Source organism: Plectropomus leopardus, chromosome 15 (genome assembly GCF_008729295.1).
Source record: "Plectropomus leopardus isolate mb chromosome 15, YSFRI_Pleo_2.0, whole genome shotgun sequence".
NCBI classification, from domain to species: domain Eukaryota; kingdom Metazoa; phylum Chordata; class Actinopteri; order Perciformes; family Serranidae; genus Plectropomus; species Plectropomus leopardus.
Genome location: NC_056477.1, coordinates 19,536,714 through 19,680,892, shown reverse-complemented (window position 1 = coordinate 19,680,892; position 144,179 = coordinate 19,536,714). Strand labels below are relative to the sequence as shown.

The following is a 144,179-nucleotide window of genomic DNA, read 5'->3' as shown; positions in this document are numbered from 1 at the left end:
AAAACAACTTTAAAACCAAATAAAATACCCCTCGGAAACATGCCATGGCATAGAAAGTTGTAAAAATAGTCAAAAACACCAAAATTTAGGATGATGAAAAAATGACAAAAGAAGCAAGGCTATAGTATGGCAAAAATGTCAAAATATGACATGTCCCAAAAACAGCTAAAAACAACTTTAAACCAAATAAAATACCCCTCGAAACACGCCATGGCATAGAATAGTTGTAAAAATAGTCAAAAACACCAAAATTCGGTATGTCGAAAAAATGACAAAAAAAAGCAAGGCTATAGTATGGCAAAAATGTCAAAATATGACATGTCCCAAAAACAGCTAAAAACAACTTTAAACCAAATAAAATACCCCTCCGAAAATACGCCATATCATAGAAAGTTGCAAAAAAAAGGCTAAAAAAACACCATAATTTAGGATGATCGAAAAAAATGACAAAAAAAGCAAGGCTATAGTATGGCAAAAATGTCAAAATATGACATGTCCCAAAAACAGCTAAAAACAACTTTAAACCACATAAAATACCCCTCGGAAACATGCCATGGCATAGAAAGTTGTAAAAATAGTCAAAAACACCAAAATTCGGTATGTCGAAAAAATGACAAAAGAAGCAAGGCTATAGTATGGCAAAAATGTCAAAATATGACATGTCCCAAAAACAGCTAAAAACAACTTTAAACCAAAAAAAAATACCCCTCGGAAACATGCCATGGCATAGAAAGTTGTAAAAATAGTCAAAAACACCAAAATTCGGAATGTCGAAAAAATGACAAAAGAAGCAAGGCTATAGTATGGCAAAAATGTCAAAATATGACATGTCCCAAAAACAGCTAAAAACAACTTTAAACCACATAAAATACCCCTCGGAAACATGCCATGGCATAGAAAGTTGTAAAAATAGTCAAAAACACCAAAATTTAGGATGATGAAAAAATGACAAAAGAAGCAAGGCTATAGTATGGCAAAAATGTCAAAATATGACATGTCCCAAAAACAGCTAAAAACAACTTTAAACCACATAAAATACCCCTCGGAAACATGCCATGGCATAGAAAGTTGCAAAAAATAGTCAAAAACACCAAAATTAGAATGTCGAAAAAATGACAAAAAAGCAAGGCTATAGTATGGCAAAAATGTCAAAATATGACATGTCCCAAAAACAGCTAAAAACAACTTTAAACCAAATAAAATACCCCTCGGAAACATGCCATGGCATAGAAAGTTGTGTAAAAATAGTCAAAAACACCAAAATTTAGGATGATGAAAAAATGACAAAAGAAGCAAGGCTATAGTATGGCAAAAATGTCAAAATATGACATGTCCCAAAAACAGCTAAAAACAACTTTAAACCAAATAAAATACCCTCGGAAACATGCCATGGCATAGAAAGTTGTAAAAAATAGTCAAAAACACCAAAATTCGGTATGTCGAAAAAATGACAAAAAAGCAAGGCTATAGTATGGCAAAAATGTCAAAATATGACATGTCCCAAAAACAGCTAAAAACAACTTTAAACCAAATAAAATACCCCTCGAAACATGCCATGGCATAGAAAGTTGCAAAAAATAGTCAAAAACACCAAAATTCGGTATGTCGAAAAAATGACAAAAGAAGCAAGGCTATAGTATGGCAAAAATGTCAAAATATGACATGTCCCAAAAACAGCTAAAAACAACTTTAAACCACATAAAATATCCCTCCGAAATACGCCATGGCATAGAAAGTTGCAAAAATAGTCAAAAAACAACCAAATTCGGTATGTCGAAAAAATGACAAAAGAAGCAAGGCTATAGTATGGCAAAAATGTCAAAATATGACATGTCCCAAAAACAGCTAAAAACAACTTTAAACCACATAAAATACCCCCTCGGAAACATGCCATGGCATAGAAAGTTGTAAAATAGTCAAAAACACCATAATTTAGGATGTCGAAAAAATGACAAAAGAAGCAAGGCTATAGTATGGCAAAAATGTCAAAATATGACATGTCCCAAAAACAGCTAAAAACAACTTTAAACCAAATAAAATACCCTCGGAAACACGCCATGGCATAGAAAAGTTGCAAAAAAATAGTCAAAAACACCAAAATTCGGTATGTCGAAAAAATGACAAAAAAAGCAAGGCTATAGTATGGCAAAAATGTCAAAATATGACATGTCCCAAAAAACAGCTAAAAACAACTTTAAACCAAATAAAATACCCCTCGGAAACATGCCATGGCATAGAAAGTTGTAAAAATAGTCAAAAAAACACCAAAATTCGGTATGTCGAAAAAATGACAAAAAAAGAAGCAAGGCTATAGTATGGCAAAAATGTCAAAATATGACATGTCCCAAAAACAGCTAAAAACAACTTAAACCACATAAAATATCCCTCCGAAATACGCCATATCATAAAAGTTGCAAAAAAAGGCTAAAAACACCAAAATTCGGAATGTCGAAAAAATGACAAAAAAAGCAAGGCTATAGTATGGCAAAAATGTCAAAATATGACATGTCCAAAAACAGCTAAAAACAACTTTAAACCACACATAAAATACCCCTCGAAACATGCCATGGCATAGAAAGTTGTTGCAAAAAAAGGCAAAAAAACACCATAATTTAGGATGATGAAAAAAAAAATGACAAAAGAAGCAAGGCTATAGTATGGCAAAAATGTCAAAATATGACATGTCCCAAAAACAGCTAAAAACAACTTTAAACCACATAAAATACCCCTCGGAAACATGCCATGGCATAGAAAGCTGTAAAAATAGTCAAAAACACCAAAATTCGGTATGTCGAAAAAATGACAAAAGAAGCAAGGCTATAGTATGGCAAAAAAATGTCAAAATATGACATGTCCCAAAAACAGCTAAAAACAACTTTAAACCAAATAAAATACCCCTCGAAACATGCCATGGCATAGAAAGTTGTAAAAATAGTCAAAAACACCAAAATTCGGAATGTCGAAAAAATGACAAAAGAAGCAAGGCTATAGTATGGCAAAAATGTCAAAATATGACATGTCCCCAAAAACAGCTAAAAACAACTTTAAACCAAATAAAATACCCCTCGGAAACATGCCATGGCATAGAAAGTTGTAAAAATAGTCAAAAACACCAAAATTCGGAATGTCGAAAAAATGACAAAAGAAGCAAGGCTATAGTATGGCAAAAATGTCAAAATATGACATGTCCCAAAAACAGCTAAAAACAACTTTAAACCACATAAAATACCCCTCGAAATACGCCATATCATAGAAAGTTGCAAAAAAAGGCTAAAAACACCAAAATTTAGGATGTGAAAAAATGACAAAAGAAGCAAGGCTATAGTATGGCAAAAATGTCAAAATATGACATGTCCCAAAAACAGCTAAAAACAACTTTAAACCAAATAAAATACCCCTCGGAAACATGCCATGGCATAGAAAGTTTGAAAAAATAGTCAAAAACACCAAAATTTGGTATGTCAAAAAAATGACAAAAGAAGCAAGGCTATAGTATGGCAAAAATGTCAAAATATGACATGTCCCAAAAACAGCTAAAAACAACTTTAAAACCAAATAAAATACCCCTCGGAAACATGCCATGGCATAGAAAGTTGTAAAAATAGTCAAAAACACCAAATTTCGGAATGTCGAAAAAATGACAAAAGAAGCAAGGCTATAGTATGGCAAAAATGTCAAAATATGACATGTCCCAAAAACAGCTAAAAACAACTTTAAACCAAATAAAATACCCCTCGGAAACATGCCATGGCATAGAAAGTTGTAAAAATAGTCAAAAACACCAAAATTCGGTATGTCGAAAAAATGACAAAAAAGCAAGGCTATAGTATGGCAAAAATGTCAAAATATGACATGTCCCAAAAACAGCTAAAAACAACTTTAAACCACATAAAATACCCTCCGAAATACGCCATATCATAGAAAGTTGCAAAAAAAGGCTAAAAAACACCATAATTTAGGATGATGAAAAAAATGACACAAAAGCAAGGCTATAGTATGGCAAAAATGTCAAAATATGACATGTCCCAAAAACAGCTAAAAAAACAACTTTAAACCAAATAAAATACCCCTCGAAACATGCCATGGCATAGAAAGTTACAAAAAATAGTCCAAAAAACACCAAAATTCGGTATGTCGAAAAAATGACAAAAGAAGCAAGGCTATAGTATGGCAAAAATGTCAAAATATGACATGTCCCAAAAACAGCTAAAAACAACTTTAAACCACATAAAATACCCCTCCGAAACACGCCATGGCATAGAAAGTTTGCAAAAAATAGTCAAAAACACCAAAATTCGGTATGTCGAAAAAATGACAAAAAAAGCAAGGCTATAGTATGGCAAAAATGTCAAAATATGACATGTCCCAAAAACAGCTAAAAAACAACTTTAAACCAAATAAAATACCCCTCGGAAACATGCCATGGCATAGAAAGTTGTAAAAATAGTCAAAAACACCAAAATTCGGTATGTCGAAAAAATGACAAAAGAAGCAAGGCTATAGTATGGCAAAAATGTCAAAATATGACATGTCCCAAAAACAGCTAAAAACAACTTTAAACCACATAAAATATCCCTCCGAAAATACGCCATAGCATAGAAAGTTTGCAAAAAAAAGGCAAAAACACCATAATTTAGGATGTGAAAAAATGACAAAAGAAGCAAGGCTATAGTATGGCAAAAATGTCAAAATATGACATGTCCCAAAAACAGCTAAAAACAACTTTAAACCAAATAAAATACCCCTCGGAAACATGCCATGGCATAGAAAGTTGTAAAAATAGTCAAAAACACCAAAATTCGGAATGTCGAAAAAAATGACAAAAAAAGCAAGGCTATAGTATGGCAAAAATGTCAAAATATGACATGTCCCAAAAACAGCTAAAAACAACTTTAAACCAAATAAAATACCCCTCGGAAACATGCCATGGCATAGAAAGTTGTAAAAATAGTCAAAAACACCAAAATAGGTATGTGAAAAAAATGACAAAAAAAGCAAGGCTATAGTATGGCAAAAATGTCAAAATATGACATGTCCCAAAAACAGCTAAAAAACAACTTTAAAAACCAAATAAAATACCCCTCGGAAACATGCCATGGCATAGAAAGTTGTAAAAATAGTCAAAAACACCAAAATTCGGTATGTCGAAAAAATGACAAAAAAGCAAGGCTATAGTATGGCAAAAATGTCAAAATATGACATGTCCCAAAAACAGCTAAAAACAACTTTAAACCACATAAAATATCCCTCCGAAATACGCCATATCATAGAAAGTTGCAAAAAAAAGGCTAAAAACACCATAATTTAGGATGATGAAAAAATGACAAAAGAAGCAAGGCTATAGTATGGCAAAAATGTCAAAATGTGACATGTCCCAAAAACAGCTAAAAACAACTTTAAACCACATAAAAATACCCCTCCGAAACATGCCATAGCATAGAAAGTTGCTGTAAAAATAGTCAAAAACACCAAATTCGGTATGTCGAAAAAATGACAAAAGAAGCAAGGCTATAGTATGGCAAAAATGTCAAAATATGACATGTCCCAAAAACAGCTAAAAACAACTTTAAACCAAATAAATACCCCTCGAAACATGCCATGGCATAGAAAGTTGCAAAAAAATAGTCAAAAACACCAAAATTCGGAATGTCGAAAAAATGACAAAAGAAGCAAGGCTATAGTATGGCAAAAATGTCAAAATATGACATGTCCCAAAAACAGCTAAAAACAACTTTAAACCACATAAAATACCCCTCGGAAACATGCCATGGCATAGAAAGTTGTAAAAATAGTCAAAAACACCAAAATTTAGTATGATGAAAAAAATGACAAAAGAAGCAAGGCTATAGTATGGCAAAAATGTCAAAATATGACATGTCCCAAAAACAGCTAAAAACAACTTTAAACCAAATAAAATACCCCTCGGAAACATGCCATGGCATAGAAAGTTGCAAAAATAGTCAAAAACACCAAAATTCGGAATGTCGAAAAAATGACAAAAGAAGCAAGGCTATAGTATGGCAAAAATGTCAAAATATGACATGTCCCCAAAAACAGCTAAAAACAACTTTAAACCACATAAAATACCCCTCGGAAACATGCCATGGCATAGAAAGTTGCAAAAAATAGTCAAAAACACCATAATTTAGGATGATGAAAAAATGACAAAAGAAGCAAGGCTATAGTATGGCAAAAATGTCAAAATATGACATGTCCCAAAAACAGCTAAAAACAACTTTAAACCAAATAAAATACCCCTCGGAAACACGCCATGGCATAGAAAGTTGTAAAAATAGTCAAAAACACCAAAATTCGGTATGTCGAAAAAAAATGACAAAAAAAGCAAGGCTATAGTATGGCAAAAATGTCAAAATATGACATGTCCCAAAAACAGCTAAAAACAACTTTAAACCAAATAAAATACCCTCGGAAACATGCCATGGCATAGAAAGTTGCAAAAATAGTCAAAAACACCAAAATTCGGTATGTCGAAAAAAAATGACAAAAGAAGCAAGGCTATAGTATGGCAAAAATGTCAAAAATATGACATGTCCCAAAAACAGCTGAAAAACAACTTTAAACCACATAAAATATCCCTCCGAAATACGCCATATCATAGAAAGTTGCAAAAAAAGGCTAAAAACACAAAATTCGGAATGTCGAAAAAATGACAAAAGAAGCAAGGCTATAGTATGGCAAAAATGTCAAAATATGACATGTCCCAAAAATAGCTAAAAACAACTTTAAACCACATAAAATACCCCTCGGAAACATGCCATGGCATAGAAAGTTGCAAAAAATAGTCAAAAAAAACACCATAATTTAGGATGATGAAAAAATGACAAAAGAAGCAAGGCTATAGTATGGCAAAAATGTCAAAATATGACATGTCCCAAAAACAGCTAAAAACAACTTTAAACCAAATAAAATACCCCTCGGAAACATGCCATGGCATAGAAAGTTGTAAAAATAGTCAAAAAAACACCATAATTTAGGATGATGAAAAAATGACAAAAGAAGCAAGGCTATAGTATGGCAAAAATGTCAAAATATGACATGTCCCAAAAATAGCTAAAAACAACTTTAAACCAAATAAAATACCCCTCGGAAAACATGCCATGGCATAGAAGTTGTAAAAATAGTCAAAAACACCAAAATTCGGTATGTCGAAAAAATGACAAAAAAAGCAAGGCTATAGTATGGCAAAAATGTCAAAATATGACATGTCCCAAAAACAGCTGAAAACAACTTTAAACCACATAAAATATCCCTCCGAAATACGCCATAGCATAGAAAGTTGCAAAAAAAAAGGCTAAAAACACCATAAATTAGGATGATGTCGAAAAAATGACAAAAGAAGCAAGGCTATAGTATGGCAAAAATGTCAAAATATGACATGTCCCAAAAACAGCTAAAAACAACTTTAAACCAAATAAAATACCCCTCGGAAACATGCCATGGCATAGAAAGTTGTAAAAATAGTCAAAAACACCAAAATTTGGAATGTCGAAAAAATGACAAAAGAAGCAAGGCTATAGTATGGCAAAAATGTCAAAATATGACATGTCCCAAAAACAGCTAAAAACAACTTTAAACCACATAAAATATCCCTCCGAAATACGCCATATCATAGAAAGTTGCAAAAAAAGGCTAAAAACACCATAATTTATGGATGAAAAAAATGACAAAAGAAGCAAGGCTATAGTATGGCAAAAATGTCAAAATATGACATGTCCCAAAAACAGCTAAAAACAACTTTAAACCAAATAAAAATACCCCTCGGAAACATGCCATGGCATAGAAAGTTGAAAAAAAATAGTCAAAACACCAAATTCGGAATGTCGAAAAAATGACAAAAGAAGCAAGGCTATAGTATGGCAAAAATGTCAAAATATGACATGTCCCAAAAATAGCTAAAAACAACTTTAAAACCAAATAAAATACCCCTCGGAAACATGCCATGGCATAGAAAGTTGTAAAAATAGTCAAAAACACCAAAATTCGAATGTCGAAAAAATGACAAAAGAAGCAAGGCTATAGTATGGCAAAAATGTCAAAATATGACATGTCCCAAAAATAGCTAAAAACAACTTTAAAACCACATAAAATACCCCTCGGAAACATGCCATGGCATAGAAAGTTGTAAAAATAGTCAAAAACACCATAAATTTAGGATGATGAAAAAATGACAAAAGAAGCAAGGCTATAGTATGGCAAAAATGTCAAAATATGACATGTCCCAAAAACAGCTAAAAACAACTTTAAACCAAATAAAATACCCCTCGGAAACACGCCATGGCATAGAAAGTTGTAAAAATAGTCAAAAACACCAAAATTCGGTATGTCGAAAAAAATGACAAAAAAGCAAGGCTATAGTATGGCAAAAATGTCAAAATATGACATGTCCCAAAAAACAGCTAAAAACAACTTTAAACCAAATAAAATACCCCTCGGAACATGCCATGCATGGCATAGAAAGTTGTAAAAATAGTCAAAAACACACAAAATTCGGTATGTCGAAAAAATGACAAAAGAAGCAAGGCTATAGTATGGCAAAAATGTCAAAATATGACATGTCCCAAAAACAGCTAAAAACAACTTTAAACCACATAAAATATCCCTCCGAAATACGCCATATCATAGAAAGTTGCAAAAAAGGCTAAAAACACCAAAATTCGGAATGTCGAAAAAATGACAAAAGAAGCAAGGCTATAGTATGGCAAAAATGTCAAAATATGACATGTCCCAAAAAAGCTAAAAAAAAACAACTTTAAACCACATAAAATACCCCTCGGAAACATGCCATGGCATAGAAAGTTGTAAAAAATAGTCAAAAACACCAAATTTAGGATGTCGAAAAAAAATGACAAAAGAAGCAAGGCTATAGTATGGCAAAAATGTCAAAATGTGACATGTCCCAAAAACAGCTAAAAACAACTTTAAACCAAATAAAATACCCCTCGGAAATACGCCATATCATAGAAAGTTGCAAAAAAAGGCTAAAAACACCATAATTTAGGATGATGAAAAAATGACAAAAGAAGCAAGGCTATAGTATGGCAAAAATGTCAAAATGACATGTCCCAAAAACAGCTAAAAACAACTTTAAACCAAATAAAATACCCCTCGGAAACATGCCATGGCATAGAAAGTTGTAAAAAATAGTCAAAAACACCAAAATTCGGTATGTCGAAAAAATGACAAAAGAAGCAAGGCTATAGTATGGCAAAAATGTCAAAATATGACATGTCCCAAAAACAGCTTTAAAAAAACAACTTTAAACCACATAAAATACCCCCTCCGAAATACGCCATGGCATAGAAAGTTGTAAAAATAGTCAAAAACACCAAAATTTCGGTATGTCGAAAAAATGACAAAAAAAGCAAGGCTATAGTATGGCAAAAATGTCAAAATATGACATGTCCCAAAAACAGCTAAAAACAACTTTAAACCAAATAAAATACCCCTCGGAAATACGCCATATCATAGAAAGTTGCAAAAAAAGGCTAAAAACACCAAAATTCGGAATGTCGAAAAAATGACAAAAGAAGCAAGGCTATAGTATGGCAAAAATGTCAAAATATGACATGTCCCAAAAACAGCTGAAAACAACTTTAAACCACATAAAATATCCCTCCGAAATACGCCATGGCATAGAAAGTTGCAAAAAAAAAAGGCTAAAAAACACCAAATTTAGGATGATGAAAAAATGACAAAAGAAGCAAGGCTATAGTATGGCAAAAATGTCAAAATATGACATGTCCCAAAAACAGCTAAAAACAACTTTAAACCACATAAAATACCCCTCGGAAACATGCCATGGCATAGAAAGTTGTAAAAATAGTCAAAAACACCAAAATTCGGAATGTCGAAAAAATGACAAAAAGAAGCAAGGCTATAGTATGGCAAAAATGTCAAAATATGACATGTCCCAAAAACAGCTGAAAACAACTTTAAACCACAAAAAAATATCCCTCCGAAATACGCCATATCATAGAAAGTTGCAAAAAAAAAGGCTAAAAACACCATAATTTAGGATGATGAAAAAATGACAAAAGAAGCAAGGCTATAGTATGGCAAAAATGTCAAAATATGACCTGTCCCAAAAACAGCTAAAAACAACTTTAAACCAAATAAAATATCCCTCGGAAACATGCCATGGCATAGAAAGCTGTAAAAATGGTCAAAAACACCAAAATTCGGTATGTTGAAAAAATGACAAAAGAAGCAAGGCTATAGTATGGCAAAAATGTCAAAAATATGACATGTAAAAAACAGCTAAAAACAACTTAAACCACTTTAAAATACCCCTCCGAAATACACCATATCAAAAGTTGCAAAAAAAGGCTAAAAACACCATAATTTAGGATGATGAAAAAAATGACAAAAGAAGCAAGGCTATAGTATGGCAAAAATGTCAAAATATGACATGTCCCAAAAACAGCTAAAAACAACTTTAAACCAAAAAATACCCCTCGGAAACATGCCATGGCATAGAAAGCTGTAAAAATAGTCAAAAACACCAAAATTCGGTATGTCGAAAAAATGACAAAAGAAGCAAGGCTATAGTATGGCAAAAAATGTCAAAATATGACATGTCCCAAAAACAGCTAAAAACAACTTTAAACCAAATAAAATACCCCTCGGAAACATGCCATGGCATAGAAAGTTGTAAAAATAGTCAAAAAACACCAAAATTCGGTATGTCGAAAAAATGACAAAAAGCAAGGCTATAGTATGGCAAAAATGTCAAAATATGACATGTCCCAAAAACAGCTAAAAACAACTTCAACCCAAATAAAATACCTTTTGGAAACATGCCTTGGCATAGAAAGTTGTAAAAATAGTCAAAAACACCAAAATTCGGTATGTCAAAAAAAATGAAAAAAAAAAAAAAGCAAGGCTATAGTATGGCAAAAATGTCAAAATGTTACATGTCCCAAAAAACAGCTAAAAACAACTTTAAACCCCATAAAATCCCTCGGAAACATGCCATGGCATAGAAAGTTAAAAAAAATAGTCAAAAACACCAAAATTCGGTATGTCGAAAAAATGACAAAAGAAGCAAGGCTATAGTATGGCAAAAATGTCAAAATATGACATGTCCCAAAAACAGCTAAAAACAACTTTAAACCACATAAAAAACCCCTCCAAATATGCCATGGCATAGAAAGCTGCAAATAAAATAGTCAAAAACACCAAAATTCGGTATGTCGAAAAAATGAAAAAAAAGCAAGGCTATAGTATGGCAAAAATGTCAAAATATGACATGTCCCCAAAAACAGCTAAAAACAACTGTAAACCAAATAAAAATCCCTCCGAAATATACCATGGCATAGAAAGCTGAAAAAATAGTCAAAAACACCAAAATTCAGTATGTCGAAAAAAATGACAAAAAAAGCAAGGCTATAGTATGGCAAAAAATGTCAAAATATGACATGTCCCAAAAACAGCTAAAAACAACTTAAACCCAAATAAAATACCTTTTGGAAACATGCCTTGGCATGGAAAGCTGTAAAAAAGTCAAAAAAACAAAAACACCAAAATTCGGTATGTCGAAAAAATGACAAAAGAAGCAAGGCTATAGTATGGCAAAAATGTCAAAATATGACATGTCCCAAAAACAGCTAAAAACAACTTTAAACCAAATAAAATACCCCTCGGAAACATGCCATGGCATAGAAAGTTGAAAAAAAAAATAGTCAAAAACACCAAAATTCGGAATGTCGAAAAAATGACAAAAGAAGCAAGGCTATAGTATGGCAAAAAAGTCAAAATATGACATGTCCCAAAAACAGCTAAAAACAACTTTAAACCACATAAAATATCCCTCCGAAATACGCCATATCATAGAAAGTTGCAAAAAAAGGCTAAAAAACACCATAAATTTAGGATGATGAAAAAATGACAAAAGAAGCAAGGCTATAGTATGGCAAAAATGTCAAAATATGACATGTCCCAAAAAAAACAGCTAAAAACAACTTTAAACCACATAAAATACCCCTCGGAAACATGCCATGGCATAGAAAGCTGTAAAAATAGTCAAAAACACCAAAATTCGGAATGTCGAAAAAATGACAAAAGAAGCAAGGCTATAGTATGGCAAAAATGTCAAAATATGACATGTCCCAAAAACAGCTAAAAACAACTTTAAACCAAATAAAATACCCCTCGGAAACATGCCATGGCATAGAAAGTTGTAAAAATAGTCAAAAACACCAAAATTCGGAATGTCGAAAAAATGACAAAAAAAGCAAGGCTATAGTATGGCAAAAATGTCAAAATATGACATGTCCCAAAAACAGCTAAAAACAACTTTAAAAACCACATAAAATATCCCTCCGAAATACGCCATATCATAGAAAGTTGCAAAAAAAGGCTAAAAACACCATAATTTAGGATGATGAAAAAATGACAAAAGAAGCAAGGCTATAGTATGGCAAAAATGTCAAAATATGACCTGTCCCAAAAACAGCTAAAAACAACTTTAAACCAAATAAAATATCCCTCGGAAACATGCCATGGCATAGAAAGCTGTAAAAATGGTCAAAAACACCAAAATTCGGTATGTTGCAAAAAAAAATGACAAAAGAAGCAAGGCTATAGTATGGCAAAAATGTCAAAATATAACATGTCCAAAAAAACAAAAACAGCAAAAAACAACTGTAAACCACATGTCCCAAAAATAGCTAAAACACAACTTTAAAAATACCCCTCCGAAATACAGCCATATCATGTCAAAAAGTTGCAAAAAAAAAAAGGCTAAAAAACACCATAATTTAGGATTTATGAAAAAATGACAAAAGAAGCAAGGCTATAGTATGGCAAAAATGTCAAAATATGACATGTCCCAAAAACAGCTAAAAACAACTTCAAAACCAAAAAATACCTTTTGGAAACATGCCTTGGCATAGAAAGCTGTGAAAAAAAATAGTCAAAAACACCAAAATTCGGTATGTCAAAAAAAAGCTAAAAAAAACTTTAAAAAAAAAAAAAAAGCAAGGCTATAGTATGGCAAAAATGTCAAAATGTTACATGTCCCAAAAAAAACAGCTGAAAACAACTTTAACCCCATAAAAATCCCTCGGAAACATGCCATGGCATAGAAAGCTAAAAAAAATAGTCAAAAACACCAAAATTCGGTATGTCGAAAAAATGACAAAAGAAGCAAGGCTATAGTATGGCAAAAATGTCAAAATATGACATGTCCCAAAAACAGCTAAAAACAACTTTAAACCACATAAAAAACCCCTCCACAATATGCCATGGCATAGAAAGCTGATAAAAATAGTCAAAAACACCAAAATTCGGTATGTCGAAAAAAATGAAAAAAAAAGCAAGGCTATAGTATGGCAAAAATGTCAAAATATGACATGTCCCCAAAAACAGCTAAAAACAACTGTAAACCAAATAAAAACCCCTCCGCAAACATACCATGGCATAGAAAGCTGAAAAAATAGTCAAAAACACCAAAATTCATTATGTCGAAAAAATGACAAAAAAAAAGCAAGGCTATAGTATGGCAAAAAATGTCAAAATATGACATGTCCCAAAAACAGCTAAAAACAACTTCAACCCAAATAAAATACCTTTTGGAAACATGCCTTGGCATAGAAAGCTGTAAAAATAGTCAAAAACACCAAAATTCGGTATGTCGAAAAAATGACAAAAGAAGCAAGGCTATAGTATGGCAAAAATGTCAAAATATGACATGTCCCAAAAACAGCTAAAAACAACTTTAAACCAAATAAAATACCCCTCGGAAACATGCCATGGCATAGAAAGTTGTAAAAATAGTCAAAAACACCAAAATTCGGAATGTCGAAAAAATGACAAAAGAAGCAAGGCTATAGTATGGCAAAAATGTCAAAATATGACATGTCCCAAAAATAGCTAAAAACAACTTTAAACCAAATAAAATACCCCTCGAAAACATGCCATGGCATAGAAAGTTGTAAAAATAGTCAAAAACACCAAAAATTCGGTATGTCGAAAAAATGACAAAAGAAGCAAGGCTATAGTATGGCAAAAATGTCAAAATATGACATGTCCCAAAAACAGCTGAAAACAACTTTAAACCACATAAAATATCCCTCCGAAATACGCCATATCATAGAAAGTTGCAAAAAAAGGCTAAAAACACCAAATTTAGGATGTGAAAAAATGACAAAAGAAGCAAGGCTATAGTATGGCAAAAATGTCAAAATATGACATGTCCCAAAAACAGCTAAAAACAACTTTAAACCAAATAAAATACCCCTCGGAAACATGCCATGGCATAGAAAGTTGTAAAAATAGTCAAAAACACCAAAATTCGGTATGTCGAAAAAACGACAAAAGAAGCAAGGCTATAGTATGGCAAAAATGTCAAAATATGACATGTCCCAAAAACAGCTAAAAACAACTTTAAACCACATAAAATATCCCTCCGAAATACGCCATATCATAGGAAGGTTGCAAAAAAAGGCTAAAAACACCAAAATTCGGAATGTCGAAAAAATGACAAAAGAAGCAAGGCTATAGTATGGCAAAAATGTCAAAATATGACATGTCCCAAAAATAGCTAAAAACAACTTTAAACCAAATAAAATACCCCTCGGAAACATGCCATGGCATAGAAAGTTGTAAAAATAGTCAAAAACACCAAAATTCGGTATGTCGAAAAAATGACAAAAAGAAGCAAGGCTATAGTATGGCAAAAATGTCAAAATATGACATGTCCCAAAAACAGCTGAAAACAACTTTAAACCACATAAAATATCCCTCCGAAATACGCCATATCATAGAAAGTTGCAAAAAAAGGCAAAAACACCATAATTTAGGATGATGAAAAAATGACAAAAGAAGCAAGGCTATATAGTATGGCAAAAATGTCAAAATATGACATGTCCCAAAAACAGCTAAAACAACTTTAAACCACATAAAATACCCCTCGGAAACATGCCATGGCATAGAAAGCTGTAAAATAGTCAAAAACACCAAAATTCGGAATGTCGAAAAAATGACAAAAGAAGCAAGGCTATAGTATGGCAAAAATGTCAAAATATGACATGTCCCAAAAACAGCTAAAAACAACTTTAAACCAAATAAAATACCCCTCGGAAACATGCCATGGCATAGAAAGTTGTAAAAATAGTCAAAAACACCAAAATTCGGAATGTGTCGAAAAAATGACAAAAGAAGCAAGGCTATAGTATGGCAAAAATGTCAAAATATGACATGTCCCAAAAACAGCTAAAAACAACTTTAAACCACATAAAATATCCCTCCGAAATACGCCATATCATAGAAGGTTGCAAAAAAAAAGGCTAAAAACACCAAAATTCGGAATGTCGAAAAAATGACAAAAGAAGCAAGGCTATAGTATGGCAAAAATGTCAAAATATGACATGTCCCAAAAATAGCTAAAAACAACTTTAAACCAAATAAAATACCCCTCGGAAACATGCCATGGCATAGAAAGTTGTAAAAATAGTCAAAAACACCAAAATTCGGTATGTCGAAAAAATGACAAAAGAAGCAAGGCTATAGTATGGCAAAAATGTCAAAATATGACATGTCCCAAAAACAGCTGAAAACAACTTTAAACCACATAAAATATCCCTCCGAAATACGCCATATCATAGAAAGTTGCAAAAAAAAGGCTAAAAACACACCAAATTTAGGATGATGAAAAAATGACAAAAGAAGCAAGGCTATAGTATGGCAAAAATGTCAAAATATGACATGTCCCAAAAACAGCTAAAACAACTTTAAACCACATAAAATACCCCTCGGAAACATGCCATGGCATAGAAAGCTGTAAAAATAGTCAAAAAAACACCAAATTCGGAATGTCGAAAAAATGACAAAAGAAGCAAGGCTATAGTATGGCAAAAATGTCAAAATATGACATGTCCCAAAAACAGCTAAAAACAACTTTAAACCAAATAAAATACCCCTCGGAAACATGCCATGGCATAGAAAGTTTAAAAAAATAGTCAAAAACACCAAAATTCGGAATGTCGAAAAAATGACAAAAGAAGCAAGGCTATAGTATGGCAAAAATGTCAAAATATGACATGTCCCAAAAACAGCTAAAAACAACTTTAAACCACATAAAATATCCCTCCGAAATACGCCATATCATAGAAGGTTGCAAAAAAAGGCTAAAAAAACCAAAATTCGGAATGTCGAAAAAATGACAAAAGAAGCAAGGCTATAGTATGGCAAAAATGTCAAAATATGACATGTCCCAAAAACAGCTAAAAACAACTTTAAAACAAATACAATACCCCTCGGAAATACGCCATATCATAGAAAGTTGCAAAAAAAGGCTAAAAACACCATAATTTAGGATGATGAAAAAATGACAAAAGAAGCAAGGCTATAGTATGGCAAAAATGTCAAAATATGACCTGTCCCCAAAAACAGCTAAAAACAACTTTAAACCAAATAAAATATCCCTCGGAAACATGCCATGGCATAGAAAGCTGTGTAAAAATGGTCAAAAACACCAAAATTCGGTATGTTGAAAAAATGACAAAAGAAGCAAGGCTATAGTATGGCAAAAATGTCAAAATATAACATGTCTAAAAAACAGCTAAAAACAACTGTAAACCACTTTAAATACCCCTCCGAAATACACCATATCATAGAAAGTTGCAAAAAAAGGCTAAAAACACCATAATTTAGGATGATGAAAAAATGACAAAAGAAGCAAGGCTATAGTATGGCAAAAATGTCAAAATATGACATGTCCCAAAAACAGCTAAAAACAACTTTAAACCACATATAAATATCCCTCCGAAATACGCCATATCATAGAAGGTTGCAAAAAAAGGCTAAAAACACCAAAATTCGGAATGTCGAAAAAATGACAAAAGAAGCAAGGCTATAGTATGGCAAAAATGTCAAAATATGACATGTCCCAAAAATAGCTAAAAACAACTTTAAACCAAATAAAATACCCCTCGGAAACATGCCATGGCATAGAAAGTTGTAAAAATAGTCAAAAACACCAAAATTCGGTATGTCGAAAAAATGACAAAAGAAGCAAGGCTATAGTATGGCAAAAATGTCAAAATATGACATGTCCCAAAAACAGCTGAAAACAACTTTAAACCACATAAAATATCCCTCCGAAATACGCCATATCATAGAAAGTTGCAAAAAAAGGCTAAAAACACCATAATTTAGGATGATGAAAAAATGACAAAAGAAGCAAGGCTATAGTATGGCAAAAATGTCAAAAAATATGACATGTCCCAAAAACAATGAAAAACAACTTTAAACCAAATAAAATACCCCTCAGAAACATGCCATGGCATAGAAAGTTGTAAAAATAGTCAAAAAAAACACAAAATTCGGTATGTCGAAAAAATGACAAAAGAAGCAAGGCTATAGTATGGCAAAAATGTCAAAATATGACATGTCAAGTCAATTTCAAGTCAGTTTTATTCATAGAGCCCATTATCACAAAACATGGTTTGCCTCAGAGGGCTTTACAGTGTACGACATTCCTCTGCCCTTAGACCCTCATATCACCCAAGGAAAAAGTCCACAGCATATTATAAAATGACCAAAAAAGCAATATTATTGTATGGCAGTTTTAGCCATATTTTCAATATTCTATTTTACTGTGTTTTTGGCAGTTTTTGCAAGATTCTTTGCTCCGCACGCTATCTTATGTGGTTTTCAGCTGTTTTTGTGACATATATTTTGACATTTTTCCATACTAAAGTATGGCTTTTTCGGTCCTTTTTTCGTCATGTTACATGAAAGTCTTTTTGGACATTTTTGCAACATTCTATGCTATGGTGTCACAACCACATAGTGTGGCGTATCGAGACGTCATAGTATAAAATGGCGAAAATAAGGACGAAAACGTCATAATATAGCATGTCAAGAAATGACTGAAAACGTCACAGTATAGTATATCAAAAAAAAGTCAAATTATAACATGGCCAAAAAAAATAGCTGAAAAGTACATATAATAGCCTGTTGAGACACATCATAGCATAAAATGTCAAAAAAACATCTGAAAGCATTATTAATACAGCATGTCGAAAAAATGACCAAAAACGTCATAGTATTGGTGGTCGCGCATAGAAATAGAATTTAGTCCAAATAATCGAACACCACCTCAGACCTGTGAGAGAGTGGCTTATTAGATAGGTGTAAGGTGTCTGTTTTTTTTCTGAGTGATGGATACCCAACAGCGTTTACTTTCATGGTTGAACAGACCAGGAGATAAACCCTCTAACACTCAGGCCGAGGGAGTGTCTCTGGTTCATCCCCTCTTAGGGGGATCCTGGGCAGCTCTGGGAGTACCTCTGGTAAATTTTTCTGGTGAATTTTTATTCACCCATGGTCAGTCAAAGCCAAGCAGCAAACTGAAAGTTCGCTTTTGTCCAACAACCTGTTTCTTTTTTGTCTTTTAGCCACTCACCAGATTCTCAGAAGGATGGATTGCAAACACCCAAGGATGGTTGAAAATGGTTAAAACTGCTCATGGCAGGCTTTATTCAAAGATAAAAATGTCACAAGCGTAAATCAAAAGCAACAGTTACCTCACTCCCGTTTACAGGAGCTACATGTACAGTCTAACACAAGGTCTAGGCAGGATAAAGCAGAAGCACAAAAAGCCCCCCCCCCCAAAAAAAAACCACACAGTGATCTGCTGTTTCCTCTTCTTGTCAAGGTCCGTCCTGTCATCACTCTCTCCACCCGCCACTCTCCTCATTGGCTGGCCTTGGAGTGGCATGTCCAAATAAAAGCTTCCTCCTGCTGCTTGGGGTGTCATGTTTGGGTACAAGCTTCTTTCTCCCGATGCAGGGGAGTTTCCACCCCTCCGCATGTGGTTTCCTTTCACTGATTGCTCAGACGGCTGCTGCTGCTGGTTCATGAACATGTTAAACGTGCTCATTAGCCAGGGTGCAGCTGTTTGCATCTTCATGAAGGGGGTCATTTCCCTCGGGGGGGATGGACAGCTTGGGTTAGGATGTGGGTACAAGTTTTCTTTCTTGTCTGGTCTCCCAACAGTCATACTAAAGTATGTCATCCAAAATATGATAAAAATGTCATACTATAGTATGTCGTTCAAAAAATAACAAAAATGTCAAGCTATAGTATGTCTTTGAAAGGATGTCAAAAATGTTATACTATAGTATGTTGTTTGAAATTTCACAAAAAAGTCATACTATAGTATGTCGTTGAAAATGTGATTAAAAAGTCATACTATAGAGTGGTGAAGTAATGAGTCCTAAAACGCGGAAGTCCATTTGCCTTTTTGCACTTCCGGTTCCCTCATCTCAAAGTCTATGGGTTTTTTGAATGGGTTTACAGTAAAATGCCTTAAATAAAGTCTGTGGTTTACATAAGCTAAAGATATTTAGATGTTTTGTTCTGCAACATAAAGTACGTTCGTACAAACCCAATTCTTTAACTTTGGAGGTTTTACGCATCTTAAAAAAGGCGGTTGCTACCAAGTGGCTAAATCGGACAGTCACGCTCGAACTTGTAGATTTATCTGTTTCTTATATTTTCCAATTGTGTTTTCATGTGAAGTTGAACCATTTGGGGTGGTGACGTTTAAGACGTGCGACCACGATGTAGTTTGTTTATGGCCTCACAATAGCTTTTTGCTTCTGGTGATTTCATTTACACTTCAAAACACACAAAAGTAGTGTTCATCTGTGAAGATTATCATGCTGAACAAGACGTGTAAGTATCATAAACTCATGTTAGTCACAGAGCTTTTTTTTGGCGATAATCAAAAATCCGATTCAAAAATCCCATGCAACCAGTGCGATGCTAGCTTCCTGGATGGCCTACAGAAATACATCATCCCTTCACCACTCTATAGTATGTCGTTCAAAATATGACAAAACAGTCATACTATAGCATGGCACTTCATTGCTCATACCCATGCATTGACTTTTTCCTCACCAGTAGTTCAATTATATCAAATATTTCAGAGAAAAAGATCCACCCAATCATCATCAGTGATCATACTCCAGTATCTTTAAAATGGAATTTACCCAGGCTACATAAACCTACCACCAGATGGCGCTTTAATACATCCTATTAAAAGATCCAGAATTTGACAGTCTAATAAAAAAAACAGTGGGCATCCTTCCTAGAAATAAATGATTCCCCAAAGTCATCACCAGTCCTCCTATGGTAAACAGGAAAAGCTGTTTTAAGACGAATTATCATCTCACACACACACAAAAAGAAAACCAACAAGAATCTGAACTAGGCCAAAAAAATAAGAATTAATAGTAACCCAACAGAGGACACCCAGAACAAATTGAGAGAAAATGAACTCTGAATATGAATTTTTGATCAATAGACTCAATTAATCAATTTCAACAACAACTCCAGTAAGCACCTGGCAAATCAAACGAGACAAGGAAAAATCAGCCATCTCCTCCATCAAAGACTCAGCAGGGAAAATAACGAACTTGCTATGAGAAATAAATACAATTTTCAGAGTCTTTTATGCCAACCTATACTCCTCAGAAAATAACCCAAAAGAAGAAAAAATCAAATCATTTCTCAAAGGCACAGATTTACCACAGCTCACAACTGATCAAAAAACACTCTTTAACTCCGGAGGAAGTCCATACTGCTCTAACAGAATGCCAAATAGCAAAGCTCCAGGACCCGATGGCTTCCCTGCTGAGTTCTCCAACCATCCATCCTCGCCCCACTTTTTCAAAAAATTATGACAGAAGTAAAGTAGAAAATACCAACATGAACAACGCATCAATCTCACTCTTCTTTATCCCGCAAAGAACTATATTAGTTCAGAGAACCACATTTGTTCCATAAAACAGGTTCAAAATAAATGAAGAATAAAGTTCATATGTGTTTTATATTTTTTATATATACACCTTTCAGAAAATGTTTTATCCTAGACAGGCGAGGAACCATATATGGTCACTTCATCAATATTGATTTTCAACATAAAAATTGAATATTTTTAAAAATGTCACAAAAATAAGAAATTCTTGTAGTGTCCTGCAATGACACTCTAGGGCTGAAATTTTTAATTTCCAAATATTTCAATGAATGCCTGATAAAGGGTTAAATCAAATAAAGACACGACCCCACCATCAAGCTACGGCCCAATATCATTCCTTAACGTAGACATAAAAATCATCAACAAAGCACTCTCCCACATAATCGAAAAGATCATTCCATCAATAATCCACCCAGACCAAACAGGATTTATTAAAGGCAGGAACTCATCCAACAACACACACAGACTATTCAATTACTGCACTACTCAGCCTCACAACACCAAAAATCCATCACAGCCACCTCAGATGCAGAAAAGGCCTCCGATAGAGTCAACTGGTCATTCCTCATGAACACACTATACAGATTTGGCTTTGGAGAATCATTTATTAACTGCAGCCCCAGTTATCACCAACGGACTAACCTCACAACCTTTCACACTGCACAGGAGGACGATGCACACTGTCTGTTCACCATTTTCACTGAATTCCTCGCTAAAGTCATCCATCAGAACCCCCACATAATAGGAATTCAAACCCCAAACATGCACCATGCAATAAGTCTATGTGGATGATATATCACTCTTTATACAAAACTAGGGCTAGGGCGACGCGTCAACGTAATCAATTATGTGAATACGTCGACTCGTGCGTCGGCACGTCGCACCGTTTCACACAGCGCGGGTCATGAGAGCGTGAGCAATGCCAAGCGTGTTTTTTTTTTTGTTTCTGCTCTCGTGTATGAAGTTAGAGCGTGCACACTGCCCGCCTGATCAGCGTTTGTCAGATCATCGGAGCTGCGTGTCAGCTGCAGCACGTCTAGAGAAACAGTGGCTTGCCGTTTTTTAAGCGTAATGCTCGCGTTTTTTGACTCTATTACACTTTATACTGCAGTTTAAAGTCTCTCTCTGTCACAGAGATGAGGGAATACAAAGATGTTTTACCTCAATTTCCTTGCTTTCCTTTCAAAATAAAAGCTATCTGACCGTGTCTCTGAACAGAATGCCATCAGCTGCTAATACAATGCATTTTATTTTTAAATATTTACAGGATGGGGTTGTCAGCTGTGCAGGAGCTTGCACAACTTCATAAATGAGTGGAATATGTGCTTAGAAATATGAAAATACAGCACTGATATCAGCAGGCAGCGTTATGCCTTAAGGCACAGTTAAGGCTGGTCTATTTTGATGCAGAAGAATGTAACAGTTATAATTATTTCTGTTAGACAAAAGTTATAGTGTTATTCAAATTGCACTAATTTTACTGCAAGATGTTTTATTGGACTGCTAAATTTGAGGTTTGTTACTGTGTAAAAGAGAAACTGTTTTGTTCCTCCTCCTGAAAGTGACTTGTATTTTACATTGTTTTATTAATTTTGCTATGGATTGCTACTTGAGTGGAACAAACTCTTGCATTAATTATATTTTGGAGAGACTTTATATGAGACTGTAAAACACAGATAACCAGTTAAGACTGGCTATGTTTTGTTGGTGAATAATGCCCTGCAGTGTAAAGAGCTTAAAGCAGAGCAAGTCTTGACAAATACGTTCAGTTTTTAAGTAAGAAAACGTAACAGTATGTTGTAAAAGCTGTCAACATTCAGTTTCTGAATTGTTTCATATTTGATTTTGTAGTTATGTATTATTTATAATGTATTATTATTTTGACAGCTCAGAGATGTTCAAGCAACCACCTGTTTATGCACTGCACTTTTTGCACTGTTGTCAATGATAATCTGTTTTTGAACAAAGTGATGGGAGAAAAAAATGCTTATTTTATCATTATTTTTCACTTTCTCATCACTATTTTTATTTTTTTAAATCCGATTCATCGATTTATCAAAAAAAATAATCGAGCGATTAATTGATTATCAAAGTAATTGTTAGTTGCGGCCCTACTGACAACACTGCAAAAACCCAAAACACTAGGTGGACTTGATGCTCCAAATTTCTACCACTACTCACTTGATCAGCTACAGTACATTTACAAATGGATACACCCTATTCAGTCAGATAATACATGGATAGATATAGAAGAAGCAGTTAGTAAAGACATCCACATCTCAGACTTACCATTTCTTAGTCAGATAATAAAACACCACTCCTGTTTCCAAAACTTAACAATATCAGCAACTCTGACAGCCTGGTGGAAATTCCACAAAATCACGAACTCCACTCCCCAATGTGGTAAAACCTGGACTTTCTTAGCAATAGAAAAACACTTATTTACACACATGGAGCAAAAAAGGCATCTCAGACACATCTTCCACAACAATAAGCTGCTATCATTCCCCATCCTGGTCCAGAGGTTTGGCATTGGGAGCAAAATATTCCTACAATACCTCTAAGTTAAATCACCTGTTCAAAGCTTAAAACTTAACCTATGAATTAAGACCCCCCTCCATCAACCTCAGCATCTATAAACATTTCCCCCTCCAAAAAGGTCTTATCCAGAATATACAAAATATTATCCCACACTGACAAAACTCTGTCCATTCCTTCAGATAAATTGGAAACAGATCTCTCCACTGCTCCCAATTACTATACATACTATAGTATGTCATCCAAAATGTGATTAACAACATTCATACCATAGTGTCTTGTTCAAAATAATAACAATAAATTTCATTTATAATACACTTTACATTTGAAACAAATATCTAAGCTACAAGATAAAAGAATTAGCATAAAAAACATTTTTTAAAATATTTAAAAGTCATAAATATGATTAAAAAAGTCATACTATAGCATGACATCTAAACTATGATGAAAAATTCATACTGTCATCCAACATATGATCAAAAAGTCATGCTATTATATGTCATGCCACAGGTATAGTATGACTTTTTAATCATATGTTGACGACATACTGTAGTATGATTTTTCTTTCTTTCTTTTTTTTTTTTTTGCTATTTCTGAAGACATACTGTAGAGGGTTCTTAACACTAACAGTTTCAGGATGAGTAGAGTGGAGTAACTCAGGAGACTCTAGGGACTTAACAGGAGGAGCTTGTAGACTGATGGGCAGAATTAAATGACAACACAGTACACAGAAAGTGCGATGGAAAGATAACATGTATTACTGAGAACAACAGAAACCATAAAAACACAAAACAAAAGCAACTGAGCTCAAAATCTGTAAAATATGGCCATGTCTATAAACCGGTCTACAAGAACAGTTACTTTCACATCAGAGATAAAATTTGCTTATGCTCCCTCCACATACACCACGTTCAGTAGTTACATCACGAAAATCTACATCACATCCCTTCAGTCCAATTCCCTTCTAGCACCAGAAATGGGCCATCCATGTCCAAGGGTACAAAATGCAAAAATAAAGAAGTCAGTCAATCCAACAATGAAAAAAAGAGGGGCAAGAGGTTGGGCTGGGGGAATGTGTGTGTGTGTGTGTGTGTGTGGGGGGGGGGGGGGGGGTGGGCGGCAATTGCAAAGTGAGGGGCGCAAACCCTCAATTAGGGCACATCCTACCATGTAGGTGGAGGCATTTGAAATGCGTCTGGTTCAGTTCATTGATGGTTCTTCGTTGTCCTCTAGCTCGCCATCACAGTTCCTTTGTGCAAAAAACCGCGACCTGTTACAAAGAGATGAGGTCAGCTTCAACATACATGGCTGTTTTCATTAACAAAATACTTCCCAAAAACTCACATCTGTGCTACTTTCAATTACAACAATGATCAGCTACCAAAGCATCAATCTACTATCAAAATATCATACTGTTACAGAACAGTTATTTACACAATCAACATGATTGAAATATTTACTTATATAGCAATCAGCTGATCAGCATAATGTCACTTCTGGTTAGCAGCCACCAGCTAACTGAGCCAGCGTTAGCCGCTAGGCTAAAGGAGCTAGCGGTAGCCGCTAATACAGTTTTCAGCGACATATTACAGTCGCAGGGCACAGTATACACACAAAACACCCCATTTGCAATGTATGGCTCACAACAGCGATTACATAACAACATCTTTACACCTTTACTCAGAGCACAGCCGAGGCTAAATCAACAATAGCAGCGTGCTAACAACGATAGCACTAGCAACTCACCAATTCCAAGATCAAGTTTTCTCTCTCACTCTGTGCAATGGCTCCACGTCCCAAGAGACAACCTATGCACTGCATGTTTGAAAGCACTGAATGTGAATAACGTTGGTAAACGGTCTACTATTTACCGATAGCAGTAGCATTGTGCTCTGCTCTTGTTTCCACCCTCAGGACGCAAGCCCGTCATCAACCTACTACTGCCGGTCAAAGCCCTGCGGCTGCTCTGATTGGCTGTCCTAGTCTCGCGATATTTTTCGCACACAGGTAAAGGCCACTTTACTGTAACACATCCATGGTAAGGGCACATAGTGACACTTTGTTTATTTGACCTGGGTTACATCAGCGTACTATGGTATTTTTATGCTATTTTGGGCAATATATTAGACAATGAATTTTTGCAGGCTTTTGTTTGGATAACATATTATAATATGACTTCCCATGTCATTTTTGCATACCGGTATACCATGGTATTACTTTTTTTTATATTTGATGACATACTAGTCTTTTTCATTGTTTTGGATGACATACTACAGTATCTTTTTTTTTTTCCTTTTTTGATGACATATTGTACTCTTTTTTCTGTATTGTATTTTTTTTTATCACACATTATACTATAGCTTTTTTTGCATTTAATGATATAATATACTGTGCCTCTTTTGTCTTTACCATTTCTATGACATTATACAATATAATGTTTCCATGACATATTTTACGATGTCTTTTTATTAACATACTATACTTTGACCCTTTTTGCATTGTTTTACATACTATACTGTGAATTTTTTATGACAGACTGTTCTATGATTTTCAGTGACATACTACACTATCATGTTTTATTGCATGCTCATGACATACAACAGTTTGACTTTTTGTTGATATATTATCATGTTTTGTGGATTGTTATTATATAAAATACTATAAAACGTTTACATTTTATGACAGATTATACTATTATATTATTATGACAGTTAAACAAGCAAAATGAATTGATGACTTTTTTTTTGCATTTTCTATGGGCTAGAGTAACTGCATAACAAAGCTTTAGAATAGAGTTTGTTTATCATAAAAAAAGTACCAGTGGAGTATGTCCTGCACCCCCCAAAAGCCAAAATATTCATGTTTTAGATGCTGGAATAAGAGAACTATTAGCATTCTTGCTTGATAAATAATGATAAATGTCATTGATTGACATTGCGTTGATCAACACTATGATGTACATACTGTAAGCAATGAAAAGTTGCTGAAAATTAAAATGCTGTTTTTGTCCATACAAACTTAAGCAAATATAACTCCAGTATTCAAATAGCGCTGAGTATATGTTTTTTTCTTTGGCTTCTGTCTGTACATTTCGAGCAAAGCAGCCAGCAGAGAGCACCACACACCATCAAAAACAAACCAACCATCAGCCACACTGGACCCACATTGACAAAAACTACATACAGAGCCATGAAATTTCACTCTAAAATTTATCAACAGATAAATATACAGCTCCAACATGACTTTAAACATCAAACATACAGCACACTATAATGGAAATGATATTCAGTGACAGTAGTATACTCAGAACAAAAACCCCAAATAACGGTGTGATAAACGGTGACAACAAAACGTACAAACAAAATATAAACCATCACAGTTCAAATTTACCAAAAAAAAAAAAAAAGTCAAGTGTCGGTTTTTCTGCATTCAGGTATAGCATCGGTTTAACAGATGCAGAAGGAAGACGTGAATGTGTACAGTATATGCCGTCATGCCAGTGGAATTAAATGGTAAAATAAAGTGTATTGGATCAATAAAAGATTCATACAGCACAAAACATAGAGCCAAGCAATCATAGTGAGCCATAAAGTGTCTGAGCACTGAAATGTGGAACATATTCAAATATTGTTTTTGGCATTGCACATTTAAATCTGACTTCAGTCTTAAGCAGTATTATCTAAAATTCATGAGACTGCAGGTTTTCACCCTAAATTATCTGTTTTATTGAATTCTTTATCATCCAATGGTCATGCAATTTTGCAATAAAGCTTTTTAAATTTATATAAAAGTTGATATCTTACTTCTTTGGGGAAATTCAATATACAATTTAATTCACTGTGTTCTGCAAAATTCCATTCACAGTTAAAGCCAGCTTTTAAAATACTCTTAAGAACATGTGGGGTAAGAATGTGAGTACCGAGGAGCTGTGAACTTTAATAGTGGCAGATTTTCAGGGAGCTGACATTCCTCCATGCTGACTTAAAATGAGCTTTTCCCATGGGCCCCAAAGAGCTCATTTATGTGTAGTGATTGAGTGCAGCACATTCTCAACTATTTTTAGGGCATTACTCATACCATGGGCCCCTATAAATGACTGTAGGTGGACTCTCATCACTAACTTTCATCTGGCCGTGGAGAGAAATCTATCTCACATTTCACACTAAAACCCAATGCCTAATAACATAATAGTAAAATCAAATATGGTCCGCATAGGTGAAGTCCAGAGAGGGTTTGGAAATAAATCATGATCAGGTCTTGTGTCATGACGTATAGTGAACCGTATCTTACAGTATTTCAGTCTGCAATTGACCCTGGAAGCTTTTAGGGGTCCGTGTAAAAAGTCAGCTGCATACCTGAGCAATAGTTTCTTGCAAAAGCAGCTTTAGATAATTCACTCTACTACGCATTGCACTTTAAAAGCATAAACTTATTCCATAGACTGTATATAAGTATGGACAACAAGACAGCACCTCAAAAGTAAGCCAAAACATCTTGTTTGCCCCTTGGTGATTGGCTGCAGTATGGGTTATTAACCCCCGCCCCTCCATAATAGCAAATAGACCATGTGCCAAACAAAAAAAAATCAGCTGTGTGTACCAATCCATGTACAATGGCGCTGCTCACAATTGGTTGGATGGGTGTATGAGCGGGAACCAGGTCTCTAGGAAAGTTGCTCAGCCTTGCAGCCAATTTTTCCAATAGGCCACTTGTGGTACTGCAGCAAATAAATCTACTGCACCCCAAAAAGCATTTCCACTTTTTTCATCTTTGGCTTCATTTCTGAACAGTGGAAGGAAGTGGTGACAAATTCATATTTATATACAGTCTATGGTTATTTCAAAGCATCGCAGAGAGTAAAGATTCAAATTTAAATCCGACTAAATTGTATCAACCTTCTCACCTACAAACAAATGGTTAAAAGCAAGACCATAACAAATGGAATGCTTACGGAAAGTCACAAAGCTTAAAATGTGAATGCTATAATTCACAACCCATCCCCTTGCATGTTAACGCGTGGATAATGAAGGGACCGCGGCAAATAAAGTCTCAATAGAGAACTCTGTAGCGCGGTTGATTACCACATCCTGAACTAGCTCCTAATGACCTCAGAGAGCGCTTTCATGGGCGCTCAGCACCTCTGAGACCACGCTGACAACACTAACGGATTACATGAGGACACAGCATTTTAATCACTGTGTGTGAGAGTCTAAAACACAGAATTAGCTCAGGCTGATTATCTGTGGGAGGGAGGGGCAGTCATATGTATAAAACAGATATTCATAGGCCGGAAATGATACAGAAAAGATACAATCTTTCACTCCCGGGAAGAACTAAATATACAAACGACTCCAATCATAAACTATACATGACATATCTTTGGCATAAAAAGTAAAGCTATGGAGCCAAGGCATTCATTCTTATCAAACATCAGTGCTTTTAGGAAAACATACTGTAGATACAGCATGTTTATAATGGCCTTCAAAACCCCATCTCCTCACAAAGCCCAGTTTTATACAATATGGCTTAAAGTGTATGTATAAAAATAAATTTGCTATGTAACACAGCCCTGAGGGTTTTGTTGTCCACCAGTATTCATGCCGTCTCCACATCCCCGTACGGATGTGGGTCTCCATCAACAGCTCGGCTCTCGCTGGCTGGGAGTTACCTCCTTTGAGATTAGCTGAATTCCGCAGCAAGTGTCCTCTGGCAAGCCACACTGTCACCTCAGAAGCCTGTTTCCTGGACCCCCACCCACAAAAAAATATCGAGTCTCCAAAAAATATGGAGAATGTTCTTCTCTTCCACATATGGAAGACTGAAGGGCCTGGTGCCACTGGGGCGGCTGGGCTTCAAGACCACGTGCTATTGGATCTTTCCTGACCCAATCCCTAATCTCACTGGCTCCTGTGGGGCCCCCCCCCCCCCCCCCCCCCCACTGCAAGTCTCAGTGGTTCTTTTCCATCCAGTCCCAGCTTTCATCACTGTCCTTCCTGTTCTTCTCAGCCTCGATGATTTCTCTGTAGCGCCGACGGAAGAATCCCATCTGTCAAAGAACAACAGGAACAAAAATTGTCTTGTAAGTTAGTGAAGTGTATCTGTGGTCAGATCTGACTACAGGAGCAAAAGCATCAACATAATTTAGCTCAGTACACTTGTTTTAATAATCCAAACATATTTTGGTCCAATTTGAAGTCACATTTTAAAAACTCTAAACACAAAAAGCAAAACATCCCTCTGTTGTAGACCACGCCATTACGTAACACAACTCGTGTTGTTTTCACAGAATATGCAGCCAATTCACACTTCTAAAATACCTAAATTCTCTTTAAATACAAGCTTGCCCAATACCAAAATTATGAATCTCTCTTGCCTTATCAACAAATGCTTTTATATAGTAAGCTATTTATACAAGACACTTGATGTTAAAAACCTTAAATATGGTATAAATTTGTTCTTAAACAGCTTATGAGCACTTTTGAATTCTAAGATCATTTAATTGTTGAGAAATAACTGATTTACTGTTTCTGTGTTTTACTTGAGTAAGTGAAAAAAACAAAAAAAACAAAGCTACAAATCATATATACTTTCATATTGTACATTTTAAGGTAGATTTTTCTCTTGAGGTTTGCCATTTTTTTCAAACACACTAAATGTATAACTAAATGTAAAGGATTCTAGTCAAAGATGTCATGAAACTAGTATACAAGGTAACTGTCTGAGCTAATATATAAGGGATACTCAACGTGCTTTGCCTGAGACCACTCTTGCAAAATGACAGCAGGCCAAGATGCAAATCCAGTTACAGCAGCCCTGCATGGGTCAGATAAACAAAGGGGCCTTTCTAGGATTTGAGGACATTCTGGGCTTTGCCACATGTGTCGAGGTGCGAAGCATCCTTCCTTTTCTTTTTTTTTAGAAACAAGCTCTATTTTGAAGCTTTTGAAATGGCACCTTACATTGGTAAGATGCTCTCTTTAAAGACTGATTTGTTCATTTTCAATTCATTTTAAAAGGGAGCATTCCATCATGTCGCAATATCTGGCTTCAGTACAAAAAGAAACGTGCGTTTGTTTGTATTGCACATACTACTTGTTGGTGCACTCAGGGCTCTCCCACAGACCTATGAGATTCAGCTGCAGAACAGCAACATTTTTAATGCTTGTCCTCTGGATTTCATTTTAAAGCTTGTAAATTTTGTGTTACTCAGGAGCTGTCTGGAGGATTGTAACTCAAGGCACCACTGAATTAAAGACTTCATTAACAGTGTCTTGGTTCAGCTGCATTATTATAATAATAACAGAATTTAATCAAGTAATAAGTCAAATCCTGAATTCAGTGAGATGCATTAATCATCTTTAAAGTTACAAATGTGTGCAAGTTGAGATTTCTCCTGCAGCGAAACAAATGGGAAACAATGGATGTTTAGGAGGCAGGAAATCAATTTAAAACATCTCGGCACGGTATGCTTTGAAAAATGGCCGGCAGCACTGTAAGTATGTACAGATTAAAGTTAATAGGCTAGACCGCACAAAGGCACCGACATGGATGGATGCAAATCAAGCATTTCCCCTGTAGAAATCTGTTGTTTCTTTAGGAGAGCAATATTGTGCTCTAATTTAACTTTTAACCAAGTGTAATATGAAGGAGATATGAAAGGATGGAGAGAACAGTAGGTTCTCGGTGAGTGTCTAAACAAAACAGCAACACTGGGATGATGCCTCTCTCACTATGACTCCATTCATTTATCTGCGTTGACGACTAAAGTTTATTGATTCAGACCTGTACTCTCCTCAGGCATTTCCTGAAAAGAGCAATACAGGACATGTGCTGCTCTTGTAAGTGGGGTTTATTTTGGCAGGGTCCGAGGACCTGGGGATCGGGGGGGGGTTGTAACCCAGGACCAACATTCCAAGGCTTCGTTGTGGTATTCCCAGTGGAAAATGAGGCAGTGAAAAAGAAAAGGAGTTTTGTGCTAACGGGGCCTCTGGACATCAGTGTAATTGCCATTTCCCTTCTAGATTCTTCTTTCATGTGAGCGGTATGGTGTGAATTATTGTCCAGTCTGTGATTTGTCCTTTTCATGGTTGTTAAAGGCCCAACACGAGCTCTCACCCCCACCTCTTCCTCTACCTCCAGCTGTCTCTGTAAGACTGGATGCTGTGCTGAGGCTTGGACACAGCGTTTCTGGGAGTGACACGCAAGCTTGTGACAACTGCCTCTTATTTACTTGCCAAAAAAAAGCAGTTTTGTGAGTTTTATTGCTCCAAGATTTTAAAAAAATAAAATCGCAATCTGTGTTCGTGAGTTGGTTACCTTCCAGAGTAGCACAGCTAACAGCAAAAAGATGAGGATTCCCACCAGCAGACTGATGGCAATGATCCAGCCGACTACGTAACCCCTCGGCTCCTGACTGTGGAGAGCCTCGAACACCAGCTGAAACACAACAACACTTCAGTCAGTGAGTCACACTCAAATAAAACACAGAAACGGAGGGACACACAAGAGTAATCATTAGGTCATGTGCTGCTAATGATGCAATGCAGTGCAACATTAACAACTGAGACACGTCTTTAGCTGCTGCCAGAACTCTTGATTTGACTCAAGAGGAGCAACATGTAAACCTGAAACAGCATGAAAGTGGATACTAATGAAGTTTATTTTATAAAGAGCACATTTAATCAATCAGTCATACGAAAGAAAAACACAATAACAGTTAATTAATGTATATTTGGAATCAGTTTATGCTGTATGCTATAATTTTTTCAAGCAACATCTGTTGAAACACAACTTTATTTATTTACGGCCTAGTAGTGCATGCCCTCTAGGGTTGCAATGATACGAGTTTTTCACAGTACAATTACCAACTCTGAAAATATCACGTGAAAACATCATGGTTTCATGGTACACAGTACTGCATGATTATCATTATTATCAGTTACAATGCCCATTAAATTAATGAGACCTAAAGTTTGTTGGGGGGATAGAACAAAAGTTTTATTGTTAGTGAAACCTGCCGGCCTCTTCCAATACGCAATAAATGGAAGCCAATTTCCGGTCGTATACAATCAGGTTGCACCACTGCAGAGTTGCTACATGATCGTATCTGTGCTCCATGTCCTATGTTCCCAGCTCTGTCAAATGTTCAGTGTATGTTTATCTGGGTGAATATCTTGAATACACGAAAATGTATACCATATTGATGAAACCTTCGTCCTCACATTTTTCAGTCAAGACACTTTTCTTGACAATAGACATTAAAAGTCAGTTGGCATCAAACTGTATTTCAAACATCCATCTACCTACATTTTTCATTTTTTTTTGCAATTTGAATTAAAAAGACAGCCCTCACCAGATCCTTACAATGTTTGTTTATATCAAGAGACACATGCTAAAAATGCAACACAAGGTGAGACGAGGCCCTTGGAAACAGGGATGACCCCGCTTCTTGCATGGCTGTAGACTCTTAGTCTCAGTGTTCATTACTGCTTCAACAAGTTTGAATAACATCATAGAACTTGTTGCATGACCACCACTTTCGAAATGCACCGCTCTTTAATGCCAACAAGTATTTGTCTCATTAAGTCAGTGCAATTCAAAATAATATATCATCTACTCCCTTTTCAATTTTTAGCATCGTGCCTTTAAACTGATTCCTTGAAGCTCAGGATGAGTCTGACTGTGAGAGTTATATCGGGAGGCTTGGCAACTCTTAAAAAATAGCTTGGTTCCACAATAAATAAGATCTATTTAGGCTGTTTCCCATGACATGAGTGAACACTGACCTGCTTGATAATATGTCACTGATAGCAAACTCGGTTCCTTTAACCCAATACAAACTGTAACACTCAACTACAATGAGGGGGGAGGGAAATACTGCATGACTCTGCACCACAGCTGAGCCTGCTTTAATGTCAGCATTCTGGCCTTAAATGGGGAAAAAAAACGCATTTACTAGGATCATAAAATAGATGGATTTATTTACTAATGATCCTAAACAAAGGCAAATAATTTATGATCTCCCTAATGTCAGATACTCTTGCACAATTTGTTACTGCAAACATTGGTGGGACAATTTCAGAAATGACGGAGGAATTCACAGCTTCAGCGTGCAGTGCTGTACGGGCTTTGAACACAGATGTGGCATGAGACGCCAACTGTGAGCCAAGACAAAACCAAGCGGTCAAGTGAAGATTAATCTCTCTGTTGAATAGTTTCCCACATTAACACCTCCCCCTTCCTCTGAGCTATGGAATCTAACCGTTGTTTTGCATGCCGAGGCACTTGCGTGTACAGAAAAGATGAAAGCTCTGCTGGTCCTTGCTCTTTGACTCTGACTTTCCCAAATTTAACTTGTGCAATCAGTTAATTCTAGGAATGTGTAATTGAATTTAAAGTTCATTCAGCTCAATGCAATGCAAAGTCTGCGTACTTCCAACAGAATCCTATAGATTTATGTCAGTTTGTTTACATGTCAAGGGGGATTTAAAGTGAGCTTGTCGTTCTGCTGACAGTCAGTCAGCTTGCTGCGAGCGACACAACCAGGGACCACAAATCATACTTTGCAGTGTGTACTCTAGCCAGCAGGGATCCTGAGGGAAAAGGTAGCCGTGTTTACTAAAACCTAGGAGGGGGGTAGCGGTTGCTGGAATGAGCAGACTCACGATGTGTTGAAAGAGTGGCATGGTATGGACATATTCATAGCAGGTCTGAATTTTCCGAGCATGTCTGAAGCTCAGGGTCAGCAGGGCTGCGGCCCCGGTCAGCACCCTAATCACTTGAGGGATCTCCCTGTGAGCACGCTGGGTGCTCAGTTTAATCATCACATCCTATCTGGTGGGCCATTCAATCACTCAGCACACAACAGTGGGGGGAGGGTCTGTCCTTGAGCACAGCTGAGGACCCAGAGAAGACGCTGATAGCAGTGCCACCCCTCAGTATACCCACAATCCACAGCTGTTCACTGGACTCACATCAGCAGCTTAAGGAGTGTCTAACCACAGCATGAAGTGCTACCATCTAATGATAAAATTATATTTACTTATTGATATATTTTTGCCAGCAGAGACATGTAGTGAGTTGTCTGCCCTCCAACCAGAATGCCACAATTGCTCTGCCCTGCCACAGAGCCTTTGAGTAAGATCAGGGTCTCAGCTCCCTTGAAAAAGACTTGAACTCCCCAGAAAGCCTCATTTAAGAAATTTAAAAGGAGCTCTAAAATATCAGAGCTTTTGGTGCCATAGATTTTCCCTGTAATAATCTATATTTTTTCTGTATATTTAGGTTCCTGGAATAAAGAATGGCTAACAGAAAAGCACTTGTAAATGTGCGTGTTTATACATGCATAATAATTTCTGATCATTTGTGTCTAATAAACACAACGCTGTCTATTCATGCTTCTGAAAAAAAATATCTTATGCTTCCCATAAGACCAAAACTTGAGGCTGTGGGCATTTTCATAATGGTCATGGTATGCAGCCTAGTTTCTGGGCTTCAACAAAGTAATGCAAACCATTCCACTGTGTGTTGGCATTTGTATTGTTTCTCAGTGGAGAGCAATTAAGAAGTTAAAAATAAAAAAAAAAATAAACAAAAATATTTTTTTTTCTTTTTCTTTTTTGTACCTGGAAAAATATTCTCTATATCAGCTATAATTAATTGATATTATATATTTTTTCACCTCTGTATGCCTGTGTGCGGTATCCTCCAACCCCCCCAACCCCCAAAATAGGGAATCCCCAAAACCACTGTGTAATTTGAAAACTGAACAAGGGACAATAGCATTACCAACTGATGCATTTCTGTTTTGCAATTCAGCCACTGAATTGTGAGAATATGTCAGTGCTGTTTATCAAGACTGAGCAAAAGCGAACAACGTTTAAAGGTTCAGTCGTTAAAATGACCAAAAAACAATTTGTATATATGAGTCTAGTGATGAAATGCTACTATTTGGTGCTGGTCATGAACAGTAGTGTATATTGAGTTAAAAGCTCTGCTGTTGCTGAAAATGAGGTTGTGAAACCAAAACAATTAACTGAAAAATGCTACAATGCTAAAAACAGCTCAGGGGAACTGCAGAGTGTGGGGATAATTCTGTGGGTTTTGACATTATAAACAAATACTTTTACACCACACATAGTCATCTGACCAACTGTAAATAAAAAAACATTGATTGGGGTAGCTTTAAGTAGTTTTTGATTATGATGTTCAGTGTAGTTATTTTGTGTCCTATAATTTTATTTCATTTTGTAGACAATGTATTGCAGTTACTGTAAGTAGATGGTGGAATAAATGTTCATGATGTACTCACAGAAATGTCCTCTGGCAGGCCCTTTGGCACCTCCACTGCCCTGTCATTTACCTGCACACTGCCACGTGTTACAAACTGGATCACAGAGGAACTATCCTGTGAGTTGAGATGAGAGGGTGGATCACTGTTAATATTCGAATCACAACCTGCAAAAAAATTCATCAAACTTGTGAAATGTTTCTTACCCTCTTGAGAATTTCAGTGTTGAGGAGAAGTTTTATATCTATGCTCAAAGCTTCTTCTTTTAACTGCGGGCCCAGACTGCAGGAGATCGTCATACAAGCTCTACCAGGCCGGTCACAGTCCTTTAAAAAAAAGACAGAGAAGGAGAGTGGGAAAGAGCGGAAGAAAGTGAGTGTAAGAGGGAAGGATGTGTGATAAACAGATGTTCCACTGACCAAAAGAAAACAAAAACATGAACCCTCACAGGGGGTGACTGTCAGTGACCTCTGAAATGTCAAAGTGTAACGTGACGGCAGCATATTTACCAAGACTTTGCGTCCTGATTTGGTGAAGAAGGCAAATATGGAGTGGAAGATGCTTTCTCTGTCCTGTGGGATGGTGCAAGGTGTCGGGTTCTTGTGAGGGGTGCAGTTTCCTCGACCGTCGACCACCTGAAGCAGGACAGTGGTAGAGAAAAACTGAGTTGCTGTCTTGTTTGTGTGGCAGATATTGGTTTGAAATGTAGGCATAAGCACTTTTAACACCTAACCTGGCCTAATCCCACTATTGTTATAAATCTCCAGGGTCAACAGGAAGTTTTCCCCAACAAAAGGCTGTTACCCCTCCCAGACAGATTTCCCATATGGAGTGATTTAAAGGTGTCTGGTTAACTGCCCAGACCCCAGGGAACACTTCCCCTTTCCCCTCTCCTTCGTCCATCCTGAAGCTCTGGAGGTGGAAATCTCCTCAGGCCTTTCTCATTGTCCGCTCTGTTGCCACCCAGCATGTCTGCGCTTTTATTGCTGCACTTTCTCATGTCTTGTGTTTCTGCTGCTTTTGCTGATGTGAAGATTCATAGGCTGTACTGACTTTAACCCCTCACGAGAACACAAATTTCACATTAAATTATAAATTTGAGGGATTTTGCGCAGAAAAACTATAACATATGGAGCAGCAGTCAGGAGCTTGTATATCATGTCAGAACAAATGGAGGTCTATATAAAATGTAAGAATATCTGGCTATAAAATATATGTGTGCAACTGTCCAGTGTGCCACAGGCTAGACACAGTGTTAACAGCGTTAATGATGTGTGTTTCCAGGCTGGGGATGGTACTGGGCAGTAGCCAGCTCCGCAGGTGTCCCTTTCCCTTTTCGTGCAAGCTGTCTGATCCCCTGAAAGTGATTCCAGATGGGCTCAAGGAGGGTGGGATACAGTCAACCCCGTCCGCCCATTCACAGTAAATACAATTAACAGCTTGAGCTCCCCCATGATCTACCTATATGAAAGGAGCAATGCAAGGGTTAAGAAAACATTTAAACCCAGTGGGGGTATTGTGTTTCTTTATCTAAATGCAAAATGTTGTGAAACTAAATGGTTGGCTAGCTTCAGTAGTAGCGTCAACACTTTCGCTTCGATTTCACTGGCCCAGTGGTGCCTCACACTAAGCAAATTAGCCATGCCATGACAAAAAGCCCACCAGTTTAGCAGCTTTCTGTGCATAAAAGGGTCCTCTGAGGTGGATACACGGCAGCTGTACCATGAAGAGAAGCAAAGACCGGCAGGCACTGGTGGGATAAATTAGCTAAAAATATGTCTGCCTGCAGGTGAATAAACTAATAAATAAAGATTTGGGCTAGAAAAATAATATCAATAGACTGCTGTTGGCATCCACCTGTGTTTCAATGATGTGGAACATGTCGGCCCCGCTGCCAGCCAGCCGGTTGGGTATCCTGATGTCCACAGTGGAGCCAGGCAGCCTGCTGGGCCCCTTGTTTATAGCCTGGAACCACATCACACAGAGACAGAGAAAGATGGAGACAAAGGAAAAGAGGAGTGAATATATATAGAAAGACATTTAAAAAATACAGAAAATCCTATATGCTCTGTTGTAAGCAGTACCTGGAAAGTGAGATTGAGGGGCTGAAAGTTGCACTCCATGTCCTCCAACTGGACAAAGCGCGAGGCATCGATGGAGTTTCCGTATACAAAGGAGCTCGGCGTCACCACACTGCGAACAGCAATGTTCGGGAGAGAGACAGAAGACGATGCATTAACACTGAAGCAGCTCTATGCAGCATGCAGAGCATATTTTTAGTTTGGTTTCCAATCTAGTGTAGCACACATTTTAACTGAATTTTGGGGAAATTTGCAAAAGAAAATGCAAATGTATGCACTTTTTTATTCACTACTGGTATGCTTATATTGGGAATTGGTTCATTTAGATAAGCAGTAGGTGGTCCTACTTCTTCAGTCAGGTGCCATTGCAGAAGAGTAGTATATAGTGGGTTGCTGCTATATTCATTCTCTGAATATTGCATACAGCTCTTTTAAAAACAAACAATTTAAATGTCAACAGAAATTATCTTAAAGAGAGCCTCATAAAACCCTCTGGCTTCAGTCATGTTATTAGCTGGACAGAAGAGTTTTCTTTAGCTGTTGAGATATGAGTCAGATGTGTCCAGCTTTGCTCTGAAGCCTCCCTTCACATTAAAGGCAGCACACACAGCAGCTTTATCAGATGTCAGGGTTCTGGCGGATTTGGGCTGTTTTACATCTCCTTCCCTTCTCTGTGAGGCAGCACTGTGATAAAGCCTTCAGAGATAAGGCTTTTCAAGTTGACATGCTCCATACTGACAAAAGCACTCCCTCTCCTTCCAACAGATGGGAAACCAGTTCAAGCTGGTTCCAGTTAAGTATGTATTTTTGTCTTGTTCTTACCCGGTAATAGTCGTGTCGGTCTCATGAACCAGAGAGATGGAGAGATCCAAACTGTTGTCAGAGAGTTTGTGCTCAGGATTGGCGCTGCAACATACAAGGAACAATAAACGTATTCAGACATTTTGTAAATTAATTCAGGATTAACTGAACATTCACAAAAAAACGTATTTATTATTTTTTTTGGAAATACAATAAGAACAATAATAATAATAATAACACTTACCTTTTTGCTTGAACTAAGAACTGCAGCGTGTCATTTTCCCCTGAAAGCTGACTCGTGTCAAAAATCACTGCAAAATGATACTAGAAAGAAAAAGACCAATAAACCGGGGGTTGTGCACACCAATGCACCATGCTTTTCTGAAAGGTATGTTCACTGCATACAGGTTTTTGACATTGTGCAATTAGTTCTCTCTTAGTTTGAGCTACCTTAGTCTGAGCTCTCATGAAGGGAAATCCCACGCTGCATTTGAGGAAGTCCAAATCTACAAGTCCACAGGAAATGCCCTTCTCTTCCTGCAAAAAGACAGATAGAAAGAGAGTGAGAGGAAAGCAAAAGACAGACAGACTGGAGACAGAGTGGGTGACGCTCACAGACACACAAGTGACAAAGAGGGAGACGCACAGACACTGGTATGAACTGCCAGTTTTGATAAGTTACCAGGCAAAAAGCACCAGCACTTTGGGTGGTAAAATAAATGAAAATATCACAGATATTGTAATTGACTACATATGCATAGCAACAGTAGAACCTCAACTGCACCTTTAAAAACACACACGTAGACACACACACACACCTGCCAACATTTACAGTAAGGTCGAAGTTTACTTCTAGAAACAGACGTCTACATGTAAAAGAGTAGGTTCTCATATCTTTTGAAGTTCTAAATTAGGTTAAACGAAGAATGTACATAGCAGTGATGGCACACACACATCTTAGCGGGTGGGTAATTGGACAACCTCCAGACTGTGTGTTTGGAAGCTTGTCTAAACAATATGGAGCTTCACCGGCTGCGCTGTGTAAACACTCAGGCCTCGACCCTACGAGGAGTAAGAATTCTTTTAGAGAGAGTTCACTGGGAGGCTGTCTGCTGAGCTCGTGTGTTGGGAGCATGAAAGAGGGCAGAGACACTTCATGACTACAAGGTTAAAAAAAAGAGTGCGCTCCTGGAACATTCAAGCGGGGGCTTAAGGTAAGTCATACAAAATGTCTGCATGCATCGGTTCCTATCCAGTTTGGGCGTGTGTTTATAAGATGTTTCCAAAAGTGATAAAGAATAGAGGTGTGAAGGTCGTCTCTGCTGACATATTTAAAGGTAGACATCCATCCACAGAATCATCTGCGCTTCCATTCCCCTTATTCAGCAGATTCTCAGTGTAAGTCCAGGGTGTGGCTGTTCCCTCCATCTTCATTAAGTCAGCTTAAATAAGCAGCGCTGCCCCTTGCATGGACACTATGGCGAGCCCTGTAGGGAAGGAGGTGGAGGGGACCCCAGCACAAATGGCAATGATGGAATTTCCTCTATTTCCTGTATTCCTTCATGCCGCTGTGCAAACACCGCCTGTCCCATGGGGGTGGGCAGGATTGGGGAAGTCGGCCTGTTTACCCACCATCCACCTGGCGGCCTTTGACAGAGAACAGAGCAGACACATGGCGTGTTGTGCCTCCCTCCATGGAGAGAAGAGGGACATAGTCTGTTTGTTCAGCACTTCTTCACTTTCTCTCTCTTGTCTTTCTCAGTCAGGAACAAATACACACTGCAATTTTCACTAATAGCAGGCCCACCACATATCACCAGGATTGTTTACGCTGCTTTAGTGTCAGCTGAAGTCTGCACTGGAGTGGTACGTCCGTGTGGATGATAACACACAGGAGGCCCATTTTCTGCTTTATGTCTCCATCCACTTCAGTGTTTGTACATTTGGCTCAACTTCGGTCAACCTTTTCCAAGCCAGTGTCATTGCCTCCTTTACACTTTCACACAGGTATGAAGATTAAGATCTACCTTTGGCTTCATAGCATGTGCTGAGCTGCACTTCATGGCCAAGAAAATCAGTGACTCGTGTATTCTTTGGGTTTGAAGGTCCACTGAAATTCACAACTTCACACATTTCTCAGTTTCATTCCCAATTTCTGGGCTTTCCACCACCAAGTTCATCGGTTCCAACTGTTTTATCAACAGAAATCAGTGGTGGAAGAAGTATTCAGGTTCTTTATTTAAAGTTCCAGTGTGTAGGATTCAGAGGGGTTATATTGGCAGAAATGGAAATAATTTTCATAACTGTTTTCATTAGTTTACAATCACCTGAAACTAACAGCCAGTGTGTTTTTGTTACCTTAGAATAAGCTGTTTAAATCTATATAAGTGCAGGTCCTCTTCCGAGACATGTAGCGAGAACCCCAGTAATTAGTCCTAAAACCCAGACATGCATTAGCATTTTAGCACCTCAGGTTTCCTTATCTCAAAGTCAATGGCTTTTTTGAATGGGTTTTTGGTTAGAAGTCTTAAATAATGTCTGTAGTTAACACAAGCTAAAGAGACTTTCACATTTTGTTCTACGACATAAAATACATTAGTAAATAATCTGCTCACAAACTTTAAAGCTTGTATCTGTTTTAAAAAAGACAGTTGGTACCAACTGGCTAAATTAGACTACAGAACTTCATCACGCCGAACAGTGCTGAACACAGCAGAGACCTCGTTTTAGCCCATCAATAGCTTTTTACTTCTGGCCATTGCGTTGTGGCTTAAAAAATCCTTAAAGTGGTGTCGTTTTATGAAGATTATGTTGCTAAACAAAAAATGTGTGAGTATCATACACGTTTTCTCACCACAGAGCTTATTTTCTGCAATGGAAAAATCCCATAGGCTTTTTGACGAGGGAACCAGAGAGACATTAGCTTCCGGGTTGGCCTACAGAAAAATGTCATCCATCATAACCCCTACACAGCGGCCCATCTAGGTAGTGGCTCAGGGTGGCAGGAGGCAGTAATGTGCCACAGTAATGTCTAGCCTGCCAGAAAGCCACAAAAGAGGAAAAAGATCTATTTCGTTTTGGATTTGGAGCAGAGCCGCAGAGCTGAGCTTTATTTTACATCTATGCGGTGTCCGTCTCTTGTGTTGTGATTGGTAGGTCTATTAATCTTTTGAACTAAAACGTAAGAGACGGCAATGTTAGTAATACAGTAGGTATGGGTAGTGGAGACAAAAAATGGTCTAAAAGTCTAAACACACCACGCGACCACCACTAATACGAGATAAACCCACCAATGCAATGGTTATTTAAATGCTGCTACTACACAGCATTGTGGTGAATAAATGTACAATAATCCACTTTATATTTTATTATGCATGAAGATGTGATTCACCTTATAAGTAATCAGATGTCACACTAACTGTAATTGCCTTTAAAGCTAGTTAAATGCTTATTAAGCGTTTTATTTAGGTCTTCCGCTTCTACACCAAGAGACGGAGAGAACACACAAACCAAACACTGGTTCTAGATAGGGCCATTCATTCCATTAAAATGGTCCCCACTCCCATGTGCCAAGCATGTGATTATCCTACATGCTTGGCAAATGGGAGAAGTTTAGACGGTTGCAATTTGCGACTTCACCGCTATATGGCACTAAATCCTACACACTATATCTTTAAGTAAAAGTGGTAATAGCGCACCATAATAATACTCCATTACAATTAAAGTCCTGCATTCAAAATCGAACTTGAGTAAAAGTGAATAACTATTATGAGAAAAATGTACTTCAAATATGAAAAATAAAAGTACACATTACGCAGATTGACCCCTGTCAGAGTGGCCTATATTTAAATTGAATGTAAAGTATGTAATTTTTCATACTTTTGTACTGTACATCATTACGGGACAACACTCATAAATATTTGATTTTGATTTTGTCAGCCAGCCGAACTGCTGCATTAACATTGAAGCAGTATTTCAGTATTGCAAACTCTTTGTATGTTGCTGTGTGGCTTAATTCAACAAATTATCATTTAGAGGCAGGTATGTGTTTTCTGTGTAAATCTTAATGTGCAAAGTAGGCTAACTATTAACTTTGGCTTTCAATTAAATGTAGTGGAATAAACTATACAATATTTCTTACTTAAATGTAGTGGAGCAGAAGAGTAGACCACTGCCTGAAATACTATGACACAAAATATCTGTCACAAAAAAGAAGAAGCTAAAACTGACGTTTTAGGTGTAAAAGAAAAAAACAACAATAAAAAAAAAGAACGCACAGAAGCCAGTGCAGCAGTCTCTGAATCCCAGGGGAAAGAAAGCTGCACCACTGAAACCAATTCACCTCCACAGCTTTCTGACAGCTTGTATTGCAAGAATAACAGAGAGATAACACACTCTGCTGTTAAAAATGAGGGGGAAGGGCAAGTTCAAGCTTACTGGAGAAAAGCCTCAGGGGAGGATTGGGAGCTGACCGTATCTTTGCAAAAAGGGGTCACATCATCACCTCAGACTTCTCAGTAGTAATTAAAAATGTCTCAAAGAGCACACCGCAGTAAATCTGCCCGGTGGCCTCTTTGTCATCTCTTCATACTGTTCACTTCCTGTTCCCTTTGTGCAGCAGACATCCCTGACTTATCAGGTTCCTGAAAAAAAATTAGGCTCTGCTGCTGCTGGTAACCTGATACTTAATTAGTTTATTAGATTAGCCATGAAACTCAAACTGAAACACTGTTTTTCTAATATTTGCCTGCAGCATGTGTTCTATTTAAATTCAATTTCTGCTTTGTTGGGGGTTTCTCAACTCGTGTCACAGGTTGTGCGCTTTCCAGATGATCTTATCCATCACGGGGTGCAAACCCAGCTGGAGGATAAACATGAGGTCCATTATGAGGGGGGAAGCCTTCATGATGGATGTTGTCCCTTCTTGCATCTGAAAAGCTGCTGAACAGGCGCAGGCTCGTGTCTGACTGACGTGGCGTCTCTTTCAGCTGTGAGCGAACCGGCTGGCCTCTTTGCAACAAGTGAGCGAACAGACGTGAGCTGAGGTGGCTGATGTGAAATCCATCAACATCCAGGACAGCGTGGTCTCGAGGAAAATCACTCAGGTTTACCGTGGGATGGCAGTGGGTAGATATTTCTTTAACAGTGACAGAATGCTGAAATCTTTTTAGAGGTCAGGTGAGGAGGCATGGTCAGAATCTCCATGAAGGTCAGTTATAATCCTCTCTTTACATACCTGTATTAACCCCATTATATGTCTCCTTTTTGACATGAGTTATGTGATCTGAACCGCACATAAGTCAAGCTTGTGGGAATATGAAGCATGTGTTCCGATTTGTTCTCATGCACACAGCTCATATGTTGTTGACATGGTGTGTCTGCCTTGAATGAGTCAGAAAAGCGTATGACAGGTCAGCCAGAGGGGCTGTGAGATGAGACAGCTGTTGCTGCTGCTGGGGCTCTCCTGCTCTTCATTCTTTTATCTGCAGGGCTGCCTGCACAGTTTGGGCGAAGCTTTAAGTTCATCGCTCCTCTCGCAGGTCTGTCTTTTTGTATGCCTCGCTGTTTAGACTGTGCGCTTGACATTTAATCAGTCTTTTTAAATAAACTGTGTTTTAGAAAACGTACGTCTCTGTGGAAAAACAGATGATATTCAGCTGATACGTATGTGTAACATTTGGCTTTCAGCTCTCCACTTTATCCACATCCTTTCCACCAAGCAGCCAAATGCATTTCAGAAACAAACACGTGCACTCGAGTAAATAATCAGGAGATACTTCAACAAGTGTAACTGACCTTCTGCCAGAAGTTGATGTAGAAAACTTCTCTGGAGAAGTTAAAGTAGATGTTGGTGTCGTAGGCATCATCCCCAGTGTTCGAGATGGTCAGGTTCAAAGAGACATTCTTCACTCCTCCGAGGGCCAAATGGGGTTTGCTATGCAACCTGATGGAAACAGAACGTAAACAATTACAAATGTAGGATGTCACAGAGGGAGCAGTAAGCAAACATTCATGTTAACAACAAATCTACAATTGTTTTATTTTGAAATTTAATCTTTAAAATGTATGTTAACAAAGATGAGTGGCCTTGAAATGCTTGTTTTTGGAGTAAAACAAAGACTTCATGTAAAAGATGATGATTGCACACCATGACATGCTGTCACTAAGTGTACAAGAGAGCAAAAGACACAATAAAAAGAAAGGGAACTCCCTAAGTATGGAAAAACATATGGATATCCTCCAAGCATGCGTCATGGTTCCACTCGCCACACCCACATGGCCTATGATGTCTGCTTGCTTCCTCAGTGGTGAAGAAAGGGCCGAGACAGAGAATGAATCTAAACTGTGGAGGAAGTTGAAGGTTTTTACCCGGAGAGCAGCAGTTTCCCATGAAGCCTCAGGTCTGCAGCACAGTCTTCTGACAGGCAGTTCTTCTCGAACCAAGTCTGCAGAGGAAACAGTAAAGTACAAAGTTCATATGACCTCATGCTGTCCATGCACTGAACACACTGACTCCACATTCAGACTAGGGGGCAGTGTTGTGCTGTTATTGGAGCTATCCAGAAGATTTTTCTGCAGGGAAGCTAAAATCTTTACTCTATCTGATCTCTCTTTTAATCAGTCAAGAGGGTGGTCTTTGGTTTTAGGGCTAAATCATGAAAGGAAACTTAAGTCAAGCGGTAAAGTTCGACGTTATGTTGATGAGCTTCAGATAAATGGATTCTGTAGGTGCTGATAGATGTAAATCCCTACGTTTTTCAAGAAGTGCAGACAGTGGGGAAACATGTGGGGCAGGTTAGAGGTGGTTGCAAAGAAAATAAATGAATCAGTCTTTTTGGATTCCATTCAAGAAAAGCTAACACAGACAATAATAAGCTGGTAACCCACACCAAATCATTATAACCTCAATTTGAGCTATTTCCTTCATTCCTTTTGTGGTCCAAGGGAAGACCCGACTTTGTTCTTTATAATCAATTGAAAAGATCCAGAATAAGTTAAAAATAAATTTTTTTGTGAGAGCGATTATTTGTTGCAGGATGCAGTTACTAAAACATCTCTATATAAAAGTGCAGGATGTCTTGGCATCTGAATAATTTATAAGTATGAATTAATAACAACATTCATAGGGGTTTGAATGAAAAAAGCTACAAATTCTCTTTGATGCTCATTTTCTTGCTCTGAACCACAAATTTATATACTTAATTTTGTGGCTAGAATGTTTTTACTCTCAGTGATTGCAGCTTTTATCAACCACTTAATATCAAAGTCCAATTACAGGAAATAAAAAGGCCATTTTTTGTAATTATATTATAGGAATAATTCATCTTTTAAATGAACATCTGCATATCAACTACTTACCCCTTGTTACATTGAATTTGTGAGGAAACATTTCTTTTCCACTCATGCCTCCACAATGTACAAAGAATCCAAAATAGGAAATTCTTGATGAATTGGAGTAAAAGGGGTCCGCATTTAACAAAAGTAAAACTATATCAAAACATCCACTTAAAAACTCTCACACATCTTAAGCAGTATAATCCAAGTCTCATTTATCCAGTTGTTTGCTTCAGACAACCCTTTATGATGGGAAATGCACTGAAGCGAAACTTATCAAAGCTTTTCAAAGCCAGACTCTATTGATAAAAACAGTAATTTTACCTCTCTGAACACTGGAGCTGCTGCTTTACTGCTGCCTTGATCAGTAGTTTTTGTTATTGTGTGACCTTAAGAGCTGAGCTAACGTGGCATCCACAGCAGTACTTGGGTTTAAATGTAGCAACGTCATCATCCAGAAACCAATAGCAGATTATGTTAGAAGCCATTTTTAGAAGAGCATGGGAAAACAGAATTTTGACATTTGGCATACTTCAATCAAAATTTGAATTTTTGGATTTGAATACACAAGGCTCACTTTTAAAAAGTAGAGCCCCGCCAATATTGGATGTATGTGACTGTTGAATGAGAACTAACCGCTTAAAATACCAATTCACAAATTCATCGTAGCATGGTATGAGTCATTTATATATAAATGGCTATGTGGGGGGTGAAGTATTCCTTTAAGACCGTCTTTTTACTTTCATCACACTCAATCAGACACAGAGAAACCCTGAAACCTTTGACACCTTAACTTAAGAAAGTTTCTACCTACTCCATATCATTCATCACAATGTTTTACCTCATTCCTCACTGCGATCTTGTTTCCTTTCCTCCATCGTAGCACCGGAGAAAGTGCGGGCAGGTCTCGCTCCTGGTGTCCCATCAGCACATGCTTCCCCAGGCTGTACGCCACCTCGAACGTGATGGGCGTGAACACCTCCTTCACATCTTTCTGCAGAGAGCACAAAACAAAAAGGCTATTGCAAAGAATTTATCCCAACATAGAAACAAAACAAAATTTAAACATCAAAGAAACAGGCCTAAGTGTCATGTAACAGCCTGGGTCATTATGCTAATTTAACATCTTTCTCCAATTGACGCCTGGTGCAAAGACTGATTATACTGCAGATTACTGGAAGATCACACAGTCTGGATATGAGGTTATCAGTGAGCCAAAGATCCACAGGGTTCAATGCAGATGTGAGTTTACTGATAAACCTCAAACTAATGTGAATTGGTCTAAATGGACAGGTGACACACTTTTACTGAACCTCATAAAAGCAGGGCCATCACTAAGTTTTCAGCAAAGGAAACACATGGATGATTTTTTGGAACCTGCTGGCACTGCCTCTGAGAGATATCTTTGCGTTTCTGGCGGCTCCATCTAAGACCACAAAAGAAGTGTTTGATTTGGCAGCAGCTTTGGAAACAATACAGACAGAATGAAAACAGAGGGCTAAATGTGATCAAATCCCAAATCTTCATTAGATGACAGCGCTGAAAGAGGTACATGGGAAAAGCATATACTGATGTTGCTTTTAAATCTCTTCTGTCCATTTCAGTTACACTCAGCTCTTTGAATGCAGCTTGGTGGATCTGGCTTTGGTCCTAGTGTCTCAAAGCCACGGCAAAAACACTCACAAGCTCCAGGCAGCCTGTGTCCCTTTACCCAACTGATGTCTACCAACATGGAGCCAAACCCACAGTGTAAACACAAAAGGTTTCCGGTGGTCACTTAGGCCACTCGTTCTTTTGCACTTTCTCCCTTTTGTCCATTATCACAGCATTTTCCAGTGCTCACCCACCCACCCATCCTCTGCTCTTTTCTCAGGCAGGCATAAAGCCAGTCTGGACTTTGAACACATCACCGGTGGAGAACCCACCCAGCTCATCAACAGTGAGAGAGTTATAGCAGGAAAGAGCAGTGCAGGACATGAATAGACAAAAACAGAAGATTTGGGGCTCTTTTGGGAAATGGTACTGCACACAGATAAAGATGTGGACTAACACAATCTGTTTTTAGAGATTTTTTTGTTGTTATTTTGTTGGCTCTACCACAAATTGTTAAAAATATAGTTTTAAATCAAGACCCATTTTCATTATCTACTAACCTCAGGGTTTTTCTTGGCTCAAAAAGAGCAGGAGGTGGTACCATCCTGTTAATATCTACACACATGTATGTGTACCCCGGCTCAGCTGGTTCAAGCCAACGCTTTTTTTTTTTTACAAGCTGTATTTAAGGAGTTCTAACGATTATATGTATTTGAAGTGATTTGGGTAAAGTGAAGTTATTGAATATTCTTGTATCTCTTTTTGGTACTTTGTATACAGCCCTTGCGTACTCATCTCTCAGGTGTTTGTACCTAGAGAGCAACGTAATTTGTCAAGCTTGGAGGACGCCTCGTTTTGATGTAAATTAGGCTGTAGCTCATTGTCTTCTCTACTATGGTTGTATTTTAACAATGTTTTGCCTACAAGTTTTTGATTGATGAGGTTTGAATTTGTGAATGTCTTTCCAACTTTACCAAACGCCATAGAATTGTGTTTACAAACACAAACTACCACTTGCAATGGTGTTTTTCAGTGCCAGTTGGTGATATAAAACTATATTAAACATTGAATGGCAGGGAAAAGGACACTAATAATGACCTCATCGGCTGTCTTTGGCATTTATAGGGATGGTACTTGCTTTGCAACAGTCCATCTTTTGGCAGCACTTTTCCTAGTGCACTGTATAGAGTGCCATCACAGTGTTGTTGATTACAATACAATGCCACCACATCGGCACTGATTACCATACAATGCCACAAAATCTACACTAGTTATGACACAATGCCCCCACATCAGCACTCATCATGATGAAATGGAACCAAATTAGCATTTATTACAATACAATGCCACTACATTGTCGCTGACTGGCATAACGCTGCAATTGCAGTTAGAATTGATAATAATCAACAAAGTGATTATGAGAAAAGTTTTACATAAAAACCGTCAGAATTTTGTCAAGAGCTGGAGGCAGCATGAAATGTGATGGAGGCGGCCACCTTGTTATTCTCTATGCAGGAAAAAAACAGAATCTGCTTTTTCTTTCGATAATTCATAGAGTTTCCCAGAGCCCAAGCTTCAACCTACTTGTTTTGTCTGACCAACAGTCCGAAACCCAAAGGCTTCCAATTCAACATCACATAAGACAAACAAAACAGCAAATTTTTGGACAATAATGTTCTGTAAATCAACCATGCAATTATTCAACTAAATGTTTTGGCTCTAATGGAAAATGACAAAATTTAGTGCTCATTAGCACAGTAGAACTGGTCCATAGTAAGACTGAGAACTGCAGACACAAGAGATTGACCTCACATCCATCACTGGTCTGCAGTTCATGCCTCATTAGACATATAGAGACGGTGTTGTTCTAGTAGTATGTCGTCTCAGCTGGGAGGAAACATGACACAGTGTTGTAGTCAGTGCCGGACAAGCGCTGGTATACTATGCTGTCGGTCCCAATAGCCATTAAAGCAGAATGCTTGAAATGGCCCCTGTCCACTGGCCTCTGAGTGAACTGACCCCCTGGGAGCTGACTGCCCCAAACTCCCAGCGCTTATCTCACATTTTCACAAGCCTCTGGAGAACTGGGGGACATTATGACCTGAATGAAATGTGATGTTTTTGAACAATCTCATGCTTAAAGAGTGACTTTTATGTACAAGCAAATAGGTATAATCTTTCCATTTAACTAGTGTGCTCTAGAGGGACTTCTGTGTCTTTTTCAACAGAGCGTCTATTCTTGTGCACATACAGGATCACTTTCTTCTTAAAAAACACAGACTGCTAACGAACTGGAGAGCTCCCAAGACTCACAGCAAGCTCACATTAGAAGTGCCGGAGGCTGTTCAGTAACACTTGGCCTAAGCTTTTATTATCCTTCGATCAATGCTGCCAATTGCCCCACCCAAGTCCACGCCCCTGGTTCAGTCACCTACTCCCTCCTGATCCTGCTTTTAATTCCCATATTCATGGAACAGAGGAGTTCCTGAGGTCCAGCTGAGAGGGACACTGCCTGCTACCTATAACTCTATGGAAAGAAACGCAACAACTGTTCCTTACATGCTGGTGAACCTTGTGTCAGGCCATTCTCCACTCAAAGGCCTCCACTGTGTTAATCCTCATTCACATATAGAGGACTCAGGGTGGGTCTCTGATCTCAGGTCAGATATACAGAGCCATTCTGGGATTTAATATGTTATCTAAAGACCGTTACAATAAAAGTGTACAAAAGTAACAGCTTCTGCCTGTTCTGAAGTGGCATAAAATGACATTTGAAAGAATAAATAAAACATTCTTCATCTTAAAAATAAGAGGTTTAACTTATAAACAGTACAAGACACCCTTGCTTGATTTGGCTTAATAAAGTCAAGTATTTTGCTGCTACAGCTTCAGTTGGTTGGGTATGACCAGGAGTTTATGGTGGCTAGGGTAAACTAATGTTAGCTTACTTTAGACATTACTGAGTCTGTCTGCCGACTTTATGACTCTTTTCTACTTGTGCTCGGTCACACTATGTTTCAGCATTTCACAGATAAACATTTCAGTGCTTTTATCCACACAAAATGATTATGGAAACGAGACTTAAACACACCAAAATATTTATATATTTACAGTTTTTCAATTAATTGTGCAGCCCTAATTTGTGTTGTGCTGTTTATTGCCAAATTTGCATATTTCTTTAAAGGAGCTCTATACAGCATGCAGGGAATTAATATAGCAGCATACAACAATTCGCTATGTAAAAATATACTGGAGAAATGGTGTCCTGAGCAGAGAACAAAGCTCATCTGTTGATGCTGAGGAAAGCCGGTACAGCCGCGTGTGCATCCATCCATTCGGGATCCATTCATGTGTATCCTGCTGGCTAGCTAATCGCTCTGCACTGTGCACAGAAGGTGCTTACTGCTGATAACGGTGGCAGAGCGGTGTTGTCACAAAACACCCAACCTCTGGTCCTTCCCCCAGGTTAACACTGTTAGCCATTTTGCAGTTTTTACCACTGTTTGTGCTGTTAAGACTGTTCTGCTCGCTTACAGTTTAGCCACTGCAGACAATCCAGCTCAAACTCTGAACCAATGATATGCTCTGAATGTCTTATACAACTCCTTTAATAATTGTGATGGTTGTTAAATATTGACTGAGATCATTAAGATTAATAGATCACCCATTTAATCTGATTATTAGGTAGTGTTAGTCTGAGGGCAAAACATCATACATCAGGTTAGGGTGTACAGATTATCTCTATCTGTTTTTCAATACTACCACTGAGTGTTAAAATCTTAGACAACCTGGCTTTAAACAAGATGAAGTGTAAAACAGTGTCCTTAGAGATGGAAATACTGCCAATGCAAAAGGTAAATTTCCTGCATGGTCACTTAAAAATAGTCTGAACCCTCTCATCATCCCATGGACAAAATTACTTATTAATGGTTCCAGTCGTACTGCAGAGATGCCAGCAAACTCAGCAGGAAGCAACAGTTTTCCAGCAGCTTCCCACCACATTTTGGAAACTGTAAATCCTCGACTACAGTACAAAAAAATCTTCATGTTACAGCAGTTGCAATCTTTTTATGACACACTTGATACAAAGTCTTCCTCCCTGTATGCATATTCATACAGATAACTCAGGATGGAGCACAACTTGCCACTGTGTTTTGAAAGAAAACAACTGGGATTCAAACCCTCACCTATAACACCCTCCTCTCTGCGGAGCAAGGTTTCTGCCTATACTATCTCAGTGTTTATGTTCACACTCAGGACCCATTTATTTAGTATGGCGGAGCATAACTCCCACCTTACCATACATCCTTTCCACTTCACTTCCCTCTCTGCTGCCTGTACTTTTCTTTCCCATACTTCCATACTTCATGCTTGCATGTTTTTAGAAGCATAAACACAGCTACTGTATGCATCAATCTGACTTTGTTGAACATATTTTATGGATTTCACTCTGAACTCTAGCTGAGGCTATACTGTTGCAAGCTCTGATTCTCACATGTTAATCTGATCAACAAGATGGCAAGCTGCCCCTTCTCAAAGCAGCTCCACCACGGTGGGTGCGGAGAGGATGATGTCAGCCTGAGAAAGGCTCTGATCCTCAGTTTAAACGCCTCATGCTTGGCTGAAATGCGAAAGAGCTCCTCTCTCAGCCAAACCATTCCCTCAAAAGCATATAGCTTAAGCTCGGTCATGGGAAGTCTTTATTAACTCGTGAGTTAGATGCACACACAGCACTCCTTTTTAGGACAATGGATGTTTGGATGACTCGCAGGTTGAGGCCAATTCATTCAAGGGCTGAACGCCAGTGAATCTTAGTTTAAATGGAAAAAGCTTTTTAGTTTAGTGATGAATGAATTCAGCATGTCAAAGGTTGAGGTTATGTGTGTGCACTAAAGCACAGGGAGATGACTTGAAATTGAAAGTATTTACAGTAATGTCTGCAGCATATGGCCGACATGCACTTAGGAAGCTTATCTCAGCGTGTCCTTGAAAAAAAAGTTGAGAAGTGAGACAATTACTGAAGGTTTTAGCGTGTTACTCTCTGCCAGATCGACTATAGGTCAAACTACGGCAGCTGCTCGGCTCAGAATAGGTTAGCAGATGTTGAAAGGCCTAGAATGACAAATTGTGTAGGAGGAGGAAAGAGTGTCGTCCAATTGTTTTAGCTTGAAACCCTTTCAGAGCTTTTGCGTATGGACAGCTTCATTCTGTCTGTGAAAATGATCCTTGTACTCCTAAATCTTTCTAGTCAAGCGTCACAGCAGAAAGACCAGTGTATACTTGCTTTGACAACATAGCATCTTAAAATTGTCAAAACGGCAATCTCTATTCTTGAAACAGAAGAGACCCCACATCTTTTAACAAGTCCCATAGCTCATACGCATATTTTACCAAATTATTTTTGGTTTGACTTGATTTATCTGCAATAAACTTCACTTTAATAACCCCTTTATATCCTGCTAAAATCCCCCAACGAGCAGCTCCTCACTTCACACTGCTGTTGTGTGACAAGATACATAAATATATGTTTTTTAAATTCAATATCTTCCTTCAAGGACACTATCAAGGACTTCTTAGTGAGAGAGAATGCAGCGTGCCTCCAAACCTGGTGGTTTTTTACTGTTATGTTCTATGTGCGTTTCCTGTTGCCGTTTTCTTTAACTGTGCTTTTATTGTTCACTTCCTGTACCCAGCAGTTTGCTCTCATTGACTTGTCATTTCAAATAAAGTGTTTTTCTGCCTCTTGTAATTTTTACTTAAATACTTATTCTTCTATTACTATTTCTTTTTGTCATGTTTCTGTCTTTTTTTTTTTAGTACTAATAGAATTTTTTGGACATTTGGGGGCAGCAGAATAAGCTGTAAACTCAACACTGACACATTATCACCTAATAAAGGTTATATTGCAAATTTATTAGCAAATAGTTTCTTATTTACACATCCAGCATACATTAGCATTCATTTGGCGTCTTGTTTCTGGCCATCTGGTAAATGTAAGTCCACGTCTCATTCTCCTATTAGCCTCTACTTTGGTCTCCTGAGGGAAATATCTGGCTGTTTACCTACTAAATGCTCCTGTCTGCTGTTTGGAGCTGGACTTGTGGCAGTTTATCAGCTTTTTCACTGAAAACAGCTGCCTGCTTCTGCAGATAATGGCACTGATGAGACCAGTGAGAGTCAACCAAAACAGTTAAGTCACAGGCTGTATACATGTTAGCAAACAGTTGCTTATTTACATGTCCATCAGTTATGGACATCCTCTCTTTCTTAGCTCTGCTTTTGGTCTTAATTAATTTTTTGAGGGAAGTTTTTAGGCTTTTTAGCAGCTAAATTCTTCACAATGTTCACCAGAAAGTCCCAAACTGCATCTGTCTGCTGTTTGGTATCGAGCAGGTACTGTCCTTTGAAAACAGCTGGCTGCTGTGGCCAAAAAACAACACTATAGAGTGGTGAGAGTGAATAGAAACAGTGATAACTTTTTATATAGCACCTTTCAAAACAAAATCACAAAGTACTTTATAATAAAAACAATAATATATCTAAAAAAACAGGGCAAAAAAAGGATAAAAAACTAAAAAATAATTGCTATGAGATTAAAAAGGCCAAAAAATAAAAGTGAGAATTAAACCTTTGAAACCTGGATCGACATTTGTTTTCCTGTGCTGCTTTCAGCCTTTTGAAAGCGACTTGACCCTTTGAAACCTGAGCAAATTGGTTTTCTTTCTTTCCATGACACGAGGAAAAAAGGTCATTATCAACTAGGCAAGAGATGTCACACAAATCGCAAGAAATAAAAAAAAAATGTCACGAGAAAATTATCTAAAAAATAGTTTTAAAGAGGGGAGGATTATAAAAAAACTTGGGAAAAATTTCCCACAAACAATCTTTATAATTATAATAATTTTTATATTTAAAATCATGTTAGAGCAAAAAAAAAAAAAAGATATATATAAAATAAATACTTTATCAAAATTTTAAGCAATTTTTGTGTTAATTTTGTTTTTGAATTTTTATTTTTTTATTTTTTATATTTTTTTGTTTGCCAGAAAGTTTTGTTTGCCAGAAAGTTTGCCAACTTTTGGGTCATGTCTTGTTAAGTTGCTCATTGCCTTCTCCCCATGTTTTTGAAAGAAATTTAAAACTAATTGCTCAGGTTTTAAAGGGTTAAGAAGAGAGTTAAAAGAGGTTACTGAGTTTGTTTCCTCAGGCAGGGAGTTCCACAGGTGAGAGGCCAGGTAGCGAAGGCTCGGTCACCTTTAGTGACAAGTGTAACCTTAGCCTTTCTGTTGAATTACATTAACTACATATAGAAGTTTACCTGCTAGCTTAAACTTATTGTGTAGCACGTTAACAAATTCCTGTGTTATTAAATTTGTGCAGGGTCTCAAGACACATAAATGTTGACTGACTGAGGATTTGTTATTTACGTCTTTTGTCGGTATCCTGGTCAACGCCTAAACACAATGCTAGACACTACTGGTTACACAAGTTAATATTTTGGAACCATTAAGGTGCAGCAAAATGAGGTGAGGTCACCTTAAAGCTCTGTAAAGCTGAAGGGAGAGGCAGATTCAGAAGATAACTCTGTAGGTTCATCACTACAAGCAACCTCTTGTTACAATGTTACTATAGAAAAAATATTGATTATAAGTGTTTAAAGTGAGATGTCTTGTCTGAAACAATTACATGAATCAGTCAAAATGACCTTGTTGTTAATGACCCTTCTGGTTAAAGAAAGTTACAAGTCAACAAAACAAAACGCACTTGGATTTTAATACATTTAGTCCGTCCAAAACCAAATTACTCTGAGTAATCTGAAAAATCCAGACTGCCAGTCATACCAAATGTATGCAGTATGCCTTTGAAAACTGTTCACATTCAACATGAGCCATGTTTACTCCAACCATTGGAAAATATTTCAGCCTGTCTGATGTTAGGAGCAGTGATTCTCAGATATCCATCCAGCTTCAGGCTGATAAATCAGGCCTCAACTCCACAACCTGTCGAACATCAAAACACACTGTGCCCAGAAACAAATCGAACTGACGAAGCGTTTCAAAACGGCAGAGCTCAAAATTCATCGTACATTGTGTCTATGACAGAAGAAAACATGTTTTTCTTACTGAGAGCTTCTCCGGGAAGTCCTTATTAAGCTAATTTAGTTGGAAATGAAAACAAATGTGTGAATTTATATGGTTGTACACTCATGGTAATTAGGAGTAAATGGTCCATTCAGTAAACAGTGAAAACCACTTCTGGCTGACATTTAACTAGTCACTTTGTCACTCAAAAATGGTGAAAAAAAGAGTGTACTTTTACATCCTATACCCGCACCACCCCCAAAAATGTGGACACAAAACAGAAAATGAGTAACTGATCAGCTGTACAGTTAAAAAAAGAACACTGAATCCTGAGCACTATTTGGGCTGCAGTTTCAGTGAAAACATAAATCAACCAAATCCTAACCTTTAGCAAGACTGAGTACCGCTAGATAGGACGACGTGTTGTAATGTCTCCCATGAGCAAACACGAATTTCCTCCCAGCTAAATCGGAGGAGCACCCTCACTTAACTGACAGGAAACGTATACCATCTGTACTGTCATTCAATGAGGCTGCATCACGAATAAACATGTTGTTTTGAACGTAGCAACACGCAGGAACATCCATTAACAGAAGCACATACTACAGAGCAGGCTATGAAAACTTTTGTCCCACACATCAACTTTTCCTCTGAAACACACAAACAAAAATACACATCTCTTTGCTTCAAACTTTTAGTAAAATGACTCCCCTCAATAAAGATCCCAAGGGTGCAGATAAAGAGATATACATCTCTTACGCCTCGGATAATCCCACTATATTGAATTTATTGCTTTTTAAAACAAGGCTCACGTAAACACAAATTACAGGAAACTTTTATGGTCTTGCATGCATCATGAAGAAGGCATTCAACATTTGACCCTTGGACAGTTAAAACCCACAGCTGGGATTTATAAAGGAGGAGAGAAAGGTGCCTCACTTCCCCCAGTGGAAATTGGCAGATGGAAGAGGTTTAGTGCTCAAACATACCAAATTCATCAGCGTGTTATTTTTACTGCATTCCATCAACAACAACTTGATCTAATGCCAGTGCTAACTATAGCTGAATTAGAGTAATATCTGGATCTGAAATCAAGCCAGCCGCCTATAAATGCACAGATGTGTTCTTTCACATCTCTGTCCCATCCCACACTGTGCTGCTCTCAACACATTATTCGTTTCTGTGCTATTTCAGTATTGTTACTACTTCTAATTCTATAGCTTTACAAGGCTTTACACTCTTGAAATGACCCTTAAGTTGAGCTCTGGAAATTCAACAACAGCAGCAGAAGGGAAATTAGTCTACCAGGTTCTGTATTACAGCCTCCAAATTCCCCGAATTCTCGACCTCGGGGGCTCACATCTTCATAATCATCATTACTATCTAACTTTAACCCCTCGCTGATATCTATTGTACCTGACTGACAGGTATGGAGTCACCGCAAGGACAAATGAGAGGGTCTCCTGAGAAGCAAAACAGACTTCAGTGCAAAGAAAAAAGAAGAATCCAGATGAGATCCTTTTAAGGAAGCAGCTTTGGGTCTTGAGAGCTGGGAATCAAATGGAAACAAGGTGGCTATATTCACTACTTGAGTCGGTGTCATGTTTTAGGAAATAATGGAAATACTACTACTGTTATTAATAATAATGAAAAGAAGGATAACAATAACAATTTAGGGCTCTCCCAAATACCAATTTTTGGGCATTGAAGTTTAAGTGAGAAACATCCCAGATCAATAAGAACTTAATGGGAGTGGAGGTGGGGTCTGAGAGAGATTGATCAGCCAATGCATCTAAGATAACATAACATTAGCCACATCGTTGGCAGGCAAAATTAGCTATAACAGCTAGAAAAAAATACTTTGCAAAACAGCTGAGCTTTTACTTGCAGTTTTTTGGTGAATTGCACAGCTCGTTTTCTTTGGCGTATCTGGCACTTCACTTCTGGGGCTCACCTTCACAAATTTTGAAACTATTCCAGACACTTTCATAAAAGAGTCACTAACTTTGTCCTTGCCTCATAAAAATTAATCAATGTAGTTGCACAATGAACAATGTTGGGCTTATATTTCTTGATTTATGGGATTTAGGGGATAATGCATATAACTGATTTTAATGCCAATTATCACGGTAACGATCTAAGCTTCAAAGCATTTGGGTCAGCCTTAAAAGAATGCTTCCAGCCATTTGAGATAATATCCATGTACAAATCACTTCCTTATTCACTCAATAAAAAGACAGAGGGTAAATATAGTGTATTAAGTCCTGTGGTAAATGGAGTGACCTTAGACACAAACAGTGTTTTATTGGGTTTTTCTCATAAACTCATCAGAGTAAAAGCACCATAGCTCTGTTTCTGAACTGTGGAGAAAAAAACAACCATCCAAAGACATCCTCTTGCTGAGAGATTAACTCCCTGCAACATCCTGTTAAACCGTCTTCATGCATAAACAGGAAGTCCATTATGTGATGTAACTTATTTTTTAAGCACATTTTCTCAAAGAATGAAGATTCTTTAAGATTTTTGATCAGCAACTGTGATGTTGCTATGTTGTTTTTGATGGTGTTATGATTGAAACAATACTGCGATGCAACTGCACGCTTTGTTGAAAGTTGCTACTTCAAGCTGAGGAGAAACAACCCTCTGATGAATGAGATACCAGCAGCAGGGAGGAGCGGCTCAAAATATGTCGTATTTAAAATAGTGTTCAGCGTGTCAGTTTGTTTGAGTCAGTTCCATCCTGGTGATAGAGGAAGTCTCCAGATGCTTCCTGCAGCTGATTTTGTAACTGCGCACAAAATCTGGGGCACTTTTACTTCAGAGTCCATTGTTTTAAGACAAAGCCCTGATAAAACTGTGGCACGCCAACTCAAATTTGTCAAAATCCACCTGATGAGGGGCAGGTTACAATCTCCGCCGGACATAAACAACATGTCTTGCGTATATTATTGTTGCACTTCCTTTGTGACGGATCCGTTTGCACAGGAAGCAGAATTTGATGTTGACGCCACCACACTAAGAATACACACTAATATTAACAAATGGGTCAAGTAGTGGGAAATGATAACAGGGTCACCGCCAGGTTGTTAAGGAAGTGAAATGATGATACTAAGTGATAAAGTAATCACAGGCTTTTGTCTTATCCTGCTGTGGAGAAGCAGAGGCCCCATCGTACTCATGACGTTCTGATGCACACATACATGTTTCCTCTGCAGTGGAAGTGGGAAACATGGCAAGAGAAAGTCTCTCATTGTGGTCAGACTTGGCCACCCATTACGTTGCCTTTGCGGTGGCATCGTGTGGCAGTAAAGCGGCCAAAAGACTGCGGAAAACATTTGCCCAGCATGCCTAACTGCCAAAATCAACAAATCATCAAATCAGCCCAACCTTTGGTCAGTCTTGATATGAGTAACAACGATGGATTTACTATGGCAACAACACCGAGCAGCTCTAATGAGCAGCCATACCAAAAATAATACCTCACTTAAATCTACGATGCACATGCATGAGAGGAACTCCGTGAGAATTTTGACTTGTTTTACTCTAACAAAAGTCTGTTGGCTGTGCACTCCCAAAACAAGCCTGGAGAAGAACTGTTTAATGTTCACTCTGGCACGACCATGTAGGGAAATCCTGACCAAAATATTACCCTGAGCTAAAATTAACCTGAATAGCTCTTCTTTAGTATCCAGTAAATGGTATTAACACTAATACTCACAGACAAAGCGTTCAGCTGAACTTACTCATATGACAGTGTCTATGACATTTTCCAATAGATTTATTATCGCAGCACACTGCTCGTATATTTTACCTTTTTTTTCATTATACTCTTTATAAATAGACCCGCTGCCGTGTGTAACAGAAGACAGCTGGATCTGATTACCGTCCTGCTATACTTTCATTGTATCAGCTCTCTTGGCCTGAGGTAAATGAAACTGGGGGAACGGCATCAAGGGAATTGCACATTTCTGTTGAACTGTAAAGAGGCAAACAAAGCAGGCAGTGTGGCAGCGGCCCCAATCTGGGTTTCCATGTGCCAGATAGTGCTGAAGGACTTTGTCTTAGTGGAGATTCTTTGAGACGCAGCGACAGGAACTCCTGCCTTGCTTTACTCTCCAGGGTTTCCTGTTTGTCTGTGGAGAGCAGACGAAGGATATTAAACAGTTAGCATAAAGTTTTTTTTTTACACATTTTTTCGGCTTCTTTGGAGGAACAGATGAGTGGAATTCACTGCAGTTCAAATACTGTCAAATAAGATGTTAATGACAGGAAGTCTAGAACACTCACTGTCTGTCAAATATTTTTGTGGGACCCAAATTCATGTCTTGAAAACAACATTTCCTGTCCAACCCTATATCCACTAAGACAAGGCAACTAGTAAAAATACCTTTTTACCAAAGTCTTATATTGTAAGATTTTTTTCTATTGATTAATTATTATCCATAGGGATGCTCAATACTGGATATTGTGCCAATATCCAATATATAACAACTCATTTGGCTGATAACCAATTATGATATCAGTATATTCACTTTTTTCCCCAGCAATTTTAGTGATCATTAAGTCTCTTGTGTAATGGAATTAACATTATATTATGCGTTCTCTTATTGTGATGGCCGACCAGCAGATGGAAACATAAAATACAATGCTTTTCAGTGTTCGTAATATCACATTATTTAGCAAAATAAGAAAAATACTTCAACTTAGGATTGAAAATAAATGTAAATGTTCACTTTGTCAATAATTTAGAGAGAAAAAAATTTGGTTTATGATATTGGCAGAAATCAGCATGTTGACTGATTCCGATTTTAAAACCAGTATCTGCCGGTACTATTGACATGCCAATATTATTGTGCATCCCAAATTATCAATGCATAAAAAAAGTTTAAAAAATTGTAAAAAGCCCCTTATATTTTCCCAAAGCCCAAGTCAACACATTCAAATCACTTCTTTTAAATGACCAAGACTAAAGACTAAAAACACATAAAAGTCCACAACTGAGGAGCTGCAACTGGTACATTTTCAGCATTTTTGCTTAAACAAGCACAAATTCACAATAGCACACACCCATGCATCCACAAATTTCCCCTTGTTGCTGGTTGCCATGAACAGTTAATCAACTGTCATTTGGCTCATGACTAATCTTTCCACAAAATCTTGTGCAAGTCTGAGTGCAACTGGAGGTTCTGGGCCTTTTTGTAAAGGGTCATTACCATTGCATCCCTTCCCTTTTAGTCAAAAGGCATGAACACAAACACACATCTTCACACGCACACACACCACACACACACACACACACACACACACACACACACACACACACACAAACAAACACTTGACCTCCATGCCAAATATCGGCCTACTAGACAAGGCAACTAGTAAAAATACCTTTTTACCAAAGTCTTATATTGTAAGATTTTTTTCTATTGATTAATTATTATCCATAGGGATGCTCAATACTGGATATTGTGCCAATATCCAATATATAACAACTCATTTGGCTGATAACCAATTATGATATCAGTATATTCACTTTTTTCCCCAGCAATTTTAGTGATCATTAAGTCTCTTGTGTAATGGAATTAACATTATATTATGCGTTCTCTTATTGTGATGGCCGACCAGCAGATGGAAACATAAAATACAATGCTTTTCAGTGTTCGTAATATCACATTATTTAGCAAAATAAGAAAAATACTTCAACTTAGGATTGAAAATAAATGTAAATGTTCACTTTGTCAATAATTTAGAGAGAAAAAAATTTGGTTTATGATATTGGCAGAAATCACATGTTGACTGATTCCGATTTTAAAACCAGTATCTGCCGGTACTATTGACATGCCAATATTATTGTGCATCCCAAATTATCAATGCATAAAAAAAGTTTAAAAAATTGTAAAAAGCCCCTTATATTTTCCCAAAGCCCAAGTCAACACATTCAAATCACTTCTTTTAAATGACCAAGACTAAAGACTAAAAACACATAAAAGTCCACAACTGAGGAGCTGCAACTGGTACATTTTCAGCATTTTTGCTTAAACAAGCACAAATTCACAATAGCACACACCCATGCATCCACAAATTTCCCCTTGTTGCTGGTTGCCATGAACAGTTAATCAACTGTCATTTGGCTCATGACTAATCTTTCCACAAAATCTTGTGCAAGTCTGAGTGCAACTGGAGGTTCTGGGCCTTTTTGTAAAGGGTCATTACCATTGCATCCCTTCCCTTTTAGTCAAAAGGCTGAACACAAACACACATCTTCACACACACACACACACACACACACACACACACACACACACACACACACACACAAACAAACACTTGACCTCCATGCCAAATATCGGCCTACTAGGCTAAATTTGTGGCCAGCAATGGGTGGGGATAGGTTTGTGCACTGACCAACCTAAAGAGCGAGCTATTGAGCATTTAAATGCAGCTGAAAATAACCATTAATCAGAATCACTGCTGATGAACCACTTATGTATGAATCGACAAATCGTTTCAACTCTACCATCTCCAATTCTGACCTAATCATTTGCTAGAGCCTACTTTAGATGTTGGTCATTTGTGGAAACAGGCAGCTTGTTATAGTGTAATTACTTTCAAGTGGACCTTGAATGAACCTGATATGATGCACCAGAACACAAAACTCCGATAACATGGATTTATTCTCTAACCTGTAAAGCTTCAGGTTATCTTTGTTTGTCTTTCTGGATTTGTTTTCTTACAAAATAAAGCATTTAAGAGAGACATGAATGAGGTGCAGTGTAATGCTAACGAGCAGACACAGAGGCAGGTTTAAACATTAGCTCCTTTCAATTGAATTTGCGAAGGTAATGATGCAGAGAACCTGGTTCCCTCTGTAGCTTCACAGCCCATAATCATTGTATTGTGTTGCTCAAATCCAACATGTCTCTAGTTTTCCATTCAGTCATAAGAGACCGGTGATGGCCTCAGCGCATTAAGCTTTGACAGATAATGTTCATCCTTTAGATGCCTCACTAACAGCGGCAGTCATCAGAATGAAGTTTGGTGGACCTTTAAATACCCCAGTGGTGCCAAGCAAATGTTAGTGGGACATGAGATATAGGGCGCAGTGGAATATAGGGCAGAGGAGAGAGGGGGGAAAGTGAGCAGGATACTTTACAAGCTAAATTAAACGGACAACTGTTACAGGCAGGGCTTTAAAAACCTATTTTAGCTCCTCCTTGGAGACGGCAATGCATCTACACATTACCACTCATGACCACAAATGGGGATGGCTCTTGGCATGATTTCAAGGCTCACGTGCACTGCACTGTGATGGAACTGCAGGAGTAAAAACATGTATATGATGATGGATAAGCTGCCAAAGATGTAAACATGCCATGAGATGTATATCACAGAAGAAGTGTAGGACATCTAACAAAGGAATAGTTAAACGTGTTTAGTAAGACGAGCATAAATCAAAGTCAAGTGAGCAGTAAAAACCAGCCTCCAACCAAACAATACTTGACCCAATGAATGATGAGTTTATAGTGAAACTTATGTTACAGCGCAATGTTGACATTCCACGTGTTGCACTCAGGGCTGATAAAATTCTTACAATACAGATATTGTGATACAAGACTTTTTTGTATCATAACATTATAATTGTTGTCTTTTCCTGATTTTAAAGGCTGCATTGCAGTAAATTGATGATGTAGTTTTCTGAACTAACCAGACAGTTCTAACTTTTTTATTATTAACATTTACACACTTAATCATTATATCCACATTGCTGATGATAATTTATCAAAAATCTCATTGTGTAAATATTTTGTGAAAGAACCAATAGTCAACGAAACACTACCATCGTAATATGGATATAGAGGTATTTGGAAAAAAATATCAATATTTGATTTTCTCAATTTTCCCTATTTGCACAAAATGCAGATCTGAATACTTTTGTCATTTCATTTTTGTTTGTTTATAATACCAGTCGGCCAATCTACCACTTTGGTTCAGACAAAATATACCCACAAATGTTTGATGGATTGCCATGACATTTAGGAGAGACATTCATGTAAACATCAGGAGGAATGGTAAAAACTCTTTAAAATTTTGACCTGATGAAGGCACAGGATGTAAAGTCAATTAGTTCAATACTTGAATTTATGCCCAAATACCTACAAAACTAACTGCATTCCCATCAACCTCAACTCTACTTGAAATTTTAACATATGCTTAGATGTTAAACTAAGATTACACCAAGCCCCCAGGGACAGCACTGGACTTTGAAGCCAATCTCACATAGTGGCCAAAAGTGGAATTACACTATTCGTGTCCGTAATGTGATTCCATGGAGTTAATAAAGACTTTTCCCCATAGACTTCCATTGCAAAAGTCAGTGGACAAATTTTTCTGAGTATCAAAACCCCCTCAAATCAATCAGGATTTGATCTGTTCAGTCCAATAACATCTGAAAGTCTAGCAGAGCTGCAAGATTCAATCATTTATCCTTATTCAAGTTAGTGGACCATTAAACCAGAAGTTAGCCGCATGGCTGGCGGAAGTTAGCTGCGTGGTGGCACTTGGCCGTTAAGTTTCTAGTGTGTAAGTTCTGTGGGCCACATAATGCAGACAATCAGGGTAATTTCATACCCCCGAAAAAGAGCTTTTTTGGCTTCATGTGCCACTGAGCAACTTTCATTGGAATGAATGGGGCCTGTCTCCAAAGCTGTATTAAGGTCTCTTTTTACATCCAGGGTGGTGGTTAGGAAAGTTAGCATGCTGTTGTTAGCATTTACAGCCTCACAGCTTCGCCAGTGTTGCTTCAGATTCAAAATGTCTGAAAGATTGTCCTGATGACTCTTAAACTTGCTGTTCCTCTATCTACTGAGTGTGATCCTTATCGCACCCACCCTACATAAGATAAGATGTATATACAGACATTAATAAGTAAGGGCAAGTCAGTTACCTGTCTCAGAAATATTTGCCCCAGTTTTCTGTCCTTGACACTGCTATAATTGCTGAGACGTCCAGCTGAACATGAATAATACTCAAAACCTACAAACTGAGACACACACCACAGGAGGGTAACATAAAATATTTCTTAATGAAATGCATCAAACTGAAGAATTCCTGCCTTAAGTCAGGGGCTCTGCTATTGAATGAGTCATTGCCATCTCACGCATACAGCACCTCTGGTCATCTGAACTCTCATCATTCATCAGTCATCACTGTGAGGACTGTTTTTCCTTCCTAAATCTGAGGTACAACTCAAGTAAAATGCCTGTGTGGGGTTTACTTAGCTAAAAATAACCAAACAAAGACCATCTGGTGGGCTGGTATGCTGTTCATCAATGCCAAAGAAAACATGTTTAAAATGATCAACATGAAAGACTTGCATAATTTCAGGAGGAATTACTCTTGAAAAAAAGGTTTGAACTATTAGCTCCTATACTCTGTGCTCTCTGAACAACTCCAGCTATGCCCTTGTGTTCTCAACACTACATGATTTACTGAGTGGCCCATCCAGCTTTTTACTTGATTTCAGATGGTGAAAATTGAACTTGTCTGTTCCAGTCCTGTTGCTGTATGTACAGTACATTATGCAGAACAAATACAACTTTAACGGCACCTTATTAAGTTTTGCTGTTAACTGAGGTCCTCGAAAAGTTTTTATACAATTTATAAAGTCAACAAACGGGGTTGACAGATGGTCAGCGTAGTTAAAAACGTGAGAGTGGCTCAGAATAGCTCATGGCCTGCTTCCACCGGCCCTCATGCATCAGGGCTTGAGCAATCAACCCTGACGTGAGGGTTTTCCATCAGCAGCGCCAGCATGCAGCTCTAGTTGACATAACAGCAGCCCAGCCCCCTGCTGTGACGCCAGCCTCATTCCCGTGTTTTCACTGTATGTTTTAGCTGAGTGAAGGGTGGGGCGGGGGTGCACGATCCCCCCACCTCACCCTTGGGGATGCAGTTGGGCAACCAGCTGCTTTCCATTACCATACCTCTTCTGGGGAATGGGAGGACTGGCTCATGTGGGCAGACACATGAGGATGATAAATGATGCAATTGGTCAAGCAGACTAGACCCATCTCAGAGTGGAGCCACATCACCTCTGATTATAGTGATTCTTTAGCTCTTCTCTCAAGTTAAGGAGAAACACATACGTCATGGCAGATGGTTAGGCTATCATACTATGTTGTTATCTTTTTCCCCTTTACTTTTCATACAAATCTAAGGTAATTTCACCTGTAAACACTTTGGTGAGGTTGTAATTTGGGCACCACACCTTTTACTGTCCTGGCTTTTAAGCTGTCTGTAACTTTGGGAATCTCACCACTGCTTTGTGCTGCTGAGCAGGTGGAATTTGTGGCCACATGTAGAGAAAAATAATAATCCACACAGCTCAAGTGGCAACCATGCTGCACTTCACACCTCACTCAAGCCAATCCAAACACTCTCAACAGATGGATGATGTAGTGTCATCTGCGTCATCTCTAAGTTGAAACATTCACTGTGTATTAGAGGAATAGTTTGACAATTTGGGAAACACACTTTCCAATTCCCTTTTTTTAGCTGAGAAATATATGAGAAGGTCAATGGCATTCTCATATTTGGCCCTTTAATGAGCTGGAGCCCGGAAGAAGCCCACAAGAAAAGCACTGTTCCTACAATAGTGGCTTGCAGTGTACATATAAAGGCAACATGAAGAAGGGAAGGGGGGCCAAGTGTAGGATACCTTAAAACCGTACAAAAATTGAAAAGTAAAAATGACAAGTTGCATAGTTTTTAGTAAGTTGCTGCTTCAGGCAAAGAAACATTGGGCACATAACACCTTGTAAAACCAAAATTCCCCCCAAACAGAGTGATTCCTTTAACAACATCAAAGAGTTATTTCATCCGGCAACACTAGTACCTTAAGCTGCAAAACACGACTCTCTCCTGAAGTGACATCTGGCCTGATGGATGGCACTTAAGGTATAAGTGTGTTTATCTCACAGCCGGAGAGATGCCACAGATATGTGGCAGCTACGAGCTACAACTGAGTGATAATTCACTCGCCCACCCACAAACCCAAAAGATGTTTGCTTCAAGTGTTGAAATGTTCGATTTACTTTGGGCAGAAACACTATTTTACATGACTTACTCTGTTGTTTATGTTCTGTGTGTTGAAACTTCGATGGAGGGAGGTGAAAATTACATTTGAAATGTTAGATTCCTCCCTTCAGGTTTACTGAGGAACCTGTATAAACACGTGCCAAACTTCACCGAATAAACCTTGATAACTGTGATAATGTGATGAATAAAAGGAGCCCATTGCTGCTATGTGATGTACACTCATTACAGCCTGAATGGCTGAGGGAAGAGAGGCAGGCGTGTTAATGACAGCCCCCCTCAGTCAGCAGCTCAGCCTCCCACGGTGAAAGCGCCTGGAGAGCACAGTTAAGAATGCCAGTGAAATTTACAGGCCTGCTGTGGGCCTCCACAATCGAGGAGGTGAAACATGGATGGTGCCCTCAGGACGAGGACCCGCTCTGAGGCTGTGAGGCTAAACCACAGAGGAAGACAATAGATGATCTATGCAATGACAAAGGAGACTCTGTTTCCTGTTTCTGTCAGTTCCTGCAGACGCGCACACTTGAGCAGCATGGTTTCACGAACCATCAAGCGTTACCTTTAACCTAACACAGCTGGGTGACACAAAGAGCTTCCAGCAGATGCCTGCTGATCCGTAGCCTTCAGCTGCAGCAGTCACTGCTCTATGGGATATGTGATGGCCTTTAATATATCTTGACATTTTAATTTTCCTCTTGTTTTGATCTGTCTAAACATTTTAGCTGGACTTTGATGCTCTAACCAAAAGCCACATAAACAGATAAAAAGAAAAACAAACCACATAAGCAAATAACTCATATCACACATCAGCATGGGGGAGGGGGGGGGTGCTCAAGGTTATGTGAAAGCAGTGGAGAGATCAGCTGAGGACATGAGCCACACACGGACGACCCAACACAAACAGCAAGCACTGAGACGGGAAAATCCAACCTTACCTTAACATAGGCGGTGTAGCGCTGGCACGCCTCCCTGTTGATGTCCAAGCTGACCTGCTGGCTCATCTGGCTGATCTGAGATCCGCTTTGAGTGAAGTAGACCCGGGAAGGCTGGCTCTTCTGACGTATATCCACATCAGCCGTCAAGTTATACAGCAACTCTGAACAGAGACAGAAAAAAAATAACATCAACCGACAGCGGCAGATGATTAAGTAAAGATAATCTTAAGAAACATGTCAAATATGCAGGGTTTGGTTTTCTGGTGACTGACTTTGAAACGTGGGTAAAAATGATTTATCGCTTATTGCAGTAAAATTAATGTGAGTCAGAGGGACGATGGGAACGTGTTTGACATTTTTTGGTCAAATCCTCTGATATTACTTTAACTTAGCAAGAGCCCTTGTTCCATGGTGTGTAATGAAAACTGTGCTAATTTAATGTAATTTCCTATAGGTTTGCTATATGATGTACCCCCACTTTGCATTGGCTTCAAAATGTTAGGAATTCCAATGTCAACCAGAGACTAGAGAGAGAATTTAGAGATGTTTCCCACATTTTACATCTACAAGCCAGCAAAGACAGTAACTAATTTACACATTTATACAAAAAATATACATATTTTTCCCCTTACCTGTAGTGCTATTTATTTATGAAGACTGTTTCAGTATGAGTTGCCAAGTCAGCTGTCCTCCTTCTCTTGAATATAATGATATTAGATGGTACTCGGCCAAAAATACAATTAAAAAAAGTCAACAGAAATCTTTTCAGAAACCATGGCCCAGTTAATCAAGATAATCCACAGACCTTGTTATGAGCAGTTTTGTGTAGGAACTATTGTTTTTGCTACTGAACTATACCTGCCAACTGTATCACCACACAGAAGGAAGTGTGAATCTACTCATGAACAAGAGGCTCGCGACTGCACGAGATGTAAACATTAATTACATCCTTATCTGCTGAGCTGTAACTTTCACCAGCTCAGTAGAGCTAGGTGAGCTATTAGTAGATGCACACTTCCTTCTACGTGTTGATACTGTTGGTGGGTGTTGTTTGGTAGAAAGAATGTCGTTCCTACATTTAAGTGGGTCATGATTTCTGGAAAGACACATTACTGTTGAGTTTTTCATATGTATTTTTTTGGCGATTTGGCCACCACAAGCTGAGTGCCATCTAGTTCCATTATATTCAAAAGAAGGCAGACATTTCTAGGACTGATATCGCCAACACTGCATCTCACACCAGTACAATCCAGATTGATAAACAGCACTACAGGTAAGAGAAAGAATATGTATTTTTTTTTACTTTGGGGTGAACTGTCCCTTTAAGGCAAACAGACAAGGATTAACAAAAAAAAAAAAAACAGGAAGTCATTTTCCAGCTGGTGGGGCAGAACTAGCATTAATATGACAGAAAACATTTCAATAACAACATTCCTGCTGGTTCCACCCCTGACCTTAGAGTCATTAAGGCACAGGACAACTTTAAATCTATTTTGAAATGAGAAATCATAAGCATGAAGTAAACATTACCAATATTTCCGAGAAAACCGTATATGGGCGTCTGGCCATTTAAACCATTCCTCTGAATGAATCAGCCTCAGTTTGGAGTAATTGCTTCAAGAGCACGTCACACTGGTAAAACAGTGGGACGGGTGACAAACACACCCCAGGGGGACCAAAGCCTACTGTTTCCTCATCCACTAGAGGAACGCCATGAGCTCACTCCAGAGGAGGCAAAGGAAGGTTTCATTAAGGGAGTCACCAAACACACAGTGCTACACTTTCCACGATGTTCGCCAGACGGCTAAACAGAGAGGCTTTATTGCTGTGAGCCAGGACGTAGTCATTATGTAACAACAGGGCTCCTGCTCCCCTGGGGGGGCTGTGAGTGACCACACCCAAACACTGGAACAGGACTGCACCTCAGCACTTAACAGGCACCGCACCCATGAGCCAGTTTGCAAAGGCTGAAGGGTAAACCATTGGCCAAACGCACTAACAGTCCACCACGGGCCAAAGGCTAACCACACCGACCGTCTCCAAGCTTGGGGAGAACTGCTCAGCATGATCACGTTTACATATTTTCCCCCATTTAAATAACCACCAGAAGTTCAGGAGGTATGAATTTCCTTTCCTCACAACACAAAATGACCAAAATATGCTCTGTATGATCAAGACTACTACTGACTACTACTGAGATCTATGGATTTTAGGATTCACCTGAAAAAAATTCACAGCACCATCAACAGTCACTGAGCCTGGGCGCTGGACGCCAAGAAAGAAACATAACCACAGCTTGTCATTTTAAATTTCTGGTTTTAAGTATTGAATTTGTGAGATACAGCATATACTAAGAATTAGAGGTGATGGTAGGTGTTTGTTTCTCGTTTGGAAAAAGCCAAGCTAGCTGTTTCCCCCTGCCTTAATGGTATATGATGAACTAAGCTAATTGCCTCTTGGCTCTTGCTAATAAGCAAATTCACCAGAATTACTTCAGTCACAATATTAACATGTGGTTAACCCGTTCAGAACCCAACTGAAGAGCCCGCCTCTTCCTCTTTTCATGCAGTCAACCATGCTTGTTAAAAAAGGGGGCTTGGCTCTACCGCAGTCCACTTTAGATGATGTGGAACAATGTGATTGCCTCAAAGACATCTAATCAAGTCAAGTCTGAGCATTTAGGTGGAGTCAAGTGTCAGCCATCATAGATATAGACATCCTGGAGCAGTTATGTCTATTATAATGGACAGACTGGACTGACAACTTTTGTGAGGTTTCTCTTGTCAGGATTTATCCTCACCTATCTGTCCCGGCAGCTGTCTTCCCCGAAAGCGCATGCAGACAGTAACACTGAAGCAGTTTAGGTTCTGGTGGCCCTCGTGGCACTGTGGCACAGAGATGTTGATGGAGACAGGCAGGAAGATGGAGACATCCACCGTAATGACAGGCCGGGTCCTGCAACCACACAAACCGACACAAGGACACAGCGAGGGATAGAGTAGACATTAAAATACTGAGAAGTAGAAGAAAACAGTGCAGTGTCGCAGAGAATGATTCTGTGACTCACCTCAGCAGCACCACACTATCTGACATGAAGGCTCCAATAGTGACATCTGAAATGAAAACATGAACATAATTGATTTGTAAAGCCATACAGAGGATATAAATAACATGCAACATCAGCTCACAGCACTCTTTACACCTGCAAATCCAAAACAATGCACAGAGGGTTTTAACTGTCATGCTGGCTAAGTCTGAATGTCAGCCGAGGAATGCAGTAAACAAGATGCCTCTATCACGAGTGTTTGCAGCGCGATTGCAAGAGAATGAGAGTCAAAACCATCAGAGTGGAAAACAAATATTTCATCATCTCATCCTTTCATAGTTGAAGTTTTTATCTTACTTTCTGACGTGGTTAAGCCTCCATCTAGTCTGGTATGTTCTTACCCGCGTATCCGTTGCCATCCATGTCCACATTGCCTGAGATTGACTGGCCAAACATCTGCAGACCAGGGTTTACACTGCGCCCAGACAGTTTCTATAACAGATAATACCAGCCTTCAAGTTAACACATGTGAGCCAATATGGAAAAAAAACAGCACATTGTGTGATGTGTTTTTGCTCTGTGTTTATTTTTCATAGAGGAATGAACTCCGCTCCTATAGATTTAAAGTAAATAACCCATGTGTTAGCTTAGTATTAATACTGGAAACAAAGTCCCCAAGAACACTGCTCAGCATTGCTTTCAATTTTTCCCAGTGGCCACTCACAGTATTGTGGCAAAAAATACCCTGTGGCCAAAAAACAAAAAAACTACAAATTCCCAGTTTGTAAAAAACAGAGCAGAACAGGACACCTCAAACTGCAAACAAGATCATGTATGAATTCTTCTAATCTGAATTTCTGAGTCATGGTGGTTTTATATTATTGTGTCTTATATCTATTTTTTTGTCATCATCACAACGTAAAGTGTCAGGACAAACACTACTGTGCATAATTAGTGGGCTGCATACCCCCAAAGTAAACTTTGCAGCTTTGCATTTACACTAGACAAGCAGTTCTTATTAGACTGAATAGGTGCATCTGAGGGCCCAGTATCTAGATTTAATAAAACATCCACAATAGAAACACAGGGGAAAACCTACCCTGACAGTGAAATTTAAAAGCTAACCACACACAAAAATTACCTACTAACAGCTTTAAAAGCCAAGAAATAGTTGAATCATGTAGCTCCTTGAAAACCCCAATATGTCATGTTTACACTGACATTTTTATACAGATTTAATAAAAAAGATAAATTGTTAATTAGTGAGCTTTGGAGATGCAGGTAGGTGGATTGTTTTGGACAGAGGTTAGCAGTTTCCCCTGGTCTTTATGCTAAGCTGAGCTAGTCGCCTTGCGGTTCTAGCTCTATACTTCAAAACAGCTCCGATTTGGCATTTTAAGAGTGATTTTTAACACTGAAATTCTTTCTAGTTGGCGAGCCATGGTAGCTTACCAAGTAAGGCGTGCTAAGTCCTTACTGCGTTTGAGTCCAGCCCTTTCTCTCTCATTATTGAAATAAAGTCTCTCACTCTCACAAAAGCAATAATGCAAAATGCAAAAGATAAAAAAATCTTTGAAGTCACTAACAAAAAAAAGTCCATGATGAACTGCTTGCTCCTTATTCAGAGCTACGTGGGTGTTTTGTGTTATCCCGGAACTACATCACCACCTGCAAGTTTACCACACATTACTCAGCTACTGCAACAGCTTGATGCACAAGGTGAACACATGGGTTTCATCTAAATTTAGCATGCGGTGGTGAAGCTATGGAGAAACTACAACTAGAGATTAAAGTAAGAATAAGATATTCCATTGCTTAAATTAAAAACAAAAATATGCGTGATACTGGCATGTTGTGTATTCTAGGAACAATTCCTACCAGGGAGTATTTCTTGATGATTCCTGTAGCGTCCCCATGGTAGATATAAACTGCTCCTCCATAGTCATCCTCTTTAGGCGCTCCTATAGCTACATCTGAAGGGACAGAAAGTGTACAGACAGTGAAAAGTCAGTATAAAAATGAATGAGAAATGACTGTGTTTGTGAATGTGTGCAAAAGCTTTCAGTAATCCTGAGAAACAAGCTGTTACAGTTAGACAGACAATTAAGTGTTGTTAGTGGCCATTAAACCTGTGCGAGCTCTGAGAGAGTGGAAACAAGACTATAAAGTGCTGGCATGAGCACTGAAACAATGTCTCCTTATCCCATTTCAACAGAAAGTCTATATATAAACTTTCTTTTCATAAATGAAAACACTTCCTCGCTATGTGCTGCAGCATACCAAAGCAGAACCGGTAGAGTTCAGTAATCTTATTTTTAAATATCGAACAATATTCAACTAATTATTAAAAGGTAGAATAAAACAAATAATTTGTTCTCAGTTAAAATAAATGTGTATTCTGATTTCTGCAGTAGTTCTTCAAATTAAATAGTAGCAGTTCGGCTGTAAATAATAGCTTGTCAGACAGGGAGCAAGTCTGGCTCTCGACACTGAGAGCGACGAGTTATAGGATGAGTTATGTTTCCCAGCTGCCATCTTTCTCTGCACATACTTGATGCCAGGCTGCAAGCCTCGAGGCGTATCTCACACAGAGATGAAACCGGGCAGTAGCCACCAGCCTCAAGCATAAGATGGGCGCCAAATCGAGCCCTCACAGCCAAACCCTGCATGCGTGCCAGGAAAACAGACAGCTAAATGTATGTCTCTCTGTGTGGATAATTTGTGTCTGGATGACTTTGTGCACACAGGGGTGAGAGAGGGCAATATTTCCTCCTCGCCATATGCTTATTGAAATAAAATGTCTGTGAAAATGAGGAGGTTTGTTGCGCCGACTGAGTATCTCAACCAGCCAATATTGGCTCGGGGGCTGATGTGGGGAATATAAACTGAGTGACTTACTCACCAGATGACAGAGGAAATGGATTCGTTGCATGACTACATGACAAAAATGGCTCCAAATACTATTGAAAAGTGGTTGCCATTGCCTGGATTATAAATTCATACACCAATGGATGACCATTAAAGGACTTCTTTGAAAACACGACCTCCATCTGAGCTCTGACCTGTCACCAGTGATTCCACTGCTGCAAATGGTTGACGTGCCCAAATAAAGTTTAGTGGTTTCAGGACAAAAAACAGTAGTTTTGAACTGAAAGACCTCATTTTTGGTGCATTTGAGGACTCTCTTGCTTTATAGACACCATATGTTTTTTTTTCTTCCAGAGGCTGATTCATAAGGATACTTTTTATAAGACTGTCACCTCCTAATGTATCACTACAAAACAATAATTAAACTTCAAAAAAGCAACATAAAAAATAAATGAATTCACAGGTTGTTATTGTGACAGATTACATTTGTAAAGAAGGTTTTAAGTTACAAGGGTCACATGATAGGAAACATCTTGAAACTTGTGGCATGGTTGTTGAAATGGTCAACACCACTAAACAACAAAAAAACATGTTGGAGAAATCTATTTATTAAGACAAATCAATGAAGTGAAAAAAAGTTTATTAACTCTTTGAAACCTGGAGTGACATCACATTTCTTGTGCTGCTTTCAGAAGCCTTTCAAAAGTATTTAAACCTCTGAACCCTGCGCAAATTGGTGCTATTTCTTTGAAAAACATTGGAAAAAAGGCAACAAGGCTACATCTTGGTAAGAAATTTTCCACAAATTGCAAGAAATTAGTAGATTTAGAAAATTGTTTTTTTTAAAATAGATAACACTTTCTAGGGAAACGAGAAAAAAGCTAGGGGAAATTATGATTAAATGATCATTATTATGATGACATGGAACATTATGTAACAGAATTATAATACATTGTAAGCACTTTTTTGAGGTCATTTAATTTGTTTGTTTTTCTTTGTTTATTCATTTTTTTAAGTTATTATCATTATTGTTGTCATTTATTTTTAAACTAATTTTCAGGTCATTTGTTGTACCTTTTTGCTGATTTCTGGGTCATTTCTAATTTAATTGCTCATTGTCTTCTACTCATGATATTGAAAAACATCAAGCCAATATGCTGAGGTTTCAAAGGGTTAAAGTGGGCTTTTGCAAAAGGACATCTACACAACTAGGAGTCTGATCATGGGAGGCAAACAAATATATATAACTATTTTTACAGTTTTTGTGCAACATGTAGCTGATAAAAGATCAAATAATGGGTTTGTGAACTTGAATCAAAGGATGCTTGCAATCTAATTTATCAGTTACAGCCCTGATGACAAGCCACTTCACATCTGGACATTTCTAAGTTACCCTATCTCTATCTGACATGCTGTCGAACATCCTCTTGTGTTGCTAATGTGGGTACTGCATAAAACTGGAAGTGTACAGAATGCAAGGGCAATGACTAAGATGAAAAGTTTAAAAGATAAGCTCATAAGATCTCCAGTGTGGTCCTCTACTTCAGTGGTTCCAAACCTTTTTGGCTTTTGACCCCTTAAAGGAAAGCAGTGCCTCCTTGTAACCCCATGTCACAGGTTTCAGATGCCTATCAGTTATGAGCAGTTTCTTCCTTTCCTCTGACCTTCTCATGTTCTGTTATTGAATTACTGTTTACGGCTCAAAAAGGTAAAACTATCCAAACTTTTGAAGAAAAACAACAAAAGTGAATAAGAAATCTTTGCCTCTTCTCTTCTTCCCCACTAATCATCTATCATCCATTATGCTGAAGGAGTCCCGACCAACGGGTTGGGTATCAATATATTAAGTAGCTGTATTTGTTTTGATTGGCAAAATACAGAATGTTTAAACACTAGGATTGTACTTTCCCTTTTAAACATATGGAATACTTCATTAAATAAATCATTTGTTTACAATACAATAAAAGATCTAAGAAAAATATATGAGTCAGCAAGGACGGTTCTTGATGTGTAGATTAATGCAACTTAAAAACATCTTAAGTGACAGACTGTGGAGGACTAAAACTAAATAATTTTCACTGCTGAATAATAGTTTGATAATTTTCCTAATAATATATTAGTTGTTTGGTCTCTACAATGTCAATAACATTGTGAAAAATGTTGATCAGTGTTTCCCAAAGACCAAGATGACATCTTTATGATGTTTTTCTCCACGACCCAAAGATATTCAGGTTTACGGTTATAGAGGGGCAAATGAACCAGGAAATATTTACATTTAAGAAGCTGGAATAAATTTTTTTCATATTTTCTCTATAAAAAAAGACTCAAACTGATTCATCAATTATCCAAATAGTTAAATAAGGTGGATAACTTAAAGGTCTGCAGAATTTAGTGGCACCTAATGGTGAGGTCATTATATACCATTTCTAACAATATATGCCCTTAAATCCTAAACACTGGACCGTTAATGGCTGACAACTAATCTAATCTTTACTTTGCAGCTCTTGAATGAGCAAACTTTATCTGCTGATGAAGACCACAGGATGCTTTCAAAAGCAACATTAGGCAGTTTCTAATGTTACTAAAATTCTTTGTACTGACCTTGATATCCATCGTCATCTATGTCTCCAATTGCAGCGATAGATTCTCCAAAGTGTGCATTGAAAGCATTGTCACCACTCAAAACCGCGTCCTCTTCCATCACCCCCTGAGAACAGAAGCAGGCAAGATAACCGTTTATATACTGGGCTGGCAGAAGAACAAAGAACGGCTCTGCTGAAGTGAAATTATTGCTCTCAGATAACATTCTTTGGCCACGACTGCAGTTAGCTGGCTTAAATTCAAACAATTTAACAACTAAACAGACAGTCAGCTTCCTCATAATAATCATAAATACAAAATGTTCCAACAGAAGCTCGAGTCTTGGACGGTTAAATCATTTCACAGCAGAGTCTCACAATGCTCCGCGGTTTTATTCTACTATCACAATAACAAACACGGTCAGAAAGAAATCAAACATGAGCAGAGCTACAAATCGAGATTGCAAACAATAACGGAAGTATAGAAACATCTGACAAAGTAAATTTGCAAGTGGGTCTCGTGCTCCCGCTGACCCGCATGATCCCACTCACGTTGCCCTTGCTGAGGTACACAGACACCTGGCCCTCATCCCGGAGCTGGCTGTGCATGGGTGCCCCCACCAGCAGGTCCGACAGGCCGTCCTGGTTCAGATCAACTGCACACAATGAGGAGCCAAAGTAAGAGCCCATCTGGAACCAAGCCGAGCCACAGAGCAATGGGTCAGATCACAGACACTTCTTCTTCAGTTCATACCATTGACATACAATTCACGCTCTGACTGGATTTACTCCCCTTTTTATATCTACACCGACAATAAAGGAATATTTACAGAACTTACGACTTAAAGCCACCCTGACTTCCTTTTATTTACTCTGAATGGGGAGCATTAGCTACCTCCCTGGCTTTAGTTTCTGGCAAGTGTGTTCCCTCTTTAAATCTGTTGCTGTCTAAACAAGTATGGCAGATATAAACAATGCAGTTCTGACAACAAAGCAGGCAGCGGAGCGTGCCTGCAACGCAATGAACTACATGACCCCTGGGCTAGATTTAAAATATGGTCATATAGTATAACAACAGCCTCAATGCAAAATATGTGCTGCCATATAATGATTAAAAACAGGACATGACCACATCCGTACTCATACCATTTTCCCTGAGGCTTGAAAACTCTTCACCAAAGACGCACCGTCGATTTTGAAAATGTAAACCTGTGCGGGAGAAAAACAAGTCACTGTAGCGAGAAACACAAGAGGACTTCAACTCAACAGCTGGAAATGATGCAAAAGAAGAAGTCCCTACTTTTCCACTGCCGCTGTGCTGAGGCGCCCCTGCAGCTATGTCAATCACATTAGGAGACGAGAAGTGTCCAGCAGTCACAGCATAGCCTGGAGACACAGATAGTAATCAGTTACAGTGCTTTTTGCTATAATTTTAACATTTAAAGGTCCAGTGTGTAGGATTTAGGAGGATATATATTGGCAAAAATTTAATATACTATACGTATGTTTTCTTTAGTGTATAATCATCTAATAGTAAGAATCACGGTGTTTTTATTACCTTAGAATGAGCCATTTATATATATACAGGAAGCAGAAGAAGATCACAATCTTGCACCGCCATGTTCCTACAGTGGCCCAAGACGGACAAACCAAACACTAGTTCTGGATGGGGGCATTTGTGTTTTTGCATCAGTCACCTTAGTAGTAGCCCCTCGGCAACAGAAAAACACTGATTTTTTCTTCAAACTGCTTACTGTCAAACTGCTTTATTTAGCGTTTTTACCAGTTTTAATTGCCAGTCTGTTTGTTTTGGAGAGGAGTCATCTACGGATGATTCAGCTCTTGGTAAAAACCCTGACGTGCCAAACAGCAACAGAGAAACACTGTTTTTTAACGTGAAACAACTTTATTCAGTGTTTTTACCTATTTTAATCAACTTGTCCGTATGTTTTGGAATCAAGGAGACCTCTGTGGATAATTTGGCTCCCAGTAAAAAACCTCCATAACAATGAACATTGAAGGACATTGAATCCTCACTGCTTGATGCCACTAAATCCACCAAAATCTTTCACACTGCTCCTATTACACAATCATCCTCATGAACAGGCTCTCACCAAGGTAGCTGTATCTGTGGGAGTCCACGTCTTCTTTATTCGGGCTGTAGAAAGAGTCAGAAGTCAGGTTGTACACCTTGATTGTCCCAGTCCAGTAGTATGACCCCGGTGCCCCCATCACCACCAGCTCCTGAAAATGAAAAACACATTCATCCAGATGACTGATTCACCTTTTTATCTGCGCTGCCACGGCCTGCTGAAGACATGGGGGAAAAAAGAAAACTGCTACTGGGTGAACGTCTGGTTAACCAGTGGCCACAGACTGGTTTGTGTTATCTGCTCTTAACCACATGGCCAGACGGCATGCTGCCTCCTTTGATGTGATGAGGAATTCAGAGCACAAGCAAAACTGACAGCTGTAAAATTAGTTGTTGAAGGCTTTTTGTTGTGATGCTCCACAGCTATTAAACGGACCAGAGCATGACAATTAAGATGCTCTGTTTAAGTACTGTACCTCTGCTCAGAGTCCTGAGTTTTATTGCTGATTTTTAGTTAAAACTGTCACCACAGCTACTTAAGAGGATGTGTATTCACCTCTGAGGACTCAAACAAACTGAACAACACAGTAAAGACCCCACTCAGCATTATACTGTATATCTGCTGTGCTGTGGTGTCAAACATCTGGGTGCCGTGGTTCAGACGAGGATACGGTTTAACGGTTGGACGTCCTGTCTTTAAATTCCTCACATTCTTCCGGTGGGGGGCTCGTTCGAATGCTTTAACAGATCAACACTGACGTCCTCAGTCTGTGGAGAAGAAGTGGGCTTGATGATTTTCACTTTGGCTTAAAACAGTAGCTGCATTGTGTTATCAGGATCTTTTAATTCCTGAGGCCAAGAGTCTTATCATTAGTATTACTTACAGCTTTCACATGATGTGGACAAAAACATCTCATACGGTAAAATTTGACAAATTTCCCGATACAAGCTTCTCACACGCCTACATGTTATTTCAGCTAATGTATATAAATATATACTGTGGGTTGTTTCATTGGGAGGTTACGTAATAAAATCATGAAACTAATCCCTAAAACGTGACATCATACACTGCTGCAAGCGTTCACAAAAGCCATGAACATAATTTTCAAACGCTCTTGAAACACATGTCAAAGAATTCGAAATGTAATGTTCAACAAGTTAGCAGGCAGATCATGTGATTTATCCCTTTTTAGTATATGTGAAAGGAAAAACTTTTGAGTGCAAGCTGCACGCTCTTGAGTTTATCAAGCACGTGTCTTTGTAAATGTAAGCAAATAAATGTAGAGTTGAGGGCTAAGTTTCCCACAGCTCAAGAGGACGCCTTCACATGTAAAATAACGTTATTTAATAAAGTAAAAAAGAAAAAAGGCTCAAATTACATGAAATTTTTGGATGACTTTTTCTCACCAATTTCACCCTGAGGGCACTGCTGTGCTCCAAGGACACATTTTAAGTCACTTACAGTCCACTGTACTTGTCTGTGTGTCCCAAATTGAGCGTAACTGTAATTTGAGACTTGGAAAAGGACCCTCACAAAATATGCTGCTCACAGGCAACATCAGGAAAGAATTATGTTCCTAATGGATAAAAAAAACTAAATGTCTGAACTGCTCAAATATACATTTTTAAATTGAAATTTATACCTTAAATACACATTTTTTCCTGTCAAGCTATATTTTTGCTATAATGCACTTATATGTTAAATCTTTTTGACCTTCCTCTCACCATTTCTGCTCCCTGCACCACATTCAGCTTTCCAAGATATTTTCAAGACATAAACATGTATTGTCCAACCACGGATGATTCCTTACGTTTATACAAAAATAGTAAAAATATCAACTTACCAATGCATACTGATTTTGAATGTTTTAGAAAGTTATAATGCTCATTTTTACTCAGTATCAATACTATCAATACTACAATTTCACTCTCTTCTCTCCAACAGATGCCCTTTTTAAGCCCATACCCACTTTGTACTCAGGTAGCTATCTATCATAACCCATGTGGACCCACTTGGGTAAACCCATTCATGAGTGAAACTGGCATGGGGCCTTTATGGAACCTGTGGATAATCCCATATAGGCCTCATTTTTCAACCCTTATACTACCCACATGAGCCCCACATACAAATGTTGGGCTGGGATATAGGCTTTCTGCACGGTTTTGTTTTATTTTTTAGTACTTCTTTGCCTTTTGAATGTGAGACAATCTCAGGCTATGGAAAATGTGCACCACCGCAAGAGGGATACTGTTAATGTAAAAAGGTTTTAATTATCGTTAATGTTAAATACAGTCCAGTAGTAAGTACTGTCCTAACCAAGAAAAGAAAAGTTGTTGTCATGTAATAGCCTTGGTATATTTATCTTTCCATACAAATTTTAAATGTAATTTCCTAAATGTAAATTTTCCCCAGGGCATCCAAAATTTATATTTTTTCAAGGTGTTGTATCAAAGTTAGAAACTCCAGTATTGCTACAAAACTATAGAGCAGTGGTTCGCAATGGGTGGGTCTTGGTCTAAAAGTGGGTCGCGGGTCCACTCTGAATGGACTGCAAGTGAGTCATGAATGTGGCAAGATTATAAAATAATAATATGTGGTCATTTCTCTCATGTGTGGACATAGAACTAATGACTAAGGAGAAATCTGGACCCAGTGGCTGGACCAGTTGTTAGAGGAAACTTGTATTTTCTTAAATGTTTTATCCGTGGAGCCACACCAGGTCAAGTGAGGTCGCTACAGCCTTTCCTACAATGTCTTCCTATGGAAACATCAGTCAACAGTTATCAACAGTTAGTCAGCAGCAGAGCGCTGGCTGCTTTGATACAAATACTCATGTATAGTATATCTGACGGCAGAATTTTCCACGTCATTTGACATCTTAAACAACTTGGGGAGGAGAAAAAAAATCCCCCTCAGCCACATATATAAAGTCTCTGCTAACTATCTACCAGAGAGTCAAAGTCAACAAAGACTGAGGACGAAAATGTTCTTTGAAACATGAGACGTGTGGTGCTATTAAGGCAAATCATACATTTAAGTGAGAAAATTTGTCACCTCAAAAAAAAGAGGCAGCAATGAAGATAACTAAGAGTTTGTAATATTATGTAACATGAAAAGAATGTAAATTGTTATTTGATGTGATTCAGCTGCTCAGTTTATCAAACTGAGTGTCTGGACAACAGAGTCTGGATGGCTCCAAACAACTCTGTCTATGTGAGACTAAAAGAGAGTATTACATGGATTAAGAAGATGAACAAGCACTGTTACTGACCTCCGTAAAAACTCCCGCTATCCCGGCTTGGCACGAGCCGTGCTCTTCCCCATACTTTTGCTTATAGTCTGTAAGAAAAAACAAACCACAAATTATTTCACTGTGTGCTTGAGCCAGCGTTTACTGGAGTTTTTCCTGCATTCCATATGGAGCTAGTCAAAGTCCCAGTCCCATCCACGAGGAGTCTTGGGCCAGAAAGCAGACTGGGAGAAGAAGGGGTGAAACACCACATTCAACAAGAAGACCTCTCACTTGGATTTTGGGGGGAACACAGTGCTCTCAGGTTACAAAAATATTGAGCTTGGATCTGCGCAGAATGCACTGCAAATACGGTCCCATGCAAAGTCTGTCTGGCTTCTGCACAACTGCTGGCAACAAGAGTCGCGGAAGGAAGTGAAATCCTGACCTGAGAGCGCAATTAAGGTGTAAAACAGGCTTTGATAAATAGCTCTGAGTCACATATGAAAACATATGAAGAGCACATTTGCAAGAGTCAGCTTCAAATGTTATGCAGCACATTATTTTTTATATGGAAATTGGTTTTTAGTGTTGTAGAGAGTGCTCAAACGAATACAACCTGCAGCACAAATGGATTTGATTTACTACAATCATAAGAAAATCTGATTCCTACACTTTGCAAGCAAATCTTTCCTGAAAAGCACCTGATTTCTGGGAAAGCTAAAAATGTGTGCCACAATTACACCTTTGTGAAAATGTTTGTCTTCTACAAAAAGGTGCACAGGGAATATATCCTCACACTCATAACTAGAATTACCACCTCGTGGCTGTATGCTTCAATGTATCAGTCAAGATGCACTGACAGTTTACATCCATGTCTGTGAAAACATGGATGCATCACACACGTCTTCAAACGGGAAGCACAGATCTATACAATCAGCAGAGTTTCAAGGTGGACACCCAATATTAGTGTCACCAATTCATTATCTGACCAAATGTCTTCCCTGCTGTTCCTGAGATATGATGCTGAATAATGGGCAGAAAAGTGTTTTTCCAGAACATAATGATGTCACGCTGACCTTCAACCTTTTTATTATAAAAATGTCATCATTAGCATAGGAATTCTTGAATTTAGGCCAAAAGCATGTTTGAAGGTCACAGCAACCTTACCCTTTGACCCGCAAACACCAAATTGTAATCAGCAAATTCTTGAGCCCCATTTGTGGCAAATTTGAGGAAATTCCCTCAAGGTGTTCTTAAGATATAACATTCACGAGAACGTGAAGGCTGTAAGGGCAGTAACCTTGACCTTTGATCGCCAAAATCTAATCAGATCATTGTTGAGTCCAAGTGAATGTTTGTGCCAAATTTGAAGAAATTCCCTAAAGGTGTTCTGGAGACGTTCCCAAGAATGGGATGGACGGTCAGACAGATGATCAACCCGAAAACATAACTAATGCGCAAGGAAAGATTACACTTTATCTGCTCACAACTCACATCCACACTGAGGCAATAACCAGGGTCTTTGCTTGATTTTAATTGGTTATGACGCAAAAGGGTCTAGAGCCAGTGGACTTAAACCAATAAGATAACTCACCCCCAGCAATGTGTTTGATCTTTTCTAGTGTCTAGCTTTGTGAGAACTTAATATGGTTTAAAATGAAGGAAAATTCTTATTAGATTTGTATCTCTACTGTACCTTCATAACAAGGGATGAGTGGCTTCGTCATGCCCTGAAGAGAGGGAGGAATAATGGAGCAGTATCCATGTGGAAGGATATGCTCCGATTCATAGTAGACGTTTTTCCAACGGTGAGCGCAGGCCTGCGAGAGAAAAAACAAATTCAGACACACGTTCACTTTGTAAACACAAACACTTCAGACTGCAGGCAGGCTGTTTCTCCGCCGTGCTGATTGTTTGAGCCCCTTCTGGGCTGGAGTCAGCGCGTCTCTGCGGCTGTCAAATGAGCGTCAATGACAGGGGGACATAAAGCCCAGCCATAACCATTGACCATAACAGCTATGGTCTGTGGTGTGAATATCGCGGCTGCAGCGTGAGATTTCTTAAGCAGCAAGAAAATTTTCACATCATATTTTAAAAGTTTTAATTTCAAAACAGATCCTCCGGCCCTCACAGGCAGCTGGAGAAGCCAAGAGTTCAGACAGCGAAAAAAAAAAGTGGATCAAAAGACAAAGAACAAACTCTCACTTTATTATGCTGCTGTTGAAACAGGGAGTACATTTCTAAAACTGACAGCGAGTAATCCTCAAAACAATATTTTGCCGCTATGTTTTTCAAAATAAAACATTCCACAGATCAATAGGCCAACAGGATAATATGGGCTCGATTTCAAACTTTGCCACATAAATGTGTAAATGTGGTAATAATTTAGTACCCTGGGGGGATGGTGGTGGAGCTCCTGTGGCTCTGGGGACAGATCTGGACGCCTCTGTGCAGACAAAGTTCACTTCATTTCCCCTTGTGCTGTTTAACTCCCCCCCCCCCCCCCCCCCCCCCCTCACACACACACACAGCCAATCTAAATGAATATAAGAGCTTGGCAGATCGTGGGCGAACACATAGCATCAGATGACTGTCTGGAAGCGAGTTACTGTGTTGAGAAATGTTTGTGTTTCAAAGGACGGCTTGGACAACAGTAGTAGCGATACCAGCGTGAACTCTCCCTCTTGAGTAGAAGTAGATTCTTTTGAGGAAAAAAAAGATCCATCAGCTGACATAAACACAGAAAAAGGCACTCTTGCAGCAGTTGACAAGTTCTGCCGAGGCAGCAGGGAAGGGTTTTATGATTCTGTGCTGTTGTCATGTTCTTGTTCAGTTAAAGGCCTCGGTGGTCACAAACAAGGCCCTCACTGAAAGCGCGGATGAAATCACCACTGTACACATCTGCCAAGCAGCCGTTCCTGTTGCACAGAAACGTGAGTCCATTCAGATGAGATAAAAAAAAAAAAACAGGCACAGCAACACGTGGCTCCGGAGAGTCACCACCTTTCTTTTATCATACTTTGTCTGGGCGGCCAAAAAAGCTTGTTGTTATACAACTCTACACTCGAGTTCCCAAGACTGACAACTCCAGGAACTTTTCAAATTTTGGGTCATGGTTTGAAAATCACGCCAACACATTCCACTGAGGTACAAAAAATGGACCAAAGACAAACATATTGAAAGGAATAGAGGTTTAAAAGGCCAAACTGATATCTGAACGTCTGTTTAAAGGGGTTTTTTTGAAGTGGGGTTGTATGGGGTACTTGTCCATACAGAATACTGCACACAGTCAAAAAAAAGTCAATACTCACATACTAATCAAAACTAAAAATTAGAATTTGATATGATACTCATTTGCAACAGTATCGATACCAACAGTGCCCTCTGCACCTCCTCATTGACACACAATTACACACACACAGGCCGTCCCCTCACTAGCAGTTGAATCCATCAGCTGTCGTGCATAATGCCGTCAGCTCGGACTCGCAGCCAACCCTACCAGCTCTATTTGATCAGCAATGAAAATGTGGTGCCAAGTCACCAGAGGCACAGAAATAAACAGGGCTGTAGCAGAGTAAACATGCATTTTATTGTTTACGTTTTGTTTCACTACCTAAGACAACCTAAAAATACTGTTGTCATTGATATCTTACAGTAAGATTGCTCTTTTTTTCACTGCCTGAGACCTTTTTTCTCATTTTTCCCTTTGTGCTATTGAAAATGGTATCGTGTATGGAGTAATTTCCTGAGTACTGGTTTTGAGTAATAAATTCTAGTATCTTAACAACCCTGATTCAAATTCACCAAAGTCACACAATAACACAAACTAAGTGATTGAGGCAGCAGTAGAAAAGCAGCACCTGTGTTCAGTAAGCTCAAATTACTTTTTTTCCCTCCATGGAGTCTGGTAGCTTTGACGAGAGCATACAACGGCTTCCCTGCCTGAACGGAAAACTTAAACAATGAAAATACTCCCAATATAGCGTACACTTACACTGATAATGATTTTTTTATGTGGGACTTTTTGTAGGTGGCTAAAACACATCTTGTTGCTGACTGCATCCACAGCAGTACATTGCTTAGCTTCTGTGTTGGACTGCAGGCTGCTTCTCCAAACTGAGGCAATGCCAACTGACATTTACTGTATGTAACACAGTGACTGTGGATAAGGGCCCTATACAACCCCATTTCAAAAAATCTGGACCATCCCTTTAAAAAGGAATACTTGTGATTTATTTGACTCCTTTAGAGGTCAATCAGCAGCAGATATTCAAACACATCAGCCATGAGTTTTTTTTCTGAGCTGCCCAGTCCACCAGCCGGCTTCAAACTGTCCTGTAAGACTGCTGGTTTCCTCGCTACCTGCCGCAGCAGACGGGGGGTTAACATTTAATGAAAGGCTGCCCTTGGACGGGACCACCGCAGAGGGGCCGAAGCCTAAACAAACTCTGCCAGCTGCCCTATGATCTCTGTGCAAACACCCAGCCAAGCACCTCTGGGATTAGCACCACTAGTTAGTTCTCTAAATCTCTCTTCCATTTTCATAAACAACAATCTACTTTTGACAAACCCCGTCCCACTGACTCTTCCAGCTCCAAACACGAGGTAAATGTTTCACAGTATTATGTAACCATGCAGCCGCTTCCAAATCTGCCTCACTTTAGTTGTAACTCTGAATATGCAAAAAGTTCAGTTTTTACTTGTGAGCATGGAAACACAGAATAGAAGGAGAGGGCTTTTTTACTGTAATGTTGAGACCAGCTGTGGTTTAACAGTGCGGTTCATTGGTAACAATGATGTCGGTGTAATAAGCTCTGCTTTTCACGAGTGTACATGTTTCACATTAAACTATTTGGCGGGGTGACAGCGATGTTGCGTCCCGGAACTTACCAGTATTTTGCCGCTTGCTCTGTCCTGGCGGGCCAGGCTGACCCCCATCCACTCATCATTCCTGTCCCCTTGGCACGTCTTCCCACAAGACTCTCTCAGCTTGTTTCCTGAAAGACAATGAGAGCAGTTTGCAGACACTGAGTCATCAGGACGGAGGATGACTTGGAGCAAGTACTGTTACTTGTCAGCCATTGTCAGCTTTTGGACTTCGTTTTTATTTCTGCTGAATGTGCAAGCGCTGTTTACACAGTTGACAGTTTGAAATAATGTAGATGAAAATTTAAAAAGGCTGTGTATCTGATACAACCAAATACTGTAAGCCAATCTATTATGATTTCATGTATTGCTCAATAACAGTGGATTTTAGAGGCTGATATTACATTGATATTTGAGTGTTAAAGGTCCCATATTGTAAAAAGTTTGATTACCGTGTCCTTTAAGTCTTTAAATAAAGCATGTAAGGGTGCTAGATGCTGTGAAAGTCTCAAAACGCTCAATCCACAGAGAAATGCACTCAGTTTGTATTCAAAAACTTTGAAAGAGCCATCAGCACTTTCACTGAAGATGTGATGTCACAACTATACTGACCGTTAAACATAAACATTTTAAATAGGTCCCTTTGAATAGCCTGTTTGCAATCACATGACTGTTATGATGTGCAGAATGTAAATGGAGGGCAGGAAGTGAAACATTCATATACTATGTGAATAAGATAAAGTTAGAACATTTACATGATGTTAGAAAAAGTAGAATTTAGTCCCACTAAAGATGGACTTTAAAATACGGCTAAAAATGTTAATCTGACTGAAATCGTACTGGGAAAAATTTGAAGTCGGTCTAACACACCTAGATAATGCACACACCTGGATAATGCGGTATATATATATATATATATATGTATATATATATATGTAGTCTATAAATGTAAGTATATACATGCTATGGCTGAGCTGTGTAGACTGAGAAATAGCTTTTCTCTAAGGCAGTGGATATGAGCAGATTTGTAGATGTGTCAAAAAGTTGTTTATATACTCGTTTACGTTTACTAAAATTATACATTTAGCCTATTCGTTCTCGTGATTGTGACTGTCGTATGATATTTTTCCCCCAAATCCGATCATTTTTAGCCACTTTAAAATGTCCAATCTGGCAACACTGCTGACGGTGCTGTGGTAGCTCAGAGGTCTTCAGTCCGCGTTTCTGGGGTTCAGAGGGTAGCCAAACCAACATGAGCCCCCTGCGGGCATCTGTGTTTTCCCGAGAAGATGCACAGAAACACATTTAGGTCGGCAGTCGAAAAACCGACACTGAATTATCGACTGTCGACTTGCAGTGGGACTCTGCCTTAATACAGCCATGGTCAAAACTATAAACCGGAAGACCGCCAGTTAGCCAGCTAACGCTAGTTAGCCAGTTAGCACGTTAACAACACAATCCAGTACTGAAAGAGGAAGTCATATTTACCGTGCGCCAGTGAACAGTAACACAACACATCAGGAAACCTGTCTGTTATGAGCTCAGTGGCTAAAGAAAGACAAGCTTACCTCTTGTAACTAGTTTTTTTTAAGACGTCACTGCCTGTTGACGTTACCTGTTTGTTTACTTCCCCCCTCCCCTTCCTTCGCTCGTGCGCTGAGCTAAACGGCCAATCAGACTCATCATTCACCGACGGCCGATTCGACGCGTTAAATCGGCCGGAAAAAGCCAACGACGGCCGATGAGGGCCAACGTGAACCGACTGCCGACCGTCGGCTTGGTGTGTCATAGCCTTTAACCCTTTGAAAACTAAGCAAATTCGCTTGCTTTCTATCAAAATACAGAAAGAAGAGGCAATCAACTTGTCAAGACACGGCACAAAAAATGTTCAAGAAATTAGTAAGACCTTCAAGAAAAATATCTGAACATAAGCCAAACAACATTGCAAGGAATTACTTTTTGCTGGTTTTTGATAGCTGATATGAAATAATCACCCCTTGTTCATTTTATGCTTATTTTTCCCCCCCATGTTTTCAAAAGAAATCCAATCAATTTTCTCAGGTGTCAGAGGGTTAAATGCTTGTGAAAGGCGTCTGAACACAGCACAAGAAAACCGATGTCGATCCAGGTGTTAAAGGGTGAAACAAGTCTGATAATAGGCTATTGATCAATGTTCAATTTTTCCATTAACACGTAAACACATATTTTTAAGGATAGAGACACTTAAGGGCTGCAACAAAGGATAATTTTGATAATTTAGTCATCTGAATCAATTTCAGAAAACAATGAAAAATGTCCACTCCAAATTCAGTTGGAAGATGGACTTAATATAGATTTATGTAACACTTTTCTAGTCTTAAGGACCTCTCAAAGCACTTTAAAGCACAAACACTAGGCTACCACAAAGTGCCTCCTGCTCATCTGATGAACATTCACATGCACTCACACAGAAATTTGGGAACCAGGACACTTCAACATAAGCTATAGACTGCAGGGCCCATATGAGGATTAAACAACTGACTTTAAACAAATATAAAACTCCAAATAATTTACTGTATGATGTATACAGCTTTGTGATGCTATAAACATTAGTGTATTTAAATCCTGGACCAGTTTATGATAAATAAATCATAAGGATGATTAAGAACATAAATCCAGCAAAAGTAAAAAATTAACATAAAGGTACAGTACATGACAAGAAGAATAGAGCTCCAACAGTTATACGAATAGCTGTCAGCTGTTAAATTATTCAAGTAATTTGATAATTGATTAACTTGGTTGATTTTTTTTTCCAAAGAATATTTTCTGTTTCTTTTTGTTGTTGTCGTTTTTTTACTCCTTTGTGAGAGTAAACTGAATATTTTTGGGTTGTGGACAAAAGATATCTGAGAATTTTATCTTGGGCTTTGGGAAACAACCTTTTTTTCACATTTTTTTGTCATTTTATAGACCAAACAACTAATTGAATAATCAAGGAAATAACAATGAGATTAATCGACAATGAAAATAACTAATAGTTGCAGCCCTTAAGGAGAATAAAGCCAATGAAAAGACAAAGATCTGCGGCACCTCTGCAAATTTTCTTTTAAAGACTCCATATCCTTCCTTTCCAAAGTTTTATTCTGTTTCTCCCTGCAGACAACTGATTCAGCACAATGGCATGTAGCTGTGAGTGTTTCTCTGTGTCAGTGTGCTGGGAGCTCCCAGAGGCCCGTCAGAGTTCAGCTCCTCTGCTCCATGTGGCTCACTGAGCACTGGTGCGGCACACGCTCACTCTGATAATGTATGTTTTTTTTGGTGACACATTGACTGAGCACAGGGTTAATATTAAAGCCATGCGTGCACCCCGGCTTTCTTGACCACAAGAACAGAGCCGGGGACTGGGGGGGGGGGGGCTGAAGCTTTTGGCTCACGTGCTTGGAAAATATTAGCAGAAGCATAAATCATATTTATCAAAATTATTTATGGACGTCTGCAGACAGGACCCTCTTGTCTTTTTGCGTGTCTCTCCATACAGCAGGTTCAGAACTAAAAAGAACAACTGTCGCACTGTTAATAGCAGTATAAGGCTGCATTATTCTGATAAAACAAAACAGATGCTTGGGGGAGTTTAGGCAAAGAGTGGACAGAGAAAAGCTGCAGGGAGGCTCAGCATGTATGTGTGTGTGTCTGTGTGTGTGTGTGTGTGGACTGCAGCACCAGATAGTGAACTTTTCTGTGAGATGCTGTGTGTGTGTGTGTCTGTGTGGGTGCATGTGTTGTCCTGAGGCTGCAGTTAGTGTACATGTCTTTATGTGCTCTTGTATTTACGCTGCAGGCAGTGGTGACTGACCTCTTCCCAGATCCATCTCTGTGCAGCGGCGCTCTGGGTTGCTGTGAACTCGACACTTATATACAGCTCCAGGAGAGTGCACAGAGCTACTGTAGGTAGAGTTTGCCTTTGGTGCCCCTACTATTACCCTGCAGACATGAGGAGAGGAGGAGAGGATGGGACAAACACCTTGCAGTATCTCTAATCTGTCTCTGAAACCTTTCAACAACAAAAAAGAAAATCGTCTGCAGGCAGAAAAAGTTACAGTACGAACAGAAATGGCTTATAATGAGGAATATTACGCATTATAATTTGTATTCATTGGGTGTAGATGCACTCTGAGCTCCAAAGAAACTAACATTTGCCTCAAAAGTACAAATTCATTACATCACGGACAGAAAATAGCATCATTTCCAGGAACAGTAAAACATGGGACTCACCAGCGTGTGTTGTCATGATAATGCTCCAGCACAGAATAGCCAAAAAAACTAGAATTGGGTCCGCGGAACACCAAAGGATGTTCTAAGTCTATATTGTAAGAATAAGCCACTGAAATAGAGAGATAGACATAAAAAACATTCTGTACTCCCGTTTTGTGTCTCCGAAGTGGAGCCATCCCTTTGCGCATCATGCGTAATAACGCGGTTAAAGTATCCAAAAAGTAGAAGAAAGAAGAAAAAAAGCAGTCAGGGGGAATTGTCAGCTCTGGGGTTGTCAGACTGTTACAAAACTATCTTTCAGTTGTTTTCCCCTCGTCTAGCAGCGCATGTAGGCTGTGATGGCATGAGGAAAAGCTTGAGGAGGAAAGTTAACGGTCCGGTAAATAACGGTGCGTCAGCTTCTCTCCATTCTGTGTCAATCTGAGAAAGTTGTTGCTCGCAGGCTCCCTGTCCCAGAGATAAATGCGGTCACTGGTGTCAAGGTACCCAGAGGTGTGTAGGACAAGACCGGAAATAGAAGGAAGTTTTACTCAAAATAAAAGCATCGCCGCTGGTTGAACAGCTCTTATAAGTCGTGGGTTTTAATGTGAAAACTTAAACCGGAATGGGTTTTCATGCTGGTGCGCTGACACTGGTAACGCGGTCATGGAGAGACGCGGATGGTTTTGAGGCGCAAAGCATCACATTTCACCCGTGAGCTTTGGGGGCTCCGCTCACCTAAACTGTGAGATGAGGGCGCACTGCTGCCATCTAACGTTTCCCACTCACAACATGCAACTTAATTTTATTTACATATTCATAGATTTTCATATATAATTAATGCAATTTTAGATTTTTTTTCTTTTTTCTTTTTTTAAAATGTAAAAATCACATGACACAAACTATTACTCCGAATAGGAGTGTTTTAATGTGTCTCACACATTTCTGGAGAGAATTTTTAGTGTAAACTTCACTGCATTTAAGTTAAGTTAAAGTGACTGACAACCAGATCAAAATCCTAGTCGGTGTCAGCATTCTTAATAAGTGGTGGAGCAAATTTTCAGATCCTTTACTCAAGTACTAATACCACTCTGTAAAAACACTGTTGCTCATAGAAATCATCTTTTCAAAGAAATTAGAGACCTAATAAGCTTTGTTTGTTTTGCTCGCACTTACTTCTGTCGTTATTACTGCCATTTTTTCTAATTTTTTCTTCTTTGCTTAGGTTTTTTGATCTTGTCTTGCTAAGCACTTTGGGCTGCATCTTGGAGGTTATAAATAAATGAAGTATTTATCATCATTATAAAAAAAAAAACCCAAACATTTAAAGCAATCTAATAAGTAAAAAAAAAAAAACGCTGCAAGTCATCATATTTGAGAAGCTGGAGCCATTAAATATTTTGCATAAAAAACGACAAATTATGAAAATACATGCCAATTCATTTTTTAATCAATCAAGTGATTATTTCAGCTACGTTAATTTTCATATGGTTTGTGGGCAAAGATCTTGATTTGTAAAGTAACTTAAATGATCTAATATTGTAGTGGAGGAAAAAGCACAATATAATCCTCTGAAATGTAGTGGAGTTGAAAGGGGCATGAAAAAATTACCTTCAATTTGTACTCGAGAACAGTACTTGAGTAAACATACTCAGTGACATTCCACTACTGTACTTGACTATTAAATTTTAGTTTAGGGTCAAATACTTGTATGTATATTCTTTATATGGAATTGTTGTGGAGGATTTTTTTTTTTTTTAAAAAAAGGTCAAACAAGGGTTACCTTCACCTAAGATGTGACCCCACCGGATCTTTAAAACAAAGATTTGCTGTGATGTCTACATTCCTCATACCTCTATTTCAACAGGACGTTATCATACTTTACCCTCTGTTTGACAGCCTAAACAATGTAAAACCAGGTAATGAGATTACCTATTGCATTTGACACAAAAGATACTGTATGATAATACGGATAAAGGAGTGACAAAAGGTGTTCTGTAAATACGTTTTAATTTGTTAATTTGAAAATGTATAGCAAGTCATATAGTGCCCTATAGTACAGTCTTAATTATCATAATACAATGTACAGTTTGTGTTTTTTTGTGTCTCTATGTCAGTGTAGTGACAAAATATAAAGCATAGAAAAGCTGTGTTAAACAAACAAGGTCCAGAGGCCAGTATATCTTAATGTGGTGCGAGTGCACAGTTAAAGGGTCGTTTACAGTTTTACAGAGGAAGTGATTCAGACAACAGCACAACACAGAAACCTAATAAATCAACTGACCTGTCAGCATCAACACGTGATAATGATATAATTTATTGCACAAGCCAATCTGTATAGACACAATCTAAAATAAAAAGGAAACAATTTCACTTCATCTAAAACATATAAATTAACAAAAACTTAAATTTCAGGGTAAAACTAGATTTGTGGAAGATTTGTGTTTCTGGCATATTCTCTAATTCCCTCGTACCTTAAGATATATTCACTCATACAGCACCACACACACGCACACATAACACTTATGCCCCAGTGTGTGCTCACATACAAACCCCCGCCCCCCACACCACACACACACACACACACACACACACACACACACACACACACACAAAATGACAAGAAATACAGAGAAGGGCTTAATCAAATCCATGGCAGTCTTTCCCTTCAGCAGCAGCAGCAGCAGCAGATTTTCATCCATTAATACCCGAAACATTAACACGCTCATCGTAACCAAGGCTGTGAAAGGAGAGAGATGAGACCGATTCAATAAATCTTGCACTAAGAATAATTGAGGTGAATTTAGTGAATGAGCTCATGAGATTATCCTCAGCAGGTAACTGATGCTTACAGTCGCTTTTGAGTCTTCTTTTTCCAAAACCTTTTGCGCTTGGTCTGGAGGAAACTTGAGCATGGAGGTAATCACTTTGGCCATTGTCTGAGGAGGATGAGCAGCAAATATATAAAAAAAGCTTTAAAATCAGAATTTAAAAAAAAAGAAAAAAGATTTAATATATTTTTTCAATCTCTGTTTCCCCTGGTACAAATTCTCAACATCCCTTTCATGAAACCAGACACGCTAACGCCCTACCTTTAACACCATGATCCAAACAAATCGAGCTTGTTCTTTGTCAATTAAAGCTCAACAAGAAAAAAAAATCAACTCCAGGCCTATCTGCCAGTGTGCATGCATTTCCCCGTAAACACATGGGATAATCAGAAACAGAGCTGCTGTGTAGGAAACCTAACCGTGCAACTAACACTAAACAAGGCCAGCATGCCTTTGAATGGCAAGTCTGCGTCATGCGAGATGTATGTGCTAGCAGGCAGCCTGGGGGACATCCTCCGCACCAAGGAGGTCTGCTGTGTTGCCATAAAGACTAACTGTTTGCTGAGGAGCTGGGAAAATCCCGCTGACTTTAGGACCATGTCAACAGCACTGTTAATTAGGGAGATCACTGTTAATTTTACCCAGAGTGGCTGGACACAACATGACTTTTATATTGGCGTCCTAAATGGTTTCACGTTTTGTGTGGCGGACAGAGGTCAATGGGTATCCTGCCAAAAGAAGATGTGATGGCCTGACCCTCTGATATCATTAGTTATTTAAAAGCAGTGGTTTTAAATGGTCTTCCTTTCAACTTAGAAGAAATAAATGAATAAAAAAATAGTTAGCAGTTCATGTTTTCCTCTTGAAATTTGCTAAACAGCAAATGCAGCTGTCACATTTTTTGATATGATGTAACCGTCTGTACCACGAAAAACAGCAGAATTATGATTTAAATTGCACCGGTTTGATGCAATCAAATAAACAGCTCAATAAACAGTTTTTAAAAAATTCATAATTGAATGCTATTATCTCTGTACAAATGAACACACCCTTCACACCATGTCACTGTGAACCACCCAGACAAGATACCATTTCCTGAAGAAGCATCTTTATATTTGTAGAGCTGTCGTTATAATACATCACTGTGATCAGCACAGCTGTTTTAGGTCTATGGGACTCAGTGACGTGATGGGCTGAGCGTGATTTTATTAATCACCGCACCCTCGGATCAGCAGCAGGTGAGATGCCCAAACTGTCTGGGACCTGCTGTTTTGCATTTATCGCTGCACACGATTAAAATAGGGCCAGTGGACTTAATTCCACTGTTGTTCCTGATGTTTTCACAGTCAACCAACTACATGGACACTGAGAATGTGGCGGAGTATTTTTCTGCAGAGACTCTGTCTCTGTCTTATTTTCTTCTTATTCTGCTATATTTCGAGATGTTCCTGAGCAATACACTGAGGTAAGGTCGGGACTTTATAAAACCGTAGCAACCAGATGCATCCTAAAGGAAGCTAGGAAAAATCATGGACAGCGTCGAGAAAACCCCCCCCCGCATACAGCACGGAAAACATCAAGCAGAAAAAAGTCATTCCAAAGCAGAAATGAATCTGGGGTTTGCTTTCACTTTCACTGGTGATACAGTCTTTGTACCGTAACTGACAATTCCTGCATAGAATGTCAAAAGCATAAAAACATTTACTCAATGTTCATTTAAGTTTAGTACTGTAAGAAAATCAAAAGCATACTTTTGTTTCTCGTCCCATCATGTATTCAAACAACACCTTCCTCAGGTACTCCATCTCAGTAGGTTCGCTGTTGAATACAGGATCTGTGAAAACAAACAGGAAGAGCCACTTAATCATCTGAGACCTGGTCAGTCACACGACAGGGCACACTGTATAAGATGTAATAATCAGCTGCCTTGAAAATAATCTGCCGATACAATGCGTATCACAATACAGGGATTACAGTTTAATAAATTGTGATATATTGCCTTTTTTAAATCATTTTTTAAAAAAAGTCATAATATAAAGAGCACACCACAAATGCATAAAACATTTACTTTTTTAAAGGCAATCAGAACAGTGGGATCTGCATTTGTATTTATCACAGTCCCTTTAACATCCACTGTCAGAGCACTCATTTTTGTGAAATCTGAGCAAAAAAGTTAACATTCGTTTATATCAGTTAGAAATAGAAATAAAAGCGCTTGCAGGATTCATTACGTAACAAATTAAGAAAAATAAAAAAAATCGAAACACTTAAGAATCACTAGTGTTTTTGAGGATCGATACAGTATCACAAAACATTTCACCCTGTGTATCAATATGTGCTCACATCCCTAAACAGCTGTCATATTGAGATAATATTTCATGAAGAATGTATCTGTTTTGGAAAGCCATGCACCCTCTCAGGACCCAGTACTGCGTTATATGTGAGAGCTGGTTTTATGGGACTATGTGTTGGTACTCTATGCTGCTATGTCTCTCTGGTGAAAGAGATAATACATTTTAAGAGACTTTCTGCATCAATACAGTAAAATAAAAGATTGCTATGAACTCTAAATCTGGATGTACTTTCATAACCATTACAAAATCTTCTTTTTAGTTTTAAAATAAGACTAGCACATGACAATGCCTTCCTTTGTCAAATACTCCAGCTGAATCCTGACCCAACAACAACTCATGTTTGTTAGCAACCATATACAGAGCCACTTTCTGCACAGGTATGGGTTCAAATTAAGCACCGACTAAAAGCACAGGAAAGAACGGCGAGACTCAGCGTGAGCAAATAAATACCACAAGAGTCAAAGAGTGAACATTTTACTTCTACGCCCAAAGCTATAATGCCATTATCCCTCTAAAAACTATGAATGGGAAACTGTGTTACAGCATTAACAGGGCTGGCAACACTTAGACTTCTGCTTCTTCCACTGATATATCCCCCTCAGCTCTTTAATATGGAACAACACCCACTTGCTCTCTGCTTATCTGGAATAATCATTCGGGCTGCGCTAAATGTCCTCGCATGTGCCAGGGGTGACTGTGTGGTTAGAGGACCGGAAAAGGTGATACAGAGGTGCAAACAGCTCTTTGATCTCTTTTGTGAAGCAATGGGTCACCAATAAATCCCATAGCCTTTGCCCTCCTGACCCCACGGTGCCCTGACGGAGCCTGCCCTCCCTCCCTACATATAAACAGCCCTCTGATTCCACCTGAAACCACAGCTCTGTGATTTAAGTAGGCTCAACAGATTCATAATAAGTGGAAGACGTCTTCACTAATAAGTACTGTAATCCAAAGGGAATACAGGAAGGAGAGTAGGTATTAGGCTGGATATAGTATGTGTACTGGAAGTAGTGGATTTGAGACCTGAAAGTCTGCAGGGTCCTGTGTGGGAAACGTTAAGACCAAAATCTGCAAAACCCATTAAATCCAAGGATGGCTTCTTCACGGCCCCCTTTCAGACAGCAGATTCTCTTTATTACACCAGCAGGGAAGCTCTAAGAGGAGGGTAAAATGCAATCTATCTCCCCCATCTCTCTCACACTCACACACACACACACTGTGTTCAGTTTACGATATACTTGGGGATACAGCACTGACTTACAGTAAGCACCCAGAGGTTTACCCTAACCTTAACCACAGTGGTTATATGTCTAACCCGAGCTCTTAACTCGAACCTTAACCAAACCCTAATTATAACCACAGCTCTCATCTTAACCAGCCTAAAATCACACTTAGTTGGCTAAAAAGTCCTCAAAAGGACGTTAAAAACCAGGCCACACACCCACACACTTCTCAGGATCTGCATCTCTTGTCCCATCTCTGATCCACAAAGCGACGTGGGGGCTGGCTGATGAGGCAGACTGCTGGTGGTTTGCAAAAACACCAACCCTGCAATCCTGCAGAGCAGCTAAGCTACATATGATAACAACATAAATAATCATGTGTTTTGGTTTTAAAATCTGTTTTTTTAAAGTTAGGTAACCTATCTAATGCCACATCCACACTAATACATTTTTATTTTAAAGCAGCATTTTAAAATGACAACTATCTTCTGCAGTGTGTGAGTGTTTTAGCACTATTTCAGAAATCATCTCTGTCCAAATAAGCATGCCTGGAAACTAATATTACATAACCATTCATGCACATGTATCATGCGCATGCAGATATAAACAGGAATCAGATTGCCAACTCAGCAGTTGGTTGCTGAGTTACAAAAAATACTTCAAAGATGGTGAAAAGTAAGACCAGAGATTTATTTGCTTGGACCTACGATGAGGTGGAGCTGGTACTGAGACAAACACTTGGGTATAAGGTGGTCAAGGTGGCGGACAACAGATTGGGAGTCGCTGCAAAGCATATATTACAGTGATGCAAGGAGGATTATCCATCGCCAGAGGAAGCCATGGCAATGGGTAAGAATTAACCTTGCACACACAAGTAGGACAAAATCACAAAAGGCACTTAGACCAAGTTATAACGTCATGACTGAGTCAGGAAGCGAAAATGTGCGTCTGTGTCATTTTTAAAAGTTTTCCTTTTTACCCATCCAGACTGAAATGCAACGTTTCAATCTGATCAGAGTCTGTTTTCAAACTAAAACTTCAGCATTTTAAAAGGTCTCTATTATAGGCGCTCCAAAAACACACAAAAAGTGTGGACACTAGGAGTAAACATAGCAATATATGTGTATAAAAACAAAAACATATTTGTGTGGATGTAGCCTTATATTGCAGGTGTATGTAGAGTATGTGATGTGTATGTTTACAGTGATACTATAACCTGTTCAAGCATTCTGCAAAGCATCCTCTTTATGCTGATCTAGAAGGAAACTGGTTCAAGACGCAGAACTAAGTGATTCATGGTGTTAACATTACCTTTGAGTGTGCTCCCGAGATGAGTTACAACAGTGGTTCGGTGGAAACATTTAATCTTGTCCTCAAGCGAGTGAATCTACCGTAGAAGAACACACATGCATGCACAGATTAATAATAATATAAAAAAACGTTTTGACCCCAGTGGGTTAATGCTATGCATTAGCTTAATTGTTGCATGGGACATAAGCACAGCATTTTGTTGATCATCCTCGGGGGGATGTTTCAGAGAATGACGATGTGTGTGAGAAAAACTGTGGGAGGCGTTGCTGTGACTGTTTATAGGGTTAAACCAAATGTAAACAGATGTGCTTTGTAATTAAGTTGATCCAGCAGGAGAGCAGTAGCTGCTCTTGCTGGAGGCCACAGAATGATGGGAATACGCTGCGTGGGATTTGCTGTCCACTTGTCCCTGTGAAGAGCACACAGGGCCTGACACTCACTCTCTCAACAAAGCCCTGCTCCTTCAGTCGAGCCTCACTCAGCAGAGTCGTCTTCTCGGCAAGCTGAGCCTGAGTCAGAGAGGGAAAGAATGTCAATATCAGTGAAAACTGAAACATGTAATGAAAAACACAGTGTGATGCATGTTTTTTGATCAAACAAACATTTTACAGTGGAAATGGACTGGTATGATAGGGATCCTATAAACAGAAAAAAAACTGTGAAACTGTGACCAGTAAACATACCTGCAGTTCCTCTGTGCTCATCTGTGCCCAAAAAATAAAGAAAAAACAAGTTATTGAATGTTACAACAGAATACACATAAGTTACTACACACATTAAGTTTTCATGACTGATGAACTCTCAAAAAGTAGTCAATGTTTTTCCAACCAATAAGAACGGTCAGTTCTAACGAAAAAAAGTCTCAACTGCAACCAGTAAAGGGTTAGCTGATTTAGGAGGGACCTACATTGTGAGGAGGTGAAATGGCAGAGTGTGTAATTGTTCCTGTGAGGCTGTTTACAAATGAGCTGATATCTGACCAGACTAATGATTTCTTGTAAGAATAATTGGAGTCTTTACTCCTCTAAAAACCTTAAATTCTGTTTATTTAACATAGCATAACCTAATGACAAATCTATGTTCAACAACAACCAAATATGAAGGAATTAGAGGGCTGTTTCAACTCACAACTGCGACGTCAACAAATCCCCAAATCTGCTGTAGCTGCATTGCCCGAGTACAGTGCTTAAACCATAGATGGACGGTTAGTTTACGATACATAAGGTCGACCAGTAGTTCCGATAATGGACTATTCTGTGAAACCTCTAATTCAGTCAGTTATGACATAATAATAATTAAATAAAATGTGCAATATTCATTTAAAGGACAATTCTGCTGATGTTCTACATTTTTCTTTTGTCATCAACAAAGAAAAAGACCAATAACAATAAAAATTAATAATAATAATAATAATAATAATAATTATAATAATAATACAATTTATTTATAGGCGCCTTTCTGGACACTCAAGGTCACCTTACATCATAAAAAACAAACACAGAGTTTAAGAAACAAATAAGAATGCCAGTAAAATACAATTTAAAAAGATTTAAGAGAAAAGAAAGAAAGAAAGAAAAGAAAGAAAGAAAGAAAGAAAGAAAAAGAGGAAAAAATGGACAATGGTGGTGGTCAGATGGAGTACGCTAGTCTAAATAGATGAGTTTTGAGATTGAATTTAAAATGTGAAATGTGAGTCAGTATTACGGAGGTCAGGTGGGAGAGAGTTCCAGAGCTGAGGAGCAGAGCGGCTGAATGCTCTGACTAGAGCAACCAATTTGTATTAATCAACCACTGAAAATACTTCCCAACCAAGAGGGAGTTTGGTCCTGTTTAATTAATATTTTCCAAAAGCTATAGCGCCCAGCTGTTTAAGGAAATTGATTAGCAGGGTTTTTTTTAAACCATATTTTATGAACCACTGTGGGAGCCACACACAGGTGGAGGAGGTCTAAAATGACTGCCAGGAGTAAATGCTGGCACGACTGTGTGCCGCTGCTCTCAGAGAGATTCTGTGATTGTCTGATGTTGTTTCTTGTATCTGTCAGTGTGTCCTGAAAAAGCGGCCACAAATAAAATGTATTAATATTACTATCAATTTATTTATTTTCAAGAACTGAGAAATGGACTAACTCTCCCTTAAACTGTATCCTTTCTATATTTTTTCCAGACTCAGGTCTAAACTCAAAGAGTGTTGAGCTGCTGTCTCCATGGAGAGACACACTGACCCACTGTCTAAATGAAGAATGGTTTGTGAGGCCCGTTGTGGGAAAGGCCTCCCTGTGCATGAACCCATACAATCCACCCATAAAGTTATTACCTCACCAGGGAAAAATGCAGCAGAGAGAGCAACATAATTCTTTGTGTTTGTGTGCATCTGGACACAGCGTAAAGGTAGAGGAATCAGCGCAGGGGTCTCATGGCACCTCAACACCTGGGTAAAATGTCTCCCTGGAGTACTTTTGTCCTTTCTGGCGACTCTCCAGTATGAGCTCTCGCCTGTGAGTATCGCTGCAGTATAAATCTATGGGTCTAGAATCACCTCGCATGATGATAATTGAGAACAGGGATTGAGGCTTGCTGCTGCCTCACAATCTCTGTTTTCCGAGGGGAACATTCCTGAGTGATTCAAACGAGCTCCACAGTATCCGGCGCGCTTTGGAGAGCAGCCACACGACTGGAGCGAGAGACTGATCAGAGCAAAGTATGTGAGCAAATTGTCCCTGAGCTCTTAGGCGGAATCCTTCAATTACCAAGCAAGACAAAGGAAAAGATAACCAAACACTGCTAAGTCTGGTAACCTGGATGTGAACTTTGAAATAAGAAAAGTATCTATAAAGGCCTCGTGGTACGGGACACAAATATGCGTCTGGATTGGGCTGTCATTCAAAACAAGTAATGCTTCCATCAGACGGCCTTTTCTCAGAGGAGACGAGGGAGCTGAAAAAAAGTGATTTCATACAGCCATTGTGACGTGACTTCATAATGACTGATGGTTTCAACAGAATCACTATATAAATTTAATCTAAGCCACCAGTCTCACACATAATGGACTTTAATGGCTGCAGGTATGAATTTCTACATCTGTATAAATGAAAAATGTTCCCAGATAAATGAGCCAGCTGTGACACCGGTCACAGATGTTTGACCTGGTGAATATGAAGAGGAGGACAGACAGGTTTGTACCTCTGTAGTGTCATGGCTCTTTGCTTGCAGCTCCTCCAGTTCTTTTTGAACCTGCCACACTCTGTCTCCCATCTCCTCCTCTCGACTCTGAAAAAAATAATAAAAGGTTGAGTCATTTCCTATGTTTCATCTCAGCATCACAACTCAAGCATGTTGGTCTGATCAGTCAAAGAACTGCCTTTATTTATTTAAGGCCCCTACTCTTGATTATGTTTCGAGACAGTAAGGGAGAAACTTTTAGACCAGACGGTGACTGTTCTTAAGTAATTGTTTGACAGATTTCCAAATATAAATCATTCAGCAGGCATTCATTGGTAATCAACTCAAGGTTTTCATAGACCACTGGTTTACCTACGGAGGGGGCTACCAGAGGACATGTAGACAGTTTGTGAAGTAGTATAATTCTGATTTGATTATAAAAATGTAAAAAATCTGATAGTTGTAGTCAGCTATAACATCCTGACAATGCTGTGATTAAGACAAAAAAACTACTTAGCAAGCAAGCGGAAAAGAGACAACAGTAAAAATGTAATAAATAAAGACTTAATAATTGGAAAAAGGTCACAGATAAATGCTTTAAACAGTTATAAACAGCTGAAAGATAGCTAATACTATACACAGTTGCAACAGTTTGCTTAAAGTGGTGGATATATTATTGAAATAGGTCATTAATATTATCAAAGTTGAATCAGACAACTTCAGCTCCCAGTCTCTTATACTTCAAAGTGCTATTATTGCTGGTGCTACTTTCACAGAGACAACCAGATCGCTTTCGGTTTTCCTCAGAGAGCGTCTTTTACACTGTAAAGTTTCCACAGTTATTTGGTTGTTCCACCATCCACCATTTAAACTGCTTCGGATAGCAAAGAACCTTCATTAACACTTTTTAGTAACTTAAGGCAGCTGATAGCTACCACAGAAAACAAAAAGGCTAACTTCTTCCTGTTTTGGTTACCCAATGGGTAGCCTCAAATCATGCCCTTCTTTTCTGGGAGATCGTAAAGGTGGCAGACGTAATTGCATAACAAAAGGAAGGCTAATAGGGAACCAATCTAACTGCCAATGATGTCATTATTCTATAGCAATTACAGTGTGCAATCAACATCTACTTCTTAATGATAGGATAAAGCAGAAAAATACCTATATCTCCACTTTAAATCAATCAGTTTAATCTAAATCAAAATACATACATTCAGATCATAATGGTTGGTGAAAACGTGGGGGTACTTATCTGGCGGGAATGCGGGATGTGTCAGACAAAAAGAAGTTGGGAACCGCCTCTTTAGACTGAGGGAACATAGCTGCCAACTAGTACAGTGATAGTATCCAAATGGTGGGTGGAGTTCATGCTAAACCTATAAAACGGGGTCTTGTTTTGGGGAAAACATGTTTTTTTGGCTTCATCTTTTCAGAGTACCTGTATAACCTCTTCATATTTCTGAACAGTTCTGTGCAAATCATCCTCCTTCTGCGTAATCACCTTCCTCAGATCACCGACTTCTTCGCGATGGCTGCTGATGAGCTCTGACTCGACAGCTTGGGCCTTCGCTGTGTCGAGGAAAGGGAACAAAGCCAAAGTTAGCACATAAAAAAATAACCAAGTTCATATTCCAAACCACTCAGTCACATCCCATCTGGAATGTAACACAGTTTAACCAAAGAGGAAACGAGGAAACATGGCAATTCAGACGCACTGTTTCCAAACGCAATGATCCCTTAATTTTTGTTCCACCCAGCGTCAAGATTAAAAAAAACAACATGTTTCCATGTAATTATTCCACCCTACTGTTGTACATGAAAGTGAGACATATTCGCTTTGATTTTTTTCATTTTAAGGCAGTTCTTTAGTTGCCTAAAACAGAAGTGGTTTGTCGGGTAATGAGAGGATTTCACCACAACAAGAGATAATGATTGAAACCACTTGTGTACCATCCTCATCAACCCAGCTGTAAATCTTGTCAGTTTAATTTGATGAAAGGAGAATCATTTCTTCCGCCTCACCAATGGCCTCCTTCACTGCTGTATCTAGCTCCTGCTCCTTCAGAGCCATCTGTGTGTTGAACTCCCTCATTAACTGCTTGATAGCAGAATTGTGCTTCATCTCCACATCTTCCAACTCCACTCTGTTCAAACAGATACAGATAATACAGCAAATGTATTCAATTAGTATGGACACTACAAGCATGTGTTTTAATATTTACAGAACACAAATTCATTACAACCTCCTATCTGCAAATATAGGTTAGTATGCATTTTAAAGGAACAGCGTTTAAGATTTAGGGGGGTTTGCAGATTGCAACCAGCTGAAATTTCTCCTGGTTAGATTTTCTTCAGTGCTCAAAGTTCAGGGGGTTTTTACTGGGAGCTAAATTATCCACAGAGGCCTCTTCCTTTCCAAAACAAACTGACCAGGTGATAAAAACAAAACAAAAAAATAATAAAGCTGTTTCACATTACCAATTAGTGTTTCTCTGATGTTTTTGGGCAGGCCGCTAGCCCAGCACCTGCTTATGTGTGCTCACCTTTTTTTTTTTGATAAATTAAGATCCAGACATTCAGGAGATTTTTTCTCAGAGCCGAATTATCCACAGAGGTTGCTTTCTTTCCAAAACAAATGGACCCGGGAATTAAAACCAGTTTGAAAAAAACTGAAAAAAGTCGTTGGTGTGTTTTTCTGATGCTGCTCGTCGTGGAGGAGCTGCAAAGTACGGTGGCTGGCAAAATGGGCCCTATCAAGAGCAAGTGTTTGGCGTGTCTGTTTGGGGTTACTCTAGAAACATGGCGGTGCAACATGATGGACTTTGTGAAAAAGACCCGCTCTCTGTGTGGACATATACGGCTCATTCTAAGGTAATTAAAACACAACTACTCCTGTTTTCAGTAAAGAAATGTATATATCATATTCTATGTCTTCCAGTGTATACCCCTAAATCCTGCACACTGTGCCTTTAGTTTTTCATTATAAATTACAAGAATAAATTGACACCATGAACTTACTTTTGCTTTTTCTCATTCTCCTCTAACAACTCTTTCTTCATGTATTCCAGGTCCTGTTCGTGCTCCTTCCTCAGCACGCGCATGTCTTTCTGTAGTCTGGCAAAGTCCTTGTGGATTTTCTCCTTCTCGTTCTTCAGCTGACTCAGTTTGTCCTTGAGAGACTCCAGAGAGTCGCCTTCCACCTCTTGCATCGGGGAGTGGTTTTCCATCTTGGTTTGCATCACACTCTTGGTTTGCTGCATGCTGCTACATTCCACCTTTATCTCAGCATCAGGTTCAGATGGATTTTGTGCCTCTTTAATAGTTGCCTGATGTTTATCGATCTGGGCCTCCTTCTCACAGAGCTCCTCTTTCAGACGATTTATTTCAGCAAGAAGGTTTCCATTCTGCTCTTCTGCTTCTTTTAGCTTTGCCTCAATTTCACGCAGTGCTGATTCACTTTCTTTGAGCTCCCCTTGTTGTGCTGCATCACTCTGCAGTGAGGACAGCTTCTCTTCATACAAGTTTTTCAATTCCTCTAAAGACTTCTCTCTTTCGAGTCTCTCATTACTCAGAATCTGTTCGTGTTGTTGCTCCTGCTCTTCCTTAAGCTTGACCAGAGCTTCCTCGAGTGTTTTTGTTTTCTCCTCTAACATTTCTGCGTGTTGTTTGCCGGACGTTTCATTGATCTTGATTTCCTCCAGGCTCGTCTGAAGAGCCTTGATCGCCTGCTCTTTTTCCTCGAGCTGAGAGGTCAGCTGTTTTTTAATCTGACCGATTTTCTGCTCGGCTTTCTTCTTCAGCTCCGATATTTTTCGAGCGCTCTCCGCAGAAAACTTCTCCTCGGCTGCCTTCAGACTCTCCTCTTTGCTCTTGATGATCTCGTCTTTCGTCCTTTCAAATTCAGCCCTTTGACTTTCAAGCTTGTCTTTACAAGTTTGGTTGTCTTCCTCAAGGGAGCGTAGCTTTTCAACCATCTCCTGCTCCAAATCACCATTTTGAGCGCACTGCATCTGGGTCTGCTGCAGCTGCTCCACTAACTCCCTCTTTTCATTCTCCCTGATGCTGTGTTGCTGTTTGAGGTCAGCTGTGAGTTGGTCGCACTCTTTTGTCTTTAAGGCTAACTGCTCCTGGAGCTCACTGAGGCGACCGATGCAGCTATCCAGCTCCGAGGTGAGCGTGCTGACCTTCTGCTCCTTCTCGCTCAGCACCTGGTCCATCTCTGACTTGCTGATGGACTGATTGTCAATACTCGCCGCCAGCCTTTGCAGGGCTTCATTCTTTTCAGAGATTTCTCGCTGCAGCTCATCGAGCCTGGTCTGCAGACATGCAATAGTGTTGTCATTCTGGGTCAGCTTTGTCTCTGCCCTGTTCTCACACTCAGACAAACTGTTCCTGAGTGCATCCGCCTGCTCTAAAGCAGACTTCCTCTCCTGCTCTAATCTCTCAATGGTCTCCTCCATTTGAGCAGCAGCCTGTCGTCTCTCCTCTGTATACTGCTGGTCCAGCTGATTTATGGCTTCCTCCTTCTCTTTTATGCTACTTGCTAGCTGATTTTTCAAGTCACTGATGATGCTTTCCAAGTTACTGATTTGCAACTCGTTTGCTTTCATGCTTTCAGATATGCGTCTGTTTGCTTCACTCAGCTCCTCAATTTTCAGAGCTTTCTCGTTGATAGACTGAGAATGATTCTCCTTCTCATGTGTTAAGGCTTTGACATGCTCCATATGAGCATTTACCTGAGCAGTCGTCTGTTCTAATGAAATGCATAGATTCTTATTCTCCTCCATCTGCTGGCGGAGATTCTCCTCTAAAGTGCAAATTCTATCTGCTTTAGTGACAATGGCGTTTTTGAGATTCACAACCTTTTTCTGACTACAGTCCAGTTTATCTTTCAGCTCCTTCAACCTACATTCAACTCTCTGACTGAGTTCGTTAGAGCCACTCTCCACCCTTGACTCAACCTCTTTACAGCAATGCTCCATTTGGTTTCTGATCAGAATTAACTGCTGCTGGAAATCTTCTTCCTTGGCTTTTAGCTGAATGGCAGTTTCTTCAAATTTATTCTGCAAGTCCGCACTCTCCTTAGATCTAGAACCTTCCAGTGCTTTACGCCGCTTCTCTGTTTCCTTCAACTTTCCAGACAAGCTCTTTAGCTTCTCTCTGTTCTCTTCCTTTGTCTTGTTAAGCTCGTCTTGGAGGGAGTTTCTCTCCTTCAGAGCCTGGTTAAGGTTCCTCTCCACTGACTCCATTTGCTCCTTGAGCAACGCTTCGCCCTGAGACAAACTTTCAAGCTTAACAGCTGCTTCGTTAAGCTCCTCTTGCAGCTTCTGCACAGTGGTTTCTCGAATTGCCAGGTCCTCCTTTAAATCCTTTAATTCGTGCAACACTTGTTCGTTCTCCTCTTTGCCTTTGCTGAGTTGCTGAGACATTTCCTCCAGTTCCTGGGCCTTCTCCTGTAGTACATGTGAATGTTTCTCCGTTAATTCTTCCTCCTGCTGCCCCAACTTCTCCTGCCAACGACGCTCCTGCTCCTCAATCTCATACTTATGGGTGTCATGTAGTTTCTCCACCTCTTCCTTGTGGTTGGCCTGCAGCTCAGACATTGCACTGCTGAGGCCTTGGGAACTTTTTTGGGCCATCTCTACAATTTTCTCCTGAACTTGTTGCTCTGTCTGCTGAAGCTCTTTCTCCTTCTTTGCAAGTTCCTGCTTCATGGTTTCTTCATTCTGCTGAAGCTTTTTTTTAAAACTCTCGTGCATTTCTTTGGCTTTGTTTTTCAACTTTTCCATTTTTGTCTCTTGTGATTTCAGCTTAGCTTCCATCTCAGTGACAGTGTTTTGCAACTTCATCTCGTGGGCAGCTTTTTCATCATCCAGCTGTTTCTTGAGGCGACTTTGCTCTTCCTGTTTAGTGTTCAGTTCTGCTGTGAGTGATGTCTTCTGTTCGGAGAGCTCCGTTTTGGTCTGCTGTAATTGCTGCTCTAATTCTTGAAGTGCCTTCTCTTTCTGCTGACAGTTTGTCTTTGCTGCTTCCAACTGATGCTCCAAATCTGCCAAATCTTTCTTACACTGATCAAGAGCCTCTGACATATTACTCAACTGTGCATTAGATTCCTTTAGACTCCCACTTTCCAGTTGGGATTGTGACAAACGTGCCTGCAGCTCCTCCAGTTCCTTAACCTTGACATTTAATTCTTGTACAGTGGAATCTGATACATCTTGTAGTGTTTTTTCTTTTAGGATGTGTTCTTTAATTTCCTTTTCCTTTTCATTCAGAACAATTTTCAATGCATTGAGCTCCTCCTTCAGAGATTTCTTCATATCCCCAAGTGACTGCTTATGTTCCTTTTTGATATTTGAGAGCTCTACATTGTGCTTTTCCATCTGATCTTGAAACTTCTTCTCGTGTTCCTGTTGAGCTAAACGATAAGCATCTTCAGCTGCCACCAACTTCTCCTCCAGAAACTGTTTACTCTTCAAAGCCTCAGAAAGTTCAGAGGAAACCGCCTCCAACTCTGCCTGCTTCGCATCCAGTTTCTCCAAAGTCTTCTGGTTCATGTCTTCAACGTGTGCTTGGAACTGCAGCTCTTTATCTTTCAGAAGGGTCTCCACTTCAGCTCTCTGTTTCTCCTTGAGCTCCTCAAGAGCAGCATTACTCTGCTGGGTTAAGGTGCCCTTGTGCTTTTCCAGCTCCTCCTGGTGCTTTTCCTCTAATGCAGAGATTTGTTTTTTGTGTTTATCCTTCAACTCCTCCAGCTGACTGGAAAGTTCATGAGACAGACTTGATCCTTCTTGTGGGATCTTCTCTTGAGAGCTCTCCAACTCCAACACTCTCTGCAATCACATATACATAAGCTGTTAGTTTTTTCTATAATGTCATAATGTTAACTGAAAAACAAATGGTAAATAATCATGTTTTTTTTTAATAGTAGGACTGTACTTAAACAGTACAGTTATTACAAAATATTAAAAACTGAAAAGGCCAGGAGTGATGTGTGTGTGTGTATTATTTCTATACAAGGGAAGAACAGTATTTCAGTTTAAATTTTGTCTTGAATAAATCCGTGTCTCTCACTGTGTGTGTGTGTGTGTGTGTGTGTGTGTGTGTGTTTCTGTAGAACTGAGAGCTTTCCAAATAACTAAATGAATACATAAGTCAGATCATATAAATGCAATTTTTGTTGAGCCTCAAAGTATTCAGTCGACCCTAATTAATATGTCTACTTAACACTTTCTTTAATACATTGTGAAGAAAAAAACACTCACAGTTCTTGCAGCTTCCAGTTCCAGCTGTATCTCTTTAACCCTGTTATCAGCTTCAGTCCTCAGAGCTATCTTCTGTAGCTCAACGTCCTCCAAAGCCAGAGAGGACTGCTGTTCTCGCTCCTTTCCTAACTGGGCAAACTCCTCTTTGCACTGTTCCTAAATACACAAGCAGCACACAATCAAAATTCTAATGTGACTATTTTTCATCTGATCAATTTGATCACGTTGCGAAATTAAACAAATGAAAACCCTTGGCACATACCACAGCTTTGTTGATTTTGGCAGTCATCTCCTCTTCTTTCGCAGCCAAAGCTTCACTGTGGAGTTTTTCCATATTGGCCACCGTTTCCTCTGATGATTTCTGATAATATAAATGATAACAATTTTTTAAAAATGTATGTAGTGGTTTTCTGTGTTCTTAAAGACACTTCTCAGCATGACATGCATTTTAAAAATCTACCAAATCAAAACCAACCAAAATCAAACAAAGTGAATCTGCCTTGCGCTTCCCACAAGTCAGAAGCGCAATAGTTTGCAGTTTCCTATTATTTTTTCCAATGTAAATACTTCAATTGGTGAGTCAGTGTCTTGACTATTTTGGTTGTGTATTGTTAAACGTGACACATTAGATTTACTTCATTGAAGCTGACTCATAGGGCAATGAAAATACAGCAGACGTCACTTTCTCACCTTCATGATGGCAACAACCTCTTGTTTGACCTTTGTGAGTTTGTGCTGCAGAGTCTTCCTCTCTTCTTCACTGGCCCTTTCAACTTCTTTCACCTGCTCCTCCAGCTGAACCTGCAGCTGTTTACGGGCCTCCTCCGCCCTCTGAGCTACACCCAGTGCTCGTTCAAGTTCTTCAAATGCTTTCAGGAAAAAAAACAACACATCATTCAACATATCCACAAAATGCATATACACGTGAACTTTCAGAGGTTGATTTTACTCACCTGATTTCTCAGCCTTTTCTTTTTGCTCCTGTAACTCTTCTTTCTGAGCAGTAGCCTGTTGGAGCCTGGAGCGGAGCTGTGCGACCTCCTCTTCTTTCATTTCCAGTGTCTCATGCATCTGACGCTTTGTCTCAGCAATGACCATTCCCTGAAAGCCAGCAGCAATGCATGACAGAACATCAGGCCTTTAACTGCATGGTCTGAGTAAATGAATTCACACCTAAACTGGTGTTGATTTTGTAAGTACTATCTTTGTATTTTACACCCTAACTCAACACTGCAAGATGTACTAATACCACACTGAAAATACTGCACTACAAGTCCTGCATTCACACTTTTTTTGGATGAATGTTTCTGCTGCATTAATGTATACGTTGCATTTTCTTTCTGTAGATGTTTATGGTTGTGCTCATTTTAACTCATTTTTGTCCTGTTTAATCAACAGCAATGCATTATATTCTACAACATCAACATGTATTTATAGTGTGGCTGTCCTGTGAGAACCACATATCTATAAAAAAAAAATGAGATGTAGTGGAGTAGAAATATGAAGTCTCTGGAAATGGAAATACACAAGTAAAGAACATGTACTGCAAATTTGCACTTATAGTATTTGAGTAAAAGTACTGAGTTACTTTCCACCACTGCTCTGACTTAAGCTCAAATGTCTGTAATTGTTTCTGACTTTAAATGCTTTAAGCATTCCTCACACAGATCTCTTGAGCTGCTGTTCATCCCACAGAGTCGGGGTCAAAGTTTAAAAGAAACAACATGGGACTTCAAGGTGTCAGACCTCTTTACTCAGTTGCGGAGTAAAAAAAACATGACATGTCTGGATTTGCGGGACCGTCAATCAAGATGTGACTAATGCATAAAAAAACTCCTTACTCACCTTGTCCTGCTCCAGCTGTTCAATAAGGTTCTTGGCATCACGCAGCTGAGTGATCAACTTAGTCTTTTCTGTTGTGTGCAGTTCCTATAAACATAAAACATTTGACAGTATGTCATACTTTACACAGGGCCACTTCTGATTTTTCGATTCATATCTTGTCCATGCTTTGGGCAGATAACTTCAAAATGTATTCTGCACCACCCAGGATGCCTCGCCCACAAGCCAAATAACCCGAGAGTGTATACAAGCCCAGCTAAACCAACAAGTCGACCTAAATTACAGCCCAGTTTAGCAGCAGTGGCATGTAGTAGCTGTGTTCCTGTGGCACCGCTGTGTAACCAGTGGTTTCTAAACAGGAAACGCCGGGCTGCTTGTATTTCTCAGCTGTTTTATCTTTGTGTGACCCAAAGTATCAGTATCTTTGCAAACTTTGGGTTAACAGCATCTTGATGTTCAAAAATTCATAGAGCAAACTTTAAAAATGTATAAGGTTGCTGTAAATATACAAAAAAAAGCCACTACAGCAGACAACACTCTGTCGACCAGACTGTAAATAACAGATTCAAAATCCCTGAGCTGAAGGTCTGGAATCACAGACAGATGGTCTGTTTTATGGGATATTTGTCTAAGGTGGAGGATGAGCAGCACAGCCCTGCAGTTCCAGGATGCCTTCATGCTGCTTAAGAGGGCAACGCGCCTGTTAACCTCTCCTTTTCCCGACACAGGAAAGCCCCTGTTCCCAAAAAAGACCGCAGATACAACACATAAATTTGTGGCAAAAAGTGAAACCAAGTCTATCAACATAGAGCCACAGACGTGCTGTCTATTATCACAGTGACTTTGTACCAACAAACATTTGTTATCAGACGCTGCAAAACATCAGAGCGGCCACAGATAAACTAAACAAGCAGATCATACCACCGAAGCAAAATGTTTTCAAATCAGTGAAAACAACGGTTCAGTCATGTCGCGCTGACATGAATCCTCGTCCTGGAGCTTTGCCAGAGAATTTGGATGTTTGGACTCTGAGAACCACAGAGATCCACTGTGTCACTGAGATAATTGAGTCACATTATCGGTGGGCCGTTAAGTATTTGGCATACATTTTGCAAAACAACATTAATTACCCTGAGCACACTGTTCAGTCATTTGCAGCATCACAGCCAAGCCTAATTTTAACCAGACCTCTTCATAATTACAGTTTACCGCCACATCAGTTTCTATTGATTATGTGGTTAGTTTGTACTTAAAACACTGACAAAGTGATGAGTATAAGCAGATACTTTATCAAATCTGCAGATTAAACTGACTGAAAAATGCACTCATATTAAAGTATGACCATGGTCGACACTCTAGTATCAGTATTAACACAGGTTATCCACCTTCATCTTCTCCAGTTCCTGCAGTCTCTCCTGCAGCTGCTCCTGCAGAGTTTCATTCTCACTGCCCAGCTGGGCGCTCCGCTCCTTGTGTGTCCGCATCACTTCTTTGCACTTCTGCAGCAGGTTTTCCTGCCTCTTCACTCTCTTCTGCAGAGCCTCCATGAGTTTGGTTGGATCACTGTTGCCCTCTCCTGCTCAGAAAATAAAATGCACTGGTTAAAAGATAGCATTAACACTTCAATAAAAATGATTCTCATATAACTCTCATACACAGTAATTCAATGTTTTGCTTTTGCTCCAAACCAGAGTATAACTATGCATAAAACAAATGTGCATACCCTCAGTGACCTCAGCCTCTGCTTCCTGCTCCTTCAAAGGACTTTGTGTGGAAGAGACTGAGTCTGCATCTTCAGATTGTACAACGTCACCATCAGGTGGCAGAGCACCCTCAGAGAAGCCCTTGGCTCGTTTCTTCAACAGAGCAACCTGTTAGAGAGCGCAAAAGGTACAATTAACATCTAACTATTTGGGTTAAAGACTCAAATCCAGCATTATTCTATGTATTATATATTCTATATGTTTTTGTGTTTTTATTTGTAATGATTTGGAAATTATTATTATTATTTAATATATCACAACAAAGAATAATTAGTCAAATTAGCACGTGGCAATCCCCACAGAGAAATTTACCTCTTTGGTTTCTTCATAATATCTATCTCTTTATTTATCAGCCATGTTTATACACACTACCATATATCAACACGACTCTAGGTTGCACCAGTGGCAATCATACATTGTATCACTGTGCTGGTTCAATGCACAAGTTAAAATTGTTTTATGATTATGGTTGATGTAGTTTTTTCACATTCATATTTGAACATATATCAAGTATTGTATAGGTGAAGAATACATTTCTACCTGATTTTAAGTCAGACTTTGCTGGCTTGTGATTCCTGAAAGTTGCAGATTTCGCAATAAGTTAATATCATATCCATATCACCGTCCATATACTATCACTCACCTGTGTTTGGAGAACAGTGATCATTTGGTCTTTTTCTTCCAATGCAGCATCAAACTCGTCTTGTAAGTGTTTCTTGGCCTGCTGGTCCATTTGAAGCTCCTAGAAATCATTCAATATGTTCACTGACACGTAAATACGTCATCAAAAAGGACGACAGACACTGACCTAGAAAGTTAACAACATTCATAACATAGAGCCATACCTCCCGCAGCTCCCCTATCCTGCGGAGCGCTTTATCTTGACTCTGACTGAGGATGACCTGAGAGGAGGCAGGACAGAAATGAACACTGATCAATTCAGTATGATGAAGAAACTGCAGGAAAACCTCATATTTAAATAAAATATTAGCAAACATTGTAGTTAGAGGAAATTACCTGCGTTTTTTCTTTATCTCGCTGTACTGTTCGGTACGCAGTAACCAGCTGTTTGGTTAAGAAGTGGAGGTAAGTAAAAGGGAGAGAAACAAAAAGAAAGAAACAAACAAACAAATAAAGAAACAAACAAACAAACAAATAAAGAAACAAACAAAGAAAATCACGAATGCGGATATATCAAAATAACTATAGTTACACACCATTTCTATAACAGGTTGAATTTTGTAACAGTGTTCCCACACATTTTCGTGGACAAAATTTCAAAAACATTTTTTTAACAAATTTTTTTAGCTGGCATACATGGAGGGAGAGATGAACAAGGGGAGAAAATGAAGAAACGTGATGGTAAACAAAACGTCACACGAGAGAAAATAATTTTGCCATTATGTTACATCATATGGAAGGTTACCCACAGAATGTTACTGTAACAAATTCATTACACAAAACAAATTTCCATGACTTTTCTACACTTTCAATTAATTTTTACCAATTCCATGACTATTCCAGGTTATCCATGACCTAAGAGAGATTGTACGGTCGCAGGAGATAAAGTGGATGAGATGTGATTGAGGCTTACTCAACAATGGGAAATCAGAGACTGCTTTGTGCACATCTACACAGAGACATAATTAACCCCTAACATCCCGGATCAAGCTATTACACTGGATGGGCAGACCTTGTTCAGAGCCAACAGGACACAAGACTCTGATGCAAATTCAAAAATGCACTGCAGGAATTGTATGATAACATCAGCGACAACAAGCCAAAGCAGCTGGATGGAATTTTCATAGTAGGTGATGATTTTAATCAACTTCCCCTTCAACTCCAAAGATGTAGCAAGATCAAGGCGAAATCTGAATGTCATTTTTTTTAAAAAATGACTAATAAATCTACCTTGTACCTTGTATTTTCTTTGTGACTCTCACCTCGGAGTACTTCCCTCGGTACTTCCCCAGGCTCCTCTCCACTCTGAGCAGTCGGTGCAACAACTGCTCTTTGGAAAGGGACTCTGCAGTTCCTGGTGGCTCCTCAGCCTCACTCTCAATATCTGATGGGGGGTCATATGTGGGGGCGCCCGGGGAGTCGTTTTCTCCCAATGGTGTCAGGGAGTCACGCGATGAGCTTCGGACCAGGTTTTCTTTCGAAGGAGAGCGAAACAGGTTTTCTGCCCGACTGGCACCACCACGAATCAACGACTCCATTGAGGGAACCCTTAACTGCAGTTTCTGGGCAAATGACTGTGTCTCCTCTCTCTGCTGGATCAAGAAATTGCTTTAAAAGGCCATCTCAAACAATGAATGAGCAATAAATCAGAGAGGAGGTAAGAGAAGAACGGATAATGAACGTACATGAGGAGAAGCGCTTCCATCTCCATTGATGCTACCTCTGGGAGATCTTGCTGGTCCTTTAGGGGTGCTCTGCAGATAAAACAGATTATGAGAGAAAGAAAAACTGTGCCAGTGAACTTGTCCTGGGCCAGTTAGTCATCCACACCCAGCGTGGCTCTCCCTGATTACTCTGGAGGGAGCAATATTAGTATTGCTGGGAGCAATGCAGGGGCAATGGGTACCCTCATGCAACTTGGAAAAAACAGAGGGGTTAAATACATAAAAGAAGGCATCTCTACTGTACATTGAACAAAAAAAGGGTTAAAACTAGACTACAGAACAGCCATGAGGTCAGAACAAACAGACAGTTAATAGTCGAGAAGGAGAGCTGGTATTGTATTAAAGATGCTTGGCAGTGCCGTGTGCAGCTGTATTACAAGAGCACAAGAGAGTCCTATTTAAAGTAAGTAAACATTTTGCAGCTCAGTTGGTTTAGTTGACTTGTTAGAAGCAGAATCGGAGTAAGCATATTTCCTCCTCCCTTGTCCAGCTCCGAGCTAGTCCTTCCTCTGGATTATGTGTCTGTCCTGTTTCTTGTGGGGAAGTCCTTAATGAGACAGGATCTGTTTTTGCTTGCTATGCAGCAATGGCCATCGTAGTGTATTTCTTTTGTGGGGATGGTGACGTTTAAAACCAAATGATCAAATGTATTTATTCATTTATCTGTGCACTTGGCCAGTTGTTAGATTCAATGTGTGTGTTTGTGTGGTTTAACAAAGCTAAAATAATTTAAAGTAAGCATTAATTTTACTGTAAGTAATAGAAGTTCACTTTTAATAAAGTCAGAGATAATTTTGTCTTTACTTTAACTGATTCTCACAGCTTCATGCCAATAAACAGGAATAAGTGACTAACTTTAAAAACTCTATATAGCATATTATACTTACTGACTACTTCTCCGTCTGTGTCATCCCTTGGAGATGCCCGTCACCAACCAAGACTTGAATGCCCCTACTGTGTTTCAGTACTGCATGTCCAAACACTTCCCAAGTCTCACAGACAAAACCTGATCGACTACGTTCAAAGACGTTCTGAATCCAAAACACTGTTGCTTACAATAGTAAACACGGCAACTGTAACCTTGATCAAGTACCAAGCACAAACATATTTTCAACAGACCAAAAGATTCCTTCAATAAAGCTCTCGTCAAAAGACAAACATAGCTGGTGAAACAAGTTGGTTCCTCCAAAATAAAATGTAAAAAATCAACAAAAGGAGTGAATGGATGAGATAGATTGATGGGATTACTAGCGCTGGATTGAGCAATTTACACTTCGTGTAGATAACATTTGAATAAAATGTAGATGGAAAATGACAATGACAGTGATGAATTTAAGTTATGTGTGGTTAATCACAGGACATGATATTAGCACCGATCGTATCTGTAGCTGCTACACATTAAAGCACTCAAGACTGTAGAGCAATAATTCAATTATGTATTAGTCAATTATGGACAAAGTACAAAAGCGGTTGTATCAACAGAGGAAAAGTCGTTAGGCTACCCTGATCATTTTAATTTATTTACATATTTTATATGCTAATTTCTCAATTCAATTTTATTTAGGTGTGGGTGTAATAAAGAGTCATAGGGCACAGAGTTCAAGACTCAAACATTAATTTAGTCACTTAAAAAGTACACCCTGACTGGCATTTGGTGAACACTGACAAGGTTGTTACCACTGACCCCAAAAAGAAGTTCATGTTTTTTACAATGAATGGCACACTATTTTTGCAAATATAAATACTCATATCACTGGACAATTATAAAAGTATTAAAAGTTCAGTGTGTAGGAGTTAGAGCTATTGACAGAAATGGAATATAAAAATTAGGTTTTCTGTAGAGTCCAATCACCTTCAAAAAATAATAAGAGCGTTTTCGTTATTGAAGGATGAGTTGTTTATATCTACATGGGGAGCGGGTCATTGTCCACGGAGTCTGCCACGTTACACCACCATGTTTCTCCCCCGCTCAGACCAGACTAATCATCATTAACAGCCCCTCCGCGAGATGCAGTGTTGGAAAAAGGTTCACTGAAAAACGCTTTTTTCCAGTATTTGCACTGGTTTTAATCACCTGGTCTGTTTATTTTGGAGATGAGGAGGCCTCTGCTGATAATTCAGCTCCCTATAAAAATCTCTAAACAATGAATACTGAAGAAATCCAAACAGGGAGTTCATGCTTAGCACATGGGAGAACTTTTAGCTTGTTGCCATCTGCAGTCGCCATCTGCTAGATGCCACTAAATCCTACACACTGTTCTTTAAATATAAATTGTTTGGGTAAACAACCTAAATCAGCATTTTAAATTAGAGTTTTATAATAGATGTCCATTAAAGTAACTGCAAATAGCATGCCAAACTCCCTTCACACAGAGCAGTTCATTAGTAGTCAAAACACAATTATCTATTGTACATCAAACAAACATTCACATTAAAGGTTACATGTATCTTAGACATTTAAACAGACATATACGAAATGTTAGAAACATGATTTTACTGTATGCATTTAAAACTGTTCCTATCACAAAAGATTAATTTTTTCAAATTTCGTTGTCCTCCACTGCTCTCACTTCTTAGACGTACGAACACACATCATCTAGCTTTTGAGTTCCACAAGCGCATCTACAAGGGTGCTCTGGTTTGTTTGTTTATTTGGAAAAGTTATGCGAAATGCAGCATTTCAACTGCTTAAAAAGTGTGTCTATAGCTTTTAAAATGAAAACGGCAACTCTCCAAATAAACAGACTTGTTGGGAGAGGGGACAGAGGCCATCAGGCAACATCACAGGGTGTTGAGGGTCTGTACGGCAAGCAACTAAGGATACCTAAAGACGAGGGGGCAATATTCAATTCTGTGACAGCTCATAAGAACTGAAAGGTGGGGCAATAAACCAACATACGGCAGAAAAGCACACAAGCTTCTATCCCAAAGTTTAAACCATAACTCCCATTAGATGCAGGGTTAGCCTAGATACGAGATGCCTTCTTGTTGCTAAATCCAAAGGAAACAGGAGACAGAGAGCAGGGAACAAGCTGTCCCTACGTGGGCCACATCCTCTACCGATTCCCCAAAGGCACGGAGACAGGAGGAAGGAACAGGGCAAGAGGAGGAGGAGGAGGAGGAGGAGGAGGAGAAAGATGAGGAGGAGGAGACAGGAAGTGAGGACAAACTCACCACACTGGCTACCTGGGCCGTTTTGGGTCGTTTTGAATGGTCCAGAGCAAAGATAGTATACTCAGAGAGAAAAGCGGGCTCTGCTATCATCCCGGCCAGCATCTGACCCCGTCAGTGCAGTAACGGGACGAAAGGTGGGGAAAGGAGAGGAACACAGAGAGCAATGAGAAAAACAACACCATGAGTGTGAAATAGCGCTGAAGGGAGTGTCCAGCCAGACTGTCCAGACGTGGCTGGCCAAGAGAGACTGAGATGGATGAAGAGATAGAGAGAGAGGGAGAGAGATGGAGAGAGAGAGACAGAGAGACAGAGGGTGAGAGACTACATGGGACAGGAAGAAAAATAAGAAAAGCGGGAAAGTGTAACACTCAATCAACATTAATGTTATGAATAACAGTTTGACATCTCTGCATGCAGTCTTAAATTACGATGACGTCAAAAATAGGCTAAATTTGTTTCCAATAATCAAATACACACATTTTCAGAGATGTCAAAGTGTTACAGATTTGTGAGGTGAAAAAAGATGCTGCAATGATAAGAAGCTTCTACGCTGAGAGCAAATGGGCCCAAAGTTACAACAACACATCGGTGCTTCCACAGGATAAGGGAGAAAGTGAGAGTATAGAAACCTGAGCAGAAAGGGGCACTGTCACTATTCCAGTTCGGAGTCTGCAGTGTTGAAATGTAGAAAACGTGTCATGAATGAGTGATTAAGCCCATTTTTTGATCTCAAGATCAAACAGCCGAAACTGTTAACATCCATATCTAAGCCCTAAAATAGATGTATTAACCAGCTGTTGCATCATCAGCCTTACAGTCGTGTTTGGTACCTCATTGCTGGTCTACCTCTGTCAAATGAATCAAAGAAGTCTTGCAAAAACTTGCCCATATCCACTGGAGGAAAATATTACAACAAATCACCAGAGAGAGAAAAAAAAACTCAGAGGAGGATACATCAATTATTCATACACAGGATGAAATGTGATTGACTCTCCACCATTAAAATGTTTTTTTTTTTTTCAGAATCAGAATCTCTTTTCACAGAATAATAAAGATATATATGTTGTTGTTTCATCAGAGGAGCTATTGTACATATATTGCACAATATTTAATTTATGTTAGAAAGCTTTTTAGCAACAGACCTAATAATAATAATTGGCCGAGCGCTTTTAAGGATGAACATTACAATGCCATGAATTTAATCTTAATTTCTACGTCCTTTTCCCATGCGATAATACATGCAGTTAACTGTAGAGGAAGCTTAACAAACCATACCTGCATATGAAGTGATCACAGTGCTGATTGCTCTACAAGATCAGTTTATGGCAATGTTATCCCAGCTCATGAAATCATAAGGACCCTTTGGTGACAGGTTGCCATCTGCTGCCTAACATGACGGAACAGCGACGATGCAGGAATACTATGCATATTTTATCATATTAACAAATTATGATCAATTCAGGACAGAGAGTTCAGACTATTTAATTTGAGAGTAGATAATGAGTACTGAAAATGGGTAGCCTGCACACTTTGAAAACTGAAAGCACTACTTAGTCACTGATTTGCTTTCACATGGCACAGCAGTCAAAAAGGGACTGGTTTGTTATTGACGGAGCATTAAGCACAACAAAACACATGACTGACAGAAACATTATTCTGTGTTGAAAATTAGAATATAAGCCGGGGAGAGAACATGACACTTTTGCAGGCTGCAGTTTGAACTCAAAGATATTAAATATTTAGCTTATCTATCAGAAGCTGACCCCATGCTCACCTCTCTGTCACTGGGAGCGGGTGAGCCATCATGAAGAAACGGCGGGGTTTGACTGCTGCGCCGGTCAACACTGCCCATCTGTTCAATAAAAGAAAAAGAAAAAGAATATCTGTATCAAAACACAGCATCCTGCTCCACAAATCACACACTTATACCTGTGCTCTTCTTTCTAATTCTGATAAGGTTTTGAGAATCCAAGTATTTTAGTTACTTGACATACATTAATTTGATAGCAAGGCAAGGTAAGGCAAATTTATTCATACAGCACATTTCATACCCAAAGGCAACTCAAGTACTTTCTAGATTAATCGAGTCAAAGTTAATTATAGTCCTATAAAAAATATGCCCAAAAGGGGTGTAAAAATAGTAATTTCAACTCAATTTCAACTTGATCCATAATGTCCAATATCACAAATCATTATTAGCCTCAGAGGGCTCTGCAACATACAATGTGCCACTGTAATACGTCTATTTTCCTATGCTAACTATTCTTGTGATTTTACCCTACTGTTTGTCAGTCTTCACCTTTGAACCCAATCAGCTTTGGGTTTTACAACAAGACAATGGGTGACGTGAATTGCAAGCACAAAAAGTAGCAAATTACAGTTTGCTCCACACAAGGGCCATTAAGAGAAACTTAAACCATTAATAAGATGTGGGCGAAGAAATATCATGCAATATGAAATATTGCTTTCTTACATCAAAAGAAATCTGAAGAAACTTGAATACAATTACGACACACTAACCACAAATATCAAGCAGTTGCCTTTTACAGCTGCTAAGGAGGTTTGACAAACGAGTACATGTAGGTTTTGCATATTAAAGCAAAGCCAGACAATAGAGCCGTAAAGAGACCGAATTATGTGTCCAAAATACAGTGACCAGCTAAAAGATCTAGTCAATATCTGCAAAACATTGACAAACTGCACTGGCAAATAAAGACAGGTTGAACCTGACCAGCGGGGTTACGATGAACACAGGACAAAGCAGCTTTGTAACAATGTTTGTAATGATTATTTACTTAAACTTCCTTGATGAATTCCACTTTCTCTAACGTTTTATATTTTTGTACTGTGACGGCTGGCGTTTGACACCGGCGGGATTTGCATGTGTCAAATAAAGCTGCCAGCTGACATCCACTTGCAGCCAACGCAAGCAACATAAAACAGACACGCCCTTACTGTCTCAGTTTCTATTACAAGATTCACTGACAGAGTTTTAGCTCGACGAAGCACACGAGCCTGTTGGGTGGTTTTTTTATACGTGGGGCGACGAGATATACCAGTTACAAGTTTTAGCAGCAGCTGATGACAGCTAAGTTGGGCAGCTAAATGATTAGCATGGTGCTGACGTTTGGAGGAAAGCAAAAGGGCAAACTGAGCATACAAGTAAACAAAAGTTAACCCTTTATTACGTTATGTCAATTAAATATTACTAAATAAACATTTTCGGGGCATGAACCTCGAGCAATGCGAAACGACAGCTAACTTATCTTCCTGAGCTAGCAGCTCAGCAATGTAAACAGACATTAGCTTAGCTAGTTAGCAACACACAACCAACCTGGGCCTGCTGTTGTGACTGCGCATTCCTCTGCGGCGACTGCTCCTCGTTAATCTTCTGCTTCAGTTTTTTAAACATCTTGTCACGCCTGTGTAGATAACAGCTGACGAGCAGATGTCTCCTATCCGGCGGAGATGTATTTTTGTTTTAGTTTAGCCTGACATCCAGTCCTCGGTGTCAGACTTCCTTGTTGGTTTCTGATATCCAGCAGGTGACCGGGCTCTCTGCGCATGTGCGGCCAACGTGGAGAAAAACTGAAACGTCAGAGTTAAAGGGACAGACAGAGATGAATTAGCCACAGCGCCACCTGTGGAGAAGACTAGTAGCACCTGTGATGTCCCAGGTAGCTCTCAGTAGATCCTTTTTTTAAATTTAAATTTGAAAAATTTAAAAGAAGAAGAGAAGAAGTTAAGAACGGCACCGCAATCTTTAAACATTAAAAGCCAGAGATATAAAAACATATACCCCAGTCAATTGAAATGAAATGAAAGAGTGGAATGAAATAGATAGATAGATAGATAGATAGATAGATAGATAGATAGATAGATAGAACAGCGAATAAAGAGCACACATTATTAATAGAATATAAAGGAATATGCTTAAAAAAACTAAAAAAAAAACTAAGAGACTGTACATATATACATATATACATGTGTAAAGTGCGGAACAGTATCTGAATAAATAAAAATAAAGTCAGCAGTGTAGAGTGACATGGAGCCATGTCCGGAGTTTAATGCGCAGACAGAGGTGAGTTATTGTACAGATAAAGCAAAACAAAAACATTTGTGGGGTTACAATATGATAGAAAACAAACCAGTAAACCCCATAGAAAGCAAGGACTATTACTTATAGTGCAAGAGACTTAGACATGACATTGTACAACTCATTCAGGGACTGATTATCTTTATCTTTATGAATGACTTCATTCTTAAAACAGCTTATGGAGGGCTGGCTGTTGGTTAGTTTTCATTTGCACATGTGAATATGATTTTCACCCAGAATAATTTTACAATTTTTTAAAATTTTCTTTCAGAGACCATCCATATAGAGGGATTTTCAGTCCCAATATTCATCAAAATGTAAACATATTGCCAAAATTGGTAAGTAGCCGAGCAAGAGAAAAACAAATGCTCTGTAGTTTGGGCTCTGTTAAACAAAAACTACATGGCTCTACTTTAAAATTGAACCAATTTCGTAGGTTTGCTGCAGCCATATATATTGTTCATGCTCTCAATAGTTCCTGCTGGTTGAATGTGTTAAAATTGATCCTCGCTAAGACTGTGAAAGAGGCAAGTCATATAATGGGAATAGGCTACAGTTCAGTAGTTTTAAATAACTTATTTAATGAGCAGTTGCTCAAAGAAGCATCAGTCATTTACTCTGACTGTGCCTATCCCCTAAACTCTGAGTACAAGCTATTACCTTCTGACCTACACCTAAGCTCCAGGAACTCCAATTCTGTCTCCATTCATGTTTTAAATACTGATAGCAGAAGGAGGCAACTGGTCTGATTGTTCATTACCTGTGATGATGATGATGATGATGATGATGATGATGATGATGATGATAGGGTGACAGTGAATGTGCATATTGTACTTGTAGTATTGATTATGCTGATAATGATGAGGATGTTGACAGTAACAGTAGTGACAGTAACAGTAGGCCCTATGAAGTTACGGTGGACACGGTGTTGTTGTTGCTGTATGTTTCTGTGTCATATTGTTTGTGCTTTTGTGTGTTTTTCCTATGTTTTGCACTTGCTGCAAAACAAATTGCCCTCTGGGATAATAATAAAATTGAAGCATACTTAGTTTGTTAGTTTGATCCATGCAGAATTGATCAGGATGTAGTATTGAAGACAAACTTTCACATTCATATTTTCTGATGTGAAAACAGTGAAAATACTTCTAAATCTTAATTTGTTGAAACATATGTTTTGTACATGTATTCTTTCTCTGTCTTATCCCTTTATTCATCATCATTGAATCTGTCTGGGACAAACCCCAGGTCTTTAAACTTTTAAAACCATGCGCCAAATAGGAACACAAAAACCTAACACACTTAAAAAATAAATAAATAAATAAAAGTTACTGCAGAGGAGGTTTTGCTTGGACAGAAGAGGGCACTGTTTCAACACGTTTTACTGAGATTTTGCTTCAGGCCAGTTGAAAGCTAAACTACCAAGACTTACATAATGTTTTAAACTGTATGTGCTATTGAGACTACTTCATTTCCCTGCCAAAAGAACATTAATCACTTTCTCTTTATTCTTTGGCGGCATCCTTAAAAGTGAACATCACAGAGAAAAGCTGCAGTGATACCAGTGTTGCCATTTTAGTGGCTTTTTGTATTGTTATTAATGCCTTTGTGTTGCTACACCTGGACCAGTTTCAAAAAGAACATATTTATTTTTTTATGCTGCAGAGGGGATCAACAACTCATAATGTAAGGGCCAACAAATATATTTTTTGTGAAACTTGGAGAATTTGTTTAGGATGAGCCAGTACTAAGCCACAGTGATTTACAAATATTAGTTTTGTTTCATTAGAAACATACATACACTACACACACAGATCGGTGTGTTCTTGTTTATTGTTTATGTGATGATCTGTGGCAGTCTCTGCACTCTTATGCTTTATATTAATCTTATATCAATGCATATCTAAAAATAGAAAGTCTGTATGTTTGCTCTTCATCTGAGTCATGCCCTTGGGTAATATAATAAAAACTGTAACAGACAGAGAAGTTCACACTGTGGGCGTGAGTAATGGTTTAAATAGTTCCTTCCTTTGGGATCTGGCCATGTGCAGATATCTGATATAAACACATCTGAGTCAGACTTTGCTGTCTAGTGGAAAAAGAATAAAAAACATGCTGTTGTAGGCCCTAAATGCATTAAAATGAGGACTAAAATGAAGATATGATTTGCATTTTTTCACCATTCTGGCTTTAGTGCTTACAACTCAGCAGGGCTTTTGATCTATGATGGGTGCCTGGAACAGTGAGTATGAACGATGGGTGGTTAACGGCAGAATGATGGAGCTCTCCTATACAATGCGGCAGTCACTGCTTCACCCTGAGGTTTACAGCAGAGAGCATATATAGTGAAAACAGAGGAATCAGCTGCTGCTTGTTTGCTATGGCAGTTTTGTTTCAGACAGCAGCTAAATTTTATAATACACTACAAATATGAATGTATGAATTTGTGAAATATTATATAATTTAATGTATTTAGGCCTTGAACAATGATTTTAATGTAAACATATTAGAATTTGGAGGGGAAACATCTCTTAACTAAGACATCTGATATGTATCAAAGGGCCAAACTATATATTCAGCTTATTATTATGCGATTTTTATGGGGAGTCTTAGTTGGAAAAGTAACTAATTAAAGCTGCTAAATAAATGAAATCACAATATTTCTAAAGTATAAAGTAGGCTAGCATGAAATAGAAACACTCAATAAAAGCACCTAAAAACTATATTTTATCATTCCCTTTCAATCTTGTGACTTGTTTTGAAGGATTTCGAACATGAATGTATTATTATATCATCCAACTAATGAATGTGCCCGTTCTAAACTGAAATATACAGTATATGCCCGTTTTAACTCAGGAACTTCTCTGAGCCTTCCTGCAAAGTTACAGACACCCTCATGGACAGCAAGTTTGAGGAAAAGACCACCAAGCACATTCTCTTGGAAGTATGGCTTAAGTCCAACAAATATGAACTCCAGAGTATTGTGCACCTTAAATTTACTGCTGACAACACAATGAGGCTCAGAGACCAGATCAATGAGAAGAAATCTGTAAATCCTCTTTGAAGGTTATTGATGCCCAATTAAAAGCACATTTGCAGGACCTGAAGTGCAAGCAAATATTTTACAGCTTGATTTTTTTCAAACAACTATTTGCAATACAAAGAATAGCGTCCTGAGCAGAGAATTAAGTCACACTCCATGTGTGTGTGTTGCAATCCAAGCTTCTCAGTTTTATGTTTTGGCAGCCAGGCCAAAACATAAAACAATTGGGTTTTTTTTCTCACTATGGTGAAGGCTTGACCCAATCTACTCTGCCTTTGACTGACTCTTTGCCCTCATTGGCTGGGTTGGCCAATCAGAGACAGAGTAGGGAAGAACAGGGCGCCTCATGCCTTCACCATTGTAGGAAAAAGATATCATTATCCCTAATGTCCCACTGGCCAGTTAATCACTCTTCACTGAGCTGGTTAAGCCTATTCTCAATCCAAACTCAAAAAAATAGTGCCTCTTGCTCAGTGCTTTTGGAGTATTGTGCGACGCCAAAAGGCATCTTTCACATGCGCATGCCGCGCCGCTGGATGGAGCTGCTGGATGGAGTCACTGGATGGAGTCACTGGATGGAGTCACTGGATGGAGTCACTGGACAGAGCTGCAGGACAGAGCTGGTTGTGGTGTTATTATACACTGGCGGACAGCTGGATGGCACCTACCACATCCACATGAGAACGCGGTCGGACAGAACATGTTGTGTGCGCTTGAAATGCGGCAGGACGGTATCAGGTTGAAATGCTGCCAGTATTGAAGTAATATAAGGAGTGCAAGGGTGCCTGTAGGGTGGGTAAGTGGGTGGGTCCCACAAACAAGAGTCTTTCATGCAGGAGTCCAGTGTTTGTGTCATGTCTGAATGTGATGATTTTTTTCTACACCTTACCATGCCTCCTTCTAAACCTTACCATCTGTGCCAGAACATGCGTGTTTGTTGATGTCCTGACGTTGGTTGCCATGTGCTGTTGTTGCCTAAACATGCGCTGCCTCATCCAACCATGTGCATTTGTTGACATCACAGCAGACATGAAAGTCCACTAACAAAACAGCAACAACAAGTTGGGATAAAACCTGCTGGGGAGTTACTGCTAATAACAGTCTGTGTGGAAGCGAACCCTGAAGTTGACACTGTTCGCCCTGTCATTACTGTTGCCTTTTTTAGTACTGTTAGCGCTTTTAGCACTGTGAGCACGGCTATCACTGCTAGCCACCGCCATTTAGGCTCAGCCATGTCCTCATTTGCTTTTGATGTCAAAGTTGGGAGGCATGTACAGATAATCCCAGATTTTGAATGTCGTATATAGCACCCAGAGGTATATGGGTCCTCATAAGGGTGCCTCATGCAGTGTCTCCTGGATACTAACATTAAATATAATTGTCTCTCTGGAGGCTCCCTCCTGAGAGAGTGGGTCACACTGATTAAATATTGATACACTTCCTGACTCGATGCTTGTCATGGCTCTTTCTCACCTCCCTACTCTCTAAAAACCCTTTCCACAATGCGGACAGGATGCTGGCCCAAAGGACGGTCATCTGAGGTAGCCTCGCATTCTCTGCTGTCATGTTTCATGTCTCCTCTTTTCTCCTTTATTAAAACTGTGAACTAGTAAACCTGTCTTCCTATACAAGGGGTTAAACAGGCTATAAAGGGCTTACTAAGAGTAAAATCCCCACCACAATCTGAATGATTTCCAGTAACCCCACTGCCAAAGACAAGTTGACCTGTTCAAAGTTTAAGTTTTTATTTATTATTGTCTGTCATGATTTTTAAAATCTGCACCCTCAATGTGTGCCCATGTTATTTTAGACAGATGACGTCCATGTGGCTTATTTGAGCAGATTTTACTGGAGCATACAAGCTGACTCAGCAGTCTAATTATTTATTTTTGTCATGGCAGCAGGACAGCGATACATGTTAGACATATAGATTTCCAGTCTTGCACATGGTTTATTGAGTTGTGTAATAAACCACCCAAATCTCTATCAAACTGCCTTTGCTCAAATTTTGCATGCTGTGTGTGTATCTGTGCAAAGAGCAAGTGTTCAAAACACCAAGAAGTAAATATAGCACATTTTAGTCAAAAAATGCTAATGAGCTACTATTTATTTTTATATATATATATATTTTTTGTTATCTTTGCTAGTCAAATATTACTTTATATTCCTGTATTTGTAGGTTTAAAATGTGTCTGTTTTTTGCTGAGGTTGATGTAACAGCAGTTTTTGGACACTGATGTGATTGATGATTAAAGGCTGGCACACTGACCATCTCTTGCCCCTTTCCCACCTCCCATGGTGTCATCATCTGGTTGTTTTGTGCCCATGCCTCCTGTCACAGTGAGGCCGTGCCAGCTTGAAGAGCCTGTTTCAGAAGCAGCTCCACGGGCACATCTTTGTCACTGGCATGGGGATAAGCATTGCACAGCCATCATCTCTTATTCATGCCCTGTCCACAACAGTGGCACATGATGATTTGCAAACCTTTTAACATAGCCTTTTAATGAGCATTTGGTTAACAGTTATCTGACTGAATTGTAGTGATGAAGGTGTGATAAGGCCAAAGTCAGCACTAGGAAGTTTTATTTTAAATCAAAAGGTCATTGGAAGTTTTTGGGGAGCATTTTAAATGCTCCCTCATCCCTGTGTCCACTCAGATCAGTATCTTTGCCAATCAGGCATTGTTTCTGCCCCTGTCCCTGTCTCTTTTTCTGCATCTTAACAATATTGTTAGTGTGGTATCTCAAAAAGTTTTAGATCGATTTTAACATGGTCAACCCTAACCCCAAATCCCTCCCTAACATTAACCTAACCCTAACCTCCACAAACAGCGCCAGGCTTTAAAGCTAATTTTACACAGTGGCCAAACATGGAATGACAACTTCAGGGTCCCTTTTTTTTTTGATGCTATTGGGCCCAAAAATACTTTTTTCCTATAGGCTCACATTTTTAAATAAGATATCTACAAATCTGTGGAATTTTTTTTCACTCCCCAATACCTGTGAAATGACGAGTTTCACTACATGAATTTGATCTATTCAGTCAAAAGTCTAGAGGAGTAGCATGATTAAATAATTTTTATGCCGATTCAAGTTAGCAGAGCACTATACCAGAAGTTAGCCACTCTGCCATCATGATTCTCTCATGCGCTTGGTAATTTCGCATCCTTGAAATTTTGCGTTTTTGAACGGGCCCCACTCCCAACTTTGTATCCAGTTTTCTTTGTACATCCATAACCCCTATGAGGTGTCTCTGATACTGAGGGAACACAACTCCCTCTAGGGAACCATGATCTTTGTGGTGTTTTTCAATGTAGCTGTATGATGCTGCTGTGGTTTAATGAAGAGTGGATCCACTAGATGGAGCTACTTCTGCATTACAACACACCCACCTCTCTCAGCAAAGGATAAGGCTTTGTGTAATGAAAACATTGCAGCTCAGCCTGTCTTATCTGGAACAGCCCACGATAATTCACTGTAGCCTAAAGATCTGTTGCAACAACAGATGTTCATCATTGCTCACAAAGTTACCGACAGCTTGCATCCTCCTCCATGTGAGAACTTATCACAAGACTGTTGTCTCAGCAGATATTTTGACCTGTCATACCAAGACAGCATAGGTGTAACTAATGACATTAATGATGGTTCTGTTCCATTTAGGTGAGCCAATAAGCCATGACGGTGGGGCAAACTGCACAATTTTCACAGCAGACATTTGACTGGTCATGGCAGGAAAAGCACAAGTGTTACTAATAACATTAACGATGGGTCTGTTTTATCTATGTCCCAGTAAGACAGTGTGACAGTGAGCCCACAAGTACAATGCCAGGATTTTTATGTTTTTCCAGTGAGGTGTTCAAATGTCTTCGGTGAAAAAGGCTTATACCAAAGCCCTCAAATCCAATCACCTGTGAGTTAAATTTTGCAAAGTACACTCTTCTTTCCCTTTATTTAACCAACTAAAAGTCTGATTGAGTTTGAAATATTTTTTTCAAGGTCTGACCTGTCACACTCGTGATGATTTTAGACAATGAACATGCTAATGCTGCTTCATTTTTACAGAACATGGTGCTTGTTTTTTTTTCCCAACCTGTCTAAACATCTGACAGCTTGTTTCTTACCAGTACTGGATTTCTCTGGATGTGAGTGTATTCCCAGATTTTAGTGATCAGATTAGTGAATCCAATATCATGGGTCATAAAGACGCTGTATGTAACTCTCGAGAAAGATGAGACTCATTCCCAGGACATCAAACATCAATGCTTTGGGGTTAGGACTCTGACTGAACCACCAACCCAAAAGTTCAACCTGGGAATTAGACTGAACGATATTTCTCCAGAATTACAAAGTGCACCTTAAAGAAGAAAAAGTAGGACCCCAGTTGTAATAAAGTGGATCTAGCCTTACTTTTATGGCTCAGTAAAACAATGCAGTCAGTTGGAACATGTCCATAGGGGCACAAGCAGGAAGTTGAAGGCAACAGAGAGCTTCTGGAGAACTACTGTGGTAAAAGGGCAGGTATAATATACACCACATAGTGTGGGGCTAATGAGGGAGTTTGGAGCAGAGCAAATTAAGATTAAGGGGGTAAGGGAGGGAATGACAAGAGAGGTTAAAGCAAGACTATAGCCCATTTACACTGTCTGCCTTGCCGTTCTGTACAGAAAGTACGATCGCAGAGTGAGGGGACACGGTTGTCTCGCCTTTAAGCCACCGTAGGAAGTAAAGAAATAACACATTCTCCCTTTAACAGATGAAAAGTCAAATTATTAAGCCAAAAAATACACGTAAAATACACCTGCTTAATCCAATACACTCAGGGTTACGTCACCTAGAGCCTTATTTGGTGTGGTATAACCAGTACCTTATGATGGCTAATGCTTCCACCGCGCTATTGTTACACTAAGTATAGCATTTAGCATTATATATGTCACCGTTTATGTCACTTTCAGCTACAGTAGCCACTGATTGTCAAATGTCTCTCTCAAGGTCCTCAAATGAAACTAGGCTGTCTACGCAGTGCAAAGAAACAAAAACTGTTAAAATTGGTGGTACAGAGAAAGAGGCAATCGTAACGCAATCTTGATCTCAGTTTTTTCATTTTTTATTTTTGGCCCTCGTTTGCACTGTGCTGGATGCTGTATGGCATGTACTTCCTGTTCAGAAACTTCTGCTTTTACAACTAAAAAGTGCTCGAAAACACGTTTCTGAAAACATTTGATAAAGGAAATAGGCAATAATTGTTTTGATGGAAAGCTTGAAAACTGGCAAAGTATCTCTTTAAATGAATGTCGGCCTGACAACAGAGCAAAAGACCCAAAAAGGTTAGTTCTGTATGTTGTTATGACGGTCTTTTCCCCAGGCTTAACCATGTAAGCCACTGACCATATCAGTGAGAAATTCACTGACAAGATGACAGATTATTTTTTTCCAGTATTACTTTAGGAAAATAAACACATGCTTTTAGTGTGATGGGCACTGGCATTTTACTGACTTTTCTGACCACTATTTTACAGGAATAAAAGATCTGAGCTGTATTTATTTACACAGTTCAATTTATTTCTACATGAAAAGTGACTACACTGACATAAATCAGAATTTAATTTTCTGCCAGTGCGGGTTACTAATAAATCTTGAATAAAAGGAAATGTGGGATCTTCGAATAATGTAATGGAGCTGCCAACCAAAGACCTTTGAAAGTTTCAGTGTGTAGGTAAATTATGGGTTTTTTCCATCCTGACACTTTTCACACATTTTTTTTTTACCTCATGAATGATGGGAAGACATGATTCAACATTTATTCATATTCCTATAGAGAACAGGCAGCTATATACCAAACCAGAGTCTCTCATGAGCTTGAGTACTTGTCCCAGACTTTGCATGTTAAGCAGTTAAACTGCAGTCTCCCTCAGAAATAGAAGCCATTATTAAGACTTTCCCCACAGGGGATTCACACAGATCTACACACTCCAACCCAAGACATAATTGCCTTTTCAGTTTCTTCTTTTTGTTTCATCAGTCAGTTTAACATAACTTTTTAATTGCAGCGGTAAGAAGAAAAAAGACAGATCCTGCTCTGTATTGATTTAGTGTCTACATTTTTTGTTTGCTTTCTACTATGACACACATAGAAATAACAAAAAAGGAAAACTGAACATCAAGGGTTAATGAAAGAACGATGAAACATGTATCTGGTAATTGTTTAGGCTGTTTGAATACTGGTTGTATTTTAGTTTGCCTGATGATAGTGATATCATTCATTACAAAGACCCCTGCTGTTGAAAGATTCAGCATCTTGTGAGGAGGAGAGTACACCTGGATGAACATGTTTTATGTAAGGATATCTTTCTGGAAGGCTGTGTTGGTCCCAATATTATTATCTCTCGAGCAGCTGGATTTCCACCCGTCTCTGTGGTCAAAGCCATTGGCATTTCCAGATGGCATTAACACCCTGGTGCATAAAACAGCATACTCATCCCAGTTTTATCTCATCTACCAAGCTCATTAGTGCTTACTTCTAGCTATTTGGCTTTAAAGGGCAGAAATATTGAAAAGTAAATCACTTTACTATATTGCACATCACATTTTGTGCTTATACCTCAAGGCTGTAGCAACTATTGAGGAAAAAGAGATCATATCCTCACAACTTTCCCAGTAATTTGGAGATTTAGGCAACCAAGGTGGAGTTCACATTCCAAATTAAAAGTATACTAACAGTTTTATCGGCTGATTTCAGTGTCTTTTCTCTGAACTTTCTTTTATATTTGACCACTATTACCAAAAATTCATTTCTTCCCAGATATTTGGTTTTGGCATTGTTTAAATCTTAAAGTGAGAAGAGGTTTATGAAATCAAACCAATTTTTTACATTATGGTTGACAGTTTTGTTTTCAACAATAGCTATTCAATATATTTGCATATTGTAACAAGCTCCTTATTTATTCTTTTTCATTGGCAGTGGCAGAGTCCACCATTCTCGCTGTGACTTAAAATTACGGATTTAAGATTGAGGGAGGTGATGCATGCATGTAATCCAGTGTTACTGTTTGATTTCACCTCAATGATATCAGCTGCATTCACTGGACATTTCCTACTGCTGCTGTTTCACATTAAAGGGGACCTATTGTGCTTTTCTTATTTTCTGTCAAATATTTAATGTTACAGTGTTGGTTGTTCATATCAAACATGGCTAAAGTTTGAAATAATATGGTAAACTCATATAAAAGTAATTCTTGTGAGCAAAAACGTGGAAAAAAGATAATGAGAAACTTTATAAAAAATGCAAAAAAAAAAAATAAATAATAATAATAATGGTGGCAAGTATCTGAAAATTAGCCCAGTGGAGTTTTAGACATTTACATTTAAAACTAAATAGGAAAAAAATGTCCAGAAAACTAAATTTATAATTATTATAATTATATTTTTAAAATTATTTTATATTATAAAATAAATAGATTTTTGTAGCACTTTTCATATGGTAATTTTGTTTTTTTTCTTTTCTTTTTTATTAGGTTATTTCCTCGTAACCACCTTTTTTACTTATTTCTCCATAATCTTGGTATCATTTCTTGTTAGTTGCTCATTGCCTTCTTCCCACGTTTTTTGAAAGAAATCAAGCCAATTTGCTTTAGTTTCAAAAGGGTTAATTTAAATAGAACTTAAAGAAAATTAAATTAAGCTTTTCAAAATTTAAACATTTAAAAGACTCTATTTTTCATTTGCTATCATAATTATCTGAGGGAGGGTGGGGTGGGGGACTAACCACTTAAATCCTTGCTGCGGCCCACCAGATTGTTTTACATCTTTATTATACAGACATAATAGGACACTGCTTTGTATGGATATCAGGCAGGAGGAATTGGCGTTGCATAATAACCGGTGGGCTGAAACTTGTCACTTTTCTCCATGGATCCCACCACGTGGGCACCAATTAGCCTCAATGCTGATATGACTATGTATCTAATTAGATACACTTTTACGTTTTTGAACTACTAAATGGCATCTGGCACCACAGATAGAGACTCATCTGTTGCTGACAATGATCAGACAAACATCACTCTAGCCTGTTAAAATGTCTCCACTGTGTCCTTGCAATGGCCACGATTGTCACGGTGCAACCTTGAATAGTGTTTGATAAATTCAGGAGAGAGAACAGCTGCAAGTCTGGTCTCACAATGCACAGGCAGGGGAGGCTGCTTTTGGGCAATGGCAAGAAGGGGTTATCTATCTGTCCCCTCATCGCCATGCCAGTGGTAATAAAATGCTGCTTTGTGGCAGAGGATAAAAGCAATCCTGCTGATAACTGTGATGCCTCCCCCTCTGAGCTCCTGGAGGTGGGGTTGAGACAGAGAAGCCATTAGAGAAGAAAGAGACAGTAATCTGATCAAGTCCTATAGGGGCAGATGCCGCATCAGTCAACTGTGCCATAATGTTAACCTCTGCCTCAGAGCAAACATAAATTTTCTATTTGTTCTGTGTTAACATCAGTTGACATCTGTGCAACCTGAAATGCACAGATGTCAACTGATGTCAACTGTGTTAACATCAGTTGACATCTGTGCATTTCAGGTTGCACTTTGGTGTCTGTATTAGCAAGATTACGACTTTACTCAGCCGACTGCAGGAAAATATATGGTTAGGAGCAGGCTCATAAAGTCAATTGCATGCTGGATGAGGGCCAAAAAAGGCAAAGTCACCAATAAACGAAGCTGTTGTCTATTTATGTTTAGCTTATCTTAATTGGTGCCAATCCATGTTTGACATCATCATTTGTAGGTATAGATTTTTTATGAGTAAGGCCATTTCCACAGCTCCTCACCACTTTCACATCAGTTTATCAAGTATTTTTAAATGAAGCCAGTGTATTTGACAAAAAAAAAAAAAAAAGTTGCTTCTGATTAAATGAACACTGGGGTGACTATTGCACTTACCCCAATTTCTTCTCAATTTCAATTAAGGGCATGGGTTGTGGCTTTGTTTAAAATAATTCCCTGCTTTATAATTAAGGGTCAAGACAAGTTAATGAAAGGTTTTAAATTCAGGCTTTTCAAAATGTAGTTTCAGGTGCTTGTAGTCAAGATAAACAGTCCTTCATCATAGGAAAAAAAGCCTGAAGGAGCCTCTCAGTTGTGCTAATGATGATCCCATTACCGAAATGTTAATTTTTTTTTGTCACACTTTCTCACGCTCACTTTATGCACATGTAATTTTTTATTTTTTATTTTTATGAAGAGCTCCTTTTAGTGTTTTTCTTTTTTTGACAATGTTTCTGAATGGGACTAATTTATAAATAATCAGAGGCAAAGAACCAAATTCACCTGGGAGCCCGCTGTCTGCTTCCCGTGTAAATGTTTAGCCAAACCATGATGGGTTTTTTAAAGCCTAATCACATGGTTTCGTTGTCTGAACTCAACCACATGCTTTAGTTGCACATGAAAACACATGTAAATACGAGGTGTTTTACCAACATTTTAAGTCTATTTTGAAAAATACTGAGTGCATCTAGCAAGCAGAAATTGCACAATTCCAGTGAAACTGGAAGTTTATTTTGAAAAGACACAAAAAGATTTAACAGGCATAAATTGACATGGCATCATGGAACGTCAATGACAGACACAGGAGGATATGAGGCGCATCACGTGGAAGTCCACTTATTTGACTTGTTGGGATGAAAACATGTTGGTCTTTCAACCAATATATATTGTACATTTTAATTCAATTCTGGCACGTATTACTTCGAAATGAAATATTGCTAACAAAACCAAAGTTTTCATTCCAGGCTTTTGCCCCCCACCTATTGGGACCTTGGATAACTAGTTCCACTTCTCCCCCCACTACAAAACCCCTAGAAATAATCATATTATTAGCGCTATTATATGTCACATTATCATTAGCATTAGTATTTGCAAGCAGTCATGGTATCCACAGGGAAGGATGAAGATGTGAAAATTGTCAGGAAGAGCATTAATGTGCTTTATGACTCCTTTCTTGTGACCATTTTAAGCAATCAAGCTCTATTTCAGCAGCATCAACATGAACATTATGAGCTGGGTCTGTATTTTCTGTGTGCTCGGTTCACACCATTACAGTGCATTATATTATAGCAACATAATTCTGGTGTTTATTTCCTGTCTCACTGGTACAGAGCTGTGGAGGAAACATTTATTTTGATATGCGGTGGTGTGAGATATTCACACATCACAAGTTCATGACCTATAGGAGGCTGGATCCATACCATCAACACATAGTGTAATAAAATCGACCCACTGTCTGAAATAGAGGCTCAAAAGCCTTTTTCTATAAGCAGCATTGTGGGGCTGCACAGAGCTTTCACAATTTGCTGACTAAGACACGCGCTAAGAACGCAGCACACCTTATCTAATCGCTTTTAATATACTGTGACAGGACTTTTCCTTCTCTTAGTCTCTGTTCCAGAGCAGTATAACATGGTGTGTAATTCCCCCAACGTTGCACAAAACACTTGCTGAACATCCAGTTTGTGATGTTTCTGAGCTGCTGGGTTGTTTGCTATGAGTCATTTTGCGAAATGCCAAAATAGTCATAAAAAAAACAGATTAACACTAAAAGGAGGAATGTAACTGAATCCAGACAGGTTTACTAAATCAGTCCCAAGATTTTTGTTTTTAGTCTTCCTAGCTGCTTTATTTGGGCATGTAAGCATAGTTTCAGGATTGTTGATTAGCTTTTCTTCTTTAGGGACTAAGGCAGCTTTAAAGGGACAGTTCACGCCCAAATCAAAAACACACATTTCCCCTCTTACCTGCAGTGCTGTTTATACATCTAGATTGTTTTGGTGTGAGTTGCCAAGTCATGGGGATATCAGCCGTAGAGATGTCTGCCCTTCTCTCAAATATAATGGAACTATATGACACTCAGCTTGTGGTGTTTCACACGGGAACTATTTTATTTCTACTGAACTTCACCCGCCAACCCTATCACTACCAGCTCACTGAGCACCACTGAGCTAGCTAACATTGCAGTTCAGCCGAGGACGATGTCATTACCGATTACATCTCATGCTGTCACAAGTACAAGACTCTTGTTCATGAGCGGATGCATGCTTCCACCGTGATACGGGTGTAGTTCAGTAGAAGGAAAATAGTTCTTGATAGAACTTTTTTTTAAATTTGACTACCCATAGGTTACCAAAAATATCCATATTTTCCCACTAGATATTTGGTCCTGGTAATGTTTTAGAAACACTATTTAGATGTTAAAGTTGTGTAAGAGTTACATGAAATCAAACCCCATTCTGAATATAACTGTTGGCGGATTTGGTTGGAAATCTGTACAGAAGAAGCTGTGCATCTACTCATAAAGCTCGCCACAGCTCTAAATGTAAACAATAACAGTGTCCTCCTCAGCTGAGCTGTAACGTCAGCAGTAGATGCACGTTTTTTTCTGTGTGGTGATATGGTTGATGGTTGTGTTGTTTGGGAAAGAAAAGTAGTTCCTACATGAAACTGCAAACAACAAGGTCTGCAAATTATCTTAAGTAATAGGGCCAGGATTCCTGGATAGAGACATTGCTGTTAAGTTATTTTTATTTTTATTTATTTATTTATTTTGTGCTTTGAACACCACAGATCGAGTGCAAACCAGTTACATTATATTCAAAAGAAAGCAGACATCTCCATGACTGATTTCTTCAACACTCTGCAACTCACACCAAAACAATTTAGATTGATAAACAGCACTACAGGTAAGAGGGAAAATATGTAGTTTTCGGGGAACATTACCTTTCAAATCTGTATTGTCCATTAGGTCATCAGTGCCATGACTGCAAACATCCCTCTTGTCAACCAAAATATCTCCAGAGTAACGTAAGATTTTGCAGTATTGTTTGTGTGTGTTGTCATATGCAGGCATGAGACACAGTGTACCTTATGTGTATCACCCCGCAACGCTATCATCCTTGCACATCTTAATTAAAAAAGTTTGGGGAAAGTGTTCCAGCAGAGAGTTAGAGCCTATAGAGGGTGGGGCAAGCTATAGGCGACTGTCATCATGATGAATGAATCGAGGGGGGACTTAGATTTCCTTCAATTACAGTTCAAAGTCTCGATGGGATAAAATGAGTCAGGTTTTAAGGAGCTGTAACAGCAATCCATATCATCATGGGAACAATTGATTTTTCCTTTCTGTTGTGGGTGATGCACCATCATCTTGTAATAAATAGGGTTCGTCTTGGGTGTTATTGCTGTATCCATAAGTAATTTCTTGGATGGATGTCGAGAAGTGGCATTTTTCGGGTAAATAACATACTGTAGAAATGTGGAGTGGAGAGTGAGATACTGGATTTATCGCAGAGCTCTGGGTTTACAGCAAAACTACTAGACTGTGACATTTGCTGCTTCAGGGGATTTGCAGCAACCAGGAATGCAGCCTGTTGGGATGTGAAGCTGTCCAATCAGCCTTTTCTCAGTAATTAACAGCCCCTCGCTGCATTCAGCCTACTGTTGGTTTTTGCAAGTTTGGCTTCTGTGTTTCGTGGTCTTTAAGGAATAAAGGCAATCTGAGAAGAAAAACACCACACTGTGTGATGCTGCTCTGCGAGGCATTCACTTATTCTAATTAGTCTTACTTAATTCATAAACACATTAGGCAAACATGGTGATACATGTGTTGAATACAAATAGCAGCATTGCAGCACAAAACTGAGACTGACATTGGTTCCTAACATGAGTATGTTTCAGGGAGATAAGCATCCAAAGCAGGCTTTATCCACTGTCAGGCACTCCTCGTGCATATTAGCTTTCCGCACTGAGGTGGTGTTTGAAAAAAACGATTATGACAGTAAAAGAACTGGCAATATGTTGGCTGAAATACCCCCGAGACACTTAAAAGTCCGCTTTCCTCCTCCTTGTACCATTTAGCTTGTCGGAGAGTTATGATATGTTATTTTGTAATTCCACTCCGCTGGCTGCCCTTGAGGTGCTGCAGGCTGTTGAAAAGGTGAGTGGATTTGGAAGGTATAATAAGTGCAGCATGCTACAACCATCCACAGCTCTTACTGTGGACCACCTCCAGGTTTTGACTGGACTGTTCTCAGCGAGAAAAATATTCTCTACTGAGGAGGATCCTCTCTGAAGGCTGCGATTTAAAGGACATACAGAAAATTTGACTCACTCTGCAGAATGACTAAAATGAGTGTATTGCATGAAGGCATTAAAGGTCCAGTGTGTAGAATTTAGTGTGATATATATTGGTCTGCCAATATGGAATATATGGAATATAACATGAGAAAGTATATATTCTTTAGTATATAATCACCTGAAAATAAGAACCGTGTTTTTGTTGCCTTCGAATGAGCCAGTTATATCTACATAAAGACCGGGTCCTCATCCACAGAAGTTGCTATGTTATGTTATACTGCCATATTTCTACAGTGGCCCAGAAAAGACAAACCACACATAGACTCTAGATAGGGCCAATCAAGCTTTTTTTTTGCATTTTTTTCCCCTTTTATTCTTTGCAATGAGGGTCGAAAAAGTAGTTTCTTTAACGTGAACTAGATTTTCTGTGTTTTTACTGGTTTAAATCACCAGGCTTGTTTGTTTTGGAGAGGAAGAGACCCCTGTGGATAATTCAGCTCCTGGTAAAAACCTCCTGAACATCCGGATTTTAAGTTATCAAAGAAGAAGATGAACACACATTAGCATGTCCTGGGCTTGCTGCCTGTCTCTGACATGCTCAAATGGTGTAGAAGAAACATTGATTTGGGACTGAAACTGCTTCAGTCGGTGATTTGTTTCGGAGAGGATAAGACCTGAACATGGATTGGAAAAAAAGGTTAGCACAAGGGTTGCTAATTGGAAGCACCTCCTTATTCAATCATCATTAACGTGAATGATGAATTAATTGTGATTTTTTTAAATTTTTTTTTACACATAATAACTTTACTTATACAGAACAATACTAAATGTGTTTTTTTTCTTTCCTCAATCAAAGCTCACAGCAAAATATTACATGTTCTCTGATGGACAAATTAAACACACTGAATGTAATGATTAATGCTTTGCCCACTGCATTTTCCAGTGTTCACCAGGCTCTTCTGCCAGACCCTAAGATTGCTGCCATGTCAGGAAATAGTGATATTACACCCTTTGTCTGCTGAATAGAAACATGCATTCAAAATGCACCATTCTATTGATAGCTTGAATTTATTAGCAGAATTCACGTTGTTCATATTTCAGAATCAGGTCTTTTTTTGATCGATTCAATTTCACATGTTCAATCAAATTCTTAATGAGAAATTAATGGATGGCCTATTAATCTTTATCATCCCTGGTGAGCACGTTTCATCAGAGAAAGTAAACGAGCACACTTCAGCAGGTGCAGTGATAGTGGATCGCCTCCGAAATGCCGAACAGCATAGGAGAAACACTGATTTGTAACCTAAAACTGCTTTATTCAGTGTTTACACAACCTGGTCTATTTGTTTTGGAGAGGAAGAAACTCTGCGGATAATATAGCTCTAATCTGGAGAAGATTCACCTGCTCTCACACTCTTGGTCTTAAAGTAGGTTGAAGAAAAGCACAAATGTTGATAAAAGTGTAAACAGAAGCAAAACTTTACGTGTTTTTTTTTTGTTGCATTGTAAGATGACAAAGCTTGGATGATCCTTCCACTGAGGTATCAAAACCAAAACAGCTTTACATTTTCAAAAAGACATGTGGGCAGCAAGAAACCCTCAGAGTGGAAAATCACATATTGTCAGACAGGGTTCACCTCAATTCACCACCGAGTAGCCAAGTGGATCCATTGCTTTAGCAAAATGAAATGCAGGTTCCACAACTGAATGATTCACCTTAAACCCCAAATAGTGTACCTTCCAGGATGTTCGAGGAGAACTATTGTTGTTGGACTGTAAATCTAATTGGATTCTTGATGGCAAATCCTCCTCGGCGGGAAGAGTGGGGAAATGGTTTTCATTTAAAGCAAATGCATGCACGCACACATGCACACAGGAAATCACATGAGCACAAAAGAAGTTGATTAAAGTTGTGGGACAGACGTACTGATTGACTTGCACTTTTGACAGTGCTTGTGTCAGAGATTACAACAGGAGTTTATTCAAAAAGAAAAACCTCAGAGTCACAAAGGCAGATGGTAAAAGCTACATGCGGCTTAAATTTTGCTTGTAACTTCAAATTATACACATTATTTTTATCATAAAGATTAAGTCAAACTTCTTATTAACAGACAAAGTTACTTTTAACACTCTATGGTACGCAATATGATTGCAGTTGGTAAAAAACATAAAAAATTGGTGTACACTTTTGGTTATGTTACTTTAAAGCAACACTGTACCATGATGGTAAAATTTTTTTAAAAAGGGGTTAATATTAAAATCTTAATAAACTTACATACAATCCTGTGTCAGAAATATTCAAAATGATTAAACTTGAGATAAAAAGAAAATTATGACGACGGTTATGCTATAAACCTAAACACACAATACCAGTGTCATGGTGGGATTCCATAATGGTACAATGTTTCAACGCAACATTTGCATTTCAATAATTTTATGTTAAGTAATTCTCAAATCAAGCTCATTAGACTATTAAAAAAACTTTACTCATCTACTATTGTGATGATTTTTTTCTCCAACATTTTAAAATGACAGAAAAATACCATTTCTGTGGAGAGTTAATGGGGCTGAACTATGCGAGGAAGGCCCTGAAAAAGGGACTCAACATAGCCTCTAGAAAGCCATGTTACAATATATACAGCGCTGTTGGTTTCCTTAGGGCCCTGGCTCTTTTTTAAAGTTTTGCAACATAATTAAGGATGTGTTGTGTGAGTGTAAACAGCGAACAAATGGGTATGTTACCCAGAGGCAACACAGTACCACCGAGGGTCAAAGCTGCAGAGATAATTAGAACCAATCAGCACTGTAGCGGGATCAGCACCACGGACAGAGCTAGTGTGTAGAGATGGGATTTCTACTTTCTTGGCTTGTTTTTCTTGCCTCGTGTGTTTTTTGCCTTGTCTTGATTTGAATCATTCCTATGAAACAAAACGATTATAGACATAAATCATGTAAAACTGAATTGACCTTTGACACAGTGTGCAGGTGTTGCTGCGTTAGGTTAATCACTCCACAGCCCCCACGCCAAATGAGCTTCCTGAACGGTTCTTCTCAAATCTCAGAGGACTGTGTTGGGCAAATTGGCCTTGTCAAGCCAGATCTAAATCAATACACCCTCACTCCACGAAACACTATCGCGCCTGCTTTTTCACCTCTCACGTCAACCTTACACACAAGAACTTGTGGGATGCATTGGATCACATTCGCCCATTAAAGGGCTGTGAGCAGAGTGCTTTTGAAAATGACAAAATGATTGATTTCACCATATGTTCTCAATCATTGGGATCAGCCTCTTTCTCAGCAGGGTGAGAGGAAATCCCTCATTCGCTCCCCCGGCCGTTTCATTTCTCACTGTAGGCGGATGAGTGTCCTCCCTTGTCTCCTCATCTTTATTCACTGCAGGAGGCCTTGTTGCAGCACTCTGAAGGATTGTCTGTCCTCTGTCTTTCTCACATGTCCCCTGTATCTCCTGTTACAGGCCTGTTAAGGTGTTTGCCAAGATACGGCTGGAGTGCTTTTACTATTTAACACTACATTTAACATGACTGTAAAATGATTGCTGCATTGGAGCTTAAAGGGGAATATGCCATGCAGGTTTTTGTAGAATAATAGAAGTATGTTAAAGGGACAGGTCAAAACTGTAAATCCTCTCAATTAAAAGTTTAATTCATGAGCACTAAAATACAGGCTTACCTAGCCCTTTGAAACCTGAGCAAATTGGCATTAATTTCTGTTAAAAACATGGGAAGAGGGTGATGAGCAATTACCAAAAAGAAATTACCAAAAAATAAACAAGAAATAAGTAAAATGTAAGACGACAAATACCTAAAATCAAGAATAAAAAAAGAAAACAAACAAAACAACATAAATAGAATGCGCTTTTTCACCTCTCACGTAATGCCAATTTGCTCAGGTTTCAAAGGGCTAGGTAAGCCTGTATTTTAGTGCTCATGAATTAAACTTTTAATTGAGAGGATTTACAGTTTTGACCTGTCCCTTTAACATACTCATCATCATCACAATCATCATCATCATTATTATTTTTTTATTATTATTATTATTTATTTATTTATTTAAATTATTTATTTTTTTCTCTTTTTTTCTGTGACATTATTTCAATTACATAATTAAGATTACAAATATAGTGTTCTAGACATTTTCCCTTAGATTTTTGTTAATATCTAAAAAATCCCTCCCAGCTAATTTTCAGATCATTTCCTTGTCACCTTTTACTTTTTTTGAGTAAGTTGCTCATTACATTTCCTGTGTTTCTAAAAGAAATCAAACCAATTTTCCCAGGTTTCAGCTGTTTAAATGCTAGTAAAAGGCTTTATGCAGCAAAGAAAAACTGGTGTCGATCCAAGTGTTAAAGGGTTAATTAAATACAGCCATTCTTGGTCTGGTAATAACCAGCAGATTATGATGGCTGATGATAGCAAATGGTAGAAACTTTAAGTCAATATTGCTGTATAACAGGCAATTTTTGAGTCAGTGTTCTAACTTCATGAGTCATCTCTACTTGTGCCACTGTTACACTCTACACTTTCACAGGATCCATTATTGTCACTGTTGGCCCCAGTGTCTGTTAAACAAGCTCGAAAACATCACATAACACAACAGAGAACAGGACACCTCCTGTGAATATTATTTGATGAGAACTGAAAGTGATCCATGTATATGTTTTATTATTAGATTGATGACAACTTGACTTCACTGAATATCTAATTGTAGATTCTACTGTGGTGTCACTTCTTACTTTGTTCACTATTTGACATTTATAAGCTGTAATAGCCTGTAAAAGCCTGAATAGGATAAGCGATTACAGATAATGGATGGATGGGAGATAACAAGTCACCATATTATAACTGTGTGCAGCGATAAGGACACTTTCTTATCTAAATAAACATAATTCCTCCATTATAAACATATATGAACAGTTATGAAACGCGTGGTAGCTGATAAGTGATAATGTACAGCGAGCGGGTCATTACCGCAAAAAATGAACTCCTGCATCGACATGTAATCCTGCTTATTACGTGGCTAATTACTAAAGAAATCAATAATGTGACAGAAAATATTGATTTAAAAATGGTTGTCTTGCTTCCATCCAGAGACCTTAGTGACAGCCTGTTATTCGGAAATAACATGCCATGATTGACCAATCAGAATCAATTATTCAACAAATGGATTTAATAACATCATGTAACGTAGCTGTAAAAATATATGATGAATCGCTTTTGAAGCCCACTCGTCTATGGACTTACTAACTTACATATATGAGTATACCCAGTTAATAAATGCTTTATATTTACACTGTGTAAAAAAACATTATTTACAGTGTGCTATCAAACACAGTTCAACTCTTTATACTGATCAGTATTTATTATAGGTCAACAGTATAAATGGATCATTTCATAGGAGAATTTAAAATAGCTGAAAAACACATTGTCCATATTGACCTTATACAGTATTTGCTTAAATTGATATTATTGTTTGAGTTCTATTATAAAGTGTTTTCTTGATTTACTGCTCATAAATTCAGAGTACTTAAGGTTGAAATGAAGTTACCTTATCAAATAAATGTGAATGTGATCTCCTGATGTTTTATAATGCTGGATGTAAGTGTATCTGTGTTGCCTGAAAACAAGTGGACCCAGGATTAGTTTCAGCTTTGGTCGTGCTGGTTTCCTCCCACAGTCAGGTGGACAGGAGACTCTATATTGCCCGGAGGTATGAATGAGCATCTGAACTGTGTGTCTAAAAGCCTGAAATGACTTATCTGCCTTCCACCCAGTGCATGCTGGGATAGCCTGCCTCACCCCTACAACCCTGAGAAGAAATTAGTGGGTGGAGAAAATAAATGACTAAAAACGGGAACATATTGTATTTCACTGATCAGTACGTCCCTCATGTTGCTAATCATCACCACCGTCGATGCTGCATGTTGCTTCTGATGGATCAGAGTCCGCTAATGTTCTTCTGTACGTCCTGTGTGTTTAGGCATATTTTTCAAACGCAGATCAGTTAATGGATAGTCTTCCCATCACTGCCACAGACACAACTTTTCATTGATGTCTCCTTCTATTAAATCTCTATCCCGTGCTTTCCTATACTTTGCGGTAATGATTAAAATTGACAAGGACAGACTGT

General features: G+C 38.7%; 2 protein-coding genes across 6 annotated transcripts; both read right to left on the bottom strand.

Moving 5' to 3' along the window:
• Positions 1 to 26,961: 26,961 nt before the first annotated feature.
• Positions 26,962 to 90,914, bottom strand: itga9 (integrin, alpha 9). The gene is made up of 28 exons (XM_042502004.1): positions 90,471 to 90,914; positions 90,052 to 90,179; positions 86,244 to 86,350; positions 83,050 to 83,173; positions 81,393 to 81,460; positions 78,143 to 78,272; positions 77,329 to 77,414; positions 77,175 to 77,237; positions 76,581 to 76,718; positions 76,051 to 76,156; positions 72,460 to 72,554; positions 70,983 to 71,073; positions 70,603 to 70,648; positions 70,336 to 70,490; positions 67,536 to 67,696; positions 46,674 to 46,826; positions 44,867 to 44,943; positions 44,294 to 44,441; positions 38,948 to 39,034; positions 38,742 to 38,821; positions 38,519 to 38,602; positions 37,700 to 37,808; positions 37,473 to 37,580; positions 36,125 to 36,250; positions 35,822 to 35,941; positions 35,637 to 35,732; positions 31,643 to 31,762; positions 26,962 to 29,372 (listed from the first exon to the last, which is right to left on the bottom strand). Exons 1-28 carry the CDS (start codon positions 90,659 to 90,661, stop codon positions 29,274 to 29,276), a joined length of 3,096 nt encoding a protein of 1,031 aa, XP_042357938.1. The 5' UTR covers positions 90,662 to 90,914; the 3' UTR covers positions 26,962 to 29,273.
• Positions 90,915 to 92,442: 1,528 nt separating this feature from the next.
• golga4 (golgin A4) lies at positions 92,443 to 121,325 on the bottom strand. 5 transcript variants are annotated; one of them, XM_042501530.1, is made up of 25 exons: positions 121,114 to 121,325; positions 119,554 to 119,631; positions 117,780 to 117,881; positions 114,567 to 114,635; positions 114,144 to 114,473; positions 113,218 to 113,265; positions 113,046 to 113,102; positions 112,844 to 112,942; positions 112,161 to 112,308; positions 111,823 to 112,013; positions 110,441 to 110,524; positions 109,549 to 109,696; positions 109,286 to 109,464; positions 108,858 to 108,956; positions 108,596 to 108,751; positions 104,349 to 108,163; positions 103,353 to 103,474; positions 102,769 to 102,899; positions 101,352 to 101,438; positions 98,852 to 98,872; positions 98,609 to 98,677; positions 98,169 to 98,244; positions 95,032 to 95,114; positions 93,302 to 93,388; positions 92,443 to 93,189 (listed from the first exon to the last, which is right to left on the bottom strand). In XM_042501530.1, the coding sequence occupies exons 1-25, from the start codon at positions 121,189 to 121,191 to the stop codon at positions 93,175 to 93,177; spliced, it is 6,372 nt and encodes a 2,123-aa protein (XP_042357464.1). In that variant the 5' UTR covers positions 121,192 to 121,325; the 3' UTR covers positions 92,443 to 93,174. The 5 variants fall into 5 exon arrangements, with proteins under 5 accessions (XP_042357464.1, XP_042357466.1, XP_042357465.1 ...); XM_042501532.1 differs by having other exon boundaries at positions 102,832 to 102,899; XM_042501531.1 differs by having other exon boundaries at positions 114,144 to 114,470.
• Positions 121,326 to 144,179: the final 22,854 nt, after the last annotated feature.

Excerpts from the sequence above, each read along its gene's own strand:
- golga4 (XM_042501530.1), bottom strand. The coding sequence starts at position 121,191 with ATGTTTAAAAAACTGAAGCAGAAGATTAACGAGGAGCAGTCGCCGCAG. Across the intron at positions 112,943-113,045 it reads GGATAGGGGAGCTGCGGGAG|GAGCTTCAAATGGACCAGCA; the intron begins GTATGGCTCTAT and ends AATGATTTCTAG. Across the intron at positions 98,873-101,351 it reads AGAGCCATGACACTACAGAG|ATGAGCACAGAGGAACTGCA; the intron begins GTACAAACCTGT and ends TTTTGGGCACAG.
- itga9 (XM_042502004.1), bottom strand. The coding sequence starts at position 90,661 with ATGATGCGCAAAGGGATGGCTCCACTTCGGAGACACAAAACGGGAGTA. Across the intron at positions 39,035-44,293 it reads ACATCAACTTCTGGCAGAAG|GAAGAGAAGGGCATTTCCTG; the intron begins GTCAGTTACACT and ends GTCTTTTTGCAG. Across the intron at positions 38,603-38,741 it reads TTCTTAGTTCAAGCAAAAAG|CGCCAATCCTGAGCACAAAC; the intron begins GTAAGTGTTATT and ends TGTATGTTGCAG.